The sequence below is a fragment of the Tamandua tetradactyla genome, chromosome 2, assembly GCF_023851605.1.
Source record: "Tamandua tetradactyla isolate mTamTet1 chromosome 2, mTamTet1.pri, whole genome shotgun sequence".
In the NCBI taxonomy this organism is placed as follows: Eukaryota; Metazoa; Chordata; class Mammalia; order Pilosa; family Myrmecophagidae; genus Tamandua; species Tamandua tetradactyla.
Genome location: NC_135328.1, coordinates 26275146 through 26407232, shown reverse-complemented (window position 1 = coordinate 26407232; position 132087 = coordinate 26275146). Strand labels below are relative to the sequence as shown.

Below are 132087 nucleotides of genomic sequence, written 5' to 3'. Positions count from 1 at the left end.
ACGTGGAGAGGGTGAGTTTGCCCCAGAGGCAGAGAATGGGCCTTCCACCTCGTTGCAGTGGAAGAGTCATGCCGCCTCAGGCCTTGGAGAAGGTGAAGCACATTCCTTGGGGTTTGGGGAGAGCCTGGCTGCCACCGCATGGAGGGGTTGAGTGTGTGCCCCGGAGATGGCAGAGAGCCCGGGTGCAGCCCCAATGCTTGGAGAGGGTGGAGCCTAGAGAAGGGTGGTCTCCCCAATATCCCCCAAGGTTGCATTTGGAGAGAAGCAGGCTTCTGCATAGGCATTTGGAAAGGGTGGGACTGCCACTTTCTAAAGCCCTGAGGATAAATGTTCCTCAAACTTTGAAATCTAATGGTCTTTACCCTGCCAGTTTTCAAAACTGTATGGGTCCAGTGACCCCTGTGTTCCTTCCTCCCTATGGAAACGTGTATATGTATCCTATGAATGTTCCTCCTTTATATGTTGGCAGCAAATAACTTGTTTATTTGAGTTTTCAAAGGTTCAGAGCAAATGAAGAGAATTTTGCGTTAGGACAGACCATGCCTGTAACTGACTTGATGAGATTTTATACTGTCTCTAATTTTGTACTTCATTGTATTGCTACTGAAAGATTTAAGGTTTCTGATATTGTTATGAAATTAATGTATTTTGTATATGGGAAAAACATGTCTTTTTTAGGGGCCAGAGGGTGGAATGTGCTGTTTTGAAAGGAACTATGCCCCCTAGGAAAAGCCATGTTTTAATATAAATCCCATTTCATAAAGGTAGAATAATCCCTATTCAATACTGTATATTTGAAACTGTAATGAGATCACCTCCCTTGTTGATGTGATTTAGTCAAGAGTGGTTGTTAAGCTGGATTAGATGATGACATGTCTCCACCCATTTGAGTGGGTCTTGATTAGTTTCTGAAGTCCTATAAAAGCAGAAACATTTTGGAGAATGAGAGACTCAGAGAGAGCAGAGAATGCTGCAGCACCACGAAGCAGAGAGTCCACCAGCCATTGACCTTTGGAAATGAAGAAGGAAAACGCCTCCCGGGGAGCTTCATGAAATATGAAGCCAGGAGAGAAAGCTAATAGATGACACCGTATTCGCCATGTGCCCTTCCAGCCGAGAGAGAAGCCCTGACTGTGTTCGCCATGTGCCTTCTCACTTGAGAGAGAAACCCTGAACTTCATCGGCCTTCTTTAATCAAGGTGTCTTTCCCTGGATGCCTTTGATTGGAGATTTCCATAGACTTATTTTAATTGGAACATTTTTTCGGCCTTAGAACTGTAAACTAGCAACTCATTAAATTCTCCCTTTTAAAAGCCATTCCGTTTCTGGTATATTGCATTCTGGCAGATAGCAAACTAGAACAATGATCAAGTTCTGTAAGATGCTATTAGAACACTACAGAGCACTCCTCTACCCAGACTATTAAATGTTAAAGTAATATCAGCTAGAAAGGTAAGTAAAATTGTCCTGGTTCAAAATATTTACTGTTTGTCTTGTAGTCACAGCCAAATCATTGGTAGTGGCTGTAAGAGCTCTAGATTGAGATATTTTAGGGTTAGATTTAGTCTTAAAGGCTGAGTTTAGGTTTAATGTGAAAGTGATGGATTAACTGTATCTGCCATGGACCCAGGAGGTGGAACAGTCACGTGTATGCTTTGTATATGCCCTCCATGTCCTAGGCACTCTTGGCTTTCCTTGCACACATTTTCATTTACATTCCCTACACAGCCCATGGCATATCCCAGGGAACTCTTGGGAATAAGAACCGGGTGACTTGACCATTTTAATCAGTGACCCCTTGTTTTAGTCTTTTTCCATCCTATAGTACAGTAAGGTTTCTACAGGAAGAAGACACAGATATGGGCCTCATGTGTGTCCCCTGCTGTGCTTGATCCACTTTTCTCCATGGCTGAGGGTACCATGTGGGAACTAAGGTCTTTGGGGATTTCTTACCTGTCCAAGTCACAGGTGCATTACTGTCAATGCCAATGTTTCTCAGAACACTCAGCTCAAGGTTTTAGATGCCAAGTCAGTCACCCTTAGCTTCAAGACATCATACTCAGCACAGACCTAAATAGGAGTGAGAATAGTGACTGGCTGGTATGAAACTTTTTGACATAGGATTTCATTAGGAAGGATGCATGAAGCCGAACAGAGGGGCTAGAAGAGCCCTCATGGAGCCTGAGTGTGGAAACCTACCCTTATTTACCTCTTGGTCAGAGTTGGCCCAACTTACAGGCTTCTAGGTCAATAACGCTTTTCTTTGGTTTTGATGAAAGCACTGTTGGGGCTTTTTTTTTTTTTTTTTTTTTTTTTTAACATGGGCAGGCACCGGGAATCGAACCTGGGTTCTCTGGCGTGGCAGACAAGTGTCCTTGCCTGCTGAGCCAACGTGGCCCACTGTTGGAGCTTTTAATACAGAATCGAGGATATCTTTCCTGGGGCTTTTCCACAGCTGTCTAAAAAATGAGACTCAGTATGTACTGAGTGCCTATTAAGTGTCAAGCAATTTCATATACTGTACCTCACTTGAACTTTACAACAACCCTATAAGACAAATGTCATTACCCCAACTTATAGAGAGATTAAATAACTTGTCCAAGGTCAGACAGCTAGTAAATGCTGTAGCTAAAATTTAAACCCAATCCTGTTTGGCTCCTGAATTGGTGCGTCTTGCATCCTCACAAGGTCTGTGATGAAATCCAGTAAAATCCAAGTCTCCCTATTGCCAGATCCAATAGTCATGTCTTAGCTTTGAATAAGCCCCATGAATTGCAGCAAGGAAGGGTTTAGGGAAACTTTGGGGTGGTCCAATCACTTTTGATGTTTCCATAAAAGATATCTTTCACTGGTTCCTTTTTAATTACTTGGGAACAACACACCTGAACACAGCAAGCATTAATTTTCTTAAAGGTAGCAATCTAGTCTCATAGGATGAACATATATTCCTTCTATTAAGAAAATGTTGACCTTTTCCTTGCAATATAATAACCCTAGCATTATTATGCTCAAGGAAACTTCCTCTTTGGCCTGATTTTATTATAAACAGCCCCATATTAGCTGATTTTTTTCTGACTAGGCTATATAATTCTTCTCTGATTCCCTAAGTTTTTCTTCTACAGAAAGGGGGAAGTTGAGTTTCTGTTATCTCACCATATCGCCAGAGGTCAGAAAGAGAAAATATGGTAGACTGATCCTTAGGAACTAGCTCTGGGGAGGTAGAAATGCATTCAAATACTTGACATATTTCTTATTTATGGTTTTTTTATCAATTCATCTTAAGCTGGGGGTCCTTGTCTTTTGTGCCACACCTCCCTACCTCTTTTGTGGAGGAGCAGGAAGCGTTAATGGGTTCTAAATTCACATTGACAAATTAGTTCAGCCCAAGATGTTGCTCCATAATCTTTTCATCCAGCCCTTTCATCTTTCCCATGACAGCTTTTCCAAAATATTTTGCCTCCCCTTATGCCTCAAACCCTTCACAAAGTCTCTTATCCTATAGAATACCTTGCCTCCTACTGCACAAAAGTGAAATCATCAACTGTGAATGCCCCAACTTCTCTTCATCTCAAAATATCTCTGTATGAACCAAAGCGAAACCATCAGCTGTGAAGGCCCGAACTTCTCTTCATCTCAAAATATCTTTGTATTTTCATTTATCTTTTGTTCCATTTACTTCTCTCTGAATCTCTTCCATTTCCTTCAAAATTCTGTTCCATTAATTTCTCTCCTTTTCTATCCTTTCTATTCAATCTTTCCTCCTTGGTATATCTTCTCTGCATATAAGCATATCACATATCTCCCATCCTGAAATAACTTTCCCTTTACCCTACCTTGCCCTTGAGTTATGATTGCATCTATTTCCCTCACCTCACAGCCAAATAAGTTGAGAAAATATTTCTCACATTTTGTCTCCACTTCCTCACTTCGCACACATCCTAAACTCACAGTAATCTGTCTTCCTTCTTGACCTCACCACTAAAGTTGTCTTGACAAAGATCAATAGCCTCCTTTTGTCAAACACAATGGTGCTTTTCAGTTCTATTATACTTGACCTCTCTGTGGCAGTCTCATGAGGGTCACTCCATTCTTCCAGAAACTCAGTTCCTGGGGCCTCTGCAGTATTTTTCCCTCTCTTCTTACATTTTAGCAACTCCTCATCTTCCTCTTTATTCGCTGGTTTTACCAATATTAACCTTCCCTGCACCCCCATCCTCATTAGCATTGACAGTAGAGGAGCAACACCAATCATCAGAGGCATCACATGAAACTTGGAGCCTCAGTGATGTTGACGAAGTTAGACGGTATCCAGATCATCGTAATTGTAACCCAAGAGACTGGCAAATCTAGCAGTTAGGTGCCTAGGGGTGACAAGGATTGTGTGTGCATGTGCTCAAGCAAGTAGTAGGAAAAATTCTATAGTGTGTCTCATTTCTTCAAACTGTCTTCCAAGAGCTCAAAATCCTTTGTATAAGTGGGACATAGGACTGAGATGTCAAAAAAATAGCACTCCAGTGCCATCTGGCTCTATGATATTGAATAAATAAAAAAAGTCCCAATTTTACAACTTCGAAGAGTGGGAGTAGGGAATTGTTGGTTTTCAAAGGCAGTCTCTTGCCTCATGCACTACATCCTCATCCCTTCTTGCCTTTAAGAACATTATTTTAGTAATTCCCCATTCTTTCTCTTAATCTGGTTTTTACTGAACCATTCCCATCAGTAAGCTTTCTCTACCAGCTACTACCCATTTCTTTCCTCCTCTTTACAAGCAAAATCTTTGAAAGATTCACCTGTACTTATTGTCTCCAATTTCTTTCCTCCCATTCTCTCTCTCTCTCTCTTTTTTTTTAAGTAGTTTAAAACATTGCACATTTATTTTCTTACAGTTCTGGAGGCCAGAAGTCTAGAACCAAGGTCACCAGGGCCGTGCTGTCTCCAAAGTGGTAGAGGAAAATGCTTCCTGGCCACTTGAAGCTCATGGTGGCTTGTGGCTGTGCCACTCCATTCTCTGCCTCTGGTTTTTAAAAAAATCTATTATTTTTATTTATTTATTTTACATGAGCAGGCACCAGGAACCAAACCAGGGTCTCTGGCATGGCAGGTGAGAACTCTGATGCCCCCTCTGATTTTTTTAATACAATTTTATTGAGATATATTTACATACCCTATAATCATCCAAAGTGTACATACAATCAATGGTTCATAATATCATCATATAATTGTGCATTCATCACTACAATCAATTTCTGAACATTTGCATTACCCCCCAAAATACATATGAAAATAAAAATAAAAATGAAAAAGAACACCCACAATATCCTATACCCCTTATCTCCATGTGATGGTTGGGTTCATGTGTCAAGTTAGCCAGGTGATGGTGCCCAGTTGTCTGATCAAGCAAACACTGGTCTAACTCTTACTGCAAGGCAATTTCATGGCTGGTTGGTAAACCAGAAAGTTGGTTTATTGAATCATCAGTCAGTTGATTGCATCTGTGACTGATTACATCTACGATTAACTAACGGAGTGTTTTTCTCAATGAGAGAATCCAATCAATTAAATTTAACACAATCAGTTGAAGTCTTATAAGAGGAAAGAGAGAGCTTTACTTTTCTTTTTTCATCTAGACAGCCTATTCTGGAGAGTTCATCAATGACCTTCATCGGAGTTGCCAGTTAGTGGTCTGTACTCTGGAATTTAGACTTGTGCATCCCCACAGTTGCACTTTTATAAAATCTCATATTTACAGATATCTCCTGATGGTTCTGTTTCTCTAGAGAACCTTGACTAATACAGCTTAGTGCCAGGAGTGGTTTCAGAGAAACAGAATCTTAAAAATGGGTTTTCATAATTGGTTTTCTTTTCTGATTAGATTCAAAAGCATTAATGACTCTGTTTCCAATAGTCAAGATGGCACTGACAGCCCATGGCATGAATCAGCAATATAGATACCCAAAATGGCAAGGCTCTGGGTAATGGTGTTTTTGACACCTTAACAGAGCTTTGTGGATTTAAGAGGTATAATGATGTTGGCTGGTTGTTCTTCGATATGCTGGAGACAGTTATGAGAGAAAGGGACAAGCTGAAGGCTTCAAATTTGCAACTTGCAGGCCATATGAAAGATGTAAACATTTCTATGTGTGCCCTGAAAGAAAGTCTTACTTCCTGTGGTCACAGACTTGAGATCTCTGAAAACCAGACCCAGAGTCTCATTGTGTGAATAGCAGATTTACAATATAAACTAAATTCTCAACCTTGCAGAGTGCTATTAAAGTAAAGGCTTTGATTGGGAAAGAATGGAATCCTGAAACTTGGGATGGAGACCTATGGGTTGATAATGATGGCAATGGGGACATGGAAACCCTGGATTCTCCTGGGTCTATTTGTCAGATAGACCTGTGATGGTCCTTCCTTAGGAAACAGGCACCCTACCTCCAGCTTCCCCTGAAGAAACAGCCACCCAATCTCCAGACTGCCTTGATGAGATAAATAGCTTTCTAACCTCCAGACTGCCTTAAGAAAATAGCTTCCAGGCTTCCAGACTGCCTTGAGTAGTCTGCCACCCAACCTCCACCTAAAGAGATTTAGATTTATCTTTCAGTGACTGTTAAACCAGTAATTGCCTCCCTTGGGAAAATAGCCTTCACTCTTCTGTCTGGGGAAATTAATCACATTTCAACAGATGAAACTGCAATGGAATGGCCTGGGAGTAACTGGCTTGAAAGACACTTCTCCTTCTTTTCATGACCCACCTCTACCACTTTTCTATTTTGCTAGCTGCTGGAATGCAATATACCAGAAACGGAATGGCTTTTAACAAGGGGAATTTAATGAGTTGCTAGTTTACAGTTCTAAGGCCGAGAAAATGTCCAATTAAAACAAGTCTATAGAAATGACCAATCAAAGGCATCCAGGGAAAGATACCTTGGTTCAAGAAGGCTGATGAAGTTCAGGGTTTCTCTCTCAAGTGAGAAGGCACATGGCAAACACAGTCAGAGCTTCTCTCTCCACTGGAAGGGCACACAGCGAACACGGCGTCATCTGCTAGCGTCTTCTCCTGGCTTCCTGTTTCGTGAAGCTCCCCGGGAGGCAATTTCCTTATCCATCTCCAAAGGTCGCTGGCTGGTGGACTCTGCTTCTTGTGGCTATGTCATTCTGCTCTCTCTGAATCTCTCATTCTCCAAAATATTTCCTCTTTTATAGGACTCCAATAAACCAATCAAGACCCACCCATGTCATCCCCTAATCCAGTTTAACAACCATTCTTGACTAAATCACATCATCGAGGGAGATGATCTCATTACAGTTTCAACATAGTGTATTGAATAGAGATTATTCTACCTTTATGAAATAGGATTTATATTAAAACATGGCTTTTCTTAGGGGGCATGCTTCCTTTCAAACCAGCACAACCACCACTCTTTTCTCCAAGATCTATAACTATACTAGAGTCCCAATAGGCCCCAAAAGATGAAGTACAAAGTGTGACTACACTCCCAAAGAAGTGCATGAGTTTTCCAATTTATATAGAAAGAAATAAGGGAAATATGTGTGGTAATGGATCTTAATGGTGGAAGGAATATAAAGTGGTATCAGGCTGAATTTATTGATATGGGTCCACTAATCAGAGATTCTGTGCTCAATGTTGTAGCTCAAGGGATCAAAAATGGCATTAATAGCTTGAATGGTTGGCTGAAACATGCATCAAAAGGTGGCCAACATTCCTCTCTCTCCAGCCAACACAACAAGCAAGCTCACCACCCTCCCCCTGTCTACGTGGGACGTGACTCCCAGGGGTGTGGACCTCCCTGGCAACGTGGGACAGAAATCCTAGAATGAGCTGAGTCTCAGCATCAAGGGATTGAGAAAAACCCTAGAATGAGCTGAGACTTAGCATCAAGTGATTGAGAAAACCTTCTCGACCAAAAGGAGGAAGAGTAAAATGAGACGAAGTGTCAATGGCTGAGAGATTCCAAACAAAGTCAGGAGGTTATCCTGGAGGTTATTCTTACGCATGAGTAGATGTCACCTTGTTTTTCAAGATGTAATGGAGAGGCTGGAGGGAAGTGCCTGAAAATGTAGAGCTGTGTTCCTGTACCCATGTTTCTTGATGATGATTGAATAATGATATAGCTTTCACAATGTGACTGTGTGATTGTGAAAACCTTGTGTCTGATGCTCCTTTTACCTACCTTGTCAACAGACGAGTAGAACATATGGAATAAAAATAAATAATAGGGGGAACAAATGTTAAAATAAATTTAGTTTGAAATGCTAGTGATCAATGAAGGTGAGGGGTAGGGGGTATGGTAAGCATAATTTTTTTTTCTGTTTTTGTTTATTTCTTTTTCTTAGAACATGCAAATGTTCTAAGAAATGATGACTATGCAACTATGTGATGATATTGTGAATTGCTGATTATATATGTAGAACGGAATGATCACATATTAATGTTTTAGTTTGTTTGTTAAATTTTTTAAATAAATAAATAAATAAATAAAAAACGTGGCCAACATTACCTGAGGTCAAAATGCTATAACTGCATTGTATAATGTGGTGAGGGGGATTCAACAGCTTAGAGAGATTTGGAATATTAGAGTGGATTTACCATGGAAGACCTGCTCACATATAACAAGAATGTCCAGAGGACACACCTTTTATCAGGACTTTGAGGAATAAATTTGTGAGACTAGCTCCATCATTCCTGAAGAACTCTGTAGTCACCCTTCTCTGTAGGTCAGATATTAGTGTGGGCACTGCTGTCACTGAGCTGGAACCCTTAAACACAAAGGGAATGATCAGATCCCGAGTTGGCAGAAGTCACCTGGCAATAGTTAATCACCACAGACAAGGTGGGTGTGACCACCATAATGGAAAGCAGACCCAAAGCAGCAGTCAAAATAATCTGACTTGCAGAGAGTCATGGGGTACCTAGAAGTAAAATATATGGCACAGTCTACTAAATTCTTGTTTGAGCTGTATAGGCAGAAGCTAGGTCAAGTGAACAGAAGTCTAATGTGAATTACAAAAGCAGAGAGTCATGGCCCCTTAATCAATTCCTAGACTCGAGACAGTTTTCAGACCAAGAGCCCCTTGAATGAGGGTAAGGCCTGGTCCCTTTGGAGAAGGATCCTGTTATGCTGCCAGAAATTTACAGCCTTAACCTTCCTCCCAGCCTTTCCCAATGAGATCCATGGTCTTTTACCAAGGTTACTGTGCATTGAAGAAGAGGAAATGATCAGGTATTTCAGGGACTACTAGACACTGGCTCGAAGACGACACTAATTTCAGGAGATCCAGAAGTCACCCTGGTCTACCAGTCAGAGAAAGGACTTATGGATGTCAGGTGATCCATGAAGTTTTAACTCAGATTCATCTTACGGGGTGTCCAGTGGGTCCCCAGACCCATTCTGTGGTTATTTACCCAGTTCCTGAATGTATAATTGGAATCTAAATACTCAAAAAAACTGGCAGAACCTCCATACTGGTTCCTTCACTCATAGAATAAAGGCTTTTATGGTAGGTGTGGTAGTTAGATTCAGGTGTCAACTTGGCCAGGTGAAGGTGGCTAGTTCTATTGTTGTGGACATGAGCCAATGGCATGTGAACTTCATCTGTTCCTGATTACATCTGCAGTCAGCTAGGGGGCATGCCTGCTGCAATGAATGATGTTTGATTTAATTGGCTGGTGCTTAAATGAGAGAGTTCAGCGTAGCACAGCCCAAGCAGCTCATTCACCTCATCTCAGCACTCACAGCTCAGCTCAGACCTTTGGAGATGCAGAAAGGAATCACCCTAGGAAAAGTTGTTGGAACCCAGAGGCCTGGAGAGAAGGCCAGCAGAGATTATCCTGTGCCTTCCCATATAAAGAAAGAACCTTAGTTGAAGGTTAGCTGCCTTTCCTCTGAAGAACTATATGTTAACTAAATAAATCCCCTTTTATTGACAGCTAATGCATCCTCTGATGTGTTGCATTCTGGCAGCTGGCAAACCAAAACAGATTTTGGTACCTGAGGAGTGGGGTGCTGCAGCTGCAGTTTGCAAATACCAAACATGTTGGAATGGCTTTTTAAATGGATAAAGGGTAGATTCTGGAAGAGTTGTGAGAAGTTTGAAGTTTGATAGAGAAAGCATAGAATGCTTTGAAGAGACCTTTTTTTTTTTTGCATAGACAGGTACCAGGAATCGAATCCGGGTCTCCAGCATGGCAGGCGAGAACTCTGCCTGCTGAGCCATCATGGCCCGCCTTGAAGAGACTGTGGATAGAAATGTGGATTCTAAAGACACTTCTGATAAAGCCTTAGACAGAAATGAGGTATGTGTTATTATAGACTGGAAGAATTGTCTTGTTTTAAAATGGCAGATAATCTGGGAAAATTGACAAGTGACTTTGGCTGGAAGATTGATTTTAAAAGCCATGAACTTGAATATTTAGCAGAAGAGATCTCAAAAATTTCTAAAGTGCAGCTTGGTTTCTCCTCACAGCTTATAGTGAAATATGACGGGAAAGAGATAAGCTGAAAACTGAACTCTTGGGTACAAAGAAACCAGAAATTGAAGTTCTGGAAAATTCTGGGCCTCCAGAAAGGGAGACCCCAGAGAATAATGCCCTATGTGAGGATTTAACCAAATGTGGAACCAGCCAGTCATTTCAGAGAAAGCCAGGATTGGATATGGAGTTATCCAGGAAGGAATTGTGGAAACTCCTTATGTCTGATGGGCAGAATCCAAGGCTATTACACAGAAAGGCAACGGGAGTACTGTGGGACCTGTATAAACAGAGCCACTGCCAGTATGGACTCAGGGATTCAGAGAAGGGACACATTGTAGGAAAAATAACTTCAAAGGCAAAGCCGTGGCGACTGAGGCCTGAAGTCAAGAAGCCACAGGTCAGGAGAGCAGACCCACCCAAGCACATGGAGAGGTTGGGTTTGCCCCAAAGGCAGAGGATGGACATACCACCTTGTTACAGTGGAACAGTCATGCTGCCTTAGGCCTTGGAGAAAGTGAAGCACATTCCTTGGGGTTTGGGGAGAGCCTGGCTGCCACCACATGGAGGGGTTGAGCATGTGCCCCAGAGATGGCAGAGAGCCTGGGTGCAGCCCCAACCCTTGGAGAGGGTGAAGCCAAGGACAATGTAGTCTCCCCAATATCCCTCAAGGTTACATTCAGAGAAAGGCAGGCCTCTGCATAGGCCCTTGGAAAGAGTGGGACTGCTGCTTTCTTAAGCCCTGAAGATAAATGACTCTCAGGCTTTGAAATCTAATGGACTTTGCTGTGTGGATTTTTGAAACTGTATGGGTCCAGTGACCCCTGTGTTCCTTCCTCCCTATGGAAATCCTATGAATGTTCCTTCTTTGTATGTTGGCAGCAAATAACTTGTTTTGAATTTTTATAGGTCTAGGGCCAGAGGAAAACTTTGCTTTAGAAAAACCATACCTGATACTGAAAAGAGAAATAGATACCTCTACCATAATAGTTGGAGACTTCAGTTCCCCACGCTCATAAATGGATAGAACATCTAGACAGAGGATCAATAGAGAATTTGAGTAATACAATAAACGAACTAGACATAACAGACATTTATAGAACATTATAACCCACAACAGCAGTATACACCTTTTTCTCAAGTGCTCGAGGCAAATGACAATGAAAACACAGCATATCAAAACTTATGGGATGCAGCAAAGGCAGTACTAAGAGGGAAATTTATTGCCATAAATGCCTATATCAAAAAAGAAAAAAATAATAAAAATTGAAGAGTTAACTGTTCCCTTGGAAGAACCAGAGAAAGAACAGCAAACTAACCCCAAAGGAAGGAAAGGGAAAGAAATAATGAAGATTAGACAGAAATGAATGAAACTGAGAACATGAAAATAATCCAAAAGTCAACAAAATAGGAAGCTGGTTCTTTGAGAAAATCAATAAAATTGATGGACCCTTAGCAAGGCTGACAAAAAGAAAAAGGCTGAGGATGCAAATAAATAAAAACAGAAAGGGAACAGGAGACATATCTACTAACCTCAAAGAAATAAAGGAGGTAATGAGAGGATACTATAAGCAACTATATGTTAATAAACTAGACAATGTAGATGAAATTGACAACTTCCTAGAAAGGCATGAACAACCAACATTGACTTGAGAAGAAACAGACAACCTCAGAAAAGAGATTTGGAGCCTGTTTATGTAAAAAAAAGTAAAGAGGTTGAATCAGTCATCAAGAGGCTCCCCCAAAAGAAAAGTCCAGGACCAGATGACTTCACATGTGAATTCTACCAAGCATTCAAAAAAGATCAGTAACAATACTGCTCAAATTTTTTTAAAGAAAATTGAAGAGGAGTGTTCTAGTTTGCTAGCTGCCGGAATGCAATATACCAGAAACGGAATGTCTTTTAAAAGGGGAATTTAATGAGTTACTAGATTACAGTTCTAAGTCTGAGACAATGTCCCAGTTAAAACAAGTCTACAGAAATGTCCAATCTAAGGCATCCAGGGAAAGATACCCTGGTTCAAGAAGGCCGATGAAGTTCAGGGTTTCTCTCTCATCTGGAAAGGCACATGGTGAGCACGGTCAGGGTTTCTCTCTCATCTGGAAGGGCACATGGCGAATATGGCATCATCTGCTAGCATCTTCTCCTGGCTTCCTGTTTCGTGAAGCTCCCCGGGAGGCATTTTCCTTCTTCATCTCCAAAGGTCGCTGGGTGGTGGACTCTGCTTCTCATGGCTATGTCATTCTGCTCTCTCTGAATCTCTCATTCTCCAAAATGTTTCCTCTTTTATAGGACTTCAGAAACTAATCAAGACCCACTCAAATGGGTGGAGACATGTCATCCCCTAATCCAGTTTAACAACCATTCTTAACTAAATCACATCAACCAGGGAGATGATCTCATTACAGTTTCAAATATACAGTATTGAATAGAGATTATTCTACCTTTAAGAAATGGGATTTATATTAAAACATGGCTTTTCTTAGGGGGCATACTTCCTTTCAAACCAGCATAAGGAGAGAAGGTTACCTAACTTATTCTATGAAGCCAACATCATCCTCATGCCAAAGTCAGACAAAGATACTACAAGAAAAGAAAATTAGAGACCAATCCCTCCAATGAATATAGATGTAAAAATCCTCAACCAAATTCCTGCAAATTGAATCAAACAGCCCATTAAAAGTATTATACACCACGACTAAGTGGGATTTATTCCAGGTATGCAAGAATGTTTCAACATAAGAAAATCAATTAGCAGAATACACCATATCAACAAATCAAGGCAGAAAACCACATGATCATCTACACTGATGCAGAAAATTTGACAAAATTCAACATCCTTTCTTGATAAAAACACTTCAAATGACAACAATAGAAGGAATGTTCCTCAACATGATAAAGGGAACATATGAAAACCCCACAGCTAACATCATCCTCAGTGGGGAAAGACTGAAATTGTTCCTCCTAAGATCAGGAACAAGACAAGGACGGCAACTGTCACTACTGTTATTCAGTGGTGTTGGAAGTTTTACCCAAAGCAACTAGACAAGAAAAAGAAATAAAAAGCATCCAAATTGGAAAGGAAGAAGTAAAACTCTCACTGTTTGCAGATGATATTACACTATATGTTGAAAACTGCATAAAGTCCACAGCAAAGTTACTACAGCTAAAAAATGAATATGGCAAAGTGGCAGGGTACAAGATCAACACTCAAAAATCAGTAGTGTTTTTATACACTAGTAATGAACAATCTGAGGAGTAAATCAAGAAAAAAATTACATCTTGACCAAAAGGGGGAAGAAAGAAATGAGACAAAATAAAGTGTCAGTGGCTGAAAGATTTCAAATAGAGTCGAGAGGTTATCCTGGAGGTTATTCTTATGCATTCTAGAGATATTCCCTTTTTAGTTTATGGTGTATTAGAGAGGCTAGAGGGAAGTTCCTGAAGCTGTAGAGCTGTTTTCCAGTAGCCCTGCTTCTTGAAGATGATTGTATAATGACATTGCTTTTACAATGTGACTGTGTGATTATGAAAACCTTATGTCTGATGATCCTTTTATCTAGGGTGTGGACAGATGAGGAAAAATATAGATAAAAAGTAAACAAATAATAGGGGGAACAAAGGTTAAAATAAATTGAGTAGATTGAAATACTAGTGGTCAACGAGGGGGAGGAGTAAGGGGTATGGTATGTGCGAGTTTTTTCTTTTATCTTTTTTATTTCTTTTGCTGGAGTGATGCAATGTTCAAAAAATGACCATGGTGAGGAATACACAATTATGTGATGATATTGTGAGCCACTGATTGTACAACATGTACAGAATGTATGTCAAGAATGTTTGTACACAGAGTCGAGAGGTTATCCTGGAGGTTATTCTTGCACATTAATTAGATATCACCTTGTTGTTCAAGATGTAGTGGAGAGGCTGGAGGGAATTGCCTGGAAATGTAGTGCTGTGTTCCAGTAGCCATGTTTCTTGATGATGATTGAACAATGATACAGCTTTCACAATGAGACTCTGGGAATGTGAAAACCTTATGTCTGATGCTCCTTTTAGCTACTATATCAACAGAAGAATAGAACATATGGAATAAAAATAAATAATAGGGGGAACAAATGTTAAAATAAATTCAGTTTGAAATAGTGGTAAATGAAAGCGAGGGGTAAGGGGTATGGTACGTATAGTTTTTTTTTCTCTATTATCATTTTATTTCTTTTTCTGTTGTCCTTTTATTTCTTTTTCTAAATTGATGCAAATGTACTAAGAAATGATGAATATGCAACTATGTGATGATATTAAGAATTACTGATTGTATATGTAGCATGGAATGATATCTAAATGTTTTGTTTGTTAATTTTTTCTAATTAAGAAAAAGTTAAAAAAAAGAATGTTTGTACATTTGTTTGTTAAGGTTTTACAATAAAAATATTTAAAAAAACAAACAAACCATACCTATAACTAACTTTGATAGGAGTTTGTACTGTTTCTAACTATGTATTTCATTTGTACTGCTACTGAAATGGTTTAAGGATTTCTGATATTGTGATGGAATTAATGTATTTTGTATATGGGAAAAACACATCTTTTTTAGGGTCCAGAGGGTGGAATGTGCTGGTTTGAAATGATGTATGTACCCTAGAAAAGCCATGTTTTAATCTTAATCCCATTTTGTAAAAACAGCCATTTCTTCTAATCCCTGTTCAGTACTATATATTTGAAACTGTAATTAGATAATCTCCCTGGAGCTGTGATTTAATCAAGAGTGGTTGTTAAGCTGGATTGGTAGAGGCATGTCTCCTCTCATTTGGGTGGGTCTTGATTGGTTTACTGGAATCCTATAAACAGGGAAACATTTTGGAGAAAGCAAGAGATTTCTGGGAGAGCAGAGAATGCTATAGCCATGAGCAGCAGAGAGTCTACCAGTCAGCGACCTTTGGAGATGAAGAAGGAAAACGCCTCCTGGGGAGCTTCATGAAGGGAAGCAAGGAGAGAAAGCTAGCAGATGATGCCTTGTTCGCCACATACCTTTCCAGATGGGAAAGAAACCCTGACCCTGTTTGCCATGTGCCTTCTCATTTGAAAGAGAGAGAGACCCTGAACTTCACCAGCCTTCTTGAATCAAGGTATCTTTCCCTGAATATCTTAGATTGGACATTTTTATAGACTTGTTTTAATTGGGACATTTTCTCAGCCTTAGAACTGTAAACTAGCAGCTTACTAAATTTCCCTTTTTAAAAGCCATTCTTTTTCGGGTATATTGCATTCCAGCAGCAAGCAAACCAGAACAGTAGGAAATGCCAAGTGGAAGCCACTAGGATGCCCCCTTCCTAGTTAAATAGTAAATCAGAATAATACTAGATTCCTGAAGGGATTGCAGAGATTCACACTACTCTTAAGGACTTGTAGCATGCAGGGCTGGTGATTCTCACCACGTTACCATTCAACTGTCCTGGTTGGCCTGTATAGAAAACAAATGGGACTTGGAGGATGGCAGTGGATTATTGTAAACTTAACCAGGTGGTGACTCCAATTGCTGCTGTTGTTCCAGATGTGGCATCATTGCTTGAGCAAAGCAAAACATCCCCTGGTACCTGGTATTTGTCTATTGATCAAGCAAGTACTTCTTTCTCAATAGCTGTTAATAAAGACCACCAGAAACTATTTGCTTTCAGCCAGTGAGGCCAAAAGTATACCTTCACTGTCTACCTCAGGGATATATCAACTCTCCAGCCCTGTGTCATAATCTTGTCTGCAAGGAACTTTATAATTTCTCCCTCCCACAAGACATCACACTGGTCCATTATATTAATGATATATCGATTGGGTCTAGTGAGCAAGAAGTGGCAACTACTCTAGACTTATTGATAAGACATTTGAGTGGCAGAGGATTGGAGATAAATCCAACAAAAATACAGAGACCTTCCAGCTTAGTGAAATTTCTAGCTGTCCAGTGTATGGGGCATCATGTCAAGATAGCCCTTCTAAGGGGAGAGGTAAGCTGTTACATCCAGCCCTCCTATGACCAAAAATGAAGAACAATGCCTGGTAGGCCCCTCTGAATTTTGGAGATAACATGTTCCTCATTTGGGTGTGCTACTCTGGCCTATTTACTGAGAGACCAGAAAAGCTGCTAGTTCTGAACAGGGACCAGAACAAGAGGAGGCTCTGCAACATGTCCAGACTGCTGTGCAAGCTGCTCTATCATTTGGACCATCTGATCAAGCAGCTCCAATGGTGCTGTAAATGTAAGTGGGAAATAGAGAGGCTGATGGAGGCTTTGTCAGGCCCCTATAGGAAAATAGTAGACCCTTAGGATTTTGGAGTAAAGCCTGACCATCCACTGCAGATAACTATTCTCCTTATGAAAAACAGTTTTTGGCCTGCTACTGAGTCTTAGTAGAGACTGAACGCTTAACCATATGCCACCAAGTTACCATAAGACCTGAGTTCCCTATCATATAGTTGGGTGTTGCCTTACTCACCAAGCCATAAAGTTGGGCATGCATAGCAGCACTCCATCATAATATATAAATGGTATATATGAGATAAGGCCAGAGAAGGTCCTGAAGACAGAAGTAAATGCCCATGGCCCCTACTCCTACTCCCAGCCCAGAGGTATAGCCTCTTGGGGAGTTCCCTACAACAGCTGTCTTAGGAAGAAAAACCTCAGGCCTGGTTCACAGATGGTTCTACGCAATATGCAGTGTATTAGCTAGGGTTCTCTAGAGAAACAGAATCAGTGGGAGATAAATGTAAATATGAAATTAATAAAAATGTCTCACATAACCATGGAGATGTAGAGTCCAAGGTCTGTAGGGCATGCCTGGCAGCTCTGATGAAAGTCTTCAACAAATTCTCAGGAGACTCTGGTTGGGCAACTGTGAGGATGTAAGAGTCCAAGACCTGTAAGGCAGGCCACAAGCTGGCAGCTCCGATGAAGTTCCTCAATGAACTCTCAGGAGACCCTGGCTGGATGAAGCAGGAAGAGTGATTGTCTCTTCTGATTCCCCCTTAAAATCACTGACAAAGCTTCCAGTGATTAGATTAAGTGTCACTCATTGCAGAAGACCCTTCCCTTAGCTGATTGCAGTTGCAATCAGCTGTGGATGCTGCCAACGTAATCATGATTTAAGTCGATGAAATGTCCTGATAGCAACTGACAGGCCAGTGCTGGCCTGACCAGACAACTGGGCACTACCACCTAAGCAAGTTGACACATGAACCTGACCATGACAGACCATGCCTTGTCAACTTGGCAGCTATACATATCACCTTAAACCACACTTAATCTCTAAACAGAAAAACGACAGCAGACACATTTTTTCCTCAGCTAACAATACTCAACTGTTCTGCGTACAGTCAGAAATACATTAAATCTCTCCACAATAGGGTGCAAGTCCTTGGGTAATATTCCCTCTTAAGCTTGATATCTTACAACTTCAATACTATAACATAAAAAAAACAGCCTATGTCATATGTAAAAAGGATAAAATAAAGAGGAAAACAAAGATATTTATGTATAAATACATAGATACTAATTACAAAGCAAGGAAGAAATATTCATACCATTACAGTCCTTGTTTCTGTACCTGACCGCGTGGTCATAATTCATATTTATCATTACCTTCTTCCACGGCCATTCCATGTTCCCTTTACCCTCAGCAAGCACTCCAGCTGGCCGTGGTTCTTTGCCTGATGGGTTGACCCAACCTTCATTCTTCCAGTTTCAGAACAATTGGTTGTCCTGCCTGGATTGGGTTGTTGCAGTGTTCCATTAATTTTAATCACAGAGCATGGTAGTATTAAGAGATGCCATAGGGGATCTCCTATATTCCAAGAAAACTCTTCTTTACCTCCATTGTGTAGTTGCAGTCCTATATCCCCCTGCTAGTCAGAGCCAATCACCCCAGCCAGTCAAGTAATCCCCTTCTTGGCTTATTGATCCGGGGCATCAGTAAGCCAAAGTGAAGAGGTGGCAGTTTTAGATTCCAGTTCAATGGAATCATTGTCATTTCTTCTGATGGGAGTGCTCCCCCTTCTGGAACTAAAACCTGTGAATCAGCAGAGCTCAAGGTCTCAGGGATAGGAAGCAAAAATTTTCCTAATGTATCACTAGGGGTAATAGTGAGTGGTACCACTTACATTTCCACAGCCTAGTTCCTGGACCTGTGAATCCTGGCTATGGGAGAAACACCGTACAGTGGATGCTGATTCAGAACACATACAGCTTCCTGGAGAACATCACTGCAGCCCTGCAAGGAATTGCTGCCTAGTTGGCACTGCAATTGAGTTTTCAAAACAACATTCCACCATTCTATCAATCCAGCTGCCTCTGGACAACAGGGAACATGGTAAGATCAAAGAATTCCATGAGCATGTGCCCATTCCTGCACTTCATTTGCTGTGAAGTGGGTTCCTTGATCAGAAGCAATGCTATGTGGAATAATACCATGACTATGGATAAGGTATTCTGTAAGTCAAAGGATGGTAGTTTTGGCAGAAGCATCACATGCAGGAAAAGCAAACCCATATCCAGAGTATGTATCTATTCCAATTAGAACAAATCTCTGCCCATTCCATTACAGAAGTGGTCTAATGTAATCAACCTGCCACCTCAGGAAATGGTGCCATATTGGGGGCTGAGTGTGGGTTTCTGCTGCTGGCAGGTTGCCACTCAGCACTGGCTGCAGCCAGGTCAGCCTTGGAGACTGGAAGTCCATATTTCTGAGCCCGTGCATGACCTTCATCCCTACCACTATGACCACTTTGTTTATGAGCCCATTGGGCAATGACAAGAGTTGCTGGGGAAAGAGGATGACTGCTACGCACAGAATGGGTCATCTTATCCACTTGATTATTAAAACCTTCCTTTGCTGAAGTCACCCTCTGGTGTGTATTCACATAGGACACAAAGATTTTCATAATTTTAGCCCACTCAGAAAGGTCTACCAACATATCTCTTCCCCAATCCTCTTTGTTACCAATTATCCAATCATGCTCTTTTCAAGTCCCTGACCATCCAGCCAAACCATTAACAACAGCCCATGATCAGTATACAGATGCGCTTCTGGCCAGTTCTCTTTTCAAACAAAATGAACAACCAGGTGTACTGCTCAAAGTTCTGCCCACTGGGAGGAGAAGGTAATGTAGCAGGAGTGCAGACCATGGGCATTTGGGCCACGTCCTCATGTAACTTACTTGTGCCTTCAGGACCCGCTCTGACCCTATCTCATATGTACTGTTTCCATTTTATGATGGAGTGCTGCTGCACATGCCCAACTTTATAGCTTGGTGGGTCAAACAACACTTAGCTCATGATAGGCAGCTCAGGTCTCATGGTAACTTGGTGGCCCATGGTCAAGCGTTCAGTCTCTACTAAGGCCCAGTAGCAGGGCAGAAGCTGTTTCTGAAAAGGAGAGTAGTTACCCGTAGCAGATGCTAAGGCTTTGATCCAGAATCTGAAGAGTTTGCATTTGGATTCTCTCATAGAGGCTTGCCAAAGGCTCCAGACAGCATCTCTATTTGCCACTGACATTTCCAGTACCATTGGTATGATGGATCATATGGCCCAAGTGGGAAAGTAGCTTGTACAGCAGTCTAGACCTGTTGCAGAATCTCCCCTTGTTCAGGTCCCCACTCAAAATTAGCTGCTTTTTTGGCCACTCAATAAATGTGCTGGAGTAGCAAACCAAAATGAAGAATATGTTGTCACCAAAATTCAAAGAAACCAACTAGACATTGTGCCTCTTTTTTGGTCCTAGGAGGACCCAGATGCAGGAATTTATCCTTCACCTTAGAAGTGATATCTCTACATGCCCCACACCACTGGACACCTAGAAATTTCACTGAGGTGGAAGGCCCCTGTATTTTTTGTTGGATTTATCTCCCATCCTCTGATGCACAAATGCCTTACCAATAAATCTAGTTGCTACTTCTTGCTCACTACGTCCAATCAACATGATATCATCAATATAATGGACCAGTGTGATGTCTTGTGGGAGGGAGAAACAATCAAGGTCCCTGCAGACAAGATTATGACATAGAGCTAAAGAGTTGATATGCCCATAAGGTAGGACAGTGAAAGTACATTGCTGATGTTGCCAGCTGAAAGCAAGCTGTTCCTGGTGGTCCTTACTAACAGTTATTGAGAAAAGAAGCATTTCCCAATTCAGTAGCCTCATACCAGGTACCAGAGGATGTATTGATTTGCTCAAGCAATGATACCACATCCAGAACAGCAATTGCAATTGGGGTAACCACCTGGTTGAGTTTATGATAATCCACTCTCATCCTCCAAGACCCATCTGTTTTCTGCACAGTCCAAATAAGACAGTTGAATGGGGATGTGGCAGGAATCACCACCTCTGCATCCTTCAAGTCCTTAAGAAAAGCACTAATCTCTGCAATACCTCCAGGAAATATGATATACTACTTTGCTGTTCTAGTGACTTCCACTTAGCTTTTCCTACCATAATAGCCCTCACTCTACAAGTCAGAGAGCCAATGTGGGGATTCTGCCAGTTGCTCAGTATGTCTATTCCAAATATGCATTCTGGAACTGGGGAAATAACTACAGAATGGGTCTGAGGGCCCACTGGGCTCACTGTGAGATGGACCTGAGCTAAAACTCCATTGATCACCTGACCTCCATATGCCACCACTCTGACTGGTGGACCAAAATGATGTTTTGAGTCCCCCGAAATTAATGTCACTTCTGAACCATTGTTTAATAATCCCCCAACTATCTGATCATTTCCTTTTCCCCAATGCAGGTACCCTGGCAGAAGGCTGTATGTCTCCTTGGGGAAGGCTTGGAGCAAGATTAACAATATAAATTTGTGGCAGTGTAACGGAGTCCTCCCCCAAAGGAACCAGGCCTTACCCTTATACAAGGGGTTCTCGGTCTGTAAATGGCCTCAACCCTGGAAATTGATTAAGGGGACATGACTCCTTATTTTTTGTTATTCAAGTTAGACTTCTGTTCACTTGACCTACAACTCTTCTGCTTATACAACTCAAATGAGAATTTAGTAGATTGCCCATCTATTTTACTTCTAGGTACCCCGTGATCTACTAGCCAACACCACAAGTCTCTGTGAGTCAGATTGTTTTGACTGCTGCTTTGAATCTGCTGTCCATTGTGATAGCTACATCCATCTTGTCTTTGGTAATTAAGTGCTGCCACCTGGCTTCTCTCAACTCAGGATCCAATCATCCCCATTGTGTTTAGGAATGCCAGCTCAGTGACAGCAGTTCCCACAGTAATACTTGACCTACAGTGAAGGGTGACTACAGAGCTCTTCAGCGATGATGGAGCTAGTCTCACAAATTTATTTCTCAACGTTATGGTAAAGGGTGCATCTTCTGGATATCCTTGGGGTGTATGACCAGGCTTCCATGATAAATCCACTTTAACATTTCAATCTCTCTAAGCCATTTGATCACCTCATCTACATTATACAGGGCAGTTCTGGCATTTTAACCTCAGGTAATGTTGGTCACTTTTTGATCCATGTCTCAGCCAACCATCCAAACAGTTAATGCCTTTTCTAACCCTTCGAGCTATAACATTGAATGCAGTATCTCTGCTTCCCTGAGGTGATCAGCCTGCTACCTGATGGCAGGTTGATTACACTGGGCCACAATATAGCAAGGGTAAGGATTTTTTCTATCTGGAATAGACACATATTCTGGATATGGGTTTGCCTTCTCTGCGTGCAATGCTTCATTAAAACTACCGTCCATGGACTTATGAAATGCCTTACCCATAAGGCAGTGGTATTCCACACAACATTGATTCTGATACAGGGACACACTTCACAGCAAATGAAATGTGGAAATGGGCACTTGTACACTGAATTCTCTGGTCTTTACATGCTCCTTGTCATCCAGAGGCAGCTGGGTTGATAGGTGTGGAAATGTAAGTGGTGCCACTAACTATTACCCCTAGTGATCCATTAGGAAAATTTTTGCTTCCTATCCCTGAGACCTTGAGCTCTGCTGATTCACAAGTTTTAGTTCCAGATGGAATGGCCTTTTCAAGACTCAATAATGGTGCCAACTAGGTGACAATGTCTTTCAGGACTCTAGCAATGTTCTCCAAAGAGGCTGTGTATACTCTGAATCAACATCTACCCTATGATGCACTTTCTCCCATAGCCAGGATTCACGGGTCCAGGAATCAAGGCGTAGAAATGGGAGTGGCACCACTCATTATCACCCCTCGTGATCCACTAGAAAAATTTTTGCTTCCTGTCCCTGTAACCCTAGGCTTTGCTGGCCAATGGGTCTTAGTTCCAAAAGAAGGAGTGCTCCTACCAGGAGACACAGCAATGATTGTTGAACTGGAAAGTAAGACTGCCACTTGGACACTTTAGGCTTCACATGCCTCAGAATCAAGGTAAGGAAGAGTTAACTGTACTGGCTTAGGTTATTAACACTGACTATCAAGGGGAAATAGGACTGCAACTACACAGTGGAAGTAAAGAAGAGTTTTTCTGGAATAGAGGAGAGTCCCCAGGGTGCCTTTTAGTACTTACATACCCTTTGATTAAAGTCAATTGAAAAGTGAAACAATCCAATCCAGGAAAGACTACCAATGGCCCAGAAACTTCAAGAATGAAGGTTTTGGTCATCCCACCAGGCAAAGAACCATGACCAGTTGAAGTACTTGCTGAGGGTAAAGGAAACATGGAATGGGTAGTGGAAGCGGGTGGTGATATATATGAAGTATGACCATGTGACCAGTTACAGAAAAGAGGACTGTGATGACATGAATATTTCCCCCTTATTTTTTTTATGAGAATGTTTGTATTTGTACCTAAAGCAAATATCTTGTTTTCTTCTTATCATATGGCATAAGTTGTATTGTTCATGTTATGGCATTTAAATTATATGATATCAAGTTTAGGAGTTAATGTTACCCAAGGATTTGCACCCTATTCTGGAGAAGTTTAGTGATTTACTAGTTTTACACAGGACAGCTAGTATTGTTTGGTGAAACATTGTGTGTATTGTATTCTACTTAAAGAGTAAGGATGGTTTAAGGTGAATGTGTATAGCTGCCAAGTTGACAAAGGGTGGACTGTGATGGTTAGGTTCATGTGTCTACTTGGCAGGGGTTGATGTCTAATTACCTGGTCAAGCAAGCACTGGCTTAAATGTTCATGCAAGGACATTACATGACTGGTTAATAAACCAGAAGGCTCATTTATTAAATCATCAGTTAGTTGATTGTATCTATGACTGAGTACATCTATGATCAATTAAGGGAGTGTCTTTCACAATGAGAGGATCCAAACGGCTGGATTTAACCCAATCAGTTGGATGCTTTTAAGAGAGAAGAAAGAACTTTCACTTTTTTCTTCAGCCAGCCAGCCTCTCTGGAGAGTTCATTGAGGACCTTTATTGGAGTTGCCAGCTAGCAGTTTGCCCTATGGAATTTGGACTCATGCATCCTTACAGTTATGTGAGACACTCTGATAAAATCTCATATTTGTAGGTATCTCTTGTTAGTTGTGTTCCTCTAGAGAACCCTGGCTAGTACACCCCTATTATTTATTTATTTATTTTGCCTTTTTTTTTTTTTTTACTCATCTCTCCATACATTGGTTCAAGGGAGTGTCGGCCACAAGGTTTTCATAATCACATAGTCATACTGTAAAAGCTATATAGTTATACAATCATCTTCACAAATCAAAGCTACTGAAATACAGTTCAACAGTTTCAGGTATTTCCTTCTAGCTATTCAAATCCACTAAAAACTAGGAAAGGCTATCTATATAAAGCATAAGAATAACCTCTAGAATGATCTTTCAACTTTTTTGAAACATCTCAGCCACTTAAGCTTTATTGTGTTTCATTTCACTTCCACCTTTTGGTCAAGAAGTTTTTCTCAATCCCTCAATGCCAGGGCCAGGCTCATCCCTGGGAATCATGACCTACATTGCCAGAGAGATTTACACCCCTAGCAGTCATGTCCCATGTAGATTCTCCCATTCTCACTTAATCAACTCTAATTTTACTTTGCTTCCAATCTTTCCACCAACACCCTTCTTTGAGTTTTGGCTCTTATAATTAGACATTTGACCTATTTTGATTTAATTTTTGTATATGGTGTTAAATATGAGACTACCTTCATTCTTTTGCATGTGGATATCCAGATTTCCCAACATTATTTGTTGAAGAGACTAATCTTTCCCTATTGAATGGACTTGGCAATCTTGTCAAAAAACAATTGGTAATAGATGTGAGAGTGTATTTCTAGACACTCAGTTTGATTCCATTTGCCTATATGTCTGTCTTTGCATCAGTAGCATGTTATTTTTTTTTTTTTTTTTTTAAAGAGAGAGGGAGGAAGGGAAGGAAAGACAGAGAGAAGGAAGGAAGGATGGAAGGAAGGAAGGGAGGAAGAAAGGGAAACATCTTTAAACATTTTCTTGTTTTATTATATTTTGTTTGTTTGTTTGTTTTTTACATGGGCTGGGCCGGGAATCGAACCGGGGTCCTCCGGCATGGCAGGCAAGCACTCTTGCCCGCTGAGCCACCGCGGCCCGCCCAGTAGCATGTTATTTTGATTACTGTAGCTGTGTAATAAGTTTCAAACTTAGGAATTGTGAGTCCTCCCATTTCATTCTTCTTTTTTCAAGATGTTTTTATCTATTAGGGACCATCTGCTCTTCCATATAAATTTGCTGATTGGCTTTTCCATTTCTGCAAAGAAGGTAGTTGGAATTTTTATTTGGATTGAATTAAATTTGCAAATCACTTTAGTTAGAAGTGACATTTTAGCAATCTTTAGTCTTCCAATCCATGAATATGGAATGTCCTTCCATTTATTTAGGTTTTCTTTGATTTCTTTTAACAAATATTTTGTAGTTTTCCATATATAAGTCCTTTATATCCCTGGTTAAATATTCCTAGATACTTGATTCTTTTAGTTGCTGTTATGAATGTATTTTTTCTTGATTTTCTATTCATATCATGCATTATTAGTGTATGGAAATGAGAATGATTTTTGCATGTTGATCTGGTATCACACCAATTTGCTGAATTCATTTATTAGCACTAGTGGCTTTGCTGTGTTTTTTCAGGATTTCCTATATATGGGATCCTTTCATTGGCAATAGGGAATGCTTTCTTTCTTCCTTTGCAATTTGGATGTCTTTGTTTTTTGCCTAATTGCTCATTGTACTTCCAGTGCGATGTTGTATAACAGCAGTGACAGTGAGCATTCTTGTCTTGTTCCTGATCTTAGAGGGAAAGATTTTGTTCTTTCACCATTGAGTATGATGTCAGCTATAGGTTTTTCACATATGCTCTTTATCATATTGAGAAGGTTTCCTTCTATTCCTAGTTTGTGGATTTTTTTTTTAATCAGGAAGAGGTGCAGGATATTGTCAAAATATCTTTTCTGTGTCAATTGAGATGATCATGTGGGATTTTCCTTCATTCTATTAATGTGGTGGTGTGCTGGTTTGAAACTGGTATGCAAAAAATCCATATTCCTTTAATCCTAATTCAGTCTTCTGGGGCCAGCCATATCTTTATTTGGGGGAGCGAGGTGGAGGGTGCATGATCCAGGAATCAGACCTGGGTCTCCCGTATGCAAGGCGAACAGTCTACCACTGAACCACCCATGCAGCCAGGGTAGGAACTCTTGATTAGGTTGGTTTCATGGAGATGTGACACATCCAATTGTGGGTGTGACCTTTTGATTACTGGAAATGTGACTCTGCCCATACAAAGTGGGTCTTAATTAGTTTATTGGAGTCCTTTAAAATAGGAACCATTTTGGAGAAATCTCAGACAAAGACATTTGGAGAGCCCAGCAGACATCACCACGAGATGCTAAGCAAGCCAGAACATGGAGAGAGCCCATGCACAGAAGCTAAGTAAGAGCCCACAGATGCTCAGAGAGGAAGCTACTGGACTCGGAAGCTGGAAGCATTGGAACCAGAAACAAGGACCAGTGGACACCAGTCATGTGCCTTCCCATGTGAAAGATTTTTTTGGAGTCAAGGTACCTTCTTTTGGATGCCTTAGTTTGGACATTTTTAAGGCCTTAGAACTGTAAACTTGTAACTTAGTAAATCCATTTTATAAAAGTCATTCCATTTCTGATGTATCATATTCCAGCAGCATTTAAAAATGAAAACAGGTGTATTGCATTAATTGATTTTCCTATATTGAACCACCCTTACATATCTAGTATAAATCACTGGGACAAATCCCACTTGATCTTAATGTGTTGTTGAATTCAGTTTGCTGGTATTTGATTGTGGACTTTTTCTATTATATTTATAAGGGTTATTGGTCTTTAATATTTTTTCTTGTGGTATCTTTATATGGCTTTGATAGTAGTAAGATGATGTCGGTCTCATAGGATGAATTAAGAAGTGCTCCCTTCAATTTTCTGGAAGAGTATGATCAGGATTGACATTAATTCTTCTTTTAATGTTTGGAAATTTTACCAGTGAAGTTATCTGGACCAGAACTTTTCTTTGTTGGGGATTTTTGATTACTTGTTATTTGTCTATTGAGAACTTTTATTTCTTCTTGAATCAGTGTAGGTAGCTAGTGTGTTCCTAGGAGCTTTCTCATTTTATTTAGGGTTTCTAATTTGTTCGCACCCACTTATTTATATTATCCTCTTTTAATCCTTTCCCCACCCTGTGGTTTTGGTATAATGTCCTCCCTTTCATTTTAGATTTTTAATTGTTTGTGTTCCCTCTCTTTTTTCCTTTGTCAGCTTGGCTAAAGGTTTGTCAATTTTTTGACCTTTTAAAAGAACCACATTTTGGTCTTGTTGATTCTGTCTATATTTTGTAATTTTCTGTTTCACTTGTCTTTGCTCTAAATCTCATTATGCTCTTTTAGGATTTATTTTGAGCTTCTTTTCCTTGATCCTCCAGTTGTGAGGTTAGGGCTTTGATTTGAGATATTTTTCCTCTTCTAATTTGAGCATTTAAAGCTATAAATTTCCATCTTATCATTACCTTTGCTGCAACCCTAAGTTTTGGTATATTATGCTTCTGTTTTCATTCTCCTCAAGATATTTCCTAATTTCCCTGTGACTCGCTCTTTGGTTGTTTAAGAGAGTGTTTGAAAAGTTGATGTATTTGTGAATTTCCCATTTCTTCCCCTGTTATTGTTTTCTAGCTTCATTCTATTGTGGTCAGAAAACATACATTGTATGACTTCATTATTTTAAAATTTATTGAAACTTGTTTTGCATCCTGACAAATGACCAGGAGAAAAATGTATATTCTGCTGCTGTTCTGAGAAGTGTTGTATATATATATATATATATATATATATATATATAGAGAGAGAGAGAGAGAGAGAGAGAGAGAATTGTTCATAACTTCTATTTCATTCTTGATCTTCTGTCTGGAACTTCTGTCCTGAGTGTTGTGGTCACTAGAGCAGATATGTTTTTTTAAATGTTTTTATTGATAAATCTTCACGCACATACAGTCCACACATGGTGTACAATCAGTGGCTCACAATATCATCACTTAGTTGTGTATTCATCACCATGATCATTTTTAGAACATTTGCATCACCCCTGAAAAAGAAATAAAAAGAAAAACTCATGTATCTTATACTGCTTACCCCTTCCCCCCATTGATCACCAGTATTTCAATCTACCCATTTTATTTTACCCCTTATCACCCTATTATTTATTTATTATCCAATTTTTTACTCATCTGTCCATCCCCTGGATAAAAGGACCATCAGACACAAGGTTTTCATAATCACACAGACACATTGTGAAGGTTATATTATTCAATTGTCTTCAAGAATCAAGGCTACTGGAACACACCTCAACAGTTTCAGGTACTTCCCTCCAGCCACTCTATTACACCATAAACTAAAAAGGGATATCAATATAATGTATCCTTTCAGGATAAACTCTCAACTCTGTTTTAAATCTCTCAGTCACTGAAACTGTGTCTCATTTCTCTCTTCTGACTTTTTGTCAAGAAGGCTTTCTCAACCCATGATGCTGGGTCCCAGCTCATCCTGAGAGTCCTGTCCTACATTGCCATGGAGATTTACACCCATGAGAGCCATGTCCCATGTAGGAGGGAAGGCAGTGAATTCACTTGCCAAGTTAAGTTAGAGAGATAGGCCACATCTGAGCAATAAAAGAGGTTCTCTGGGGATGACTCCTAGGCATAATTTTAAGTAGGCTTAGCCTAGCCTTTGCAAGAATAAGTTTCACAGGGACAAACCCCAAGATTGAGGGCTCAGCCTATTAATTTGATTGTCTCCACTGCTTGTGAGAATATCATAAATTCTCCAAATGGGGAAGTTGAATATTTCTTCCTTTCTCCTCAGCTCCCCAAGGGGACTTCGCAAATTCTTCTTTATTCACTGCCGAAATTACTCTATGTTATATTGGGCATCACACTAACCTGGACAAACCAACAAAATCCCATACCCTATGGAAGATGACCCCTAGGGATGTGCTTGGCCTTGGCACCATGGGATCAACAATGCCGTCCTGACCAAAAATGGGAGAGAAGCATAACATATAAGCTATCGGTGGCTGAGAGAGTTCAAATAGAGTCAAGAGGCTTCATTGGAGGTCACTCTTACACATGGTAGACATTGCTACCTATCATAACTTGCCAAAACCATTCCTGACAATCCTAAAGAATGCATAGGGCATTCTGAAAGATTCTAGAAAGGTTCCATGCACTAGGCTAACTCTAAAACCTATAACCTCCAAATGGGCACCTGGACCAGATAAGTCTTGAAATGCAGAAAGACCAGCCCTTCCAGAACCTCAACTAGTTCTAACCCCCATCCAGTATTGTCAACAGTCCCTTCCAACAAGAAAAAGTTAGAATGGGTATAGCCAAATACCCTCAAAGAGTGGGAGAAATATCATAGGTGATGGTGGAGTTATACAGAGAAGGTGGGTCTTAACAAATGAGTATGACTGCTGAATCATTATTTTGATATTTATTTTGGCCACCAGTACCTTAGAGCAGCTAGAAATAAAAACATGAAATTGTAACCCATACCAAACTCTCAAATCTGTTCTACAACTGATTGTTGTAATGTACTTTGAAATTTACTGCTTTTATGTATATATATTATTTAAAGAGAAGGAGGAGTATAACAGAGAAGACAGGATTTAATAAATGAGTATGACTGCTAGCTTATTATATTGATATTTCTGTTGGTCTCCAGTGTTTGGGGCAGGTAGGAGAAAAAATGAAAAATTGTAACCCATAACAAACTTCAACTGTTCTATAACTACTTCTTAAATGTAAAAAAAATAAAAATAAGAGAAAAATCACTAAAGCTCCAAAAAAAAAAAAAATCTCATGCCCCATTCAAGATTCCATGTACTTATGGTGTTCAACTCAACTGACTATACAAGTTAAATTAGGCAATGCGCAACCCAAAATATATATTTTGCAACAACTAAACATCTCTCCCTTTGGTCTCACATAGGAATTGAAGTTTTTAAATATGAACAATATCTTCCTTTACCCTGTATTCCAATCTACTTCCGTCCTTTCCAGATCAGCTTCATTCATATCTCTAATTGAAGTCTTGATCTCTTTTTCAACTTTTTAAACAGTTTTTGTATGGGGTACTTCTGGCTTTCATAGCTTCAGAGCTCTAGCTCTGAGTCTCAGGTGTTAGATAAACACCCAAAGTTTCTGAGAATGACAAGGTTATATATAAACAGCTCGGTATTTCAGAATTCAGAAATTTTAAGTTACAACTCCTGAATATATGTGACTGCTGTAAGAGCTTGCAATCTAAGATCTCTTATAATAGGCCCCAACCTGATAACCCATGCACTTGTCTTCAGTTCACTGAGTTTTTAGATTATAGTTCATCCATATGAATGAGGCATGATGATATTTGTCTTTTTGTTCCTGACATTTCATTCAACATACAGTCAGTCCTTAAGGTTCATTCACCTAGTTGCATGCCTCACAACTTCATTCCTTCTTGAAGCTGCTCAGTAGTCTCTTGTATGTATAAACCACAGTTCCCCCTTCCATTCCTCATTTTGAAAAAAGCTTTAGAGCCAACACAGCCAGCGACCTTTGGAGAGGATGAAGGAAAATGCCCCTGGGAAAATTTCAAGAAAGAAAGAAAGTCTGAAGAGAAAGCTAGCAGACTGCCATGTGCCTTTCCAGCTAACAGAGAAACCCTGAATGTCATCGACCTTCTTGAACCAAGGTATCTTTCCCTGGATGCCTTAGATTGGACATTTCTATAGGCTTGCTTTAATTTGGACAATTTCACAGCCTTAGAACTGTAAATTTTCAACTTTAATAAATTCCTCTTTTAAAAGTGGTTACATTTCTGGTTTATTGCCTTCCTGCAGCTAGCAAACTAGAACAATCATTAATTCGTTTTTTTAATTTTATTTTATTTTTGTATTTTTATTGACACATCTTTGCACACATACAGTCCATACATGGTATAAAATCAATGTAAAATAAAATCACAATATCATCACATGGTTGCGTATTCATCACCATGATGATTTTTTAGAACATTTGCACCACTCCAGAAAAAGAAATAAAAAGAAAAAGCTCACACATCCCATACTTCTCCCTCTCATTGACCACTATTATTTCCTCTACCCCATTTATTTTACTCTTCATCCCCCTGTTATTTATTTTTATCCATTTTTTATGTATCTGTTCATACCCTGGATAAAAGGAGCAGACACAAGGTTTCACAGTCACACAGTCACCTTGTAAATGTTTTATCTTTATACAATCATCTTCAAGAATCAAGGCTACTGGAACACAATAGTTCCAGGTACTTTCCTCCAGCCACTCCAATACACCATAAACTAAAAAGAGATCATACAAGTTAAATTAGGTAATGTGCTACCCAAAATATAAATTTTGCACCAAATAAACATCTCTCCATTTGGTCTTGCACAGAAGTTGAAGTTTATAAAATGGACCATATTGTACTTTACCCTGTATTCTGATTTATCTTAGCCCTATCCAGATTAGCTTCCTTCATATCTGTAGTTGAAGTCTGATCCCTTTTTCAATCTTTTAAATAGTTCCTATGTGGGGTGCTTCTGACTTTCATAGCTTATAGAGCTCTAATTCTGAGTCTCAGGTGTCACATAAATACCCAAAGTTTCTGGGAATGACCATATTATATTCAAACAGCTCAGTATCTCAGAATTTAGAAACCAGTTACAAGTTCTGAATATATGTGACTGGTGTAAGTGCTGACAATCTAGGACCTTTTACAATAGGCACAAATCGGATAACCCATGCTCTCAGCTTTAGTTCACCAAGTTTTTATATATAGTTAGTTCATATGAGTGAGGCATGATAATATTTGTCTTTTTGTTCCAGACATTTCATTTAACATACAGTCCTTAAGACTCATTTACTTAGTTGCATGACTCACAACTTCCTTCTTGTGGCCACTCAGCAGTCCACTGTATGTGTACACCACAGTTCCCCCTTCCACACCTCAGTCGTTGTACCCTTAGGCCACCTCCATCCATTGTGGATCTTGAACACTGCCACCATAAACACCAGTGTGCAAATGTCCATTCCTGTCCCCACATTCAGTTCCTCTAGGAACATACTGAGCAACAGGTTTCACCCTTAGCCTCCTGAAGCCACCACACTGCCCTTCAAGGGGCTGCACCTCTCAGTTTCCCTACTGACAGTGAATAGGTACATCTCTTTTTCTGTATTTTCTCTAGCATTTGTTTCTCTCTCTTTTTTTTTTTTTGCATAGGCAGACACTGAAAACTGAACTGGGTCTCTGGCATGGCAGGTGAGAACTGCCTGCTGAGCCACCATGGCTCACCCATGTCTGTTCATTTTTAAACATTTTCATTCATATGTCATTCAATCCAACCTAAGTATACAGACATGACTTTACCATCATAATCTATATGAAGACATTTCCTTTTCTTCTACAAAGCATTCATACCCCTTCCTCTCACCCCCCCCCCCCCCCACCTGTTGACATTCAGTTTTGGCATAATGCCTTTGTTACATTCAGTGGAAATGTTGCACAAAACCAGGGGCAAAGCTGAAAGCCTCCAGAAACATTACGTGGAAACAGAACAAACCGGGTTTGAGGCTCTGAAATTTCAGGAAGTAGGTTTTTATTTGTCTATGACCATAGGGCTCAACTGAGTAGCCTCGGAAAGTCTGAGCCCCAAACAGGGGTTGTTACAGGGTTTTAAGGGAAGTGCTTGGCTACATGCCGATGTTCAGAAGGAAAGGGTCTCTACAGGAAGTTTTCTTATCCTGACTATGTGCAGTTTTAAATGTTCCTGGAGCAAGGGAGACTTCTCAAAGGGGAAATGGCCTGAGTAAACAGGGGCCTGCCTGCAGTGAGAGGAGATGTCTTGGGCAAACAGGGGCTGCCTGCTACATTCCCCCTTTTGATGCTTGCCCATGCCAGTGGACACTAGCATCACCTACATCTTGTTCTTTTTTTGTTGCAGGCCCTGGTATGTCCTGATCTGAGCTGGGCGTGGGAAACAAGGTAGCTATGCAAGGTTTAGGCCCTAGAAAAGTTGTGGGAAGTGAGGGTTTGTGCCCCACTTCTGTTGACCCCAAGTTTTCTCCTGAAGGCCCCTTCATGGCTGTGCCTGTCTTAGGTTGTTCCTCCCCTGAGGAAACTTACCCATCTTTGGCCAACCAGTCATCCTCCAGGGCCAAGCAGGGTGATGGGAGATGTGCAAGTGGGGGGGGGGGGCAATGCCCCTGAGGGTCTGATCTGTCTCCTCGACAGCCTATGCCCCCTGGTCTCCATGCTCAACATCTGCTTTGGGACTCCCCCACCTGCTGGCAGGCCCCCAGCTCTGGTCACATGTTTTGTGGAACCCAGGTTTTTCCTCCAGTGAGGACCCAGCTCATAGTTTTGAACAAGAGACAAACTGCATGGCACCAGCTCCCAGGAGGCCTCCACCTCAGCACAGCCGAGAGTTCCACCCTGATCTTGTATGTATTGCACTAGGAGGACTGCACTGGGAAAGGTGTCAGATTCGGTGGGGGATGAACTGTATATGTGTTGACGGTCAGATGGACTTGGGAACTGCTTCCTTTTCTAGGGGTTATGGCGATAGCCTTGTTGCCCTAGAGTAGCAAAAACAGCACTACTGAACCTGGCGAGGTGGGATTATAGCATATGGAAGGACTTTCCTTTAGGGTGCATACAGAATAATGCAGGTCTGAGAACTGCCCTAGCACGTTACTGGTTATAATTTTCACCTTTTCCCTGACATAGATGGTCTTGAGGTATGCCTGGCATGTGCATTCCCTTGGAAGGGCTTATGGCGATGCCGAGCAGAAACAGAGTGAGGTGCATGGTGCTGGCTATGGGAAGTGCCACCATGTGAGCGTACAATTGAAGAAATGGGAAGGGAAGGAATGGAAACACACACTCTGGGCAGTGGCTAGGAAGGGGGAAGTTACCTGGGTAAGAGAAATCCCACCAAATTAGAGTAAAGTTGGTTTTCGGGAAGAACTCCAAATGACCTATTTCCAGGAAGGCTAAAACTGCTAAATGAAAGACATATGCAAAGAGCAAGAAAAGACAATTAGTCCACAGACCCTGCAGGCTGGGATGTTCATTAAACAATTCCTCAGTTTTTGGCCAGGCATAGATCAGTCAGTTTCCAGGGTGACTGAAGCAGGGCCCAGAGGTCTCCTCCGGCTTCAGCCATGCGTTGACTAGCTGCTTCCGGTGAGCTAGAGCAGGGCAACGACGGTCATTCAGGCCTCAGTCGCAGGCTGGTCACCTGATCTCGGCTGCGATGGAGAAGGGCGCAGCGGCTCCCAGAGAATGATGCGTGTCAGGTGTTCAGGATTGGGGGTCTCTCCCAGGGTCATCTGCGGTGGCCCTCTTGACCCGAGTGTAGTAATCCACGGGATGATCTCCACAACTCTGACAGCTGTTGGGTTCACTAAAATAACATGGTAAGGACCTCTCCACTGAGGCTGGAGGCAGCCTTTTCTTTTTCTCCAGTCTTTTACCCATACCAGGTCCCCTGGCTCAACCTCATTTAAGGGAAGGTAAATGATAAAGGGTTTGGGTACTGCTTTCAACACCTTCCCTTTTAGTTCACCTAAAACTTTTCCAGACTTCTACCATAATTTCCTTTTTTAATTTCTGTGTAGCATTCCACAAAGTGTACCAGGGTCGATTATTTTGTGGCCACGTAGCGTCAGCCAGGCATTGCTCATTATACCTTTGTGCAGCCAATACCAGCAAGTTAGAACTTTTTCCAGCCTGCTGACTAAACTCCTGAAAAGCAGTTTGTATAAAGGGATTGGTGCTAATTCCTACAAGTTTCATGCAATCAGCATAGTCTAGCACCACTCCTCCAGTCCCTGCATCAGCAATTCTGACCATCCAGGTAATTAATTGTTCACCAGTTTTCTGAGTATAAGTCCTAAGAACATCAGTTATTTTTTGTTCTTTTATAGTGGTTTTGAAAGTAATTTGATTACCCTGTTTCTCTTCTTTTTGCCTTTGTATTGGGTGAACTCTTATTTCTTATTTACTCTTTTTTTTCTGACAAACTTTCTCATCCAAATATTCCCATCTTTTTCATCATTTGCCCCATCCCACACCTTACCATTCAACTTATTAAGGTTCTAATTAGCAGTGGCAGTGGCTAGTACCTTATGTATTTTTCCTTTGTTCACTTTACCTCATCTTTTTTTATATTTATATTGGGCCACAGGGACTGTGGCCCTCTCAGCTACTGACTGATAATTACAAATTCAATTTTCCAAAACAAAATTTTGATTCTGCAGCATGGACCGTTTTTCCTGTAATTCTGCTAATTCCTTTTCAGAATTCACTTTTTCAGAGATTGCTTGATCTCTGTTCACACATTTTTCTATATTCCTTTAACAAAGCCCATCCTTTTTTACACACTCCAGTTATTTCTTTTCCTTTTTCTAATGGAATGTTTTCTAGACACAGAGCAACCTGAATAGGCTGTCCCTGTTTAATTCTATTCCCCCAATCTTCACAGGGTCCTGTGTATTTTGCCTATTCCTTTGCAAGTGAGGAGTAAGGTAAATCATCCTATCCTGGGATTTCTTGGTTCTTTACTCTGAGCTTAGAAGACTTTTTAAAAAATGACATTATCTCCTAATCTATGTCCAAAGCTATGGCCCACTATTAATCTATCTCAAGTAAATCTTGAAGAGGGGTTACTGACTTAAACATTCCCAACTGTCTTATAGTATTAGAAAGTACAAACTAGGGAGACAAAATGTTTAAATCCAAAACATTCTGCATATAAAAAGGATGAGAAACTGGCAACTTTAAATTTATCAAGAAAAGTCCTAATAAAGCATTACAATACTCAGAAGAACACAGTCCATATTTTCTGCACAAATTTTCTAAAGCTTATCTTACTGATCTTTACCATTATGAAGCCGTGCTGAAATGTGAATCCTGCTCGCAGCACCAATTTTGTCACATGAAAGGCAACATGATATCTGTGGCCATTTGATTTATAGGTTCAGATTCACAGACCACACAAACTTCAGTGATAGAAAAACAGATTTTGTTAGGAAAGTAATCAAAGAAAATAAATTAAAAGATAGTAATTAAAAGAGTCTTCAAAAATAAAGCATAGTTACATCACCAGATAAGATGGCACCAACACCTGTAGAGAAGTGCTGGAGAGTTTCAGAAGCAATATTTTAACTCTCATTAGTAAAAACCCACAGCAATCATGGGGACAGCGTCCAGAGTCTCCTTAGTTAAGATGCATAGCAGAGCATAAGATTCTGATGAGGTGCTCTCCTCTTATAAGATTTTTTAAATCTCTTCTCCTGTTTCTCCTCTTTCTTTCTCTAACTGCTTACATGCAGTTTTCCCCCCTTTTTAATGATAGCCTCACACAATAGTAGACAAATTCCAATTAGCATATGTGATTGGGCCCAGTTCGGTCCTCTGGGAACTGGCTAGGGACCAAGAGGAGCCTCCTGGGAACTAGATATTTTTATGAAAGTATACCTCCTCCCGGGAGGGTAGCCAGTCCTCCCAGCTAGAGTGCACATTTTAACCGTTTCTTACCAAGGTCAGGCAATGGCAACATTGCCCCAATCTTCACAGGGTCAGATTGACCTGTGAAGCTCTCTTAATAAAAGATCTAATATAAAACCCCTACACAGTTGTTCTCCTGTTGCTTTGAAATGTGAAACTTTTAATTTATAAGACAGAGGAATGATAAGCCATAATACAAGAGAATTCCTTTTTATTCTCCCCAAAAGTGTCCACCCGAATTCACACAGTTTCCTAAGTGGGCCAGGGGTCAGCTTGACTCCCCAGTCATAAGTAAAAGCTTTCTTCAAGTTAAGCATCATGTACAACAATGGTGTCTTACTGACTTCCCCTCCCATATTGGTGGCACCAACAATTAGGGAGAGGGCTTACAGACAAACAACCAAGGGTTTTGAACAAACTGTAGCTTCATAAAAAAAAAGAAAGAAAAAGAAAAACAACAACAACAACAAAAAACTGTAGCTTCATTCAGTCTGGCCTAGCCCCTAGCAGGGTTGCACAAATCACAGGTCTGAACTCAGTTGCAGCCTGGTGCATGTCTCCTGTGGCCCAGGACTTCCTTTCAATCACATGAGTACACACACACACTCCAACACCCCTCCTGTACTGCCCTTCCCAAAGCCGGACCTGAAGACTTCCGTTTCTCCTGGTCCTCCAACTGGAGATGGGTACTCAGAGAGTCTCTGGGAGGTTGTCAGGCTCCCCTTCCACTCAGGCTCCCCTAGCCTTTTACGAGTGGAATGCAACTGATGCACCTGGGTGCTTACCCGTCAGATAGATGGTGCTCCCAGGAACCTGATTCCAGAAACTGTCCCAGATCTGTCACCGCTCCAGAAACTGTCCCAGATCTGTCACCCCGGCTGGGGAGGTCAGGAATCCAAAAGACAGGGAAAAACCCTATTGCTAGCACTGGATTCTGTCAGGTCTCCAGTCCAGACAACGCCACCACTGTGGGCAAGGGAAGTGAGAATATCACTGGCCTCTTCATCCTGGACAAGACCCCAGAAATGTTGCATAAAACCAGGGACAAGGCTGAAAACCTCCAGGAACATTATGTGGAAACAGAACAAACAGGGGTCGAGGCTCAAAAGTTTCAGGAAGTAGATTTTATCCATCCATGGCCATAGGGCTCAGCTGAGCAGCCTCTGAAAGTCTGAGCCCCAAACAAGGGCTGTTACAGGGCTTTAAGGGAAGTGCTTGGCTACGTGCTGATGTCTCTACAGGAAGCTTTCTTATCCTGCCTGTGTGCAGTTTTAAATGTCCCTGGGGTGAGGGAGACTGCTCAAAGGGGAACTGGCCTGAGTAAACAGGGGCCTGCCTGCTGTGAGAGGAAATGGCTTGGGAAAACAAGGGCTGCCTGCTACAGAAGCATATTACAATGTTACTGTTGACTATAAACCTTAGCTTGCATTGATTATACTTTTTGCTGTATACCATTCATTTTCAACACCTTAGAATGTTATGACATTCATTTGCTCTCCTTCACACAAATTTTTCTTTTATTTGTACATTTAATCACCATCATTGTCTCCTCTAGGTATTCCTAAGTTATACTGTTTCAGTCTTTATCCTCTATCTTTACTTCTGGTTTCATACGTGACCCCAGCCCTTCCTCCTCAATCATACTCACAGTCAGCTTCACTCAGTGTGCTTATATTATTGTGCTGCAGTCAGGTGGTATTGTGCTATGTATTTCTGAATGTTCACAATCAGTCTCGTGGCACAGTCTGTATTCCTTTAGCACCAAATGCCCACTCTCTACCCTACTCCTATCTCCTGATAACCTGTGTTCCTAACTTCAACTCTCAAATTTCACTCATTGATGTTAGTTCATATTAGTGAGACCATACAGTATTTATCCTTTCGTTTCTGGCTAATTTAACCTAGTGTAACGTCTTCAAGGTTCATCCATGTTGTCACATGTTTCATGACTTTATTCTGTCTTACAGCTGCATAATATTCCATTGTATGTATATACCACAGTTTGTTTAGCCACTTGTTTGTTTGTTGGTGGGCACTTGGGCTGTTTCCATCTCTTGGCAATAATAAATAATGCTGCTATAAACATCAGTGGGACAATGTCTGTTTGTGTCCTTGCCTTCAGTTCCTCTGAATATATACCTCGTAATGGGATTGCTGAATCATATGACAATTCTATAGTTAGCTTCACACCATTATAGGTGTGCAGTAGAACAGGTATCACCCCTGTGCTACAAATGAGGAAGCTGAGACTCAGAAAGATGAAGAGATTAAGCAGAATCTGGACTCAGACTCAAAATCTGTCACATCCCAGACTCGCTCTGCCAGGTTTTTGTTCCCTGGATGAGCTCACTTTGTGGTTCCAGGAAAGGAACCCAATAACAAATCTCTCTCTAGAGGGAGTAATCCCTTCTCACACCAGGTAGCAATCTTCGATTTCCCCTAAGGGCCTCTCTTTTTTATTCATCCTGCAAAGCACACCTGATTCTCTGTCAGCAGCGGGATGTGAGGAGGCCACAGACTGTCCCACTTTTTGCTCTCTACCCTCCACGTGTTCTTGCAGCACCCGGGAGCTTCCTGAGAAGGCTGGAGCTTGTGCAACTGGCCCTCTTCCCGTGTCTTCTCTCTGGGTGCCTGCTGCCTGGCCTGAGGGCATAAAGGCCACAGGCTGGCTGTTCCTTCAACTGTTTCACTGCCTCTGCCAGGAAGTCTTTTCCCAAACCCTTTTGTTTTTTTGTTTTGTTTTTAATTTTAATAGACTTTATTTTTTAAAGCAGTTTCATGCTCACAGAAAACAGCCAGTTTCCCCTATTATTAACATCTCACATTAGTGTGTTACATTAGTTACAGTTGATGACCAGTATTGATAAACAAATTAGCAACTAAAGTCCCTGGTTTACATTAGGGGTCACTCTTTGTGTGTACAGTCTGTGGGATTTGACAAATGCATTGTCTTATCTTACTAGGGCTGCTATAAGATATTCCACACACTGCTTAGTTTAAGTAGGAATTAATGGTTTCATAGTTTGGTGTCTAAAAGTCCAAAACTTTTGGCAGTGTTGGCAGACCCTGTTTTTCCCAAAGTCTGTAGCGATCACTTGGTGGCTTGCTGGCCATCCATAACTCAATCTCTGCCTCCGTCACATGGCCATCTATCTTCCGTCCCCTCCTCCTGTGTCCAAAGTTCCCCTGCTCCCAAGGACACTAGTAGTATTGGATTAAGGCACACCCTGACTCAGTTTGGCTTCACCTTGATAGGATCTTCAAAGATTCCCTTCACAAATGAGTTCACATTCACAGGGCGGGGGGTTAGGACTTGAATGTGTCTTTTTGGGGAATATGAGTCAATCCCTAAGATGTTTAATGTCATGTGGCCACCATTGTGGTGTCACGTTAACAGTTTCACTGACCTAAAAGTGTCCAGTATTCTACCTGGTCATCCCCTCCAGCCCACTCTGAAACCCTGGCAATCACTGTTTTTAATTTTACGGTTTATAATTTTGCCTTTTCCAGAATGTCAAATAGTTAGAAAGATACAGTATGTAGCATTTTCAGATGGGCTTCTTTCTCTTAGCAATACGTATTTATGATTTCTCTACATCTTTTCATGGCTTGATAGCACCTGTCATTTTATCGTGGAATAATATCCCATTTCATGATTTTGAGGGCTTTTGATAAAAATCCCTTGCTGCTCAGTTGGAGAAGATCATCTGGGCTTTCACAGACTTAGCCCATCTGATTCCCACAGCAAGCTCCTGAGACAGGCAGAAGGAAGCTGAGGCTCTGAGATTCCACAGCAAGCAAATGTCTCCCCCAGGACTTAAACACTGGTGTCTGAATGCCAACTCTCATGCTGGGTTCACTGCATGGCGCCACCCCATTGGAACGCCCAGGTACTTTCTTTCTGCTCTTTTGTGAGCAGGCAGCATTATAGAGTGGCTACGGTCATGCTTCAGGACCAGCAGACCTGGTTTCCAGGCCTGGCTTTGGGTCTTGCAGGATCTGCAATTTGGTGCAACTTCTCAATATCTCTAAGCCTCAGCCAGCTAAAAGATGGAGATGATAATAAGCCTTGCTATGTGAGGTTATTGTGCGAGCACAGCACATAATGAGAACATGAGATGATGCTCATGGCACACTACCTCTCAGAGTTTGGCTGTAAGTCAGCAGAAAAAGCTCTCTATTGTGATTTTTCAAGCTATTTCACCCTACATGTGTCTAATTTTAATAATGTGTATTATTTAATCCAGTAAACCCAAAATAGTACCATTTGCTTTTCAAGATCAGGCTTTTATTTTACACTTACATAGAATCTCTACTCGGACTAGCCATACTTCCACGGCTCAAAAGCCACACATGGATAGTGGCTACCATATTGGATAGTGCAGTTTTAGAGGATTCTCAAGAGTTCTTTTAATAGCTTTGTTAATTATATTCATCTATAGATATTCTTGCCTTGAATTTTTGAAACTTATTAGTTCTAGATCTCCTCCTTTGTTCCTGGAAATTGGAGGCCTAGATTTTTGCATCTTAGAGCTTGGGGTAATGCTTTGCACAAAACAACTCATGTCCGTGCTGGGGCTTGAAGGAAGAGTAGTCAGACAACCAGGGCAGGGAGGGTGGTAAGACCAGTGCGTGCAAAGAACTCCATTGCAGGTAAATGTGTCTGGGGTTCTCCTAAAACTGATGACTCTTCCTAGGTGGCTGGAGCTAGCAGGAGAAGCCTGGAGAGGTAAGCGGGGATCAGACCCTTGTTGTGTGTGTGGTTTGAGGGGAGGCAGAGTCCCTGACCACAATCCCACCGGAGCTGTAAGTCCAAGGCTATTCTAGGCAGGAGGGAAGACAAACAGAATCTCCTCGGATACCCCCAGCTAATCTACACCCAAGGACAAAATTTTTTGCTTTTAGATGAGCTCATCCTTTTTTCTTCCCAAATGCAGGTTTTATGGACAATTGTACAACTGGATTTACCAGTCAACGTTTCCCACAGCTAGGATAATTTCAGATAAAGATGATCACATGTATTTGGGAGAGGAAAAATTGAGAAATATCCAATGTACAATCAGAAAGGTTTTGATTATGGGGATGAAAGAGCGGACAAAAAAGAAACAAAGCCCATAAAGCTACATCTAAGCAGAGCCTTGCTGCAACACAGTAGAACAAATCTGTTTCTCACGAAACCTTAGAAAAATTCTCTAAGGTTGATTCTGGACAGGAGACGGTGCACAGAAAATAATAGCATGACACATAGTTCCTAACTTTAGATATGTTATGGGCAGGCATTTGCTTTGTTGACTTGGCCATCTTTATTGTTTTGCTTTGCTGTATATAAAAATATCTCTCACCTTAGAACTGTAAACTTGTAACTTAATAAATTCCCTTTTTAAAAGCTGGAAAAAAAAGTCTCTAAGTGTAACCTGAGTTTCCCCAGGCCTTACCAACCTGTGGATAGTCTTAGTGTTACATAAATAGTAACAACTCTTTTTTCTTTCCAGTCTGTTTATAATAGGCGGAATAATGCCAACCCCCACCCCCACCCCCGCAAAAGATGTCTTCATCCCAGTCTCCGGGAACCTGTGAATATGTTAGGTTATATGACAAAGAGCAAATAAAAGTTGAGGATAAAATTAAGGTGGCTAATCACCTGACTTTAAAACAGGAGATTATCTTGGATTATCTGGGTGGACCTAATGTGATCCCAAGGGTCCTCAAAGGTGGAAGAGGGAATCAGAAGACAGAAACAGAAAAGGCAGCATGAGATGGGCTCGCCCCAACGTTATCGGCTTTGAAGATGGAGAAAGAGGACCTGAGCCAAAGCTGGCAGCCTCTAGAATTGGAAAAAGACAAGGAAACAGGGTCTTCCCTGGAGCCTCCAGAAAGAACATAGCCCTGCCGGCACCTTGATTTTAGTCCAGTTAGACTCATTTCATATTTCTGACCTCCAGAACTGAAAGAGAACACATTTGCGTTATTTTAAGAAACTAATATCATTCCCTCACCTGCTGACCCAGGAGCTCAGCCCTTACCACCCACTTCCAAGTCTCACTGAAGTTTACTCTGGGCAGATGTCCCTGTGGGGTGGCTCATACAGAGCTCACAAATAGCACTTCCATGCTCTTTTCCTGCAGATCCTTCAGGGGTGTCTGATGCCTTTGTTGTGTCACAGGGCCCTGCTTTGCCACTGTGACCACTGCTGAGGCCCCCTGAGAGCACCGATGCCCATCTCCTGGGGACCTTCTTTCAGGACACAGGCGCAAATGCTTGCGCTCTCTTCTATCTTCGTCACTGTTGTCCCTGAAGAAGCTGAGAGAAGGCCCCTGTCCCCCATTGGGTTTCTCTTGGGTATCCGGGCTGTGAAGGAGTGTGGCTTGGCTACTGTACAAGGTGCTCAGCATCTCTGGGCAGCCCACCACCTCCTCAGGGTGCCACCCGTGGCGAGGGCCAGGCCATCTGAGACCTCACCCTCACCCCCGGCTCTCCCCCAGGCTCTAGCCTAAACTTGCCTTTGCTCCTCCAGCCAGATCCTCTCATGCAAAAATCCACCCACTCTCTCCCCAGACGTGCTCGGATAGATTGCATACTAAGGCCAGCAGCTTTCCTTCCAACACCACAGAAGAGCATCAGAGATATACTTCCCACCTGCTTCCTAGAATCTTGAGTTCCTAAACAGAGGTTATCAGGACCTTGACTTGCCAGTAGGAAGGAGCCACTGAAATGTTTTCTTCCTTGAGGAAAAGAAAAATATTCCATCGTTCCCACGCTCCTGTGGGGCCATCAGCTCACTATCTGCAGCTGACATATGCGCCGAGAGGAGGCAGCTCCTTGCCAAGGTTTGCCTCAAGGGCTTGCTTCCTAACAGTCTATTTTGGAGTGAGGGAAAGAGGTGGCAGGAAGCTGAGAAGCCCCCACCCTCAACCTCACCCACAAAGCCGTTCAAGCCCCTCACCGTTGGTGGACCTCAAGAGCCGCAGGAGTGAGCCTCGGGCCCCATCCCCGCCCCAGGGCTGGCCCACCCGGGGTGGCTGCGTTTGGCTGAAAGAGCAGCCAGGGGAGGGGTTCAAGCGCCTCCTGCAAACTGGGCCTGGGCCCACCAATCACACCCCGTCTGTGCAGCTGAGTCTCCGGTGTGAGCTCGTTTACATAATTTGGTTCAATATTTACTGAGCCAACCTCATTTTCTGGGCTGTCTCCACGGCCGACAGCTGGGAAGGCTGCAATTACAGCATTACATGCGCGCAGGGAAGCCTCTGCAGCGCATTGAGGGGCGGCTCCCAAACCAGCCGAGACTTGGGGGAGAGCCGCGGAGGAAGCACCCCAGACCCCCGCAGCTGGAGCTCTGCCGGGACCACAGCTGCACACCCGGCTGCCGACACTGACAACGGCAACGATAACAGTAATGGTTACCTGCGGCTCCGCTAATCATTAATAGCGGCTGACTTTTGTCGCGTGCCAGCGAGCAGGCGCTGGGCTTGGGCTAAGTTCTTTACGCGGAATTTCTCACTTGGTCCTCACAGCAACCCGGCCAGGGAATCAATCACTTAGGAGAGTTTCGAGCAACTGCTTGGACACAAGTGGGCTATGTTAGTCCAGGAATAGCCCAGGAAGAGTGTTGTTTCACGCGCAGCTAGATTCAAGATGTGGATGATGTCATCAAGACTCAAGTTTCCTCCAACCGCTGACCCCATTCCGGAGCTCCGTGACAGGCGCAGCTCAGCTCACCCAGGGCTGCAGGGAAGTCTGCCTGAAGGGCCAGAATCCTGAGCGTCATTGGGATTGGACAGGCTTTGGGTCATGTGACCACTCCTGGCCCCGCCCCTCAGCCTGCTGTTCCTCCAGCTGTCCCAATAAATGACTGCAAACCCAGTGGCTTAAAACAAAAAATATATAGTCTCAGTTCTGGAGGCTAGAATTCCGAAATGAAGGTGTCACAGGGCCAAGTTCTCTCTGAAGTTCTACGGCAAGGAAGCTTCTGTGGGCCCCAAGTGTTCCTTGGCTTGTGGAAGCATCACTCCAACCTATGCTTCTTGCCTTCAGGTGGCTGTCTTCTCCCCTGTGTGTTTCTGTCTCTGTGTCACTTCTCCCCTTCTTGTGAGGACACTAGTCATCTTAGATTTAGGGTCCACCTAATCCAGGATGGCCTCATCGACAAAGACCCTATTTCTAGATAAGGTCACAGTAGTAGGTAACAGGGTGCAGGATTAGCACGTGTCTTTTGGGGGCACATAATTCAATCCACAACACAAGGGGCACAATGATTGGCTTGGCCCAGGTCACGTGCTTCCCCCTCCTCTAGAACTCCTGGACCATGAGAGGGGAAGTGCAGATCCCCACGGGAAAATCAGGAATTGCTTCTGAACAAAGAAAAGGCAAGTAAAAAGTGTCCTGCCTCCGCATTGCCATTATTCTGATGAGGAAACAGACATAGACTGAGTGGCTTTCTGTTCACCCAGACAGAAAGACCTGGGACTGGTATTTGAACCTAGGCCTGTGTGACTACAAAGCATTTGCTCTATCTTCCTAGGGTACTGCCTTAACTGCCCCTCTTTCCCTCTCCCCCCAAAGAAAAATCCCAGGAAGAAACACAATCTTGGTCCCACCAGTAGGAGTGGGCAGTTGCAAGGTGCCCTGTGATTGGACGGGCCTGCACTTGGGTTAATGCTGTACTGTCGCCACCTTGAAATTCTTGATTACTTTTGAACCTGTAGCCTTGCACTTGCATTGTCCACCTGGTTCTGCAAATGTTGTTGCTGGTCCTGGGGGGTAGTTTAGATAGAGTTTTCCTGCTCTTAAGCAGTCCTAGTCCCTGGGGTTGGGCAAGCATCACCACCATCCATTACCAAAAGTTTTCCATCACCTCAAATGTAAATTCTCTACCGATTAAGCAATCATTTCTCATCCCCCCTTTTTCTCCAGCCCCTGGTATCTTTTCTTTTTTCCACATAAGGAAGCATTTATTTGAGGTTTGACATGAATTCATACAAATAAAATTTTTATAAACACAAATCCACACTGAGGCATAACACAGACTAGCAAAGGACAAAGTAAACACAGAGAAAACTAAATGGCAGCTATATACGGTTGAACAGTTGTAGCTTATACACTAGAAAGTCTTTTACAAAATGATCACCTTAGATCAACAGAAGACCAGTTTTCAACATCATCCTGCAACATGGATTGCTTTAGTGTTTCCTCCTGTTTTCTCCAAGGTCCTCCTTTAGTATGGCTGGTAATTGATTTGGTGATTGCTGCCCCCTCATAATGCCTTGCCTTATGTGCTGTGGTGGTCACTGTGGTCTGCATATGCCTGTCCATATCCATAGTTCCCATGGTTATTCCCAGTACGATCCTGTCCGCCATGGCCACTACTGTTCTGATCACCACCATAGCCACTATTGTAATTTCCGTATCCTTGATCATAATAGTTATTAAATCCTTGGTTTGAGGTTTGGCCCTGACCTCAACCGCAACCCCTAGTGCCACCTCATTCGGTAGCTGTAGCTTCTATTACTTTTAGTTGTTATTGTCAGTATACCTCGTTGGGTTGTGCGATTTTAATTTCACACTTCTCAGAACCAATTGGATGAGATCTGCTTTCTAATAATTCCTTTACTGGCTCTTCGTCTATATATGAGATAAAACAAAATCCTCTTCCTTCATTGGTTTTGTATCCCTTGGAAGTTCAATTTTTTCCATCTCTCCAAATGCTCCAAAACATTATTTTATTTGCTCTTCAGAAGTATATGGACTCAATTCACTCACAAAAAAACTTTTTTGGGGGTGGGCCTTTCCCTTTTAAAGCCTTTGCCTTTTGGGGGTCATTTGCCATCCAGATGTGTTCTTTCAGTTCCAAAACCTTATCAACACTAGCAGCATCTCTGAAAAGTGCAAATCCAAATCCTCTTGATCTTCCAGTGACTGGGTCTGTTTCAGCTGTGCAGTCTACAACCTCTCCAAGTCGAGACAGTCAAATTTTTCTTGCTTGTATCCCAGCTCAAGCCTCCAATAAACATTTTACCATCATGCTGCTGATTCTTGCTTGCATTAATCTTGGATGCCTCTGCGAGTTCCTTCTATGTTGCTGTACTCGATCATGTCCTCCCTGGTGGCAGAGTCGTCAGCACGGGGGTGCTAGCATGCAGACCAAGTCCAGTAGTAGCAGCAGCAGAGAATTGTATGGAGTTGGATTTAAAATGGCAACCCTTGGTATCTTCTAACCTACTTTCTGTCCCTATGAATTTACTTCTAGATATTTCATATAACTGGAATCATACAATACTGGTCTTTTTATGTCAGCAGCCCTCTTCAGCATCCTTTCTATCCCCTGGCCTCAAACCCAAATTCTAGGGAGAAGGGACTGCAGTAAAGGAGAAGTCAGATCCAAAAGAGCTGCTTTTCTGGGATTTCCATAGGTCCTTGGGAGCTCGAGTGCTCAGTTAGTGAGCAACAGCTCTGGGTATTTGCGAATGCCTTCCACATAGATATCCCTGCCCTGACCATGGGCAGTAATGGCCTTGGAGGAGACCAAGGGGATACTAGCCCCTTCAGGGGCATCAGCAGCTCAGCTGAGTTTTCTTGTGCCATCATCTAAAGGAGAACAATGACCCAGAGACCTAATAGTGGCCATTGTCCTTTCCTGTCAGGAAACTCTTATCTACAGACCTCCACCGAGCTACCTCCCTCTCATGTTCCAAATTTTAATGCAAAAAAAGTCATTTATCTGAGAAGTCCTTTTACCCCATTTTATTATCTTCAAGACACTTGTCATTATCAGAGATTATCCTATGTATTTGTTGTATCAGTCAAGGTCCAGCTAGAAAATAAAGCCCACTGCAGGGGAATTCAATAGCGAGAAATTAAATAGGGACTTTTTTTTTTTTTTTTTTTGCATGAGCAGTCACCAGGAATCAAACCCACATCTCCAGCAGGGCAGGTGAGAACTCTGCCTGCTGAGCCACCATGACCCACCCTAATGTAGGGATTTAATAAGGAGGTCTTAGAATGGCAAATGGGGAAGGTTTACCTCCATTGCAAGAAACCATCCCACCCCTAGGACTGGAGGGACAAAGGGGAAGAGTAAGGACAAATGCAAATAAAAACTATATATGCGTATTAATTTTCCCTGGTGCAAAAAGGGAAAGAGACTCCCCCACCCTCTTTCCCTTTTCTTAGCACATCCTTTATAAAACTTTTAACTGTAAATCCTCTGTCCATTTGAGATGCATTAAAATCTTTTAAAAAGCCTTTTGCCAGCTTTACAACCCAGGAATACCTGGGAGCAATCTCATTGAAATGAAAACATCGAAGAAGTTAGCATCCTTCTCTCCTCACTTCCCTGAGAGTTTAATTTAGGCATCTGGCTTCAAATTGTAACTGTCTCCCTTTCATCCTTTCATAGAAATATGAGAAGCTTTATTATCATTCTTCTGCACAGAGGCAATGAGCGAACACAAAGCCCCCCACCCTCACCCCAATAAGCCAGGTGAATTTAGGATGAACCATATGTGATGAATGGTGCTGGCATGTCTGCTTACTGAGGACTAGTTATCTTTTATCTCGAGGACCTGAACGCAATGGGCTCTATTTGCTTGGCTGTATAACAGGGTGAGATTTCTTCCTCAGCGGATTGCCTGTGATGCATTGCGTTCTGATTTAATGCTTATTCAATAATAAAATTGTTTTTCTTTCCCTTTTCCCATTGTGGAGAGGTTTTCTGGGCTGGGAGTAGGTTTGGCTTTCAGTTTTAAATTTCCCTAACAGAGTCCCAGTGTCATAGGTGAGCTTGCTGGGGGAAGCTAGGGCCAGAGGGAAAGGCCCTCCAGCAGGAGCTAGAACCCCAGAAGAGACACAGCCTTTGCTGAGATGTCACCTAAAGCAGAGAAGGAACGGGAGGGAGGAACAACTGACTTCTCCCTTCCTTTCACTCTTTCCAGTGTCTCCTTTGGCCATGACGGTTGGCAAAGGAACCTGCAAAATGTAGTTTTCAAGGGGAGGCTCCTCTGCAATACGGAGCTGGGCAGGAGAAGGGGAGGGAAAGGGTCTGAGAGCAGACACGGCCAGCCCACCAGTTCACCTGCTTACTCTCTCCACTTGAATGCAGGTTCATGCAGAGGCAGCATCTGGAACTCGGTCCAGACATGGGAGGCTTTTCCTAGATATTGGTGCTTGGCAGCCATTAAATGTAGATAAACATAGCCACAACAGTTGGGTTGTGATTAAATGAGGCAATATAAGTATACATGCCTGAAATTATAAGCATATAATACGGCCTTCCATACAGGATCATAGATTTCATGAACTGGTTTATTTTTCAGTTGTAGCAGACTCAGACTGGTGATGATTTCCTACAGACTGCTTGTGTCTCCTGACACAGTAAAGTAATTAAAAAATAATGGCACTAATCAGTTTTAATGTTTGCCATTTACAATAATGGTCTCATTTGATTCTCTCTAAATATCCATGTGAATTAGGTGATGATAACTAATATTTATTGAGAGCTTACCCTTGCCAGGAACTATTCTAAATACTTTACATCTATTAATTCCTTTCATCCTTACAGGAGCCCTATAAGGTAGATGGCATCATCTGCTTTTTACAGATGAGGAAGTTAAGGAACAGAGAGGTTAAGTAACATGCTAAAAGTCACACAGCTTATAAAAGGAAGAGCTGGGATTTGGCCCAAACCATCTGGTTCCAGCCTACAATGCTTTTCTTTTTTGCATTTGATTTTTTTTTTAATGCTGTTTTACTGGGATATATTCACAGAGCATACCATCCAGCCCACACTCTACCACTGAGCAAGATGCTCTTCTACTTGGAGCTATGAGAAAACTGGCCCTGGAATGATTCAGAGGGCCTCACAAGTATAAGTGGACAAAGCTGGGAATGAGGTGCAAAATCTGTACCTTTTCCACATCCCAGCCATTAAATCTTGGTCCCTCTGCAGCTTTCACTGCGGCTCTGTCTCTCTCTGTCATTCTATAATAGAAGGCTCAGGGCCCCTCAGTTTTAGGGCTCTGAGCCAGGGCAGACCCACAAAGGGCAGGTCTGAGGTCTGGGAGGGAGCTGGGAGGAAATGGGAGAGAGAAGGGATTCCCTACTCAACTGCTCTTTCTCTTAAGCCAACCCCACAGGGCCACTGAGCACTAGGGATGGGTAGGTGAGAGGAGAAGGGCATGTCAGCTGGTAGCTCTTGGGGGGCAGGGCCAACCTGAAGTAGCTCCAGGGGCCCCCTAGGGCCCCTCCCCACCCCTGCTACAGAGCAGAGGACCAGGAAATGCTTCGTGGCTGAATGAAAACCAGCACATTACTGAGTTGGGCCTGGGGGAGTCTTTTTCCCCACAAGCCAGGACAGAGGAGACACTCGCAGGGAAAACACTGCCCTAGCCAGCCACTGCCAGCCCGCAGGGGCCCTGAAGGTAGCCTGGCCACCCAGCCTTTGTGGGAACAGTGAGCAGTGAACGTCAGGCACACAGGGCAGGTTGTAAACATCACAAGTTTACACCTGAGAGTCAAAATTTCTGGGACTCAATGCAGCGTAATATCTTGGATAGGATCCTGGAACAGGAAAATGGCCCTACTAGTAAATAGTAGTTAATAAATAAATAAATAAATAAAGCCTGTAGTTAACAGCAATGTACCCATGTTAATGTAGCAAAGGTAACATAGTTGTATGTCAGGTGTTGGCATCAAAGGGTGGGTGAAAGGGATACAGGAGCTCTCTGTGCTATCTTTGCAACCTTTCTGTAAATCTAAAATTATTTCCAAAAATGTCTGATTGAAAAAATAAAAAATGTTCTGGGATGGAATCCTAGTTCCGTGAGTGCACCCTTGACTATGTTATTAAGCTCTCTGTGCCTCAGTTTCTTCATCTGTGGCCACAAATTGGGATAATAATGGCACCTACCTCAGAGTACGAAAGGCATTGCTTTGTCCCTCATAGGAAATACTCAAACATTAGCTACTTTATTATTATTTTTTTCTGTGTTAAAATATTCCTAACATAAAATTTACTATTTTAACCATTTAAATGTGTACAGTTAAGTGGCATTAAATACATTCACGAGGCTCTGCAACCATCACCTCTATCTAATTCTAGAAATTTTCATGTACCCAAATGGAAACCCTGTACCCTAATCAAGCTGAGCCTGGCAAACAGAGACCTTCTTTTTCCCCTCTATGGATTTGCCTATTCTGTCTATTCCACATAAATAGACTCATACAATGTATGGCCTTTTGTGTTTGGCTTGTTTCACTCAACATGATGTCTTTAAGGCTCATCCATGTTGTTGCATAAATCAGTACTTCATTCCCTTTTATGGCTGAATAGTACTCCGGTGGTGGATCTGCCATGTTTCACTTCCCTATTCATTTGCTGATGGATTCTTGGGCGGTTTCCACCTGTTGTCCATTGTGAATGATGCTACTGTGAACATTCACGTACAAGTTTTTGCTTGAATCCTGTTTCCAATTCTTTCTGGTATATATCCAGGAATGGAATTTCAGGTCACATGGTAAGTCTATGTTTAACTTTTTGAGGGAAGACCAAACTGTCTTCCACAGTGGCTGTGTCATTTTACATTCTACCAGCAATGCATGAAGATTCCAATTTCTCCACACCCTTCAACACTTGTTACTGTCTGTCTTTTTGAATCTCATCATCCTAGTGGGTGTGACGTGGTATCTTATTGTGGTTTTGATTTGCATTTCCCTGATGACGAATGATGCTGAGCATCTTCCTACGTGCTTGCTGGCTATTCGGAATATTAGGATCCACAGAGACGTGGAGTCCAACAGCCCATATCTCCCTGGGTGGAAAGACTTGCCCATCCAGCTGCAGAGAACTATCTGGGGCAGCCACACCTCATGACTGAGTGAAGATGGGATGTAAACGCCTGGTCATTTCAGCCAGAAGGGGACTAGCTCTGCCCCAGGGCTCACTGACAATTGGCAGGAGCATTGTCAGGCCCACAGCACAGTTGATTTCTTCCTCTGCCCAGTGCGTCACTGGGTGTTGATCCCTAACAAACACCTTCACTCCAAACTCATCTCAGCATTGGCTTCCAGAGAACCTTACCTGCAGCAGTTGGCACTGGGAGTGGTCCCCTATCAGCTGGAAATGGATACCTCATCACTGGTGGTAGGTGGCATGCAAGCAATGCCTTGCACTAGGTGGCATCCAATTGTTAGAATTACTCCGTTGGTACATTGGGAAGGCACACCTATGCATGGCAATGAGTGTGTCTGGCATTTGAGAATAGGGAGGGAGGGGGGGCCGTGGAGTAGCTCTAAAGATAACAGTAATGAATAGCCTTTGCTAAATATCACTGATGCTTCTACAGAAAGATAGTGAATAGCTGAGGAGTAGTAGTAAGTAATGGAAAGCCAGGTATAGAAGCCCAAGGGCTTGTATACAGAGAAACTCTCATATCTAATAGAGGGTGGGTTAAAAAAACCGAGAACAAGGCCAGGATTTAGCAGTCACAGTGGCTGAACTTCAAAAGCAGTTAAATGCCTGTATTAGTTAGGGTTCTCTAGAGAAATAGAATCAACAGGGAACACTCGCAAATATAAAATTTATAAAATTTTATAAATTTACACGTGACTGTGGGAACGGAGAGTCCAAAATCCACAGGGCAGGTTGTGAAGCTGACAATTCCGATGGAATTGTCACAACAGGAGAGGCTCGCCAGCTGAAGCAGGAAGAGAGACTGTCTCTTCTGAATCCTCCTTAGAAGGCTTCCAGTGATTAGATTAAGCATCACTCATTGCAGAAGACACTTCCCTTTGCTGATTACAAATGGAATCAGCTGTGGACACAGCTGACATGATCATGATTTAATTCTATGAAATGTCCTCATCACAACAGACAGGCCAGCACTTGCCCAACCAGACAAACAGGTACCACCACTTGGCCAAGGTGACATACGAACCTGACCATGACAATGCCCAACCAACCAAGGTAAGGCTGTTTGTCCAGGTAAGGTTCCTGTTTGGGAAAAACTAGGACCCCCAGTAATGGGATAAAGACATCTGAGTGGATGCCTCCAACGTTTTGATTGGCTAGGCAACTCCTGACTCCTCTGAGCTGGCAGCACAGTCCAGCCCTCCCTATTTGGAGCTAACATCACCCGCCACCCAAGACAATACAGTGACCTCTCCTACAAGGCTGCATGTGCCTCCTGTGGGCCCACCTCTACCAATCCTCCTGGCCTCTTGGCCATGCGTGATTTCCTGTAAGAAATCCATGCCTACTCTGAGATTAAAATAATTTTTAAAATTTTAAAATCAGTTTTTATGTTTCTACCTTTCACATTTAAGTCTTTAGTCAGTCAAAGACAACTAAAGATGCATACACACATAGAACTGAGGGATTTTCTTTTGTCCAGATAGGAGCCATTTTCCCCAACACCATTTGCCTAAATTCTGTCCTTTGTGCACTTTGATAGCCCTTCTATCATGTGTGACTCCGAAGACTGGGGTTTTCCTGCTCCATGGGGCTGTCCTCAGAATCTGCTCTCTTTTCCAGGAAGGAAGATGTTGGGGTGGTGTTTTGATTGCACTGGGTTCATGCTCCCAGCCTACAAGGAGGTCAAGCTGTACTTCCAGAAGGAGCTGACATCTCCTCTTGGTTCCAGAAACCAAAAGGAAGCAGCTGCATGATGTGCTCTTGTTGCTTTCCCTTAGGAGCTTCCAGCATGGCATAGAGAACCAGTCCTGACCTCAAGCCCAGAGCAGCTGCCCCTTCTTGTTTAGGGGATATCCTGCTCCCTGCCCTGAGCTGCAGGGAAGGACTGGGAAATCATGTCATTGTCTTCATTTTTTTGAAAATAGATCTGACCACATCTGTCCCCTCCTAAAAATAAAATACACAAACACTCTCCCTGTGAAAACAATAACAAACAAACCACACACACACAACAACAAAACACTTGCAATAGCTCCCCAGTGAAGCAGTAGGCTGACTTGTTTTGCTATTTTTTTTAATTAGAGATCACTCTATGCTGTACAACACCATGGTTTTTCTTTTAATTTTTATTCTAGTACCATATAAATAACCTGAAATCTCCCAATTTATCCACTTCCAATTGTACAATTCAGTGCTGTTAATTACATTCGCAATGTTGTGTCACTTTCGCTACCATCCATTACCAAACATTTTTGTCACCCCAAACAGAAACTCCGTACCAATTAAGCATTAACTTTTTATTTCCTGTGTCCACGCAGCCGCTGGTAATCTGTTTTCTAGTTTCTGACTTTGTGAATTTGCATATGTTAATTTTTTCATGTAAGTGAGATCAGGCAGTATTTGTCCTTTGGTGTCTGGCTTATTTCACTCAACATGATGTTTTCAAGGTTCATTCATATTCTCACATATATCAGAGCTTCATTTCTTTTTATGGTTGAAAAAAATTCCATTGTGTGTTTATACCACATTTTGTTTATGCATTCACTGGTTGATGGACACTTGAGTTGCTTCCATCTTTTGACAATTATGAATAGTGCTGCTATGAACATCAGTGTTCAAATCTGTTTGAGTTCCTGTTTTCAATTCTTTTGAGTATAAAATTAGAAGTGGGATTGCTGGGTCATATGGTAATTCTATACTTAACTTTCTGAGGAACTGCCAAACTGTCTTCCACAGTGGCTGCACCACATCACATTTCCACCAATAATGCCAGAGGGTTCCTATTTCTCCACATCCTCTCCAGCCCTTGTTATTTTCCATTTTTTATTAGTAGCCATTCCTAGTGGGTGTGAAATGGTATCCAATTTGCATTTCCCTAATGGCTAATGATATTTAGCATCTTTTCATGTACTTATTGGCTATTTCACATATCTTCTTTGCAGAGATGTCTGTTCAAGTCTTTTGCCCATTTTTAAATAGGATTGTTTATCTTTTTATTGTTAAATTGAAATATTTTTAAAAATATATTCTGGCTATTAATCCTTTATTAGATCTGTGATTTCCACATATTTTCCCCCATTGTGTAGGTTGTCTTTTTCCTTTCTTGATAACGTCCTTTGATGCACAAAAGTTTTTAATTTTGATGATGTCTCATTTAACTGTTTCTCATTTAATTATTTTTTCTTTGGTTGCTAGTGCTTTTGGTGTAAAGACTAAGAAACTACTGCTTATTTTCCACAGGTTCTGAACATGCTTCCCTATGTTTTATTCTATGCATTTTATGTTTATTTTTCTTATATTTATGTCTGTGATTCACTTTTTTGGGGGGGATGCTGATCTGGGAATTGAACCTGGGTCTCCCAAATGAAAGACGAGCATTCTACCACTGAACCACCCATGTACCCTGTCCGTAGATTCATTTTGAGTTAATTTTTTGCATATGGTGTGAGGTAGGGATTTACTTCATTCTTTTGGATATGGATAGCCATATTCAACACCATTGCTTTTTTTTTTCAACACCATTTCTTGAAGAGTCTATTCTTTCCTTGTAGAGTGGACTTTGCAAACTTATTAAAATCAATTGGCTATAAAAGTGAGGGTTTATTTCTGAATTCTCTGGCCAATGATTCCATTAGTCTATATGTCTGCCCTTATGTCAGTACCATGCATGCTTTATAATAATTTTTAATTGTGAAGTGTGAGCCCTCTAACTTGTTCTTCTTTCTTAAGATGGTCTTGGTTATTTGGACCCCTTACCATTCCATATGAAGTTGATGATTGACTTTTCCACTTCTGCAAAGAAGGCTGTTGGAATTTTGATGGGGGTTGAATTTATAAATCACTTTGGGTAGAATTGACATCTAACATTATTTAGTTTTTCAATCATTGAATATAAAATGCCCTTCCATTTATTTGGGTCTTCTTTGATTTCTTTTAGCAATGTTCTGTAGTTGTCCACATACAGGTTTAATTTATTCCTAGATATTTGTTTCTTTTAGTTGCTATTGCAAATAGAATTGCTTTGATTTTTTTTCCTTTTTAGTTGATAACCCCCCCACCCCCACCCTTTCCTACAATAGAATCAAAGTGGAGCTGTTCTGGTTGTAAGAGGCAGGTAGTCCGAAGCCCTTCCTATATAGCATCCTCCTTATGCTTGCCATACAATAGATGTTCAGTAAGTGTCTGTGGACTGAATGAAATAGGCCTCAGAGTCTGTCCATGGAATCCGGTTGGCCATCCAGTGACCTTGAGCTCAAGCATGAGCCTTAAGTATGGCATTCAAATCCCTCAAAAATTTGGCCTTTCATAATTTATGTTCCTAGACCAATACCTTAGCCACACCAACAATCTCATCATTCCCAGATTTGCTTGACTCTGATACTTTCTTGCATCTGTGTTGCAAAAGCTTTCCCTTGGGTGGTGCAACGGTGGCTCAGTGGCAGAATTCTTGCCTGCCATGTCAGAGACCCGGGCTTGATTCCCGGTGCCTGCCCATACCAAATAAATAAATAAATAAATAAGTAAGTAAATAAATAAATAAATAAGCTGTTCCTTCAACCTGGAATGCCTTTCCTTCCACTTTCTTTGTGCTATGTGAACACCCTTCAATCCTTCGCCACCCAGCTCAAATATCCCCTTCCTTAATTTCTTGTGAACTCTCTCTGTAAATTCCATCTTTGTGGTGATAATGCATCTGTTATAGCACTTGTCATGGCATTGTAAAACTCTGTCTGTCACAGATCTCCTCAGGGCAAGGACTGGGGCTCTCAGCCCATATCCTCAGTCTGGTACTTAGTGCTCAACAAATTTCAGATGAATGTATGAGTAAGTGAATCAATAGCACCAACCTCAAAACCTGAAAATAGAGGCTTTAGTCAACCCCTTGGAGGTCTTATCAGAAGACTCAGCCCAGAACAGCCCTCCTGGAAGAAGCAGCAGTGGCAGACAGCCAGCAATGTGTGCCCAGCACAAAGAGTGTGGCTCCAGCTGAGTCAAAGTTTGGGAGGGGAAGGAATCTAAGGGCCTGGATTTCCACTATCTAAGCTGAGAAGGAGCAGCCAATTAAGAGCTGGTTCTTGCAGGGATGGGGTCCTGCTCACCCCAGCCCCATACTCTGCAGAAGTCCTTCCCATCTTCATAGCCAAGTCATGGGGCAGGCCTGGGAAGAGCCTCTCCCAAATGCCAACTCTTGAGTTTCATTTGGAATCTGTAGTTGCTGACATGGGAAGACACCTTTTGGCACAGAGAACTTGCCAGACACCCCCTCCCAGAGGCTGGGCCTTTTGGGTGTGTGGGGTCCTGCCTCATTCATCGCTTTCTCTGCAGGTCTACCGGGGTACCTCACTATGGGCTTTGCCTCAGGGCCTCAGTGAATGTTCAATAACTGGCAAATCTCTGGGGAGACAGAAAGGCCACTAAATTCCACTAATAAATTCTAGCCAGGCCCAGGGGTAGGACAGAAGCCTTGAGGAGTACCATGTTAAACAGAAAATGGCCATATGCTGTAATATATACATGGATTTGCTTTCATTGTACACCAACTATATGCCAGATGTTAGATGCTGTCAAACATGGCAAAGACTTGCTCATCAGACATTTGAAGGGTGAATATAAGCATCTCATTTTTTAGATGAGAAAATTGAGGCTTACAGAGGTAAAATGACTTCCTCAAGTTCTCACAGTTAAATGAATAAAAGCTAGTTTGGAACCCATGCCCCTCTGCTGTAGGAACTTTGAAAGTAAAAGCCATTTGCCATTTTTTTTTCCCACTGGAGGCGAGTATTAACAAAGGATTCATGGACCTGAATATTAACCTCAGCCATGAAACCCCCATTATGATTACTTATTCAACCAGAATTTATCTAGCACCTACTAGGTCCCCAGACACTAAGGATATATAGAGGAATAAGGTACAAACCCTTAAGGAGCTCAGAGTCTAGCGGCGGAAAAAGGATGAAAGGTAATGGTGTGTGTCAAGGACAGTCCCTGGAAAGCTCCTGGTCCAGTGTGGGAGGTAATGGAGGCTCCGAGTCCAGTGTAGGGGATGATGGGGGCTCCCAGCCCAGTGTGGAAGATGATGGAGGCTCCTGGCCCAGTGTGGAGGATCACGGGAGGCCCGGGAAAGTGGGAATGTCTGGGCTGAGCCTAGAAGACTGAAAGGAGAAACTAGAAGTATTCATGGAGGCCCTGAAGTAGCATGTGCAAAGATCTGGAGGCCAGTCCTGCTTCTCTGAGTCCTCACAGGCAGTCAGCTAGCATCAGTTTGTGTGTGTGTGAGTTCCAAGCTCACAGTGGGAAATTGCAAGGCCCATGCCAGCTTTCTTGGGGTTAGTGCAAGTCCAGGATGCCTCAGAATTGCATTGTATAATTTAAGATTATGAGTTTTGTGAAGTCAAAAGGAAAGGGAAATAGGAGGTTGTAAAAGCACTCCAGGCCACAGAGGCCCTTTGGAAATGTTGGTTCACTTCTACCTGGCTCCTCTCACTGCCCAGAGGCCTCAGGGGCCTCTGACTGAAGGATCTACATATACCATAGACAAGAAGTGCCATAGCTCCAGCTGGGAGAAAACCCCACTGTTTGTAGAGATAGAAAATCAGCCTAAAAGGGGCCTCATGAATACACATCCATCCTTGGCTACTTTATAGTTATGAGAACTTGGGCATGTGCCTCACCCTCTCCGAGCCTCGGTTTCCTCACTTGCACGGCAGTTTTTAGTGAGGATGGAATGAGTCAATGCAGATAAAGCTCTTAAGACCTGCATAGTCTGGGCTAGGTTTTCTAGACCAGCATCTTCCTTTCCTCCAGCTATCTTGATTCCCCACCATGGGTTTGATTCTTCCAACATCCCAGAGAGGCTGGTCCTTCCTTACCTGCTCACATCTTCCCCTTTTTGCCCATCTCCCCAGAAATTCTGCATACTTGCCCCTCACTAGAAAGGAGCATGTCAGGACATGGCAGAGCACATTCCCCCTTCACCTTTCCAGCCCATTCTTCTGCCAGGCGCTGGTATTTCTCCATCACTTGAACTTTTCATTTTTACTTTCTTTCTTCAACGTCAGAAGTCCATAGCCAAGACTTCAAACCTTACTGCCCAGTTCCCCAGTTAGCAGTAAGTGCTGAACTTCTACTGCAGCTGACTGATATGGCAAGTTTGCTTCAGTTTTAATACAAAATGTGCAAATAATAAATGTGCAAATAATTATGGTCAAATACATGCAGCTTCTGAACTGTGCTACATGTTCAAGGAGTAGGACAAGAGAAAAAGACTTCTGCCTAGCTCCAGGGTGGAAACATTTTCACAAAACATATAGCATTGAAATGGGTTTTAAAGGTTGAGTAGGAGTTCACCGAGAGATAAATATGGAATTTCTAGACCATATGACCAGCACGTGTAAACTCGGAGACTCCATAAAGGAAGCTGGGCTGGGTATGGTCGGGAGGAAGTCAGAGCAGTCTGGAGAAATAAATTGGGGCAAGTTTGCAAAGCCAAGTGGAGAAGGTTAGAATTTGTTATCCTGAATGTAGGCATGGAGAGCAGCCTAGAGGAGGGACATTGAACATATGTCCCCAGGAGACAGGAGGCAACATTTCACCACTGCCCCAACGACCTTCCCAAGAAGCATCTCCTGGGATGTTTAGTAAAGCTAGAGGAACCTTACACAGCAGTTCTCAAACTTTCAGGGCTGAGGATGCTTTACCCTCTTAAAATCATTAAAGATCCCCCAAAATCTTTGTTCATCTGAGCTATATCTATCAATATTGACTTGATTAGAAATTAAACCCGAGGAACTTTTAGAACATTAAATTAAATTAAAATAAATTCCATTACTTGTCGGGTAGTTCAGAGGTTAGAATGCCCACCTTCCATGTGGGAGACCTTGGTTCAATTTCCAGACCATGCACCCTCCCTCCCCCCCAAAAAACCTCCATTACTTATTAAAATAAAAACTATTTTTAATGGAAAATAACTACATTTTTTAAAAATAGTGAGGATGGCATTGTATTTAATTTTTGCAAATCTTTATTTTATGGTTTAATAGAAGACATCTGGATTCTTTCATCTGCTTCTTTATTCAATCTCTTGTGATGTCACATGCCACGTAGCCTCAGGGAAACTCCACTATATACCTAGGAGAGAATGGGCATGAAAACAACAGGCAAAATCTTAATTTTATTAAGAAAATAATCTTGCACTCATAGACCCCTAAAAGTGGGCCATATCTTAAGAACTGCCATTTAGCAAATAACCAGGTAAGTCACCAGAGGTACAAAGAGCTGTCAAAACAAAAAGGAGGAATTAAAAAAAAAAAAAAATCAGAGTGAGGATAGAGACTGAGCTCAGGGAATAAGAAGGGGTGGGAACTAAAGGGAGATGGTGTCACTTAGGGTTACTCTGGGGCCAATGGGCTTAGGTTTGCCCTTTGCTCTGCCACCCAGTGGCTGTGTAGCTTTGGCTCCACTTGCCTTCTCTGACTCAGCTTATCCATCTATAGAAGGCAATGTCTTGTTTAAATAAAGCACTTAGTATAGGGTAAGCCACCTGTGCTTGTAAACGTTAGCTTCCTTCTCCTGGGCCAGAAGGGGACTTAGGAAGGCAGCAGCATTGGTTCAATCTGTGTGACTCTATCATGGACCAGACGGGGACTCCAACCGCATATATCTTGAAAACTCTGGCATATTAGCACAACTGTTAAATCCAAGGTCATGGTGTGATGAGGCGACCAAGCCAGCAAGTTCAAACTAAGGCTGCAATAATAGAGGTATCTAACACAGAACAAAGGAGGTGAAAGGTCCTCTCTAGTCCATACTGTCAGACTCTCCCTGAGGTATTGTATTCATCAAGATAGGAAGGGACAAAACACAACCCATTCCCAGGAAGAGATGTTTCTAGCAGGGGAAGGCTTGGCTGGGGGGCAAGATGAGTTCAAGGAGAGACCCAATTACTATCCATAAAGACCTGAAGGTTTAGGCACAGGGAAGAGGGGTCAGTTAAGCTCCAGCTGGAACCTCTGAAGGGAACTAGCGCTGAAGGGTGGCCTATGCAGAGGCAGAGGGGAGTCTATATGGGAACTTTTCCACCACTGTTGTGGCTGAAATTGAAGAGGCCAAAACTGGTGGTGGTGAGTACCCTGTGGAGGATGGAGAGCCGCCAGGAGAGGGGGATTGGGCTTCCTCAGTGGACAGCCACCCACAGGTCCTTCCTGATCTGAGTTCCTGCGACTCTGGCAGAGTGGAAAAGGTATCAGAGAAATTAAAAAAACAAAATAACCAAAACACTGGGAAGAGACAGATGGCCCCCTGAGGTGGTGCTATGGGGCACTTTGTCAGGCAGGTTTGCCAAACCTGACCTGGAGGTGAGATGTAGCTGCTAAATCCTTGGACTAGAAAGTGACAAGGGGAAGCAGCATTGCTGGGAAACAGTTCATAGAGAGTAAAACTTTCCATTTCTGAAGACTTGAGTGCTGCAGCCCAGCTCAGCAGGAAACCCACTGGCCCTTGGGGACACTGAAGTGACAAGAATAAAGAGGGAGGACAGAGGCACCCAAAGATCAAAGAGCCTCATTCAGCAGTACTCAAAGTAAATCGCCTCCACTCTCAGCTGTTCCATGATTACCTTCTAATCTATTTGAAAAAAGGAAATGAGAATTTCTCCTCCCAGGCTCTTTGGTTTCAAGGTGGGCATTCAGTACCCACATCCAAAAACAAACTTGACCTTTGTAAGATGCTCTCCCTCCCATTTTCTCACTTGACCCAACCAGTACTCAGTAAGGCAGGCATCAACAGCTTTATTTCACAGACAAGGAAGAAGAGCATGGAGGTAACATGGCTTGCCTGAAGTCACACAGCTAATTGCAACGTGTGAAGATAAAAATCCAGGCCTGGTTAATCCCATGTCCTGACCCAGTCTGTCTGACCTTTCTTCAGCACAGGCTCCTTGATGTACATATTTGGCCTGTTCTCCATCTAAGTCTCAGATGTAGACCTATCTAGAATTTGTCAACAGAATCCCACGGCCAACTAGCTTATTGTATTGTGTCTGGTCTTTAAGACTTTGGTGCAAAGGTTCTTGGGGCCAAAGGCTTTGGGGTACTGCTCATTATACCTTGAGTTCTTGGGCTTTAGAACTGAAGGGGTGGAATAAAGGTGCGGAGAGAAACCAGAGTGCCAGGGAAGGTGGCAAAAGTTATCCCAAACTCTGTTCATTGTCCATTTATCCATCCCCTATTGTCTTGGCATCTCCTTCTTCAGGCTCTTTGTTAGGTTCTGGGGATAGAAAGACGAAAGGTACAACCCCTATGTTCAAAGAGCTCACCAGATGCTCTCTCAATTATTGCCTTGGTTTAATGAGTGATACAGACATAGATAATTAACATTTACAGTTTCTACTTCTATGGTAGAGATTTACAGAGGAGCAAAGAGGAAAGGTACCTGGCCCAAATTAGAAAAGGGGCTCCATGGGAGGCTTCCTGGAAGTGGGACCATTTGTGGTCCTAGGTATAGAGGAATTAATAAGACAAAGGGAGTAAGACTCTTTTTTTTATTATTTGCTGAATGTATGAATCAGGGAAGCAGCACGTGCAGAGATACAGCAGAGCATGCTCTGGGTGCAATCATACCCAGTGTTATGGGGCTGCAGTTCCTCCACTAACCTGCTCCTTCCAGGCTTCCACCCCACCACCAGCATCTAAAACACACTGGCCCCAATCCCCAAGTAGAAGGTATCTGGAAAAACTCACTCAGCATTTTAACTCCATTTGCAGAGATTCCAGGGCATCTATAGAGACCAGCCTCATGTTGGCACAGCAGCTGGAGCAGAATAAACAAGGCTTTTCTTTTCCCATATGTACAAGTACTGTTATTGGAATGCTAAATTAAAGAGAAACTAAATATATTTTCATTTCCATTTGCGAGTCCAAGGTGTTAAAAATAACATTTAAAATATGCACCAACTGTGCAGGGAAAGTGGGCAAATGGGTGGCAGTTCAGTGCTCAAGCAAGAAAGGCAGCTAAGTGCCAAAGGGGATTGGTTACATACAAGGGAAGTTGAGGAAATAAGTAAATACACTGAGGAAAAGAGGAGCCAGGTTTCTCACTGTCCAAGGAAGTGAGAATATGGAAATGGAAAAGGCTAGGATCAGCCTTGTGGTGTTGGATTAGAATTGAAGGAATCAGTGTGAAGTCAGTTTTCAGTATATATTTATACATCTAGAAATATAGGTGTAAATATGCATGTGCACGTGTTTATTTTCTGTGTCCCAATGAGAGAACTTAGGAGTAGGGACAGTCCAAGAGCAATGAGCACTCCTTACACAAGGTTTTGGTTTCTAAATGCAATCTCCATTAAAGGGAACCAGAGTTCCTTGGGGGAAATGGTTGATTCCAGGGCAAGTACAAGAAGAACCTGGAATCACATTGTGTTAGAAAGTAAGTAAGGACTCAAAGAATGAGGGCAGACCCAAACACAGATGCCAGCTTTAAGAAAGCACATGGTGGCAAAAGTTGGGACAATTTAAGCATTGAAATAATTGTTGTGATGGATTCTACACAAATAAAACAGGAATTCATAAAAAAATTAGTACAAATTAGTGAATGGGGGAGGGGGAGGGGAAGAATGGTAGAACACAAGGGAATGTTAGTTAATAAATGTAGAAAGAATGATGAGACTAGAAAATCACCATTTGGCAACTAGCAGAATAATTCAGGCAAAAAACATCCATTGATACTAAACCAATGTGCAAAATTTAATGAGAAATATTTACATGGTCTCAAAATATCTCCCCATAAAATACTTAATACAAAGGCACAAAGCGTAACTTTCCAGTGGAGAAGACTGGCAGATACCAACTTACCCAAATGATCAAAGGGATATCATCAGTGATGGGACCATCACCGCATGCCACCCACTGGGATGCAGTGAGAAAAGCACAATAGCACTTCCACATCATTTCTTCCAAAAATCTATAACCTGAGTCTAGTCATAAGCAAACACTGGACAAGCTTAAATTGAGAGACATTCTAGAAGGCAGGGTTATGTTAAAAAAAGGTCAAGTTTGTGAAGATCAAGGAAGGACTGAGAGCATGTGCGGATTGAAGACTATGCAGCAAATGCAGGGAGTGACCCTGGAGTGGGTGCTTTTTGTGTGTGTGTGCTGTATGGTGGGGGTCACATTTCATTCTTTTCGCATGTGACTGTCCTATTATTGCAGCACCATTTGTTGAAAAATTTTTGGTGGGGGAAGCACACGGGCCAGGAATTGAACCCGGGTCTGCTGCATGGCAGGTGAGAATTCTACCACTGAACTACCCTTTGCACATTCAGGATTGGGTGCTTTTGCTATGGAGGACAACTGCAAAACTTACATGGGGTTTCTGAGGGGGGAGGGATATATGGGAACTCTGTATGCTGTTGCTATCCCTTTCCTCAAAGTCTTAAAATTGTGTAGGGATAAAAAAAAGTTGTTAATGTCTTTGCAAAACGCAAATGGTTTAAAATTATAAAACCACCTTGAATTACACCAAAGTTAAAGATATGAGTGAAAGGTAGTTTACAGTTAAATTAATAACGTAGAAATAAATTAGAGAAAATACTTAATTCTCTCAGAACTGGAGACAATATAAAAATTAATCAAAATTCTGTCAAGAGAACTAGGTCTAACTGGCAAAAAAGAAATTTGAAAAAAAAAATCAAACCTAAAATAAAATTGTTAAAAAGTTGCAAAACTTCACAAAATCATTCAATAAAACCAACTGTTCTATGGTATAGCCCCCCAATATTAATTCCTGTCAATTTTTCAACCCATCAATTGAGGTAATATACCCAGTATTTTTCTAATTTGTTATTGCAGTGAAAATAAAACTTACATGGCTTCTTTAACTGTATGAGTAGGCAAATACCTAGAAGCAGGTGTGAGATAATTTCGGACTTTGCTGTAAAGATGGAAGTTGTCAATAATGGAGCCCAGTATCCCTATCAAACATCCCTTGAGTCATACAATGTAGGACAGAGCTTCCCAATCTCATCATGGCAAACACAATATTTGTACGACACACTGAGGATAACAGCTGAAGTTGCTTGGGGCTAGGGCTGAGGAGCCTGGGTTCTCCAGCTGTCCGAAAGACAACCTCGTGGCTGGGCAGGGTCACCATCTCTAACATCTAGACTCCACGAAACCAGGGATGGGAAGCTCTGGGGCAGGAAGTGAAGAAGGCCTATATCAACACAACAAGGATGAAAAACTAAGTTTGAGACATGAGGCAGAAGTTTGGGACAACAGTGTTCTAACTTGTAATCCTGGAAGATGATTATATCTGCTGAAGGATTCATGACTATTGAAATTGTCTCTGTCACAATATCTCAAGCTCAATGGCAGAGATGATTTCTCGATTTGTTTTGGTATCCACACTTGAAGCACATTTTTTAGTGATGTTTCACTGGTCTTCCCAGCCTCCTCTCCACAATGATAACCCTATTTAGGCACCAGTGCTTTCCAAATTTAACCAGCTCACATTAGGAAAGGCCTTTGACAACCAATTTGTCACTCAATCAATGCTGAATACTGAACAAGGATAAAGGCAGATTTACAAGGCAACTAATGCAGTAATGCAGGTGAGAAATAACAAGCTCTGGAACAAATGACAGTGGAAAAAAAGGGAACACTACAGACCTGAAGCAGAATCAACAAGTATAACTGGACAATAGGCTTGGACCAGTGAGGAAGTGGTCTGAGCTGACAATCTGCCTTCACATAACTGAGTGAAAGATGGCATTGCAATCCCAAAATCCAAGCTCTCAAAAATAAGTTTTTCCTTAAATTCTTGTAAACACATGTAGCAAAGTCTGGTCAAATGAAATTTAGTTTTAATTTATCCTTATACTTAGCATAAATATTATACATGTCCCTGCAGAAATCTTAGTACTTGATTACAGGGTGCAGCCTTGGACCTCAGCTGGGGAGTTACAAAATCAGTAAATGCTCTACTTCGCATTTCTAAACTCTGGAAAATGATTTTAAGTATGAGAAAACAATAGGCCCCGAGATTTCAGATATGAGATCTTGAACTAATAAAAGATCTAAAGGAGCATGTTTTAATGCAGGAAGGTCTGCTCACTTTAAGATGTGCAGTGGCAGGAGACAGACAAAAATAGGAACATCCGAATATCTGTACTATTACAAGACTTTTCTCTGCCCATATATGCCTTATCTAAAAAGAAGGGGCAAAACCATTTTCCTCTGTATGTATTTCATTTCAATGGCGAATTTCCTGTGAGTGGAACAACCACATCCCCATTGGACTAATACTGAAAACAGACTATATCACAACCTTAATAATACAAATTGCTAGGTTGGCAGATAATTTTCACAGATCAGCAGAGTAGCTTTTTTGCTTATCACAAAACCACAGGGTAGTATGGCTGCAAGATTTTGTCATACCCACCCCAGATCCCATACCTACTTGCTTTTGTTCACTCCCAAGAAGTCCAATCCTAGAGAAAATTGTCACTGATGTTTCTTTGGTCCTTGTAGGTCCCTCTCAATGGTGACAATCCTACTTGAGGAAATCACTGCTTTCCAAATCTAGTACCATGACAACTATGGTCCTTTATTACCTGTCACTCCCTATCACTGTCCCTGCAGTTTTTTCAAACACTACTGTGTGCCTTTTCCCAGCAAGCCCAAGCCTTTGTCCCATGCAACCTAACCAGTGCCCCTCCCAGCTCCCCAATCCTTAACTATACAACAGTAGTTTCCTGCCACCCAAAAGGTCCAACTACAACACTCCTCACCTCTAGGGCTCCAACCACCCTCTTTTTCCCACTTAATAATTAAGATGCTTCCTTCAGTTGCCCCAATTCTGATCCCGGGGTCCAAGAATTCAAATGCATTTCTTTCCTTTGGTTCATCCATCACCGTGCAAATTACTTTTGAGTGTGTTTAGTGCCAAATGTCTTCTGGCTGTAGGTGCAAGAAATAATGTAGCAACAGAAAAGAACAATTTAAAAATGGTGAACCAGACCTCACATACATGCTAGCATCTGGGGCAAAGAATGTTGTTTTCTTTGCCAGTGACAATGCTGAGGGTGGAGATACCACCACTCACCGCTGTGGAAAAAACTGTTAAGCACACAGAAACCAATCTGAAGCTAAGAAATGAATGGCCCAGAAATAGGGAATAAAGAATAGCATATAATTTAACTAAGGGTTGGTCACAGCCAAACAGTCGGCAAACTTGTTCTGAAGAGGGTCAGTATTTTAGGCTTTGGGAGCCATCAGAGACCTACGGGGTAATGAGAGCAGCTACAGACAATAATGTAAGTGAGCATGGCTGTGTTCCAATAAAACTACTTTTGGATGTTGAAACTTGTCATAATTTTCATGTCATAAAACATTCTAACTTCTAAAAAACCATTATAAAATGTAAAAGCCCCTTAAAAAAAAAAAGTAAAAGCCACTTTTAGCTTGTGACCATACAACAGGTGAGAGATTTCACCCACAAGGCTGTAGTTCAGCAGCCCTGGCTGAAAAGAACAAAGTGAAATAAATAAAATGGACAAAGGACCCATGCACAAGGTCAGGAAATATTCACTCCCTGAAATCGCTTACTTCTGAATACTTTGTAAACAGCCTTATGCTGGCTGATATAAAACAAACAGTATAAGAAAAATGGGAATCTCCTGCAATCTCGAGATGAGGATATGGACACACAATAAAATACCAAGCTCCTGGTCTACAATAAGCTACATTCACAATTCCTGAAGAAAATAAATGCATCAGTGATGAAGGCATCATCAACTTTTAATCTAAGATTCTAAGCAGCAGAATCATTTAAAAAATGAGAAATGCATTGTTGGATGTATTGAAAATATTTTATCACCTCTTCTCTGGAATTCTAGCCATCTAGAACTAGGAAGAATTTATATAGTGGAATGTTTCAGCATTTTTAAACAGTGAAAAGGAATATTTGACTAGAGAATGGCAGAATTTAAGTATAAACTTAGGCTTCCTCACATTTTCCAAAGAGCAATTAACAATAAAAATATTTTAAGAAATAGATGGCAAACTACCTCAAATACAAAATTCTAGAGTCAAATATCCACTTACATTAAGAGCCTGTCTCAAACTGCAAATTAAAAGCAACAAAAGGTCATAAAAGGCTATTTTTAAATAATATCTTGGCTGATTCTGGAAGTCTCTATCAGGAAGCAGGTAACAAGGTACTGCACAAAATAGTTCAAAGTTGGCCTGAGCTGTCTTCTGGTAACTATCATTCCCACTATCTGTAGTTCTGTTGCTCAAGGACAAAAGCTCATGTCACCATCTTCTGCTGTCACTTTTCAGAGAAAAGAGGAGATGGCTGCCCCCCACCCCAACTCCAGGTTTTTAAGATGTGCTGAGCAATAAGGTAGCACACAGTCATAGAATAAACAATAGTATTCCATTATCCAACCAGAAATGCCACCCCCTTTCCCAACTCATTGCTTTGCTTTGAAAGAGGAACATATTTACGAATCATTATTTTATTCTCCTGAGACATTATGCATGATCCATGATAAAACATACAGATAATACAAAATTCAAAGGCTTGTCATATCATGTTTATGAAATAAACACATGAAAAGTAAACTACATGATAACATTGTGGGGAGAAATCATGGTTTCATTTATTTTCATAAGAGACAGGTTACGAGTGCATGATGTAAAAGCTTAAAAAATCATCACCAAATTGTGCTAAGAATATTGCAAGAGATTATGCAGGGAGAAATCTGTGCAAATTCATCTTCTTACTCAGTATCAGTTGGTAGGGGGAAAAACCCCAATATTATTTCTTTAAATAGTCTTGCTTATATTCAGGCAAAATACACTTGAAAAATTGAACAAGTATACATTTGCCCCTTCTTTATGATCAAATAATGCCAACGAAGGAGATTCAAAAGAAAAAACTGAGATGAAAAAAAAAATCCAAATAAAAGCCAACACTGCTCTTAAGATTTTTCTTTTAATATGCCATGAGATATCTTGATTGTATATTTTCCGAAGTACTTTTCCAGCTGCAGCTTCACAATCATTCCAGAAGATTTTTTTCCAATGCTATAAAAGGTACTGGATATGGTTCTGTCCACCTTCTCTTTTTCAAAGAAATACTAATTATTTCAATGATCATACATTCTTACCTAATAAAGAAAAACATTTACAACAGAAACCCAGTTTTGAAACATTTGTATTACTTTTGAACTGAATCAGTATTTTGTGGGTTGTAAAAAAGACAGCAATTTGACCTCATGACTGGCTGATGTGAAACACGTTTTTGCTGCAGGAAGAAGAGGGGAGTGAATGCTGCTTTTCTCCATTGGCCCCAAAAGTGCTCAGTTCACATAGTGATACATCAGAAGCAAACATGCAATGGTTGTTTTAAAATTTTTACTGCAATTAACAATGAAGTAAACAGTAATTAGACACCTAGCATTTCCCCCCCCCAAACAAACAAAAAAAATGTAAACAGGAAAATAACTCTGCCTATACTTGTACAGCTTCTCAAATCATGTTAGAAGGGTTTCATCACATTCAATGATCAAGAATTTTAAAATAGCAGTAATTATTTTCATTTTAAGAAAAGGTACCCCTTCTTTCCCACCTTCATGCCCCAAGTACTTCATGAAAGAATGGGCGTCCTTACACATTAATTTTATACTTATTTGAAGCAGCATTAATAACCATCAATAATTTGGCATTTCTGTTTAGAGCTGCTCCGAAAATTTTCCCAATTTCACAAAGCCATTATCCAGTGTTGCCATGAAACAGAGACTGTAGATTCTAGGTAGCAAAGACTCTTTCTGAAACCAACGTTAAGTCAAAGAAATATAAAGCAGGGCATTACACTAAATTTCTGGATCTAGTACACTAAAAAGAGTGAAACCTAGGAAAAGTTACTTACTATTTTATAGAAGAAATAAAGACCTGCAAAAGCTGATTTTTGGTTGTATAATATTTTACACACTGTGTGGATCTGCAGCATCTGCTAATAAGCAGACATGCACTGTATTTATTCTTGCCCTATGTCCTAGATCCCTCCCTCCCCACCCCCAACAACCTACTACCTTATACCAAGTATTGTGGATATGAGCCCAAATCATCCCAGACAATCCAGTGAACAAAGTTAGTGTAATGCACTGGTGTGAAGTGTGAGATAAAAAAAAGTCCCTTTCAATCTTCATCAAAGTTCTGTTGTAGAAGAAAATTGGCAGCCAAATTCTCATTCTTCTCACAAGCAAAGTATGCTTGTATCACAAGTCCTTCAGGAAATCCTAATGCCTTTAACTGGAAGGAAAAAACAAAACAAAACACACACACATATACATAAATATAAATGCAACCCATCAATTATAGCATATTTAATTTTCCTTACATGTTATGGATTCCAGCCTAGCACTTACAAGTCATCACTTGAAAACATACTACAAAGGACACTAAAAAGCTCTTAATAATTGTACATGACTTCATCACCATCTGAATATGGGTTCATCATCCAATATAAGGGGCTAGATGAATCTAAGCCCTTTCCTTTAATAACTACCTTAAAAAATTCTTTATTCCCAGTTAAAGCTATCACACCAGAAGACTACTGTTAATACATTTTGGCATTAACACTAAAAGCATATATAACAGAGCACCAAAATACATGAATCAAACACAGATCTATTTGAAGGGAGAATCAACAATCCAACATTAATAAATGGAGACTTACAATAATAACTGGAGACTTCTATACCTCCATTTTCAATAACAGATACAACTAGGCAGAAGATTAAAAAAGAGATAGAAGACTTTAACAACACTATAAACCAATGGAACCTAACACACACATTAATACTTCACCCAAGAGCAGAAGAATAGCTGCAAGTGCTAGACCATAAAACAAACCTCAATAAATTTAAAGGAATGAAATTACATAAAGTGTGTAGACTAACCACAATGGAATGAAATTAGATGCTAATAAAAGGAGGAAATTTGGGAAATCCACAAATACATAAGTGGAAATAACAACACAATCCTAGATAACCAGTGGATCAAAGACGAAATCACAAAGGAAATTAGAAAATATTTTGTGATGAATGAAACAAAAAATAGGATTATAAGGGAACACTATGAAAAAGCTGTATGCCAACAAATGAGATACCCTAGATGAAAAGTAGACAAATTTCTAGAAAGACACTAACTCCTCAAGAAGAAATAGAAAATCTGAATAGACCTATAGTAAGTAAAAATTTAATTTAATAATCAAAAGACTTACAACAACCAAAAGCCCAGGTCCAGAAAGTTTACTGATGGGATTCTTCCCATCGTTTAAAGAATAATTCTCCACAAACTTTTACAAAAATTGCAGGGAACCCTGATATCAGAAACAAAGACATCACAAGAAAACTACAGACCAGTATCCCTCATGAATACAGAAGCAAAATCTTCAACGAAATACTAGCAAACCAAATCAAGCAACATAGGATTACACACCATACTTAGCAGGACTTTCCTCAGGAATGCAAGGTTGGTTCAACACACAAAAGAGCACAGTAATACAGCATATTAACATAATAAATGACAAAATCCACATGATCATCTCAATAAATGCAGAGAAAGCATTTGACAAAAATCCAACCCCTTTTCAGGAGAAAAACAACACCTAACAAAACTAGGAATAGAAGGGAACTTCTCCTGATATAGGGCATCTACAAAAACACCAAATAGCTAACACCATTCTTAATGGTGAAAGACTGAATGTCTTCCCCATTAGATCAGGAACAAGACAAGATATCTACTCTTGCCATTTCTATTTAAAATGTACTGGTTCTGGCTAGGCAATTAGGCCAGAAAAAGAAATAAAAGGCATCCATGTTAGAAAGGAAGAAGTAAAAGTATCTCTATTTGCAGATGTGACTATATATACATATCCTAAAATTCACGCAAACACCACCAGAACAAATGAGTTCAGGAAGGTTACAAGATACAAGATTAATAATATGCAAAAGTAAGTTGTATTTCCATATATTAGTAATTAATAAACACTCCAAAACGAAATTAGGAAGACAATTTCATTTATAATAGCACTGAAGAGAATAAAATAGGAATAAATTTAATAAAAGTGCATAACATCTACATTGAAAAACACTGAACACTGTTGAAAGAAAACCTAAATAAATGAAAAGATATTCTATTTTCATGGATCAGAAGACTTAATATGGTTAAGATGCCAATACTCCTGTAATTGATCCAGACTCAACACAATTCCTATCAAAATTCCAGACAGTTTTACAGAAATTGGACAAGCCAATTCTAAAATTCATATGGAATTGCAAGGGACTCAGAATTGCCAAAATAACCTTGAAAAAGAAAAAGCTGAGTACTGGCACTTTCTGATTTCAATACTTAGTACAAAGCCACTGAAATTAAGACAGTATTATACTGGCATAATGATAAATGCAATCATCAATGGAGTAGAACTGAGAGCCCAGGATTGAACCCTCATATCTATGATCAACGGATTTTTGACAAGGGAGCCAAGACAATTAAGTGTGAGAAAGTATAATCTTTTCAACAGATGGTCCTGGGACAACTAGATATTCACGTGCAAAGGAATGACACTGGACCCCTACAACTCATACCATTTGCAAAAATTAACTCAAAATGAACCACATACCTAAATGTAAGAGCTCAAACTATTAAACGTTATGTCCAACACAAAAAAAATCGAGAACTGATAATCCTAACTTAATAGAAAGATGGCTGCCATACAAAAATTCAGGTAGCAACATTTATTCGCTTCTGTTAAGAAAATAAACATTAGCATGATATATATATAAAATATTAAAAAAAAAACAGACGAACCATGAGCACTCCTGCTAATCATAAAAAAGGACAAATTATTGTCAATGATTTTGTAACTGTTAAGTTAAAATACACTTTTATCTGATTTTCATCTCAAAATACTTCGCAAATAAGACAGGGGCAAATACTGTGATTCCCTGTTTATAAATGTTTACAACAGGACCCAGAGAAAATGACTGACTAGTCTTAATGTCAGAAAAACTAGGTTACAGCAGTGCCTCAGTATGCACTGGTCAACCTGGGAAGCCTAGAAAAAGAATCGAAATACTTGGTTGCAATGTTTACTGTATATAATTTTTTTAACGTAATCTAAATACATAGTTCTACATTTTAGAGATAGTAGCAAAGTAAAATTTGAAATATAAATTTAAAAATATCATTTATAATTGGGTACACACTTTAAGATCAATATTTTCTACTTGAATTTTAAAACATAAATGGAATTCTCAGTTTCTTACCATATTTATACCTATTGCATGCTGACAGGTACTTCACAGCTAGTCCCCTGGCTTCACAGACATTGGGGAACAGGGCTGAGAAAAGACCATGTCTACTGCAATCGTTAGGGAAATGTTCTCTATTTGGTTCCATCCAACAGAACTATCTTCTGTGATGGAAATACAGAGATCTCGTTACTGTTCAATGAAGTAGCCACTAGTTCTATGTGATAACTGAGCACCTGAAATGTGGCTAATGCGACTAAGGAACTGAATTTTTAATTTTACTTAAACTCACCCTTTCTATAGCTTCTTTTTCCTGAGGTGTCACTTGAATGTAGTTCATATGACCACTTCCAGCTTCTGCAATTCCTCCACTGCTACCTCCACCCCCTCCTCCTTGACCACCTGCTTCTTGGACTGGTTCATTTAACATCTGAATAAAATGCTCCTGGTGTTGGCTAATTTGCTGTGGTGATTTGAAGGACAGAGAAAAATAATACACTGAAATAAAGTATCATTAGGAAAATAAAATGCTAAGTACAAACAAGAGGGAAAGCTATAACTCTGCAACTGTAATATTTTGGAGTGATTCTGGATTATTTGATTTTTGGAAGGATGCAATTTCTTCTATATTATTAAAGAAACTCAGTACTTTACTGTGAGATCAGAGTAAAGAATGAAAATAAACCCAAATCTCTTTCATAAACGTCTCCCCATAAATCAACGTTAAAAAATTACTTTGGGACTATAAACTTATAGTCATTCAAGAGACAGAACTTCTTTATATATCTATTTCTTACTTTACACATTAGAAGGCAGAACAAAGCTGTATAAAATTTAAAATACTTTATGAGGTGAGCATTAAATAAGCTCACAGTTATATTTTCTAAGAGGCAGTGCTCCACTGACAATAAGTTAAGGAAAAGCGGACTTAAAAAGTTAAAACAGAGCTCCTTTGTTATAAGAGCGTCTCAGATTCTTTACTATGTTAAGGTGCACTGGGAATGTACAAGAAGGAAACAAAGTGCTTCACAAATTTATTATTTGACCAAGTTAAAATTAATCTGACCTCCATCCTCTCACAATCTTTCTTCACTAAACCTATTAACATATCTAGAATATGGTATTCTACTAAATGCAACTTGGAGAATGATTTATAGGACACCAGTGTGGGGTCAGGGGCATGGACAGACTTTTTCAAGAGTCTAAATCCTCTTTCAAAATTAACACTGATTAAAAGTCACCTGAAGTAACTGAGGATTCTCTCGACCTATCTGTTGTAGCAATGCTGGAAGCAGAGAAGGATTCTGTTGAATGATTTGTCGCATCTGTTGGAACTGAGGTTGATTTCGTAAAAATTCAAGTGGATGTCCTAAAATACACAAATAATTTTAAGCAAAATGAATAACTACATTTATAAAGAGCTGTTTCAATTGTATAATTAGACAGGAAACACTGGCAAGTAAAATTGAGTCTCAGATGTATATAAATCAAGTAAATAATTTAAAAAAATCTTCAAAGTGTATCAATTTATAAACCCTATGCTGCAGAAATTGCTATTAGCAAAGGTGAAAAATGCAGAACACTATAAATATCAATCTTTCTCAGGACTGCCTTAGGAGCTCAATGTTATCAAATATTACTGAGAGCTTTTGCTCTGCATCCACTTTTATCAAAATGATAAATGCTAAAGTGGTTCCTATTGCTCAAAAGTTCCTAAGGAAAATATATATCAAGAGTAATAGAAACAAAACATATACAAAACCCCACTTCTTTTATAATACAACCAAAAGCCCTCAAAGAAAAAAATCTGAGCTAGGAAATGCTAAACCAAAAGTGAGAAAGAAGTTTAGTTTAATAGTTAAGAATTCAGTTTTACAGATCAGAAAGCTTTTCTTTAATATAAACAATTACAACTAGAAAGAAGCCTTTTGATTATCACCCTTTAACTCCAAAAATTTGTGACCTATAAAAATAACATAAATAGGCTGTAAGACAATCTAATATTAGTATTTTTAGAACTCTTTGGTCTAAGATCCTTTTACAGTAATATGCATTTAAAATGCCCATTAGAACATGAGATACAAAACTTTTGCCTTTGTGTGGGTGCTGGTGCTCACCTGGTTATGTTACAGGAAACCAAAAATTATATAAAAAAAGGAATTATGTAGATGAGGTTACTAAATGAGCAATGATAATTTTTAGATGAATGTTATCTCCTAAATTATTCAAGGAGACATTCATTCAAATTAAAATGACCACAGCACATGCATATTTACTCTTTGTATAACAGTAATTTTATAGATGAAGAATTTGAGACTCAGGCAATTAAGTTACCTAGTAAATGCTGAATGTGACAGCAACCCAAATCTGACATCAAAACTGCTGCCTCCTCTCAGCACTACCCAGGCTAAATCTCAAGAAATGAAAAACCCATCTCATGGGAGACTGTACACAAAGGACTTAGGGATTTTTGTCAATCAGCTGACTGCCACAGTTTGAGTATCAAAATTCTTTGGGAATGAACCTCACTTCAATAAAGCACTTCAGAATAAATTACACTAAAAGTTCAGGACCATTTCCTCCCCACCCAAAAGACTCTACTTTACCTCCAGAACTTGTTGTTGTAGTTGTTGCGGTTGTAGTTGCTGCAGCCGCAGCTACTGCTGACGACTGAGGAGCCCCAGTACTAGCTGCTTGAGGGGGGTCCACCACAGCCTGACTTTCTCTATCTCCAGGGATTCCCTATAATACAATTTCCAAGCTTTAAAACATCCCAAAGTTCTTTATATATTTTACAGAATAAAAGATCAGTCACTCCATTTAATATCCTTGTCTAATTCTCAAAAACACCAAACAGACATCCTTCAATTAAAAATACAGGGTTACTAAAACTTGTCTGAAAGTATTCAAATTAGATTGGAAATGGTCTGGGGATGAAAGATAGCATCGAGAAATCCACATTGCTATAAATATAAAGCAGTATTATCTAGCAGAACTCTTCTGTGATGATGGAAATGTTTGATACTGGCACTGCTCATTATAAGATAGGTATTATGCACATGTAGCTACTTAGGAACTTGAAATGTGACTAGAAACTGAATTTTTATTTAGCTTTAATTAATTTAAATTTAAAGAGCTATGGGGACTAATGACTACCTTACTAGGTAGTGCAGGTCTAGGTATTCAGGGGCTTGCAATTTTAAAAATGTCATTAAATGATGTTTTATATAACAACACATATTACATGTCACTCTGAAGTATCTGGGGCAAGATCTAAAGTTGTATTAAATAATAATAAACATTTAAAAGGCTAATTATTTAAGTTTAAAAAATAGTAATACCTATCATTAAAATTCAACATAACCACGGTTTTTTGTGCTATACATTGCATTAGTTGACTTTTGAACTTCACAGAAACTTTCATTAGCTGCTGGTCAGTGACAGGACTGTCCCCATAATCCCAGCCTTAAGATCATTCAAAGAATGAGGTTTTGATGTACACAAGATAGTTCTGAAATGACCTCTAAAAGAAAGTCTAATGCAGACAGAGTCTAATACAGACAGATCAGGTGACTATGATGGCCAAGAAGGGGAATCTCTCCTTACTGGATTCATGAGTCTGAGGAGGTACCATCCAGCAAAGTGTCATATATAAAAAATTAAATATTCAAAATTCACAACACTAAATAAGTATAAAAGTAACTTAAATAAATTTTCACATAATGCTTATCAAAAGTTTGTAGCATTTCTCTTCTAAAGTTATAGTTTAAAACTGCACTGAGATATCTGGTACATCCTATTTTTGATAGACATGATTTACAAGACTTTCCATCTATAGCTATTAAAAAGTATTTGTGAAATTATTTTAGATTCTGGAAGGAGAATGAAAAAAGAAATATTAAGCTTGAAAAAGAGATGATAAATGCTCCTATTTTCCAATATATTAGAAGCCAAACTTATATAGCTAACCAAAGCAGGTAATAGCAGCCTGAAATCAAACATCATCTTTGTAATTTTTGTGACTCCACTTATTCAAATCATCAGGAGAGTTGTCTAGAGCTTTCATCAAATTCTCAAACAGGTAGTTAAGCTAAAAGGTTAATTATTACTGCTGTAGATCTACCTTTAATTCTCAGACACGGTTATTAACCTTTTCTTAGATAAGTGAGCACCATTGCTTCTTTCTATCCACTCATCTTCTCTTATGTGGTGTTCTCAACCACATATTTCTTAAATATTTCTAATTTTTTAATGTATTTCTAACAGTAAATATTCCAAAACTACTTTATTTGAACTGTCATCCATTTATTTGCATTTTATGTTACAGAGAAATTTCAAAATTCAGAAACTTCAAAAAGTGACACTTTTTATACCTCAAAAAGTCAAATCCAGTAAACTATTAAACCTATGAAGAATTCTAAACCAACTATAAATTAAAACCATTTCAAATAAAAAAGTAATACTTTTATAGAATCTGACTTGGGGGGGTGAGGTTTCCACAGATCCCAAATAAAATTACAATCATACAAAATTCTCTAATTTCAAACAAAATGATAAATAGTCTGCCAGCATTTAAAGATTTACCCAAGAGGAAAAGAGAATTAAAAAAGATAAAATGACATGCTAAGAAAAGGCTTTGGGAATCTCACATACAAACAAATAGGCAAATAACTGGGTGGAGGCAGAATGCAGTTATTCAACTATAGGTGTCACGTCCTGAAACTAGCTAGCCACTTGAAAAGGAGCTTTCAACAGAAATACAACCCAAAAAATAAAGAAGTGGGTTAAACTGTGGACTGTACTCCTCAAAGAATTATGATTGTGGATTTCTAAGATGATATTTTCGGCAATTTGGACTTCGCTAATATTCTAAAACACCAAAGACAATTAAAGAACAATATTTTAAGACTTACAAAATACAAATTAATGCCAACAGGAGGCAGGTAAGTAAAATCATACATTAAATAAATGCATGATGCTATGTCAGGTAACAGGGAGTGGATGGGAAGACAATGAATTAGAGAGGCTATGAGCTATTACTTTTATATGCACATATAAGCCATAAGTATAAATCTGGCCTGGGCTCTCAACTTGAAACTTATACTCTAAACAACACATCCAGGATCATATTGGCAGTGAAAAAGCTACAAAAAAAGTTGGATCATTAAACACACATACTCTAAACAAAACTATAATCTTTTGAGGGTGACACAACTGGGGTCAAATGCACTATTCCAACCGGACAGTCAATTTTACAACTCATTTAACCATGCTGTTTTCTGACTAAAACTGTAACAAAATCTTTTAGAAACGGTTACATTATATTAACACAAAATGATAACATACTAGGAAAAATAAAAAACATTATGTAAATAACTAACATCCCTAACATTATTCTTCTGTAGTGACGTGTTACTCTTCCTTTAAAATCTTTTGAGATATTGATCTTATACAACCAGAATGAAGAAAAGAAAAACGTTTCTCACCATCAAAAGGTACTCCACTGCTCTGTCAGGGTTGTTGAAACTGGCTCTCAGGGCCGCAATTACTTGCTCTCGTTCATAGCCCATTGACATGATCTCAGTTACCATATTCTCGTAAGACTGACCTGTCACTAAAAAAAAAAAAAGAACATTAAATAAACAAACACTCCTCACACATTTCTTGAGTGCATAGGTATACAATATTTCAGTCACTATAATGCTAGAAACACAAAGATAAACAGCAGTATACATGACATCATACCTGTGGTAAGATTTATGCTCCCCTCACCCCAAAGATGTCCTTGTCCTAATTCCCAAATCTACAAATTTATTGGGCTACATGGCAATGGGGAATTAAGATTGCAGATGAAATTAAGGATGCTAATGAGCTCACCTTAAAAAAGAGAAATTATCCGGGATTAACTGGCTGGGCCAAAAATAATCAAGGGCTTTTAAAAGGAGTAGAGTGATGTTGAAGAAAGGATCAGATGAACAATGTGAGAACAGAAGCTGCCTCTGAAGATGGAGGGGCCGTCAGCAGCCAAGGAAAGCAGCTAAACTCAAGAAGTCAGAAAGGGCAAGCAAATTCTCCTCTAGAATCTGACTTATTCTCCCCTAGGGCCTCCAGAAAGGAACACAGCCCTGCTTACACCTTGATTTTAGCCCATGTGAGACCTGTGTCAGATTTCTAACCTACAGATCTTTAAAATAATATACTTGTGTTATTTTATGCCACAAAATTAGTGGCAATTTATTACAGAAACAACAGAAAGGGAATACATTATGTTAAGTGTAACAGTAAATGCAATATCAGATACAAATGCAGCACAGAGCAGAGACTTTTACAAAGTTAGGGAAGACATAGAAGAGACAAACAATTCTGAAAAACAAGTTAGCAACTTTCTTTGACACTTCATGTTATTAAAATAGTAGGGAAAAAAGGGATTAGGGGCCACACAAAGCTGGCATAACGCCTGAAGCAATGTTATACCAATAAGCCACTTTCCACAGGCTCTCTCTTACCCTTTTCTCAGCTGAAGATTTAACTCACTCTTCACTGAAATGTCACACAATAGACAACAGAAGATATTCTGATCCGATTAAAGCAGAAACTCAAGTTTCCCACAACTAAAAATCCCTCACTTAAAACCAGCTTTCTTACACTTGTGTTCTGAGTACCATTTCCTTTCTCACCTCTTCAGGCACCTTAACTCTTAGTTACCCTCTCTCTTCTCGATCTCCACCTCTCTCTCCACTTGATTATTCTGATCAGCAAACAGTAAACCACATCCTAAAACCAAGATACATACCTTCCGCGACCTGATTCCAATTCCTCTTTCAGTAATGGGTTCATTTTTAAGCTCGCTTCCCTTCGCAGCCACAGGATTCCACACATGCTATGTTCCACCCTTACACGCCATTTACTCATCAACCAATCCCAAGACATGACCTTTGGATCTCTCTAGATTTTCCCTTAAATGCATCTCACCATTATCTTTCTTCTCCATATCAATAAATGGCAGATCCATCCATCCAAGTGCTCAAGCCAGAAAACTACATGATTCCCATTCCTTTTGATCAGCACTTCTCAAAGATCCCACTTCTAAATTATTTCTCAAGTCCATGCAGTTCCCTCCATCTCTGCTGCCAAGACTCAAGATCAGCCTGCAACAATCTCTGGTCTGGAATTACACCCTGATTCCAACTCTTGCCCCCAAGCCTACAATACATTCTTCAGCCACTTGCAAGAGTAAGCTTTCATAAAAGAAAATCTCGCCTTATTTTGTGCTCCCAGTCATCAACAATCTTCTACACACCACACACTGACTACACTCTGGTCTTCTCTGAATGGGCAGTCTCTTCACATGCTCCAGTTCTAAATTTAAAAGTTAGTAGTTTCAGAAAAGTACTGCCTAACCACTCTGAACAGCCTCCCCATCTTTGTTCTTTCTGAAAATTCCTGAATTTGTTTTTTAATATCATTTATGATGATGTGTAATTTATATTGTTTCATTCTTTTTTTTCTTTCCCCCACCTGAATGCAGGCTTCTCTATGCATGAGACCTTGCTAGTCTGTATAACGGTATCCCTGATACACAGCTGACTGCCCAAATATCTGCTGTTTTTTTTTTCCTACAGAATTTTCAATAATAAAGGTATTTAATAGCTATGAAAGTATAGTTGTAAAACCCAAATATCACTGAGCAAATTCAGCATTTGATATCTCATTCAAGGGTAAAGGTTCTTTCTACCCCATAAAGCACTTTTTAATGTATTTGTATTTTCAAAATTAGCCATTTACATAATAATTTTAGCCCCAAATCATTCAGATGTCAACATGCTTTCAGTAATCTAGTTTCCAGGTACAGGTATCAGTAAAAATATAAATGAAATAGCTACAGAGAATTATAACCCGATGATCTTAACATTTTGTTTCTCATTTAATTCTTACAACAGTAATAAAAGATAGGTCTTAACGGCTGATAAGTTGTGGTGTAGGGATACAAGACAAGCTGTCAGATTCTAGAGCCCCCCTTTCCTGATCACCATGTTACACCTCCTAATATCTCAAGTTACAAAAATTCAAACAGAAATGCCCACAAGCAGTTTGATTCTTCCATATCTTAAAGATACAATGGCAAATAAGAAAGAAAAATTAGGGACAATGGACAACAGACTGAGCTAATTGAGCCTAAAGAGGTAGGGGTGAAGAATATATAATAAATACGTCACAGAATGAGCTCTGGACTGATCTTCTAAATTAAGGGGAGTGATTTAAAAAAACTAATAAAAACCTATTTGGTTATCTACTTTAAGATACTTACCAAGTGCACTTGTTGCATCTTCAAAAAGATTTGACCGAGAAGAATCTCCTGATGTGCTGTAAAGGGGTTTTAGAAAATCGATTTCAAGAAGTATGTAAAATTAACATTAAAGTTTAGTAATTTCCATTTGTAAAGAGTTTCTTTGATTTTAATTAAATGTAAAAGTCTGGCTACAATGTTTAAACAGTCTGTCTAGATTAAATTCAAAAGCTTTATCCACATCATTTATAGCTTGGGAAGAATTTTTAATTTAAATACTCATTCTATTTTAAGAATCCACATTTTAAATGGCCAAAGATATTAAATAAAATCCTTACAGATAGCTTACTATCTATTTTAGGAAGAATATAAAAAAGATAGCACACGCACTATTTCCCTTAAAGACTTATATGAGAAATTAAGAACACTGTAAGTCAAGCCACAATAGAAAAGAGATATCAAAAATAGCCATAAAAAAAGTCCATGTAGAAATGAAATTAGGCTGGAAGGGGCCAGGAATCTTTACACAATAGAATCTCAGATCTTTCAGATGAGTTTTGAACAAGAAAATTGAAAGAGGAAGGCATTCAAGTTAAGGAACATATAGCATAAGCAAACCCAAAGTAAACCAGTTTTAAAGGACTAAAGCTCTGCTGAGAAACTGCAGATTAGGGTGGGAAAAACAGATAAAAACCATGAAGAGCAGGCCAAAGAAAAATAAACTTAAATTTACAGAAGTGGTAACTGTAGTAGCTAGCAGTGTAAATTAAAATACATACCCACTTATACCTCTACCTTAATTTTAAAAACAAAACACTCTGGACTTAGTACTGAGTAAGCACTGTGGCACAGCAAGAACAAGGGAACCCAAGTTCAAATTCATAAATTAATTAAAACTTTCTAAGCTTCAATTTCTTCATCAATACAAGAGGTCAACAAATGAATCCATATATCCCATACTGTTGTGGATAGGGTTTCTGCATATAAAGTGCTTTGCAAAGTGCCCCAAATCATAAACATCCAGAATTGTCTATTATGATTAAAATAATACTTGGTACTATTTTTAAGTTTCTTTGTTAAACTAGATAGTAAACTAATAAGCAGAGGTTGAGTTTTAGGAAGAATAATATATAAGAAAACTAAGTCACACGATCATCCTGCCTAAGACCCCCTAACCAGAGACAACTACTATTAACAATTTCTATTTGAAAGAATGATGATTTATGTCTTGCTTTTGCGTTATTACTTTTTTAACATAACATTTATTCTATGCCAGTACAATCAGCTCCACTTCATCTTCCTCCAAACGTTCAGTATTCCAATTGGTGGAACAAATCAAAATCTTATTAATGGATCATTAGTATGGTTACCAACTTAAATTTTTTCTGTAGTCCAATTTATCAACCTTTCCTTTATGACATTTCTGGTTATCTTGCATGTGAAGGACTTCTCTAAGCCAAGATAATTTTTCCCATATTCTCTAGTTCACATTTTAATTTTTACATTTATCCATCTAAAATTTTTTTCTATGAGAGTAAAGTATGAAGAAATACAGCTTTTTCCCCTCCAGATGGCTAAACATTTATCTTAATAGCATTTTCCAGCCTGTGGTCTGAGATTACATCTTTATTTTATACTAAGGCCCTGCATCTGTTTGGGTCTACTTCACCAAGCAATCTTTTAACATAAGCCACTCCAAACTGTTCTAATCATTAAAATGTACAGACTAGTCCCCTTATTACTTTTCTTGTATATGATAATTTGTATTGTTTTCATACATTATTTACATTTTTTTAAAAAACACTACAGATGCAGACACAAAATTCAATCTTGACTTTGCCTTACTACTTTCCCCTCCCCTACCCACAGAGGAAACCATGGTTACCAGATAGTGTTACCCTTCATTACTTTTTTACCTACACATTAACATGCATGCCCATGGAAAATGTTTAATGTTGTTTTGAGTTTTTATTTCGTTTGATATGGTTTATAGTTACTGCCTGAATTATGTTGCAAGCTTCCTTTTCATTCAAGAGCCTTGAAACCACATTCACTGAATATGAATATATATTTACACAACACCTATGTCAACTGCCCCAAAGTACTGGATTTCAGGACTTCTCAAACTTCAGCAAGCCTAAGAATTCACCAGAAGAGTGAATTAGAGTGATTTAGAGATCTGGGGTGAGGACTAAGAATTTATTTCAAGTAAATTCCCAGGTGATGATACTCTGGCTGCCACACTCGTACTTTGTTTTCTAGTGTGAACATACCACAGGTCAGCTATTTCCTTCCTGCATTTAGAGGAAAAACACTAAAATAAGATATCTTAAGGACTAGCACTGAGTTACTATAGGTTCTAGCATTATCCACATTTCACAGATGAGGGAAAAAAAACCCAAAATGCTAATTACTTTGCCTAAGATCACAGAGCTAATGAATGTCAGACTCAAACACTAGGCAGCAACTAGAAATATTCACTGAAAGGGAAAGATGTTTATGATACATATGATAGTGATCAGAAAGAATACAGATCAAATCTGATTGGTGGTGGCAATGTCAAGTTATCTTATAATCCTTGTTCTTTTTGGTCATTTGTATTTCCTAACTTATCTAAGCAAAATAAATAATTACTTTTGACAGTGCCCCCTCATAATCAATCAATGCAGAAATGCAGACATCAGGATTATGGAAATTTGTATCTATATCCTCCTTAGTAGACACAAGCACATGTTTTATGTTTTGGTCAGGGTTCAAAGTATAGAAAATGCTTAACTTTGTTGAAAGTCAGTTTGATAAAATAAAATAATAAAAATACATACATCATCATGGTAATGAATACAACAGCTATGTGATGATATTGTGAACCAAGGATTGTAAATCACGTATAGGATGTTTGAGTGTTAAGATTTTTACTGTATGTCAATAAAAACATACATTAAAAAATTTCCTATTTGGAGGCCAAGTCCTTGACCTTAAGGCTTGCATTTTTAAAAATAAATAAAAACACAAATGAAATTCCTGTTATAAACCTATTTTGAGATAAAATTTCTTGGAATCTAGTTCTTGCCTGTCAGTTGATGTTGGGCTAGTAGCTGTTGGTGTCTCTGCTGGCTTTTCTGCAGGTTTCTCCTGTTTAGTTGCACTAGCAGGTGCAGGTTCAGAAGATGCTGTCGTTGATGGTGGAGTGATGGATGTAGGTGTGGAAGTGGGAACCAAAGCTGGGGCAGGGGTTGGGGCCTGAGCCACAGATGCTGCTGTGGAAGAAGTTACTGCAGCAGTAGTGGCAGGATTTGATTGCTGAGTTGTAGCTGGTGCTGGTGTTGTTACTGCTTTTGGCTAAACAAATTAAAAAGCAAAATAATAAATTATGATAAAATACTATATTATTCTCCTATCTCTACAGTCCATATTGTTATGGGATGCTACAAATAAACACTGATAAAAACTTGTAACTTGAAAGTAACTTTGTTAAGTGACATCATGTGATCAACATTAACAATATGAATCACTTTATTCAAAGCTGATAAAAGCATGTTATCTTAACTATCAACTTTAATTGGTTTTAGTCATTAATTTCTGCCCCCCAATTTATCACGCTAATTTGAAAAAAAAAAGAGCTAATATTCAATTATATACAGAATGTGCGAAACACATAATTTCCCACCAAAACTTTTGATTTACAATTTAAGTTCCTTGGTTATAATTTTATCTATTGTCACCATTTAAAACATTACCAAAATAATTTTCTTGAAGTATAATTAATGAACGTGAAATATTCTGCTGTACTTAAAGAGAAGAAAAAATTCTAATACCAACTACAAACCAACAGGTATAAGTGCAAAAAGGTTAATAAACATTGAGAGGAATATGTAAAAAGAAAAAAAAGGTCAAAGTTATAATCACCTAACCATGTGCTCAGAACTTTCCAAACTAAAATCACAGTTACAAAAGTTTCCCCAGAGAAAAAAAAGCAATTACATATGCATAAAAATCAAATTATCTGAATTTTAGTCTTTTCTTAAGGTCTATCAATGTTCACTACCTGTTTAGCTCATAACCTTTCCTAACGACAGGAGATAACCATGTTGAGGGAAAAATGGATTAAAATTCAACATAATTTAGCTCAAGTATAAATTAAAAAACCGTAAAAGTAAGCATCTGTTTTGTGTCTTGTTCGATTTGAGTTAGGAGAGTTTAATAGGAGAAAGGTGGCAAATGCAGAGGGGCGGGTGGGAGGCTCACTTTTAAAACTACTAGTATTACTCTCCCCTTCTCCTATTCTAAAGGTCTTGTATTTAGCTCTATAACTTTTTTTAAATGCCATTATATTACTCTGCATATTATTAGTACTGTAAAACTCATTCTGGATAAACTGTAGTTTAACATAGGAGAAGATTTAGATTTCTAGACACCAAAACATTAAATAACCAATCTAAATAAAAATACATTTTAAATGCATTATACCCATTTAATATTTTCCTCAATTATCAGTGATCAACATTATCTTATAACATAATATACCCATGTCCTCAAGGTCCCTTTTGCCAATAAGGGACACTTGGCCTTAGACCATATAGCACCAAGCATCTCTGGTTTTCGAAGTTTTTCTGCTTACTTTTGTAGTAAAGTTCTTTCTTTCTTGTTTCTATTGTACCTAACTGTAACAGTTCCCTTCCCCTTTTGATGATAAGCCTCTACATTAACCTCAAAATAAAACACCCACAAATATAATCAGAATCCCATACAAAACAAGAATAAATGGGCTGCAAATAATGCATTTCTCAAATGCAAGAGTCTCAAATCTTGAGACTCATTCTGCTTAAATTTTTAACTTATGTTCTGAATGTTCAAATTACTAAATACCAAATATCAAAACATCCAAACGTGTGGCTACCATATTGTTCATGATGTGTTACGTAGGATTAAACTAGATAAGATGAGGCTTCCTCACATGTTTCTGTTCCTCTGTATTCAAAATTCAGCATTCAATAAATTCTTAAATATAGCAAAATCAATATTATTAATGGACTAAGCCGTTTTCAAGTCCAACACATGTAAACCATTTAGATGCTTATTGTTTCTCAGCACAAAAGTGATTAAACTTCATTTGTTGATCTTTACTTTCTATCACATATACCGATTATTTTGTGACTTAAAAACAACAAAACAGCTATACAACAAAGGTTTATTCTATTTTTGGTCTTTGATGAACGGGTTTCAATTACTCATTTAAACTTATTTTTTCCAGTGTCCAAAGTAACACTGTTCTTGCATGACAATTAGGACAATTTAGCCCTAAAGATTAATGTCATGGGCACTAATACTTCTCTAATTGTCTTAACTTACTATTACACAGTTACATCTTTAAATAAAACAAGTATATAAAAAAACAAAATTTCTTTTAGAATTTTCTCACAATAATCATTGTCACTTTTTTTTAGCTGCCATTTTCTTTTAGTAGTCTCTAAAAAGTTATTCTATTCACTAAGAAAAAAGTCACTGAGATTCTCAGTCTGTCTCAGTCAGTCTGAGGAGTTTGTCAGAAAGTTAGGAAGTCCCTTTTAAGGTAGCCTTGTTGAAAACTAAAAAATAAGAAACTTTTTTCAATTTGTATCAAGCATGCTTTCTAATGATTTATATGATTAGTGATGCTATTAATTTAGCAAAATCTAATGATTTAACACATTTGGAATAGTTTTAATTTCTCAAAAGTTATAATAAAACTACAATGTATACAGCTATTAACTTTATGGTTGATCCAAGGTAAATTCTTAAAACTTTTAACAGCAAACAAGTGCTGAGCTCAATGGGTATTATACACTGTGTTCACTTAAAAGCATAAAGGTTGGACTTGGGATCACTACTTTTTAAGACTCTTATGCGTACATAAAGATGTAAAGAATGAGGATAAAACTTACCTTAGTCACCATAACCACCACAAAGTTTTTCTCATCAATTTTATATTCTTTGAGAGCAGTATCATCATTAAGGATTTTGCCTAACACATTAAGAGAGAAAGTGTTATTTAAGGCTTCCACAATAAGTGAAGTTAAAACAAATTTCTATTCATTACAATTGCTGGGTCAGGAAATATGAATTAGGTTTCGAGTTAGGGGAGATACGAAGACAAAGAAATTTAAGTATGCAATTGCCTAGGGATATCTGGGGAAAGACTTTACATCCCTTTTTGAAGAGAGAGGGGGCAAATTACAAACTTCCTGCACCCCCAAACACAGAATACCTGATAAAACAGAAAAGTTCCAGTGCCATGAAAGTGCGATATTTACAGTAAAAAGTACTTCAGAAAATGACTTAGTATGCAAAGCAGCAGCGAGGTGGCATAGAACTGAGCAAGGCATAAAGGAGTACATAAGACTTTGGTCATAGTGAAGGTCAAATATTAGGTTAGGATTCCTTTAGGTTACTTCTCCTTGAATTTAGTTTTCTATTTTTCAAAAATTACTGAATCAAAAGCAGCAAGCATGAGGACAGAGAGGAACAAAGAGCCTTTACTTTGTATAAGAATAAGAAAACAGGAGAAACTGAGAACTATCGTTTACGCTGCCACCAACCACCTGCCTCTTTGGGTGGGGCTGCATTATGGGGTGAGAGCACTTCCTCTAAACCTTCTCAGTTAAGAAATACTACAAATCTCTATCCAGGAAAAACCAGAATCCATGGGCAATCCAAGACGCTGTACTTACTGGTATCTTCAGCGTGCTGTGTTATAAAAAAACACAGAAACTCCCACAAAATTTGGATATTCTAAATCTTTTAAATATATATTTTCTGATTACTAATGAAGCTAGTTAAATTCGCAATTTCCTGTTTCTATTAATCGCCACTTTTTAAACTTGGACTTATTTTTCTTATTGATTTCTAAGAGCTCTTTATTAAACTCTGAATATGTCTTTTTTCTGTCACTTATCTTACAGTATAGTGTAAGATTTTTATAGTATTAATATTTACACTATAGAACATTTTTCAGTATTCATTTTGGTAACATTTAAACACACAGATAAACTGGAATTCAAGTTCACAGGACTGAGTTTAAATACAGTAACACATACAATAAGTATAAACTGTTTCAATTTCACAGATAACAAACACATGCTCTGATTGAATAGAAACACAAAATTCAGTAACATGATGCTTATAAAAGATAAAACTAAACAGAACTATCTAAGATAATTGAATGGAAAACTAAAAGATAAAGGCAAAAAGAGAAGATGGAATATTAATACATTCAAATGATTGCTCTTCACTCCTTCATCTTGACAATTGAGCTTTTGACAGAAACAATTTATATACACTGTAATTCTTTTTTTTTTTTTTTTTTTTTTTAGGGTGCATAGTCCGGGAATTGAACCCAGGCCTCCAGCATGAAAGGGAAGCATTTTACCACTGGACCACCCATGCACCCTATACTATAATTTTTTTTTTTTTTTTTTTAATTTTTTTACATGGGCAGGCACCGGAATCGAACCTGGGTCCTCTGGCATGGCAGGCAAGCGTTCTTGCCTGTGGAGCCACCGAGGCCCGCCCTACACTATAATTCTTAACATAACTATTTCAAAAACTAAAATAATGTCACTGTAAGAAAGAAAGCAGCAAATAAATTTCAATATTTAATTCATACCTGCATAAATTAATTTTTGGCCTGCTACCGGAAAGGCATCTTTTCCCTTTTCAGATTCAATCTTCTCTTTCAGTGCTTTCACCTATAGGAAAAATAAAGGATAAAAAAAAAAGTCTAAACAAAAAATGGCACTCTAGAATCTGAAAAAATGATGGCAACAGAAAATGTTCTTGTGCATTTTAATTACTGCTTTCAAAAACTCAAAGACGTCTTCCAGTATCAATCAAAAGATTCACTGTTAAAGCCCATATTACTAGTACAATAGGTATAAACTGTTTTACCACCATCTGTTACATACACAAGAGATAAAAACCTTACAAGTTGACATGATAAATTTATTCAAAATAATAAAACAAAAATAAAATAAATTTATTTCAACTTCAAAAAGTACTGATTCTCATTATAAAGTTGATGAAGTTTATGGGTTTATTTCCCACATAGACTAAGAAAGCAAAGCAAAACTCTCTAGTCTAAAAGGTCTAAGAAATAAACGGTTTCACAAACAAGAAGATTTTAATGCTAAATGTGAATGGTAAAAGGCAAATGTTTTTTAAAGACAGCTGTAATTTGTATTTTAATCAATTGTATGTGTGTTTGGTGGTGGTGCTGGGGGTTTTCCTTACCAAGACCAGTCAAAACAGAATCTCTGAGGGTAGCATCAGGCCATCAGTATTTTTTAAAAGTTTTATTGGCTATTCCAAATTCCACCCAAGACCGAGAACTACTAAACACGTAAATGATCTTAAGCAAGTAGCACCTCTTCTCTCAGTCTCATCTCTGATGAAGGACTATAAGGTGTATGTGTGTGTATGATCTCTTTAATTTCTAAAATTATTTGAAAATAGGTTTATTATGAAGTATTTAGAAAACAATGTGTCTGATCAATTTTTGAAGCCAACAGAGCAGAATGTAGGGTAGCAAAGGAAGAGAAAAAAGGCAAGGAGACTTGGTTTTCTCATGTGGCTTAATGGAACTAGTTTTATTACTTTATAGTCACAAAAGCCAAGGAGAAAAAAAACTTTCATTTCCTTCAATTCCCTAGCTAAGCTGATCGTTCTGAGCTTTATATGAAAAGTTATCTGACAGAAAGGGACACAAAGAGAGGTTCCTTTGTGCAATTAAAAAGTGATGGTTTATCTTTCAAAATAAAAAGATAGTAATGTTTAATTATATCAAGTCCATCAACAATATGCAATTTCACACAATCCTCAAAATTCAGAAACAAAAGGGAATGAGATCAACTCAATTTTATAGATAAGGAAAATGGAAATAAAGAGGTTAAATCATCTGCCCAAAATCACACTGAAACTACTGGAATCTAAAACCAGGTTTTCTGACTTCAAACTTTGGAGAAGGGCACTTGGTAAATACCATATAAATCGTTCTTATGCCACTAGTCTGTCTGAAATGGTTCAGCAGCATTACTGCTATTCTGATTTCTCCAAAGGAGAAATCCAGCACAAAGTAGAAATCTTAGTCCACTATTTTCAACTGTTTCAAATTTCAAAGGCAAAACCAACACCAGTAACGTTTTTTGTTTTGTTTTTTTTTTAAAGTGTGTGTGTGTGGGTTATTTCTGCGCTGGAGGGAGAACACCGGTAACGTTTTTAAAAAGCATTCACAAATCAGATCTCAAAATAAATTCAATGTCTTTATTCAGTATTATTGTTTTTATATTAATGGTAACTATGCCAGGTGTGGTTTAGGAAGCCTCACCTTCTTTAACTCTGTGGTTCACACTTGCCCTGGAGAGCATTTTTATATGCTGATATTTCTTATTCCACCTATACATGTGGTTAGCACTTAATGATAAATGGGAAAAAAAGGATATTATCCAAATTTCTAGGATAAAATAATCTTTAAAGACCATCTGCTAAACCCCTATACTGCTATTTAATGGTAAGGCCTAGAGCAGCGTTTTTCAAGGTGTGGTCCAGGGATCCCTGAGGGTTCACTAGGCCCTAGAAGGTGAGGTAAAAAGTTTTCTGGTTAGTATACAATGGAGTTTTCCAGAGACCACAGAACTTGTGATAGCACCAAAAATTAAATGCAGAAGCATATAAGAATCCACCGAACTTCTATTAAGCTAAACACTAAAGAAATCTGCAAAAAACACAAAATATTGTCAGTTTTCTCACTACAATTATTTTTTGTTCTGGACAATTGCTATTTTTTTTCACCAAAAAGTATATTAATATAAAATTTAACGCATTTCTTACTTTTAAGTAAACATTTAAAAACATTTAAAAATTCTGTTTTAATTTCTAATATGGTAAATATATATATAAATTCAACCTACATGATAGTTGAAGTCCCCAATAATTTTTAAGTGCATGGGGGCTTTAAAACAAAATGTTTGAGAACCACTGCCTACATTCTAAATCGCTTGTCCAAAGTGGAGAGTAGGGTTGGAGCACTCTGTGGTGAGTGTTAAATCTCCTTTCATTTTTTTTTTCTTTGAGGGGAAAAAAACGCAATATCTGAAACTGTGATTACTTGGTGAAAAACACAAATGAACCACAGAAAACAGGCTATATGCCTGTCACTATGGGGGAATTCAATTCTCAAGACAGTGTTTAGAACATACTGGATATGTTAGGTATCACTCACTGAATGAATAAACGGATATAGCACAGATATATGTAAAGGAGAAATATGTGAAGCAAAAACAGATATAAAGGGAAGAAGCAGGAATCTCATATTTGATAGATGAGAATGAGTGAGGTAAGACAGATGTGAATGATAAATATAGATACAGTTCTTAAACATTAATACCTATGATCTGGCTAAGGTTAGTAACCACAGACCAATGGTAAAAATGTCTATTATTAAACAAAGAAGGAAAATTAATAAACTAAGGATGTAAATCAAATGGAGAACAAAACAAATAACAAGAAAAATGCAAATAACAGAAACTAAGAAAGCAGAAAAGGTAAGAATAAAAGAATGGTTCTTGCACGAGCAGAAAAATGGATAAATGAGAAGTGCAGGCAATTCACGATTACAAAGCCAACAAACAGAAAATCCAACCTCATTAGTAACCAAAAGCACACATTTAATGCCCTGCATCCTTAGTCCAACAGATTGTCACACAATGGAAAAAGACGGTTCTGAAAAATTCTTGGTTTTAATTCTGACATCGTTCCTTAACCTCAACTTGACTGTTATTTCCAACCCACTTAAGTCAGCCACGTACAGGACACAGCTGAACCTTGCCATCCAAAAGGACACAGCTGAACCCTGCCGTTCCATTCTTACAGTTCTCTCACCAACTGTTCACTACACCTGGTCTTGAACCTCTTTAAGACCTTCACCTCTAGACTCTCTCACTTTGCTCTTCACTGCCTAATTTATTCAGCTAACACTGACACTGCTTCTATCTCTTTCTTCCTAATTTCATAGACTCCCTTGCTTTTCTGCTATTTTTGCCAAGCAAAATTCCTTATTTGGAGCAGCTGAATTTATTTCCACCAGTATTCAACATAAAACGTACTTAAACCACCCTATGGCTGTCCTACTTACCTTTTCTACCTTATTTAGTTAACAAATTTCCACCTTTTATTCAGTTCATTACTTTTCCTTGGCTTATATCATCTTCTAAATGCTATCAGAGAAAAGAAAAATAAACACTCCTTTTGTACTTCTGGTTAGTCCTGTCCTCTGTTTGCCAAAAGTTCATTTCTAACATTCAGTACTGCCTTCTAAATCTAATTCTCAACAACTCCTCCAATCCCCACAGATAATCACTTTATACTTCATTCAAAATATGGAAGCCATCAGAAAAACTCACCCTCAACTTTCTGCCAGTAAATAACACTTGCATTCAGACCCAATTAAATCTTCTTCTCTCCTATAAAAAGAAAGAAGTATCCCTCTATGATTCATCCAAACTTAATTTATTCCACATGTCCTCTGGTTCCCCTCATGTTCTCCTGTACCTTGCTAGATTCATTAGTTTCCTTCTTCCTACCACCCTTTACTTTGAACCTCTCCCTCAGAGCAACTCATTTCTCTTCACACTCAGTTATCTTAAAAAACCTTCTCACAACCACTGTCTCCTAGATACAACTCTCTGCACTACCCTTAATCGTAACCATGTTTCTTCCAAAAAATCCAATTACACAAATTTGTCTTCACTTATTCCACACCTATTATCTGAGAGCCCACACCTATTATTTGAGAATCTAACAGTTCTGATAAGTAGAAGCATGGATACTCTCATTCTGCTGTCCATTTCTTTCTATAGTGCCTACCCCCACAATTCCATTAAGACTGCTCTTAACATCGCTAGATTGAACATCATAATCATCATACATTTCTTAGTCCTTCAGTCTCTTACTTGGCCTCCCTGTCACATATGACAATATTGGTCAGTCGGGTCCCTCCTTTTCTTACTGTCTTCCTTATATAATACCATGCTTTTCTACTTTTTCTCCTATCTCTCTGTTCACTCCTCGGTGAAACCTTTCTTGGCCAGACCTTTCAATGTTACTTAAGCTTATGCTCTAAACTGCCTTTTGTTCTACATACACATCCAGGATAATTCATCTCATTTATTCCTAGTTTCAATAACCATACAAGATGCCATCTGTACCTTTAACCCAGATCCCTCTCTCCAGACCTTCAGTTATATATATCCAACTCTCTACTGGACATCTTCACCTGGATGCCTATATTTCAATCATAATGTGTTTGGCAGGATGGTTTCTAGACAAATCTGTCTACATCTTCTAAATTCAACTAAATTAAGTACACCTGCAAACAGTTCAAGAAGAAAGATCTTTCGGATGCTGGGAAAAAGGAAGCAGTACCAACTCTGGATGCACGTTTTCTTAGAAAGGTTACAGCTGGCAAAAGATGCAGTTACAACTTCTTTAACTGGGCTGGACCCCATTCTCAACAAGATGGATCTACATCAGAGCACTATAATCCAGTAAATAACCAGGACTACTTTATCCAAGGTTGACAAACAAGAAGCCATGATTGAACTTTCATTTTGTTGCATATTTCCTCCTGCATAAAGAATGGGAGTTTATCAACTGAACTAGAAAGGTCAAGAAATCAAACTTTTTAAAACCACATAACGCTCTTATAAAACTTGAAGCATCTAATGTTAAACATAGATGACATGGCTTTTATTTCTTTCCCAAAAAGGGAGACATGACAATCATAATAACAGCCTATTAAAAATTCCCAGCATGAAAGTTGATAAGTTATCCTTTTCCATCCCAATTCCCTTCTTGAGGTCCTTGGCTCTTTCTCCCATATCCCTTACATCTAATCATTTGTCAACTGGTGCTGATATGCCATCTATTTCCTAAACTGGCCACTACAATTCCACCCCATGGCACTACTCTAGTCAGACCAATAACCATGAAAATGTTCAACAAATGTAGGTTCTACATTATATCTGAGAGAATAAAATGTCCTATAAATTATATTCCCATGGCAGTAAAGAGACGTGCTGCCCGCCAACCTTTAAAATACACGACTCTTTTGCATAGGATTTCTAGGACTACTGGCTTGTTGATTAAAGTCAGCAACAGAACATTCATGTAAAAACCTAGCTTCATCAGTGTTACAGTATTTTTTCCTTATTACTGATAAACAGCAAAATGAATTATGTAAGCTTCAACAGCTAGCCCTGAAATATAAAAGCTGAAGGAATAACAGCTAATGTGAACTGTGTACTTAATATGTACAATAACTGACTAATTTATTCTACACTACAATTCAATGAGGTTGTGGTAGCCAACCTCCAAGATGGTCCTCAAGGACCCCTCTCCTGGTATTCAAAGCTTTTGGCACACCCTTCCCACAATGACTTATAGCTAGCCACGGGAGCAATAAAATATCATCAGCATGATAGTATGTGACTTTCAAGGATTGTTTATATAAGCCATTGTGGCTTTTGTCTTGCTCTCTTGGAAGCCAGGTGCCATGCCACAAGGACACTCAGCCTGAGGAGAAGCCTATATGGGGTATAACTGAGGTCTCCAGCCAACAAACAGTACCAAGTCATTAGCCATGTGAAGAAATCACTTTCAAACAAGTAATTGGTACAGAGGTAGATGCTATTATATTCCTCATCTTCTAACGGGGACACCAAGGCATAGAAAGGTTAAGTACAAGACTGTGGAGCCAGAATGCCTGAATCTGAATCCCAGCTAGTTAGTTACTCTCATGGAAGTTAATATTTGTGAACAAATATGCTGTTGATATTTGTGAAACTTGATGTAGGCACACAATCTGCCAGTCTTTGAATCAGTAATTCGACATCTATAAATCTATGCTAGAGACGCTCACAGAAACAATTCAAAGATATATGTACAAGCACGTGCAATACACCACTGTAATACTGAAAATGGAAAACCCTAAACATACATCAATAGTGGAGTGGTAAAATAAATTACTGCACATGCATTCATCTGAATAGTATGCAACATAACAAGAATGATGACTATATATGCAAGGTATTCACCAAAAGTATGCATGCATGAATTAATGAAATGTTTATAATTATCTTTAGAGTAAAAAGCTAGTTGCTAGGCAGCTGGCTTTTAAAAAACAAATATAGAACAGTTATGTTTATATATTACTGTAGGTATTAAAAAATTCATTAGAATATATAGAATTCACAATGATTACGTAGACCACAGGGTAAGAGCTTTTAATTTTTACTTTATGTATTTTATTTAGTATGACAATCCCTGTGTCGTACTGGGGAGAGGGGAACTCAGTGCTTACTAATATCACACAGGAAAATGCTGCAATTTTGAGTGCAGATTTCATTTAAAAAACAAACAAAAACAAAAATTATCAGAGGCAAAGGTTCTCATACTATTCAGCTAAGCAAGTTAAAAAATAAGAGCAATTAAATTTTGGAAATTAATCATCAGGAAAAGGAAAAAGATTCCTAAAGCTAAATAGGTTTACAAAGAGATTTCATAAATTTACACCACGGAGCAAAGGGTCCCCCACCTTTTTGTTCCTTGCATGGTATCCTTCATTTAAGAAATGGCACTGGCACAAAGGTGTATTTCTTGAATTACTCCCCCAGAGTAGGGTGTTCCTGATCCTAAAACAGAACTATTATAAAGATGGCAGCTGTATTCAGTGCAAACAGAAAAATCTCCCTGCTGGACTTAAGGAATGAAAGAATGTAGCATAGGAAAAGATGAGTTCTTAAAATTAAAATATGGCATTAATAAGGTGTACTTATTTTCAAGGAGACAATAAAGGATTTATATATATATATATTCTTTCAGGAAGCAATAAACAATAAAGGCAATCCTCAAATTGATCCAAAAGCTTACTCTTCTAAATATATGGTCTGAAATCCAGAATCCATTTTTCCCACAGAAATCATATAAACTGGTTTTTAGGTTCCTAAACCTAATTTGACCTATATTACACTAAAACATATTCCTAACAGTGTGATTTCAACAAGACTAAAATCTGGAGATTAAGCAGAAACGCTGAAATTCAAGAAACCTTTTACTTTTCATGTTTCTATACAGGCACAAGAGAAAGGACCTCTTCAATGCACTACAAAAAAAACTACCTACAAGTGTGTATATGTATGTGTGTTGGAGGACAAAGGGATAACAAATAATTGTATCTACCTGTTCAGGTACTTAGGAACTGACCATATATAGGAATTTGCAGCTGGTCTACCCTGGAATAAGCTAACATAATGTTTAAAGAGTTTATAAAGTTCATTTGTAAAAATCAGCTCTTTGAGAAACTACACAAATGGTGTGGTACTTTCAGCAGGTTTCACTGTGCTACCAGAGGCTTATATTTAAGCACATTTATTTCAAAAACTATCAGAAATGTTAAATATTATCTACCAAATAATCTCACAATTTCTAAAACAAAAAGGCAAGATCTTGTTCACTGTTTACGTTCATTCAGGCCTTTTTAAAGAAGGAATAATGAAAAGACTGATCAAAATAATGGATGAAAGCAGGATTTATTTTGAAAATCCTATTAATTTATTTCTAATTTCACTGCTCACTAAATATTTAGAGATACATGATCTCATCTGGTCCTCACAATTCTATGAGGAAAGCAGGTCAATTATTCTTATCTCCATTTTACTAATGAGGAAAGAAATTTTTAAAGTACAGTGCTCAATGACACAGGATATGTAAGTAAGAGAAAACACCCCTCTAGGTTAGGAATTGTATAGCATATTTATAAGAGATCAGGATGCAGGAATAAAGTAAACAGAATCAAGAAACTCTTGAATTTTGCTCTAAGGAAGAACAGGGAAATGAGGCAGTTGTCAAAGAGGGATAGGGAGACAAGGAAGGGTTTTATAAAATGGGAAAAATAATATGATAATAAATGGAAAGACCAATGATGCAGAAGAGAGAACTGATGGAGTGATGTCCTTCAGTGGATGACAGTTGATGAAATACATCAGATAAGTGGAGAAACTGACCTTAATATAGCACCATCCACAGTAAGAGGAGACTAGTAGGTGAGTAGATATGGTAGGACCTTGTAGTTCTGTCCTGATTGCTTCTATATTCTCAATAAAATAAATACTAGGGTCATCAGCTGAAAATAAGGAGAGAGGAGATGATATAAAATCTTCCTATGTCAGTGGAAGAGTGAATGGACTAGTGAAATGCAAGACGGTTAGGCAAAATTAAGGGCCAATTAAGGTTAATGCTCACGAATTTAAGTGAGGCAAATCCTGGGGCTGTATGTATGCCTCTAGCTGCACAGGTGCAAGCAGAGTGAATTTAATCACATTTGGGGTTTTTCAAGTAAAAGCAATAGAGTAAAAGAGGGACCATATCGACAAGCACTGTTTTAAGCACTGTTATGTGTGTATGTGTTTTATCTTAAGCCCATATCCAGAAGTAATACCCTCATTTTACAGATGAGGAGACAGTCACACACACACACACACACACACACAAAACAAAACTGAGTAACGCTCTAGGTCACATAGTAAGTGATCCAGCCAGGAATGCCGACTCTTGTAAGGGAGTAATTATAATCACTGGTCTCATTTAAGTTGGACAAGGGTGGAAGCAATAACAAGAGAAGAATGGTAGCCAGTGAAAAGGAAACATGGATCATATGGAGTACAGGTCTCATTCGAGTTGGAATCAGTGGGGATGGTAAGTGGGATACTAAATACTTTGATTACTGGGGATAGTGGGTGGGGTTTTCAGTTACTAGTTATGGAAGCAAATTAATGAGGTATAGAAGAAGGAAAGATCACTGGATTAGAAGAGGTTAAGGAATAAAAAAGGCCAAGGTATTGGACAGACCATCTTTCATAGATACTTCAAACTACCAAGGCCATTTACTGTGTGACCTTGGGCAAATTAATAATCACCATGGTTTCCAGCTTTTCTCTTTAAAACACACTATTACAGAGTTTTCATAATTCTCATATGGGCTTCCTTTTTAAACCATGCTTACCACATGCTGTGAAGCTCAGAATTATTGTGACCATTTTGTATTCTCTAATCCAAAGATAAAGGCAGCCACATCAGGAAAAAGGATAATGATACATGTTCATAGCTACCATCTTCACTTCCTCAGCTCCCGCTCATTACTCAAGTCATTCAAATCTTGGCTCCTGGCCCCACCACTCCATGGAGACCGCTCATCATGGTCCCCAACGAACTCCAAATTGCCAAAAGCAACAGTCACTAGTCTGTTCTTACCTTACTCAATCTCTCAAGCATTAGACTTGGCTGATCTTTTTTCCCTCCTTAAAACATTTTCTTTGCTTGGCTTCTTCCTTCCTCAAAGTATTCCTTGACTGATCTCCTCTCTGTTCAATCTCCATATGGTGGAGCACCCCAGGGTTCAGCCTTAGACCCCATCCTATTTCCTAGTAACATTCTCACCAAGGTTTTTCAATTTTCCCAAAGACAGCCCAATTAAAGTACAATCCCAGAAGCACAGAAGTTAATTGATTACATTGCATGGATAACTTAGGCATTAGGGTTCAATTCCCTCTAAGAAATAGGGTTGTAAAAAGCTGCTTGCTAGATGAGCTCGCCCAATCTCATGGACTGAAAAGTCAATCATACGTGGCTAATTTTCAAGTTTCTATCCATAGCCTTGATTGATTCCCTCTGGAATCCAGACTCATATAACAAATTACTTTTGTCTCATCTCCCCTTGAGTATTTAAGAGGCATCTCAAACTTAGTCTTCTGGTTCTACCCCTACTCTCAAACCTGCTCTTCCCTCAGCCTTCCATATCTCAGGAAAGAACACAAGTATTCACATCATTCATACAACCAAAAATCAAGGACAGCCTTTGATTTCTCAGTTTCCCCCATTCAAACCCATCAAAAAGCCCTCAACTCTAGCCTGCAAAACATGTTCCAAATCCATGCATTTCTTCCCATCTCCATTCCTACTCGCCTCGTCTAGACCTATATCACCCAAGACTATCGCACAAGCCTCCTAATTTTCTGCTTTCTCTCTTGCCCACCCTACCATCCATTCACCGTAGAACAGGAAAAATAATCTTTTAAAAATAATTAAAGAAAAAAAATCATATTACTCCCCTGCTTAAAACCCCTCAAAGGCTTCCTTATTTTACCCTGAAAAACTCTGGTTTATAAAGCTGTATATGTTCTGGTCCCCTTACTAACTCTGATCTCTTTCCCCTCACCCACTAAATCAGCAATATAGTCCTATTTATTTCCTGAAAGAAACTCAACTCTTAAAGGCCTCTGCCCTAGGGGTTCCCTATAGAAAACATTCTCCTCATCTCTGAGTGCTCATTATTATTCAGATATCAGCTTACATAAGACTGTATTCAGAAAGATCTGTGAGTACACAATTTAAAAGGAGTCACCCAAACATGCACTATCACATCAACTCTTCTGATACTAAATCTCTACATAGCACTTTGACTTTTATCCCACTAAAATATAAGCATCCTGACAGCAGGGCCAGACACCTAGTAAGTGCTCAACAAATATTTATTAAATAGATAAATCAACATGCAAACACACTACATTGAAGGATGACTGACTAAACAGTTACAAAAAGAATGTATTCAATTAATTTAAAAGATATTCAATGCTTACTATGTGTCCAGATTTTGAAAGAGCAAAAGTCTGGCAGAGACCATACCAGATTTTCCAGATTTTTTCTGTATTTTGTTCTACTAATATGCCAAGAACCCTTAATTCCATCTCTGTGATATAGCATTTTAGTATATTTATTACTTAAAGTTGGAAAATACAAATAAATGATAATAGGAACAATTCATTAACAAGTGACAGGCAGCAAATATTGTATATAGAACAAGAACTAAAGCAATATTTTATAGCATAATCAATCACCAACATTATAAAGATAAACCATAAAATGTATATTAGGCCACTACAGCACACAAAATATGCCACCCAGAGGGTAACTACTGGACCTCTACAATTCTCTTATCAAAAACTTTTAATGGTATATACAACCGTGATGCTACATTCAATATGATCACATCTCAGCTTTCATGTCACATCAGATTTTTTTTCAATTATTTAAAGCACACAACCAATGTCAAGAGTTACCGGATTGTAGAATTAAATTTGTATACAACATATTCTTTCTCTTTTTTTTGAGGGGTACAATAAATACTGCACTGAATCACAATTACCTCTATTTTTCTTTAATCAGCTTATTCTTAATTTTTAAACTAAGTGACACTTTATTTGAGCTTTAAAATGATACAGCTTCCATTTCCTTCTAAATATCAATTATGCCACCAGTAGTCTTTAATCCATCTCAAAATGCTGTATTATATAGGCTACTTTAATTTCTCCTGTTTTTACGGTAAATCATCTATTAAAATTGATTACTGCACAAGAATATCCTTTAGTAATGGTCACTAGCCACACACCCCCACATCACCTTCTCATTTTGTTTCTATATCATTTAAATAGTTTACAAGAGGAGAAGCACTACTATTGTAATAATAATAATAACAACAATAATAAAACTGTTTTGTAAAAGGTTAACACTAAATGGTTAAGTGAATGATAAAAAAATTTCTAGTAAGTGTAAGAAGGCTATTCTAGTTAAAAAAAAAAAAACGGGAGTAGACGTCCAGCTTTCAAAATCTAGAACAAATTAAAAACACCTTAAAACAAATCCTCTTATTTTTTTCTGCTTATCCCCCACTCCCACCCCCAGAGCCCAAGTTAGGTCAATAAAGATCCCAGAGGAAAAGACCATGTTCTAGGCATCCCTGTCGCCTCAGCTACTGTTCCAGCCTCCTCAGCCACTGCTCATTAAACATTTACTTGCCCAACAAGTGAATTGCTCCTGTGACTCCTCTCATCTTCACTGTTTCTTTCACTCATTTCTGCTCTTCTTAGCTAAAGCTCAAAAGAATTTTTATACTGGCCACTTTAAGTTACTTAGTTTCCTTAGTTTCTTCTAGGTGAATCTCTTGGAAACAAGGACAAAGTTTTGAGAGGCCAAGAGAGGTCTCAAAGGTAAAAATCTATTAGTTTTTATGTGGATAACACTAAGGTCTTACTAAAATTCCATTTCTCCTTTACTTTAGATCTATTTCTAATATCCTCAGATAACTAATTATCACAACAAATTAAAAGCAGAACACTCAGAGTCTCCCTAAATTGGTATCGATTACATTGTTCCTTTTTCCTCCAAAATGCGGCTATCAAAAACGAATATTAAAAGCTACTACATAGATGAAATTAAGTAAAATTAATTTCTTGCCCAGACTATCAGTATTAAGATAAACAGCAACTAAAAACTGGAGAAGGCACTCTCTGTAACGAGTTTTTTCATAAATGAATATATTTTTATAACCCCATACAATTTAATACATTCTCTTGGAATTGACCTGGAAAAAAGCAAACATATTTAAAAATCTATACAAATACAATAATGGCTCTAATTGTGTATGTGCAAAGTGCCTAAAGAGTTATACAAATTTTATATAGTATATAATTTTATTTCAGTGTAGCTACTGAAAGTCACTACCTAACCCCAACAAATCCACATGTATTTCATATTTACACACACACAAAAAGCTCTTAGATTGCAATAATTCTGGAATCAATTCTGGATATTTTAAGTTAGTAAAGTTAAGTCACTAAAGTTACTGGTATCAGATATCACCGCAAAGATCCTAAGTCAAATTCTACATGCAACCACAGACTGTGAGGTATAATCAAAGTTTTGTCTGAAAACATTAAACAGACAACCCGTTTTAATTTTCAACCTTCAATTTATTATTATCAGTACATACTAAACAGTAAAGGAATATTCAGGAAGAATTTCATTATATTAATGATCTCAATCCACAGGGTGTTATCAATTACTGAACACTCTCAAGTTTCTCACATATTGATACTTTCTGTACCTGTAAGAATATCACAGTATACTTCTATACATAATGAAATATCTTGAAATCAACTCTTTTTTTCTGCCACAATTCCATAAGAGTTGGGAATTCTCTTAGCCCATTTCTTAAAGATGTAGCAACCTTTAGAAGACAAAATATAACACCATACCTTCACTCAAAGTAGCCACTGATTGATTGCAAACCAACTAAGCAACACAATCTCCACATCTCTGCAAGCGAGGTATTATCCCATCATACAGAAGATGAAATATTAATTTGCAAGTAAATTACGAACCACAAATGGAACAGGTCTATTTAATTAACACAAGACACCCATCTATACGAAATGGAATCAACCTTTAAAAATATATAAATAGGTAGCAAATTGCTGGTTTAAGTTTATTTACTATTATCCCGATCTTAATGGTGTATATAGGCAGTAAATACACTCATGGCATTTTAAAATTCTTTGCACAAAGGTGTACTGACTTCAACTCACAAATACAGGGGAAGGCACACGGGAATTTATCACGTGGATTTTTGAAGTGTTCAAGAGTTTAACTGCAGAAGAGATTATGTATTTTGGGGGAGGGGAGTTAAGTAGGGTCCCAATACAACTCCTACAATCCCCAAAGCTTCTATCACAGAAAACGCATTAAATCTAGAGTTAAGTTTGAGCCCGGATTTGAAAGGCTCTAATGCAGAAATCTGCACCACCAAAGAGGCCTCAAAGTGCAATCAGAGTCTGGATGTGGATTCGGTGGCGGGAGAGCGGTAGCAAAACAATTCGAGACATATCCAAGTAAAAGGATTAGCAATTCGGGAGGTGGGGGGGCAAGGGGAAGGGCCAAGAATCCATTTTCACGGCTCTTCCACGCTCACCTCGGACAACTGCGGGAGACGGAACCTGATACTTCTTTTTTAAGGCTCACAATCTCGGGTTACCACCTCCTAAACCTTAGTGCCCAAGCAGGTCCACAGCGGGGTAGTGGCGACGCCCAGATTTCCCTCCCCCGTCCGTACACCTACCCCAGACAGCCCGGCTCCGCTCCAGAGGCTGCCCAGCCTCCCTCCCCCCCACCTCGAGCCCCACTACCACGAGCTCCTAGGCCCAGGCCTCCCGTGCCCCGCTGACGCGTACTTCAAGCCATCAGCCACCCGGCCCTCGACGACCGGCCACCGCTTCCCCTTCCTCCCATCACAAAGTCCGCAGTCAGCTCCGAAGGGTCAGGAGGACCGTGGTCAGTCGGCGCCTGAGCCCGCAGGCCGCATCTCGCGCCCTCCTCGGTGCGCTGAGGCCCTCCCTGCTCCACTGAGGCCCGGCCCCGCGCGCAGCCGCCGCTGCCGCTGCCGCGCCGCCGAGGCCCGCGCTCCCTGCCGCGCCGCCCCTCCTAGGCCCGCGCTCCCTGCCGCGCCACTCCTCCGAGGCCCGCGCTACCCGCCGCGCGTACCGTCTCCTCCGGGTCGATGTCGATCTTGAAGGTCTGCTGCTGGAGGGTCTTCAGGGTGACCTGCATGGTGCCGCCGCGCTGCTCCGCTGGTGGGCCTGCTCCGGGCGCTGGCCGCTGGGCGGGGTCTGTGGCCTGGCCGGGACCCGGGGTCGCCGCGCTCCTCGCGCACTCGGGAGGAAGGCGGTGGGGGTGGGGACTTGTCACATTCGCCCAGTGGAGCGACCTCTCCCCCAGCCCTGGCCCCGGGCCGCGCCGCTGCCCCGGCGACTGCGGCCTTTCCCGCGAGCTTCGGCCGCCGTGCTTCCTCACGCGCCCGGCGTCAGTTGCTGGATCTGCACGGGGCGCAAGGGGCTCCGAAGGATAAGCAGAGAATCCGCTAATTCACCACAGGATGGTCGCGGCCATCATCGTGACTGGCTGAGCCGCGCCCCCTCCCCCACCCGAAAAAACTGGGAATGGGGCAGGGCTAGAGGAGCGCGCAGGCGTGGGGTGCGGTGACGCTATACGCAGGCGCGGTAGAATACTCCGCCCCGAAATAGGGGGGCGGAACAGACCGCCCCTTTGGAACGTCGGCGCCCAGGATCGGGCGCGCGCAGGCGCACACGGCGGTAATCGCTTGGGCCGTCTGCAGACGTTTCTCCACCCGCCCAGGCCCCGCCCGGCCATCTGAGTGGCGCAATCTGTAGCGGAGGAAGCACTACGTGGAGATAGGACTAAGCGGATTCCCACCTCCGGAGCGGGGAGCGGGAGGGATGCGGGTCTGGGCGGGGTTTGAGTAAAAGGGTTGTGCTAACCCCATTAGCGGGCGGCACTTAGAGGGCGTTTGCTGTAGGTATGAGCCTTTGTGGTGTGGATCGATTCCCTAACCCCGAGGGCACTGACTCCAGCGCCAGACCGCCTGGCTACCTATTTTGTCTTCTCTTAACTTAGCCTGCTGACCTTGGACCTAACCAGAATTATTAAAACAAGGTCCGATCATGCCCCTCGTAGCTCAGAACTCTCCAAAAGTTCCGGTGAATGCTAGCCTTGCTCCGGTCCAAGGGTCTTTTGCGTTGGTCTTCCCGCAAAATGTCACCTTGTGAGGTCTACCCTGGCCACCCATCTCAAACTCACAGCCTACCTTGCTCAGTTATCCTGTTTATTTTTCCATAGCATTTATCACTTAATTACCATATAATGTGCATAGTTACTCCTCTTTCCTTCTTTGCTCTAAACCCCAAATTAAACCTGTGCAAAGTTCACCGATATGTCTCCAGCACCTAAGAAACATGCCTTCCCCGTAGCAGGCACATCAAGATTTGTAGAATGGGTGAATGTGATTCCTGTTCCTCATCCCTAAAATGGGGATAATAATAGTACTCAATTCATTGATCAGCCGTGGCAGGGGGGATGGTGAATATAACATGCAAAATTTTAGTGCTAGGAGCATAATCTGCATTCCTTAAGTGGTTAGTATGCCTATGTACAGTTGAGGAACTGAAGTAGAGAGATACTCAGTAATGCGCTCGGCAGTCATCCAACTAGTAGGTGAGAGATCCAGAATTCCAATCCAAGCAGAATGACTCCAGAACCTGTGTTCCTGGGGATCTGGCTATTCTGCCTCTTAATAGGGGTCCCTTGTGGCACATTTGTTGTGCAGTAGTTCAAGTATAAAAAAGCAATTATAGTCACACTGCTAAATTGTTACCAATTGCACATTACCTCTCTGGGCCTGCGTCATCACTGATACAATGTCACCACTTGGCTTTTCATGGATTCTCTCTCTCTCTCTTTCTCTTTTTTTTTTTTTTGGCGGAGGATGGGGTGGGGCAGTACATGGTCCTAGAATTAAACCCGGGTCTCCCCATGGAAGCTTTTCATGGATTCTAAGAGCTCAGGTATAATTCATCCATGAGGCTTTCCTTGACCAACCTCTCTGGACTCAAACCTGGTATTTCCCCTTTCACAGCACTTATCTCACAGCCTTGTGATTAAATATCTAATCTTTTGTCCTCTGCCCCTCTTGTATATCTACTCTTAGACACCAGGTGATCTCATTCTGTTCCTTGTTTTGAAATACCTCCAGCCTGGACCCCCTCCAATTGCTTAGGCAATATTTTCACTTGAATATGTAACAACAGACCTCTGAAACTTGTGCCCCAACAACCATTGAGTGCCCTCTGCCCTTCCCCCACTCCCTAAAACCTACTTTTCTCCTCTTTTGCCCCATCTTAGTTGGTGGGACCACCATCTACCCAGGTGCTCAAGCCAAAATCATCCCTTTCCTCCACCACCACCACCGCATCTAGTCCATTAACAAGTCTGGTCAATGTTTTTCTCTCCAAACTATCCCAAAGCTGTTTTTCACTATCATTATCCTTCACCATGTTTGCACTTATGAAGTGCCCAGGAAGGAAGAAGGAAGATGGCTGCTGAGGAGACTGCTTTTATTGTTGATGAAGTGAGCAACATTGTAAAAGAGTTCATAGAAAGTGCAATTGGTGGTAATGCTTGTAACACAGCAGAATGAATCAGTGGACCACAAATGTTGTAGAGCAAACTTTAAGCCAACTCACCAAGCCTGGGGAACCATTTCAATACATTGTGACCTGTGTCATTATGCAAAAAAATGGAGCTGGATTACACACAGCAAATTCTTGCTTCTGGGACAGCACCACTGATGGGAGTGGCACTGTGAGATGGGAGAACAAGACCATGTACTGCATAGTCAGTGCCTTCGAACTTTCCATTTAACTTTCTTGTCCAACGTCGGTGTTTTTTTGTTTTGTTTTGTTTTGTTTGCTGTATGGGGGAGGTCACATTTCATTCTTTTTCCATGTGATTATCCAGTTATTGCAGCACCATTTGTTGAATTTTGGGGGTGGGGGGGGTGGGAGGGGTAGGTCATGGGCTGGGAATCCAACCTGGGTCTTCCATAAGGCAGGTGAGATTTCTACCACTGAACTACCCTTGCACCCCCACAACTTAAGTGTCTTCCCCTTTTGTTTCAGCATTTCTATTCCCTCTTCTACCATCAACTATGAATTCAGTGAATACCTTTCTTGTTCTCTTTTAAGTGTGTTTTTTTTGTGTGCCACTCTCAAACTATACAGAAAAAAATCAAAATAACTGCCCTGTTATATGAATGGCAGTCTGTAAGTTAGCTGTGTAATTTACTGGAGGTAGTTAAAAGCTTGTATTTCCACCTGTCTTAATTCTGAATATTTCATTTCAAGGGTGCTAAAAATGGCATCTGCTAGTGTGACATTTTCTCTGATCTGAAATTATTCAAATATACTAATTTTCCATACTTTGTACTTTTGTTAGAATAGTAAATTATTCAATTTTTTTTTAACTTGGTAACAAGCCAGGGAATTTTGCTGGCATTTTTGGAAATCAGTCAAATGATTTCCGGGAAGAGGATGATCTAGCAGAGATGCAACAGCAGCTGACTTAGAAAATACAATAGTAAAAATGCCAGACTGCAAACAATTCATTCATTCAGCAGATAGCTATTGAGACTCTCTCCATGCCAGGAGCTGTTCTGACTGCTGGGGTTGCAGTGGGGAATGAGACAAAATCTCTGTCTTCATAGAGCTTTTATTTTAGTGGGACAAATAGATAAACAGACAAACCGACAATTACAAAAAATTAGAAGATACTTATAGTACATCAAGCAATGATAAGTGCCATTTAAGAAAGCGCACGAAGATCAATAGTGCTGGGGGAAAGAAGAGTTGCTGGAGAGAAAATGCCTCATATCTTTATCCCCAACACCATCAATTCTCCCACTTTTTCACCTATCAGTTAGTCCCAAGAAGGCTGACCCATATACACCACTTCAGTTGGCTCTCTGGAAGCCCCGGTAGGACCTGGGAGGGAGGGAGGAGAGTGGAGTTAGTGTATTTATTCCTCTTCGTGACTGTTCATATCTTAAATAGCAGGTCATTGCTCCTGAAGGGTGAATCCTCCCCACATGACTCTCTTCTTCCAGATTCTGATAATTGCTTCCCACCTTGACCCTTCAGGACTAGAGGGCCCTTATTTCTGACCCCAGGGTACTGCACTCACAGTGGGACGTCTCTAAGTTCCCCATCACATCATTGTAAAGAGCCCCTTTGTTGAGTTTTCTTTGAATAAACCTAATTTAAATGTGGCATCTATTTTCTGCTGAGACCCTAACTAACACATGGGTTAATCTAGGAAAGTGTCCCTGATGTCTCTTAGAGCAGAGAGAAGTGAGGAAACCAGCCCTGCAGATATCTGGGACAAAAGATTTCCAAATAGAACTACAATAAAAACCATAAATGTTCATACTCACATAATATTATGTGCAGATGCAGGGGCCATGTGGTAGAAGCATTCTTGGCATGTTGAAAAATGAGCAAGGAGGACAGGTGAAGGAGCCAAGAAAGCAAGCGTGGGGTGGGGGGAGAAAATAGATGACAACATTAGACATGTAAGGAAAGGGTGGGGGGATGCAATGCACAGAAAACTATTGTAAAGGCCTTGGTTTTCATTCTGAGTAACATGGAAAGTCATTGGAGTGTTTTAAACAAAAGAATGATATGATCTGACTTATGATTTTTTAAATAGACTTTATTTTGTAGTATTTTAAGTTTACCAAGAAAATGCATAGAAATACATAGGTCCTGTATACTCCTTTCCCCCTTCCCCACAGTTTCACTTACTACTAAAATTTTACATTAGTGCAGTACATTTGTTTCAGTTGATGAACCAATATTGTTGCATTACTATTAACTGAAGCCCAAGCAGTATATTAGGATTCACTTTTGTGTTGTACAGATCTATGGATTTTCACAAATGCACACTATGTATCCACCACTACAGTATCACACAGAATAATTTCTACTGCTCTAAAACACCCTGTTCTCCAAATATTTTTCCCTCCCTCCTTTCTACCCTTCCCAACCACTGACCACCACTGATCTTTTTACTGTCTTTATAGTTTTATCTTTTCAAGCATGTCGTGTAGTTGGAATCATACTGTGTGAGACCTCTTCAGATTAGTTTTCACTCAGCAAAATGTACTTGAGTCTTCCATGTGTTTTTGTGATATGATAGCTCATTTTTTTTTAATTCCTGAGTAGTATTCCATTGTATAGATATACCACAATTTGTTTACCCATTCAGTTACTGGGGAACATCTTGATTGTCTCCAGTTTTTCCCAGTTATGGAAACAGCTGCCATAAACATTCATATGCCAGGTTTTCTATAGATATAAGTTTCCACTTCATTTGGGTAACAGTTGCTGGATTGCATGGTAAGCCTATGCTTAGCTACATAATAAATGGTCAAACTGTCTTGCGAAGTGACTGTACCACTTTACATTTCCACCAGTAATGAAAGAGAGCTCCTGTTATTTGACCTGACTATTTTGAAAGATGTCTCTGATTGCTGTGTGAAGGGGTTCTTGGGGTTGGGCAAGGATCAATGCAAGGAGACAAATTAGGAGGATACTGCAATAATCCATATGAGAGTGGTGATTTGTATCAGGGTAAAAGCCAGGCAAAAGGGAAGAGGTGGTTGAATTCTGGATTTATTGAAAATTGAGCTGACAAGCTTTGCTGATGGAGTCAGTGGGTATTCTAGCTTGAAAGCTGCTGGAATGTGATATACCAGAAACGGTACGGCTTTTAAAAAGGGACAATTATTAAGTTACAAGTTCATAGTTCGTAGGCCATGAAAATGTCAAAATTAAGGTACCACAAGAGGTTACCTTCACTCAAAAAAGGCTGATGAAGTTCAGGTTTCTCTCTCAGCTGGGAGGGTACATATTGATGTCTGCTAGCATTCTCTCCTGGCTTCTTGTTTCATGAGGAGGCGTTTTCTTTCTTCATCTCCAAACGTTTCTGGCTGTGTGGACTCTGTTGGTTCTGGTTGCTATCATGCTTTTTCCAAAATGGTTCCCTCTTAAAGGGCTCTAATGAGCAACCCCACTTTGAATGGATGGAGACACATTTTCATGGAAACCACCTAATCAAAAGTTACCATCTACAATTGGGTGGGTCATATCTCCAGGGAAACAATAAAAAAGATTCTGCCTAGCAATATTAAATGAAAATTAAAGGACGTGGCTTTTCTGTGGTACATAATAGCTTCAAACCAGCACAATGGGTATGAGAAAAAGAGGCTCAACACATATCAGTTCACATGAGGAAATTTCTTGGAATCCTCTGGTCTTCCACATTGCAGGACATCATTCTATCCAGCAAATATCCTCTGAGCACCTACTTTGTACCAAGATTGTGTTGAAAATACAAGGGTGAATGAAGTCTGATTCTGGAACTAATCCAGAAAAATGACGGTGTTTGCACTTAAGCTCCTCTATAGGTAAACCACATGTCTAGCCATTGAGTTACGCCCCCTTCTTCATTGTTTATTAGTCTATAGGTAATGGATGATGCATATTTTATTCAATGAAATGTCTTTCGAAATTCTAGATATGAGTAGAGTGGTGACACTTTGTTTATAATATCATGCTTCAAGTGCAGAAATACTTCCCTATTATAAGAAAAGTTCTCATCTCTAAAAGGATTTCTACATGCAGCAATAAAAATAAGAAACAAAACAAACCTTTAGCTCTTAACAATCGAGCTTTATAAACTCTTTTGCCTTCTAGCCTATACTGCTAACTTCCTCCACCTCCGTGTAGCCTCCCACACTGCAAGTTTCTCAGTCCTCGCGATCTCTTATTCATCATTCAGTTGCTATGCCAGTCCAAGTTTTCAGGTAAGCAGACACTGAAATGAAGCTAGAAGTACAAGAGGCTTCTTGGTGAAAACTGAGAGGGGGAGGAGGCAGAATTGGTGTGAGAAAGACTCAGACTGTGATACAGATCTGACAAAGTCTTGGCTAACCCAATGGGGAATGGTAGAACAAAGACTGCTGGGCAGAGGAGACCCCGACAGACAGAAATGGCCAGACCCTGCAACCCCTGCTGTGCTCAGTGACTAAGGACTGCCCAGGAAGAGTGTGGCCCTGGCTCAAGTGCCCTGTTGGATCCCAAATGTGCTGCAGGTTGAGGCCGTCAGCTAACCACACCTCCATTAGCTAAACAAAGAGTCCTTTCTAGAAGGGAGGTCTGAGTAGCACATGGCTCTGGCTGTCACAGTAGTTATTTTGCCCCACAGTATTGTGTATTTAATTTTTAATTTTAATTTTTTCTATATTTGAGAAGTTGTGGGATTACTGAACAATTATGCATAAAGTACAGGATGCACATATATTGCCCTAATATTAACGCTTGGATTGGTGTGGAGCGTTTGTTACAATTGATAACAACACATTTTTATAATTGTGCTATTAACTGTAATCAGTGGTTTAACTCAGGGTTCACTGTTTGTGTAGTGTGGTTCTATGGATTTTTAAAGTTTTTTTTTATTTAGTTGCTATATATAAAATTCAGCATTTCCCCTTTTATTCACATTCAGATACATATTTCAGTGCTCTTAGTTACATTCACAATGTTGTGCTACCATCATCACCATCTATTACCAAAACGTTTCCATCATTCCAAGTAGGAATCATGTATATTGTAAGCCTTGATTTCCCATTCCCTATCCTCACCCCTGGTAACCGATATTCTAGATTCTGACTCAATGAGTTTGCTTATTCTAAGTAGTTATTTTTTAAAAGTGAAGGATTCTAACCACACTGGAAATTTTTCACGATTGCTTCTCCATGACAGTTCACCATTTCTTACACTGCACATCAGATTCATCGATACATTATATAAGTTCCAATATATCTCCAGAATCACCTCCTGTACAGCCCTGGACCAAGCCAACATCATCTCTCATTCCTAACAAGTCTCCCTGCTTTGGCTTTTGCCTCCTTATAACCTCTTCTCAACACAACAGCTTGAATGATCCTTTTAAAACATAAATCGGATCAGGTCAGCTATGCTCAAAATTCTGTATGGCTCCACATTTCAATCAGTGAAAGTCCTTATAGTGGCCTAGAGGGTCCGACATGATTTGTGTCCTCCTCCTATTTATCTTTCTGATTTCCTCACATTTCCCCAAGTTCCCTCTGCTCCAGCCACACTGGCCTTCTTGCTGATTCTTGAACTGGCCAGGTCCATTACCACCTAGGGCTTTTGTCACCCCTCCCCTTCTGTAAGGGTCTGCCATCTCGTTCACCTCCTTCACATCTGTGCTCATGTCTCACTTCAAGAAAACCTACCCTAATCCCTTGCTCACACCGTATATGGTAAATGTCCAACACTTCCCAGCCCAACATTCCCTGATGCTCCTTATCCTCTTCTCTTCCCTACCTCCTCCTAAATTTACTATTTTCTAGCACATAACTTTACTTATTTACTATTGTTTATATGGTTTATTGTCTGTCTCCTTTGCTAGGAGACAGGGATCTTTGTCTATTTGTTCACTCACATTCTTTGAACATCCTGAAGAGTGCCTAGGACAGAGCTCAATTAAAAACCAAAGGAAAACTTAGCCACCCATTTAGAAAAGCAAATTGAAACAAGGTTGTTTTAGTTTCCTAGTTACTAAAACGAATAACATACAATGGGTTGGCTTAACAACAGGAATTTATTGAGTCACAGTTTCAGTAGCTAGAAGGCTTCTTTGCTCCTTGGGCCAATATATTCCTCTGGCTGGCAATCTTTGGGGTTCCTTGGCTTTTCCACCACATGGCAGTGCTCACGGTGGCGACTTCCCCTTTCTCTTCCAGGTTCCCTTGACATCAGCTTTCTGGCTGTTCTCTGTTACTTCTTTCCTGTGTCTGATTTCCTTTGCTTATACGGACTTCAGTCATGCTGGATTAAGGCCTAGCCTCCTTCAGTCTGGGCACACCTTATCTAATAACATCTTCAAAGGCCCTATTTTCAAATGGGTTCACGCTCACAGGACCAGGGGTTGGGAACATTCCTTTTGTGGGAAACATGAATCAATCCCCCACAGAAGTTATATTCATATGTTAAGCTTAAACAATTAAGACAATAACGTCTGATAATATCAAAAATGTATGGAACTGCTCATCTTTCCATGTGGGAGACCCGGGTTTGATTCACAGACCATGCACCCAAAAGAGGAAAAAAGAAAAAAGTGTATGGAACTGATGTTTTCATAGTTTGCTGATGAGTTTACAATTTGTTACAAACTTTTGGAAATCCATTTAGCCATCATAGTGGTTCTTAACTTTCAGAATTTCAGTTCTTGAACACCCCAAAGCCTTCCTCATTCTGCACAAATATCCCTAAACCTACTTTTCTTGGCTTAGCCACCTACCTGTGATTTGGAATATCAGTTTCCTGGTGCAGCCAGCCAGTCACTGGGGCAAAGGCCTGACATTCGCATTTTGAGTGTTTAAACAGTACCGTTTACACAACTCGACATTCTGCTTTCTCATTGGAACTGATTTTCTCATTAGCTTTGCAAAAGAGAAGAGAAAAAATTGTTAGCAATACGTTGTGAAATAGATCTTTCACTAAAGTCCAATGTATATTTGAACTGTTTCTTTTGTCCAACAACGTTCTTTTTCTCATTCCAACAGAGTTCCTCATTTCTAGCTATAGCCGATTTTAATTCATGATCAATGTTAGCTGGCTTTTTGTTGAAATCACCTTTACTTCTTTCAATTAATTTATTATAATTTTTTCTCCAATACTTATTGGGAGGCAAGTATATGTCAGACCCTATGTTGGATGCTCTCACTAGGTTAGCTGAAGAAATAGACAATAATGATGTTATGTACTGGGATTGAGATAGAGTCAAAGAAGCTGTGAGGTTTGGTTGACTCTGATGGAGGACTCATTTTCTTTTCAACTATCTGTATACCTATTTTTCACATATGGTTATCTAATAATTTTTCTATCTGCTAATCTAAATATTGGCAAAAATTTGTGAAAACTGTTTTAGAATTAAAATAGTGTTTTCTCATAAAGTAAATCTGAGTAACTTGGTATGAGTCTGTGGGTATCTTGGAAGAAACTTAGAGCAGTTTTTAAAATTATATTTTAAAAACTTTAAATGGAAAGTCTTAGGTTCCTTTTTCATGGACCCACATGTGATAGGTTCTGGTGTCAGCTTGGCTGAGTGATGATGCCCAGTTGTCTGGTCAGGCAACTGACCATTGCTGCAAGGATAGTTCAAGGCTGGTGTTCAGTCAGTTGATCGCATCTGTGGCTGCTTATACCTATGATCAACTAAGGCGTGTCTCCCACCAATGAGAGAAATCAATCAGTTGAAGACTTTTAAGAAAGAAGAGAGACTGTTTCCACTGTTTCTTCAGCCAGCAAAGCTCTCCTGTGGAGTTCATCCAGACCCTTCATTGGGACTGCCAGCCTTCCAGCCTGCCCTATAGATTTTGGACACTTCCATTTCCATGGTGGCATGAGACATTTTATAAGTCTCATATTTACAAATATCTCCTGTTGGTTCTATTTCTCTAGATAACCTAACAAATACAGCTTGGTACTGGGAGTGGTTCTCAAGAAACAGAATCTCAAAAATTGTTTTTTACAATTGGCTTTCTGCTCTGATTAGACTCGTAGGCACTAATGACTCTGTTTCCAATAATCAAGTTGGCACTGACCATCCATGGGGTAATTTGACAAGAGAAATACATGAAATATCTCCATTAGATACTGCTAATTGTGGGCTTTTATGAGGCAAGTCTCTGGGTGAAAATGTTTTTGATACCTTTATAGAGTTTTGTGGAATTAAGAGATATAATAATGTTGTCTGGTTGTTGTTAGATATGCTGGATACAGTGATGAGGAATACATGATGAGCTGAAGGCTTCAAGTTTGCAGTTTAAGCACTGTCTGAATAATGTAAAAGTGTCTGTGTTTGCCCTGAAAGAAAATCTTTTCCTGTGGATGCAGACTTGCGATCTCTGAAAACCAGTCATAGAGCTTCATTGCACAAGTAGCAGATTTACAATGTAAACTAAAATTCTTGCAGGGTGTCTACTGTTAAAGTAAGGGCTTCTATTGGAAAAGAATGGGATCCTGAAATGTGGGGTGGGATATATGGCTTGATAATGATGTTGATAGGGAGAGGGAATCCCTGGAATCTGCTGAACCTTTGCTAGATAGACCCGGACCGCCCTGAAGAAAGAGCTTCCCCACTTCCAGTCTGCCCAGAGAAGTCTGTTATCCAACCTCCACCCAATGAGATTAACCCTTCATAGCCTGCTAACCTTATAACCACTTCTCCTAGGGAAAAAGGCCTCACTCTTCTGTATGGAGCTACTAATCCTATTTCACCAGATGAAACTGCAGTGGAATGCCCTGAGGTAATTGGCTTGAAACACACTTCTATTTTTTTTTTTTCATGCGCCATTCCTACTACCCCACTTTTCTTCAAGATCTATAACTGGACTAAGTCCCAACAGGACCTGAAAGGTGAGGTACAAAGTTTGATCTGTGAGGAAGTATGCTACACTCCAAAAGAACTGCCTGAGTTTTCCAATCTTATATAGACAGAAATCAGGGGAATATGTGTGGGAATGGATATTAAGAAGAGTGTGGAATAATACTGGAAGGAATCTAAAGTTGGATCAAACTAAATTTATGATATGGGCCCACGAAGTAATGATTCTGCATTTGATGTTATAGCTTGAGGGGTTAGAAAGGGCATTAACAGTTTGGATGGTTGGCTGAAATATGGATCCAAAGGCAGTTGAATTACCTGAGGTCAAAAATTCCAGAACTGTCCTGGTATAATGTAGGTGAGGGGATCTAGAGGCTTTGAGAGATTGGAATGTTAGAGTGAATTTATCATGGAAAGCCTGCTCTTACACCCCAGAAATGTCCAAAGGACACATCTTTCACCAGAATCTTGAGAAATAATTCGTGAGACTAGCCCCATCATCCCTGAAGAGCTCTGTAGTTGCCCTTCTCTGTAGGTCAGATAATACTGTAGGAACTGCTGTCACTGAGCTGGAATCTTTATTTTTTTTTTTTTTTTTTTAGGGAGGAAGGGAAGGAAAGACAGAGAGAGAAGGAAGGAAGGATGGAAGGAAAGAAGGGAGAAAGAAAGGGAAACATCTTTAAACATTTTCTTGTTTTTATTGTATTTTGTTTGTTTGTTTGTTTTTTACATGGGCTGGGGCCGGGAATCGAACCGAGGTCCTCCGGCATGGCAGGCAAGCACTTTGCCCGCTGAGCCACCGCGGCCCGCCCTCTGAGCTGGAATCTTAAAACACAATGGGGATGATTTGATCCTGGGTTAGTAGAAGCCATGTGGCAACAGCTAATCGCCATAGACGGGGTGGGTGTGGCCACCATAATGGCCAGCAAATTCAATGCAGCAGTCAAAATCTGAATCGCAGAGACTTGTGGCATTGACTTGTAGATCATGGGGTTCCTAGAAGTAAAATAGATGGGCAGCCTACTAAATTCTTTTTGAACCTGTATAAACAGAAGAGTTTTAGGTCAAGTGAACAGAAGTCTAACTTGAATGGCAAAAAGAGAGAGTCATGGCCCCTTAATCAATTCCCAGACTTGAGACAGTTTACAGACCCAGAGCCCCTTGAAAGAGGGGAGGGCCAGGTACCCCTGGGGAAAGACCCTGTTACACTGCCAAAAATTTACACTGTTAACCTTCCTCCCAGCCTTTCCCAAGGAGACCTACGGCCTTTTACCGGGGTAGTCGTGCATTGGCGAAAAGGAAATGATCAGATATTTAGGGGATTAGACACTGGCTCAGAAGTGACACTAATTCCAAGAGACCCAAAACATCACTCTGGTCCACTAGTCAGAGGAGAGTTTATGGAAATCAGGTGATCAATGGAGTTTTATCTCAGGTCTGTTTCAGGCAGTCCAGTGGGTCCCCAGACCCATTCTGTTGTCATTTCCTTAGTTCCAGAATGCATAATTGAATTGACATACTTAGCAACTGGCAGAATCCCCATGTAGGTTCTCTGACTCATGGAGTGAGAGCTATTTTAGTGGGAAAGACCAAGGGGAAGCCACTAGAACTGCCCCTACCTAGCAAAATAGTCAATCAGAAGCAACACCGGATTCCTGGAGGGATTGCAGAGACTCAAATGCCACTCTTAAGAACTTGAAGGATGCAGGGGTGGTGATTCCCACCACATTGCCATTCAACTCTCTTATTTGGCCTGTGCAGAAAAAAGATGGGTCTTGGAGGATGACAGTAGATTATCATAAACTTAACCAGGTGGTGACTCCAGTTGTAGCTGCTGTTCCACATGTGATATCATTGCTTGAGCAAATCAACACATCGCCTGTTATCTAGTATGCAGCTACTGATGTAGCAAATGCTTTTTTCTCAATAGCTGTCAGTAAGGACCACCAAAAACAGTTTGTATTCAGCTGGCAAGGCCAGCAGTAAACCTTCACCATCCTGCCTCAGGGGTATATCACCTCTCCAGCCCTATGTCATAATCTTGTCTATGGGAAACTTGATTGTTTCTCCTTCCCATAAAACATCAGGCTGGACCATTATATTGACATATCATATTGATTAGACCTAGTGAACAAGAAGTAGCAACTACTCTACACTTATTGATAAGGCATTTGCATGTCAGGGGATGGGAGATAAATCCAACAAAAATACAAAGGACTTCCACCTCAGTGAAATTTCTAGGTGTCCAGTAGTGTGGGGCATGTCAAGATAGCCCTTCTAAGGTTAAGGATAAGCTGTTACATCTGGCCCCTCTTTTTTTTATTAATTTTAAAATAAAAAAAATATGTAACAACAAACACAAACATTCTTAACTTATGACCATTCCGTTTTACATATATAATCAGTAATTCACGATATCATCCCATAGTTGCATATTCATCATCATGGTCATTTCTTAGAACATTTGCATCCATTCAGAAAAAGAAATAAAAAGACAACAGAAAAAAAAATTCATGCATACCATACCCCTTATCCTTCCCTTTTGTTGATCACTAGCATTTCAATCCAAATTTATTTTAACATTTGTTCCCCCTATTATTTATTTTTATTCCATATGTTTTACTCGTCTGTTGATAAGGTAGATAAAAGGAGCATCAGACACAAGATTTTCACAATCACACAGTCACATTGTGAAAGCTATATCATTATACAATCATCTTCAAGAAACATGGCTGCTGGATCACAGCTCTACATTTTTAGGCAGTTTCCTCCAGCCTCTCCATTACATCTTAACTAACAAGGTGCTATCTATTTACTGAGTAAGAATAACCTCCAGGATAACCTCTTGACTCTGGAATCTCTCAGTCATTGACACTTTATTTTGTCTCATTTCACTCTTCCCTCTTTTGGTTGAGAAGATTTTCTCAGCATCTGGCCCCTCTCATGAACAAAAAAGAGGCACAACATTTAGCTGGTCTCTTCGGATTTTGGAGATAACATATTCCTCATTTGGGTGTGCTACTCTGGCCCATTTACCAAGCAATCAGAAAAGCTGCTAGTTTTGAGTGGGGACTGGAACAAGAGGAGGCTCTGTGACAGGTCCAGGCTGCTGTACAAGCTGCTCTGTCACTTGGGCCATATGATCCAGAAGATCCAATGGGGCTGGAAATATCAGTTGCAAATAGAGATGCTGTCTGGAGCCTTTGGCAGGCCCCTATAGGAGAATCACAACACTGACCCTTAGGATTTCGGAGCAAAGCCTTACTTTATGCTGCAGATAACTACTCTCCTTTTGAGAAACAGCTTTTGGCCTGCTAATGGGCCTTAATAGAGACTGAATGCTTAACCATGAGCCACCAAGTTACCATGAGACCTGAGTTGCCTATCATGAGCTAAGTGTTGTGTGACCCACCAAACCATAAAGCTGGACATGCACAGGAGCACTTCATCATAAAATGAAAATGGTATATATGAGATAGGGCCAGAGCATGTCCTGAAGGCACAAGTAAGTTACATAAGGAAGTCGCCCAAATGCCCATGGTATGCGCTTCTGCCACATTACCTTCTCTTTCTCACACCAGAGCTATGGCCTCTTGGGGAGTTCCTTACAGTCAGTTGACTGAAGAAGAGAAATCTTGGCCTGGTTTACAGATGGCTTTGTATGATTTTCAGGGACCACCTGGAAGTGAACAGCTGTAGCACTAAAACCCTTTTCTGGTATGTCCCTCAAGGACAGTGGTGAGGGGAAATCCTCCCAGTGGGCAGAACTTTGAGCAGTGCACCTGGTTGCTCATTTTTCTTGGAAGGAGAACTGGCCAGAGGTGCATTGTGCATACCGACTCATGGATTGTCGCTAAAGGTTCGACTGGATGGTCAGGGACTTATAAGGAGCATGATTAGAAAATTGGTGACAAAGAGGTCTTGGGGCAGAGGTATGTGGATAGACCTTTCTAAGTGGTAAACATGAGTATATTTATGTCCCATGTGAATGCTCACCAGAGGGTGAATTCAGCAAAGGAAGGTTTTAATAATCAAGTGCATAAGATGACCCGTTCTGTGGATATCTGTCATCCTCCTTCTCTGGATATTCCTGTGATTGTTCAATGGGCTCATAAACAAAGGGGGCATGGTGGTCATTGGAACCATGTTGGATGGAAGTTATGCATGGGCTCAGCAACATGGACTTCCACTCACCAAGACCAACTGGCCACGGCCACTGCTGAGTGCCCAATCTGCCAGCAGCAGAGACCCACACTCAGTTCCTGATGGCACCATTCTCCAAGGTGATCAGCCTACTACCTGATGGCAAGTTGATAACATTGTGGAAAGGGCAGCAGTTTGTTCTAACTGGAATAGGCACATACTCTGGATATGGGTTTGCCTTCTCTACATGCAATGCGTCCACAAAAACTACCATCTGTGGACTTAACGGAATGCCTTATCTACTGCATGGTATTCCACACAGCATTGCTTCTGATCAAGGAACCCACTTCACAGCAAATGAAGTGCAGGAAGGGGTGCATGCTCATGGAATTCTCTGGTCTTACCATGTTTCCCATCATTCAGAAGCAGCTGGGTTGATAGACAGTGGAATGGCCCTTCAAAGACCCAGTTATGGTACCAACTAGGTGTCAATACCTTGCACGGCTGGGACAGTGTTCTCCAGGAGGCTGTGTATGTTCTGAATCAGCATCCACTCTGGGGTGCTGTTTCTTTCATAGCCAGGATTCATGAGTCCAGGAATCAAAGGGTGGAAAAGGAAATGTCACCACTCACTATCCACTAGAAACATTTTTGCTTCCTGTCCCTGAAACCTCAAACTCTGCTGGTCTACAAGTCTTAGTTCCAAAAGAAGGCGAGATCCTACCAGGAGACACAACAATGATTCCATTGAATTGGAAGTTAAAACTGCTACCTGGCCACTTTGGACTTCTCATGCCACTGAATCAACAGGCATGAAAGGAAATTACTGTTCTGCATGGGGTGATTAATCCTCAATACCAAGGGGAAATAAGGTTGCAACTACACAATAGAGGCAAAGAAGAGCTTTCCTGGAATACAGGAGATTACCTAGAGCTTCTCTTAGTACTACCATTCCCTGTGATTAATCAATGGAAAACTGCAACAGCCCAATTCAGACAGGACTACCAATGGCTCAGAAATTTCAGGAATGAAGGTTTGGGTCACCTAACCTGTCAAAGAACCATGGCCAGCTGAAGGGCTTGCTGGGGATAAAGGGAACACGGAATGGGTAGTAGAAGAAGGTGGTGATACATATGAACTATGACCATATGGCCAGTTACAGAAATGAGGACTTTTCCTCATTTCCTCATATTCATTGTTCGAATATTTCCTCCCTGTTTTGTTATGAGCATGTTTGCATCTGTACATAAGCAAATATCTTGTTTTCTTCTTATATGACATAAGTTGTATTGTTCCTTGTTATATTTTAGTCATAGGATATGAAGTTTAACAGTGAATGTACCCTATTCTGGAGCGATGAAGTGTGTTTATGGTTGTATGTAGGGCAGTTAAGTAGAAAAATCTGCAATTGTGTTCTATTTGGAAATTAAGCATGTTTCGAGGTGATATGTATAGTTGCCAAGTTGACAAGGCCTGGACTGTGATTGTCAAGTGATGTGTTCAGTTGTCTGGTCAGGCAAGCACTGGCCTGACCATTGCTGCAAGGATATTTCATAGCTGGTTGATAAACCAGAAGGCTGGTGTATTAAATCATCAGTCAGTTGATTGCATCTGTGGCTGATTACATCTTTGATCAACTAAGCCATGTCTCCATCAAAGAGATAATTCAATCAGTTGAAGACTTTTAAGGAAGAAGAGAGACTTTTCCATTTCTTCTTCAGCCAGCAAGCCTCCCCTGTGGAGTTCATCCAGGCCCTCTGTTGGAGCTGTCAGCTACACAGCTTGCCCTACTATAGCTTGGACTCTTCTATTGCTACTCTTTTATTATAAAGGTGCATGAGACAATTTTATCAATCTCATATTTACAGATATCTCCTGTTGGTTCTGTTTCTCTAGAGAACCCTGACTAATACACAGTGCTTATTATTTCCATTTGCAACTCAAGCCTTCCCATGTTTTGCAGAGCTGGTACACTGTGTATTAATTAAGAAGAGCCCCAGGACCCAAAGTGTTTGAAGTTTAGCTCACAGTTGTCCTACTGATACATCCTTTCTTCATATTCATTGTTTAGTGAAATTGGTTTTATAATTTCTGGATCCCCATGGAATTTCCAGCTGTCTCTGTGCTTTTGGGTTTTCTCACTGCCACTCCCAAATTATTATAAAGTATCGCCCATATTGTTGTTTAGTTAAAAATCAAATAAACCAGAAAGATGCTTGCCAGCTATAAATGGCATATGCTCTTATACACAGAAAAATCTGTACCTCTTACTTTTCCACATAGCTTCATGACAAAACCAGGGGCTCTAAGGAAATTAGGAAAGAAGATGATCCTGCAGGTCAGAGTTCAGATTTTTGGCAGAGGGAAATAATTTGGTCATGTTGCAATCTATGACCTTAAAAAAGTCACGTTCAACTATTTGTCACAAATGCTTATAACCCATTTACAGATATATTTGTCCCTTATATTTGATATTGGTATTGATAGACCAAAGAGTCAGAAATGATGCCCTGTAAAAGATGCTAGTATGTATATTTTATATATAGTATATATATCTACAGTATGGTCTGATGGAGAAATGGAACATTATTCAATAATCTTTAGTAAGGAAAAGGGTTAGCAATAGGATAATTTGTTAGCTATTTTAAAAATATTGAAAGACACTGCCATAATTTCCAAATGGAATGTCAAAAGTCAGACTATAGAAGCAGAAGAAACAATAAGCAACTATTGTCAAAAGTCAGACTATAGAAACAGAAGAAACAATAAGCAACCATTGTCAAATTTCTTATGGCAGCAGATATCTAAGCTTGAAAAGATACCCAGATTGGACTTGATAGCTGTGATTATGTACAGTTTTCATTATCTTATTATCTAATAACAACATAAACAGATTTAAAAGGCATGCAACAAAGTGAAAAAACATTTCCAAAATATATGACAAATTTAATATTTTATGCATACAAATTATTTATGCAATTGAAAATAATAGCATTAAATGCCAAGTAGATAAAAGAATAAAAAGCTCTAGAAAATACGTGGAAAATAACATTCAATTGGCTAATAAAAAATAATGTGGGCAAATGATTATAGAGTGCTTATTATATACCAGACGCTTTTCTAAAAGTTTTATATGTTAACTTTAAAAATATATATTTTTATTGAAATATCTTCATAAACCATATAGTCCATCCACAGTATACAATAAATAGCTCACAATATCATCACATATTTGTGTATTCATCACCATGATCATTTTTAGAACATTTGCATGACTCCAGGAACAAATAAAAAGAAAAATGAAAAAAAATCGTATGCCTCATACCCTTACCCCTCCCTCTCATTGACGACCAGATTGCAATCTACCCAATATTTTTTGCCCCTTACCCCCCCATTATTTATTTATTTTGTATCCTTATTCTTTTACTCATCTGTCCATATCCTGGATAAAGAGAGCATCAGACTCAAGGTTTTCACAATCACACGATGACATTGTAAAAGCTGTATCTTTATATAGTTTTCTTCAAGAATCAAGGCTACTGGAACACAGCTCTACAATTTCAGGGATTTGCCTCCAGCCACTCCAATATACCATAAACTAAAAAGGGATATCTATATAATGCATAAGAATAACCTCCAGGATAACCTTCCAACTCTGTTTGAAATCTCTCAGCTACTAAGAATTTACTTTGTCTCATTTCTCTCTTGCCCATTTTGGTCAAGAAGGCTTTCTCACTCCCATGATGCTGGGTCCCCACTTACACCCAGAAATAAGGTCCCATGTTGTCAGGGATATTTGCACCCTAGGGAGTCATATCTCACGAGGTGGGGAGGGCAGTAAGTTCACCTGCCAAGATGGCTTAAAGAGAGACAGGCCACATCTGAGCAGCAAAAGAGGCTCTCTGGGAGTGACTCTTAGACATAATTATCAGTAGGCTTAGCCTCTCCTTTGCAGGAATAAGCTTTATAGGGGCAAGCCCCAAAATTGAGGGTTCAGGCTATTGAATTGGTTGTCCCCACTGCTTGTGAGAATATTAGGAATTCCCTACATGGGGAAGTTTAATATTTCCTCTTTTCTCCCCAGTTATCCAATGGGACTTTGCAAACACTTGTTTATTCTCTGCCCAAATTACTCTGGGATATATCGGAGCATCACACTAACCTGCACAAACCAACAAGATCTCACCTCCTACTCAAAATTCCATGCAATTATGGTGTTCAACTAGACTGACCATCAAATTAAAGTAGATGATGTGCTACTCAAATTCTAAACTTTTCACCATATAAACATCTCTCCCTTTGGTCTTGCACAGAGGTTGAAGTATGAAAGTATGGGCCATATCATCCTTTACCCTGTATTCTAATTTACCATAGTCCTATCCAGATCAGCTTCACTCACTTCACTAGACAAAGGCTGATCACTTTTTCAGCTTTTTAAACATTGCTGAATTGGATAATGCTGACTTTCATAGCCTCAGCGCTCTAACTCTGAGTCTCAGGTGTCACATAAATACCTAAAGCTTCAGGGAACAGCCAAGTTATTATACAAATAGCTCAGTAACCCAGAATTTAGAAATATCAGTTATAACTCCTAAATATATATGACTGCTGTAGGAGCTTACAATCTAGGAACCTTTACAGTCTGCCCCAACCTGATAACCCATGCTCTTGACTTCAATTCTCTGAGTTTGTATATTATAGTTAATCCATATGAGTGAGGCATGATAATATTTTCTTTTTGTTTCTGACATTTTATTCAACATTGTCCTTATTCATTCACTTAATTGCATGCCTCACAACTTCATTCCTTCTTGCAGCCACTCAATAGTGCATATGTAAACATCTGAGTTCTCCCTGCCATTCCTCAGTCATTGTACCCTTAGGCTACCTCCATCTATTGCAAATCTCTAGCACTGCCAACATAAACATCAGTGTGCAAATGTCCAGTCATGTTCCCACTCTCAGTTCCTCCAGGTAAAGATCTAACAATGGGGTTGAAAGATACTATGACAACCCTACCTCTAGCCTTTTGTGGAATCACCACACTGCCCTCCAAGGGACTGTGCCTCTCAGCCTTCCTATCAACAGTGAATATGTACACCTCTTTCTCCACATTTTCTCTAGCACTTGTTTCTCTCTGTTCATTATACAGTCCAACCTAAGTCATTCGCACATTATACAGTCCAACCTAAGTCAATAGACACACCTTCACCACCATAATCTATATAAAGATATTTCCTTTTCTTCTCCACAGAATCCATACCCCTACTCCATGCCTCCCTCACTTGTTGACATTAGTTTGGGCATAATGTCTTTGTTACATTCAATAGAAGCATATTATAATGTTACTGTTGACTTATAGACTCTAGCTTGCATTGATTGGGCCTTTTCCTGTATCCATTTTTAACCCCTTGCATTGTCTACATTCATTTGTTCTCCCTTACCCAAAACCGCTTTTATATTTGTGCATTTAATTACCATCATTGTCCATGCTAGGCATTCCTAAATTTTAGTCGCAGTCTTTATCCTCTATCTTTCCTTCTGGTGTCATTTGTACCCCCAGCCCTTTTCCCTCAACCATATTCACACTTGGCTTCATTCAGTGTACTTATATTATTGTGATTACAGCAGGTAGTATTGTGCTATCCCCCAAAATATAAATTTTGCACCAAATAAACCTCTCTTCCTTTGGTCTCACACAGAAGTTGAACTTTCAAAATATGGACTATCTCATCCTTTACCCTGTATTCTTATTTACCTTGGTCCCATCCAGATCAGCTTCATTCATATCTCTAGCTGAAGGCTGATCACTTTTTCAATTTTTTAAACAGTTGCTGTATGAGGTAATACTGACTTTCATAGTTTCAGAGCTCTAACTCTGAGTCTCAGGTGTTACACATATGCCCAAAGTTCCAGGGAACGGCCAGGTCATAGACAAATAGCTCAGCGTCTCAGAATTTAGAAGTAACAGTTACAACTCCGGTATACATGTGACTGCTGTAAGAGCTTACAATCTAGAAACCTTTCAATAGGCCTCGTATATGTTAACTTTTAACACTCACATAGATTATGAGATGACCCTAGGCAAGTTCATTTTTCTGTGTTTCAGTTTCCCTCCTCTGTGAACCTGAGGATTTCTCTGGGAAAGATACAAAGAAGTAACATTGCTGGACAATAGAGAATGTGTGTTTGCAATTTAACAGACCCTACCCAAAGTCCCTAAGATTGCTGTGTTAATGTATATTTTTATCAATGTTGTTTAGAATACCAGTTTTCCCAACCCCAGCCAATACATGAAAGGATCTATAATTTTCATTTTTACCAATCTGATGAACAAATCACTTCTGCCTTGCTCTATTGTCAGGATTCGAATCTTCTGCGTCCTTCTTATTTGCTTCTTATTTCTTTTGTTTCTGAGGTTCTGATTTTTTAGATTTAAAATCCTTCTTCCCAGGAAATCATTTTTCCTTTCAATTCCTTCAGCATTTCCCCCATTCATTCAACAAATAGTGACTGAACATTTAACTATGTGTCCTAGTGACTGCATATAAAATGAACAAAATAGGCAAAAACTTCTACCTTTATGACACTTACATTCCAGTGAGGAAAGCAGGCAATAAACAGGATAAGTAAGTTAAATATACAGAATATTGGACAGTGAGAAGTAGCATTAAAGTAGTTGTGGGGGTAAAAATTGTCAGAGCTGGAGTAGGATTGACATTTTAGACAGGATATCCAAGGAAAACCTAGGGACAGACTTGGTATGTATCTATCTTATAGCAGTTATCACCTTCATTGTATGTGTTTAGTTTTATTACATTTGACAATTCCCCATATTCTCAGCTCCCTCAAGGAAAGCACTGTGTCTTACAATTCTTTACATCCCTTATAGCAAGTGCCATGCATTTGATAATGCATTAAATGCATTAAAAAATGCCTTGTGTTTACTGATCATTTTGATACAGATCTCATTTTTAAAATATGTGATTCTTTTAAGAGACACTAAAATTTGAATACTATCTCCTGCATGGAGGGAATTGAAAATATTAGCCTGCTACATCTTGATTATAGGACCCAGTACATGGTAGGTATTTTTTAAATGTTTCTTGAACTATGAAGTTGAATGAATTCTTATTCTGAGGAATTTCATTTTCAAAGAAGAAATTATTTTTGCAATTAAGTGATATTGATGGTATTAGAGAGTGAGGAGATAATTGTAAACATTGTATTACACAATACATATATGTAAAAAGAGAATGACACAAGTAGCAAAATATAATTTATTTGATGACTTCAAAAGAAATGCTGGACTTAGACTTTGAAATGGGGAACAAAGACTAAGAATTTACCGCTTTCCCTTCTTCCAGATCTTTTTGAAATAATCCAATAATAATAATGAAAAAATTAACAGCTCTGCAAAACAAAAGAGTGATGTGATAATTACACAAAGATCATCCTGATGAACCCCATCTGTTGGTCTACATTTCCTTGCAGTCCTCTCCCACCCTGAGGCTGGACTTGAACCATAGAACTGGTGAGAGTGATGCTGTGCCAATTAAGATGTAAGCCTTAAAATGGTCTGGCAGCTTCCTCATTTGTTCTCTTCAAAGCTGGACACCAGGCATGAAAGTCCAACTCTCATGCTGTAAAGAAAGGGGGAGATGCCCCAGAGGATGAGAATCCCCTAGAGGATGAGAATCCCCTGGAGGATGCGGAGAGAGGCCACATGGAGAAGCACATTGATGCCAAACGTGTGAAAGAAGGTTTCTTAGACCATCCTGTACAGTGGAGCCTGGCTGCTATCCAACGGTAACAGCATGAGAGACCTAAAGTGAGACTAGAAGAACCGCTCAGCCAAACCCAGCCAATACATAGCATCATGAGAGGCAATGATAAATTGTGGTTTTAAGTCACTAAGTTTCTGGTGGATTGCTAGACAGCTATGGCTCTGGAAGCTATCATGCATCTGGAATTGGATTGACAAAAAAACTAGACACAGGTAGAACATTCCTATGTGAGTTCAGGGAAGAAAATTCCAAGCTCGGAGCAGAGGTATTGCTATCAGGAGTCACCCCAGAGGCAAGCCATGGGTTTAAGGGGTGGGGAATAAACTGAAGGATTTCAGGGGTCTGGAGCCTTCATTTTGCTGGGTATGTGTGCTAAGTGAGGGATTTGCTGCAGCTGGCTTCTAAACTGGGAGGTGAGGAGTTCGGTGGATCAGCGCCAGCTAACTTCAGTTGCTGTGATAAATTGAGCATGCCATGATAAGTTCGGCATGTCATCTCCACAGTAACCCTCTTCAGTGTTCCTAGTATCTCAAGGACAGAGTCTGGAATGTTTGGCAATGATGGGGGAGGGAAAGAAAAGCAACAAATTTGGAGAATTGCCTTCAATTTAGTTGAGGCAGTTTCCAAACTGCCCTCAGTTGAGGTGAATAGCTGGAGATATTCAAGGAGCAAAGGTCCAGACTTACTGAGCTTGTTGTTCTCACCAAATGAAACAGGGGTTGAAAACAAACAAAATCCACAAAAGGAGAGATCTATCTTTTAGCCACTGCAATAATAATAGCTGTCACTTGTATGCCATTTACCATGTGCTAAAGGCCACTGTTCAAATTCACTCACAACCTTATAGAAAAGGGTAGCAAAGAAGTTTAGTAGCTTGTGAATGTTAGCTGTCTGATCCCAGAACTTGCACACCTAACCACTAGACCATGTAACCAGACTGTGATAAAAGTGATATTTCAAATCAATGGGAAAAGAAAGGATGCCTGAATCAGAGTAAGCTTCTAACGCAGAAATTAGGCCAGTTATGGAAGGGGCCAGGCCTCCAGCTAACTTTATGAAAAAGAGAAACTAGCATGAAGATAAAAATAAATCACATGCTATACTAATACCACTAACTAATAGAGACTGCTTACAAATCAGGAAGTTAAAGTTAAGTATTCTAATAGAAAACTTGCCAAATGATAAGGACAGGCAATAAATAAATGAAAAATATGAGGTCAATATATACACATTTAAAAAAAAGCCTCCCACTTCAGTAATTTTCAACATTACAAGTTAAAACAACATGAGATATTAGTTATCACGAATGGAAACTCCCAAATAAAAGAATAATTCCAAGTGACATGTCTCACTATACATTTAAACTTAATATGAAGTTGCTTCATTTCCTGGTCCATGCACTGCCCGCCCACTAAAAAAGTCTTTGTAAAAAGATGTAAAACAGTATGATGCTGGGACTGAAATAGAGAAATGAAACAACAGAATAGATTTGAATGCTCCACAATAGACTGTTCCATATTAAATAAACCCTTCCGTATTAAAATATATATATATTATGTGATGAAAATGATAGCCCAAATAAATAAGGAAAGGTAGAGTATTCAAATGGTATTGGTATCATTAATAACAAATAGGAAAAAATAAAATTAGAATCATGCTTCATACCATAGATTAAAATATATTCCAGATGGGTGAAAAGATAACATGTGAAAAATGCTATCTTCAGCAATTAACAGGAAGCAGAGGTGAATCTTATCTCAGGATGGAAAAAGACAAAAATAATTGCTTATATTACAAAGAAAAGATGGGCTTAACAACGTTAAAATTAATAATGCCTCTATTTTAAAACAACCATGAACAAAATAAAAAACATACTGGGATATAAATTTGCAGGATCCCTAGAACTTTACTTGGCAATACATGAAAAGTTCTTTAAGATTTTAAAAATAATTTTTGACAGAATAAACCTGCCTTTAGGAATTAACCCTAAGGAAATATTCAAAATTACTAACTACTTTTTGCAAATTCCAATGTATATATCATTATTAATTATAATAGTAAAAATTGAAAATTTGAAATAACCCAACTGTTCAACACTAGAAGAACAGCTCAACAAGTTATGTTTATACTCATTTTATGGGATTGTGTAATCATTTTAAATTATGTTTTTGAAGTACTATTATGGACACAATAAAATGTCATTCACACATACAAAAAAAGTGCCATTCACTCATTTATTCATTCATTCAGCAGACAAAAATTGAATAATGTATGTGCCAGATATTGTTATAGGTGCTGAGTTTTCATGGTGTGCAGAAGGCCTGCTCTCCTGAAGCACATATTTGGGAGAGAACAAAAAATAAATAAATAAATATATAAAGTCAGGAGACTTTATATAATAGTGTTAAAATATGAGACTATAATACAAGTTAAGAGATGTTTATATAGCATAACCTCAATTTTGTAAGGAAACAATTACAACCACAAAAAACATAGGTATAAAAACATAGATTACTTTTATCTGTCCTTGAACTTCATAAAAATCATGTATTTATTATAGATTAATTTTAGAGGCATTATAAAAGATGATGCCACTTATTTTGCCAAGTTCTTTCAGGATGAATCACTCTAAACAATTCTTAAGAAACTCCATTGCACTTCAACTTGCTTTCATAAAGGCATCCCACCTTAACTAGGCAACATTGCTTTGAGAAAAAAAATAGGGCTCTGCTGAGAACTTTGGAAACTGCCCTTCTGCAGCAGTCAGCTAGCTTTAACCCGTTAGCTAGACATCTCCAGCTGAAAGAGAGAGAGGTAAAAATCCAAAAACTCTAATAACAGAGAGTCTGCAGATGATCCAACTGGAATCAGTTCTTCTGGCCCCAAAGAATTATATCCCCAAGCAGCTGAGAGAAGAATTTGAAGACTGACTTGCTGAAATGCTGTTGGTAATACTTGAATAGGAAGAGAGTTTGGAGATAGGCAGTTGTATGTGGCCTGATCCCACAGACTGTGGGCCAGCAACTTTCATCTTAGATTAGATTCCAGAGAGGAATAGTAACATCTTCCCCCAGTAGGGATTTCAGCATACTTTTAGTCACATTTGTTCTTCCTTTGTAGCTGCATAATCACAGTCCTTGCCAGAGTATAAAGGAATGTGACATCATTTCATTTGAGGAATAGTACATCCTTTGCACCATCCGTTATCATAATTCCCTGTGTTTCATAATGCTTTTTCTGACTTTACTACTCCTGTATACCTTGATTACATCAAGATTTTTTTTTTGGTATGGGCAGGCTCAGGGAATTGAACCCAGGTCTCCAGCATGGCAGGCAAGAACTCTGCCTGCTGAGACACTGTTCCACCGCCTGATTATATCAAGATTTTCTTTTTTTTTTTTTTGCATGGGCAGGCACCGGGAATTGAACCTGGGATCTCCGGCCTGGCAGGCGGGAACTCTGCCTGCTAAGCCACCGTGGCCCACCCTATATCAAGATTTTAACATTCCTGCTACTATTTGTGTGGTTTTAGGCCACTCTCATAGAGTTATTATTTGCCTCCTTGTATTCCGTGTCCCAGATTATAGGGCTGTTAGTCATTACTCCAATTTCTCTAAGAATCTCCCCACCTCTTTTCTCCTCTTTGGAATTTTTTTACAATTGCCCAAAGTCATCCTTTCTGAACACTTTCTTGTGCTGTCTTCTGTTTTGGAAACCTGTGGGACTATGCCTGTATTTTGTGAAAACCTTTTGCAGTCTACCTTCCTAAAGTCCTGGGTACACGTTCAACCCAGCTCGGCCTTGCCTTCCCCTGAAGATGACACGGCCACATCCTTCCAAGTTCTCATCTCTTCTATTCCTCCAAGTGGCTTCTTCTAATTGGTTGGAATCAATGAGCACATTTATTGCATTCCTTCCTCTACCTTTCTAGGTCATGAAATTATTAGGAAGGCAAATGGAAAACTCAGCATCCGGAATATGTTATCTCCACTAATTGTGTGGGCTGTCCTTTATTTCGTGCACGTGGCTCAGCTCTGCTTCCATGAAAACATCGCTGCTGTTCCTCTCTCCTTTCATCCCCATCCAAGTGTTCAGGGATTCCTCTGCATCTACTGTTATCTCAGCCTACAGTGTGGCTTCACCTCCTTCCCAACAGGTCTTTTGTGCACAAAACATCCTTCTCTCGCGAGGTTCCCATGGCTCACTTCCATCAGCCAACCCTCAGAGGTATCTATGAAGTCTTGTTTGTCACACTGCGCTGTAGTCTCAAGGTTACTATGTTGCTCATTTTCCGTGCATGATATTTGGACATCTGCTGCCTACATTCTGTTTCTGATGTCCTTCCCGATTGTGTGCTCATTGAATTACTCTACACTTTCCTCACTGTTGAAATTCTTCCCAGACCCTCCTTAATGTCATCCATGGAAACCATTGCAGTTTTATCGAGGAGTTACCCTCCCTTCCCATCTGTTTTCCATTACAGCCCTTTTTGGCCAGAGCAGTTGGTTTCTGACTAAACACATTCTTTTCCGTCTTCGGAAAATGCTGTCCATTCTTAAATTTCCATCATTTTCACGTTTGAAGCCACGGACCTGAAATAAAAATCCTGCACCCAGCATGTCCCTAGTCATTGGTTTCTCATATTTTTGTTCTTGACTTTTGTGCCCCTACAAATTTCCCCAAATTTCACAGTATGGCGGGATGCTCCATAGAATATTCCAATGGGTTGTAACTTGGCCCTGGATGGTTTTGTTCAGCCTCACCAAGTTTTGCTATATGCTAGAGTCACACTCTGTGAAGATAACACCCTGTTTTCATGACTGGGTTGTGTCAACCTACAGCCCGTATTGTACCCTTCATGAGGGTCCCTAAGTCTCAGAAAATGACTTTTCCTCCGTAGCTTTATCATTTCACCTCTCTTCCTCCTTGCTAGAAAAGGATCATTAAAAGGTGGTGTAGTAGAGTCCAAAGGAGATTGCGCTGCTCCTTGTTACCTGGTGATCTCTGAAGAGGATCCATAGCTAAGCGAACCCCCCAAGCCTCAGCACCTTTATCCTTCGAATAGGGACATAATATTGATTAACAGGGTTATGATGATGATTATTTAAAGATATTTTGCAAATGAATAGTAATGCAAATATAGGCTTGAAAAATAATCACTGGATATTTCATTTTTCACAAACTGCAGAACACATTCTGCACGTGCGAGAAGTTGCCCAGCATTTTCCCGCAGCCTCATATCAATTCATTTATTGCCTCCTAGATGCCAGATTCTTTGCAAGGAGAAACAAAGGGATGGGCACAAA

At 39.8% G+C, this 132087-nt stretch overlaps 1 protein-coding gene, 2 long non-coding RNA genes and 1 pseudogene across 6 annotated transcripts; 1 reads left to right on the top strand and 3 right to left on the bottom strand.

Annotated features, from left to right (window-relative positions):
- Positions 1–32231: 32231 nt before the first annotated feature.
- On the bottom strand, positions 32232–44289 carry LOC143667244 (uncharacterized). Of its 2 annotated transcripts, none has more exons than XR_013167961.1 (3): positions 43944–44289; positions 42539–43264; positions 32232–34437 (listed from the first exon to the last, which is right to left on the bottom strand). It is a non-coding gene; the product is annotated as an uncharacterized LOC143667244 (long non-coding RNA). The 2 variants fall into 2 exon arrangements; XR_013167964.1 differs by lacking the exon at positions 43944–44289 and adding an exon at positions 43486–43932.
- A 23727-nt stretch (positions 44290–68016) lies between these two features.
- RAD23B (RAD23 nucleotide excision repair protein B) lies at positions 68017–103981 on the bottom strand. 3 transcript variants are annotated; one of them, XM_077141209.1, is made up of 10 exons: positions 103509–103978; positions 88693–88774; positions 86972–87051; positions 84121–84389; positions 81072–81127; positions 78250–78377; positions 75370–75505; positions 74005–74132; positions 73056–73226; positions 68017–69758 (listed from the first exon to the last, which is right to left on the bottom strand). In XM_077141209.1, exons 1-10 carry the CDS (start codon positions 103572–103574, stop codon positions 69645–69647), a joined length of 1230 nt encoding a protein of 409 aa, XP_076997324.1. In that variant the 5' UTR covers positions 103575–103978; the 3' UTR covers positions 68017–69644. The 3 variants fall into 3 exon arrangements, with proteins under 3 accessions (XP_076997324.1, XP_076997340.1, XP_076997332.1); XM_077141225.1 differs by lacking the exon at positions 103509–103978 and adding an exon at positions 103199–103217; XM_077141217.1 differs by lacking the exon at positions 73056–73226 and having other exon boundaries at positions 103509–103981.
- A 1931-nt stretch (positions 103982–105912) lies between these two features.
- Positions 105913–106360, top strand: LOC143655845 (dynein light chain Tctex-type 1 pseudogene; annotated as a pseudogene).
- A 720-nt stretch (positions 106361–107080) lies between these two features.
- On the bottom strand, positions 107081–124877 carry LOC143659455 (uncharacterized). Its single transcript, XR_013163548.1, has 4 exons — positions 124753–124877; positions 112764–112905; positions 107809–107851; positions 107081–107359 (listed from the first exon to the last, which is right to left on the bottom strand). It is a non-coding gene; the product is annotated as an uncharacterized LOC143659455 (long non-coding RNA).
- Between the last annotated feature and the right edge of the window lie 7210 nt (positions 124878–132087).

Excerpts from the sequence above, each read along its gene's own strand:
- RAD23B (XM_077141209.1), bottom strand. The coding sequence starts at position 103,574 with ATGCAGGTCACCCTGAAGACCCTCCAGCAGCAGACCTTCAAGATCGAC. Across the intron at positions 75,506-78,249 it reads CAGTGGAGTACCTTTTGATG|GGAATCCCTGGAGATAGAGA; the intron begins GTGAGAAACGTT and ends ATTGTATTATAG. Across the intron at positions 74,133-75,369 it reads TACAACAACAAGTTCTGGAG|GACATCCACTTGAATTTTTA; the intron begins GTAAAGTAGAGT and ends TGTGTATTTTAG.